General features: G+C 40.2%; 4 protein-coding genes across 26 annotated transcripts in view; 2 read left to right on the forward strand and 2 right to left on the reverse strand.

Annotated features, from left to right (window-relative positions):
• Positions 1-898, forward strand: part of ASB16 (ankyrin repeat and SOCS box containing 16) — a 9,333-nt gene extending 8,435 nt beyond the window's left edge. Inside the window, exon 5 of the mRNA XM_070727993.1 lies at positions 713-898. Within this exon, the coding sequence (XP_070584094.1) occupies positions 713-898 (186 nt within the window). The remainder of the gene's footprint in view (positions 1-712) is intronic.
• A 5,034-nt stretch (positions 899-5,932) lies between these two features.
• On the forward strand, positions 5,933-14,891 carry TMUB2 (transmembrane and ubiquitin like domain containing 2). Of its 2 annotated transcripts, none has more exons than XM_070726367.1 (3): positions 5,933-5,995; positions 9,809-10,369; positions 12,361-14,891. In XM_070726367.1, exons 2-3 carry the CDS (start codon positions 9,822-9,824, stop codon positions 12,707-12,709), a joined length of 897 nt encoding a protein of 298 aa, XP_070582468.1. In that variant the 5' UTR covers positions 5,933-5,995; positions 9,809-9,821; the 3' UTR covers positions 12,710-14,891. The 2 variants fall into 2 exon arrangements, with proteins under 2 accessions (XP_070582468.1, XP_070582469.1); XM_070726368.1 differs by lacking the exon at positions 5,933-5,995 and adding an exon at positions 8,177-8,316.
• Positions 14,892-16,916: 2,025 nt separating this feature from the next.
• ATXN7L3 (ataxin 7 like 3) lies at positions 16,917-47,322 on the reverse strand. Of its 4 annotated transcripts, none has more exons than XR_011556978.1 (14): positions 47,034-47,322; positions 37,444-37,567; positions 37,035-37,167; positions 34,884-35,055; positions 32,450-32,547; positions 30,997-31,019; positions 29,013-29,058; positions 26,624-26,655; positions 25,774-25,842; positions 24,653-24,696; positions 23,609-23,680; positions 22,272-22,405; positions 17,840-20,225; positions 16,917-17,793 (listed from the first exon to the last, which is right to left on the reverse strand). XR_011556978.1 is itself a non-coding variant. In XM_070729856.1 (13 exons), exons 2-13 carry the CDS (start codon positions 37,492-37,494, stop codon positions 20,074-20,076), a joined length of 1,026 nt encoding a protein of 341 aa, XP_070585957.1. In that variant the 5' UTR covers positions 37,495-37,567; positions 47,034-47,322; the 3' UTR covers positions 16,917-20,073. The 4 variants fall into 4 exon arrangements, 2 of the variants coding, with proteins under 2 accessions (XP_070585957.1, XP_070585958.1); XR_011556979.1 differs by having other exon boundaries at positions 37,444-37,518; positions 47,034-47,251; XM_070729856.1 differs by having other exon boundaries at positions 16,917-20,225.
• Positions 47,323-58,818: 11,496 nt separating this feature from the next.
• UBTF (upstream binding transcription factor) lies at positions 58,819-107,934 on the reverse strand. Of its 19 annotated transcripts, none has more exons than XM_070728185.1 (21): positions 107,690-107,806; positions 104,046-104,192; positions 102,688-102,863; positions 101,186-101,269; positions 95,883-96,038; positions 93,793-93,857; positions 92,438-92,558; positions 90,555-90,665; positions 90,118-90,251; positions 87,884-88,025; positions 78,299-78,340; positions 76,604-76,717; positions 75,897-76,052; positions 72,810-72,965; positions 71,611-71,721; positions 70,998-71,086; positions 65,655-65,844; positions 65,340-65,387; positions 63,950-64,018; positions 62,974-63,117; positions 58,819-60,502 (listed from the first exon to the last, which is right to left on the reverse strand). In XM_070728185.1, the coding sequence occupies exons 2-21, from the start codon at positions 104,101-104,103 to the stop codon at positions 60,389-60,391; spliced, it is 2,280 nt and encodes a 759-aa protein (XP_070584286.1). In that variant the 5' UTR covers positions 104,104-104,192; positions 107,690-107,806; the 3' UTR covers positions 58,819-60,388. The 19 variants fall into 19 exon arrangements, with proteins under 19 accessions (XP_070584286.1, XP_070584288.1, XP_070584285.1 ...); XM_070728187.1 differs by lacking the exon at positions 107,690-107,806 and adding an exon at positions 107,322-107,549 and having other exon boundaries at positions 62,974-63,111; XM_070728184.1 differs by lacking the exon at positions 107,690-107,806 and adding an exon at positions 107,322-107,420.
• Positions 107,935-124,883: the final 16,949 nt, after the last annotated feature.

Here is a 124,883-nt window from a genome sequence, read left to right on the forward strand (position 1 = left end):
CTCAAGTCTAGTTGATCCTAATAAAGATATTGTCCAACCAGGGATTTGGGATTTATTTTTTAAATTGAATGTCATGACTTTTACTGCATTTTTAAAAAAAACAAAGTCATGATCCATCATTTGATCCTTTCCCACAACATAGGTTCTAAGTAAGATCTCTGACAACTAATTCTATGTGTGGGGATTTAATTTCACAAATTATATATACTTTTGAAATATAAAGTAGAATGTCTAAAATGACCTAAACTTAGTTGACTGGTTGAACTGTGATATCAGAATATTAACAAATAACAGAAACTGCTTTACCAATAAAATAAACAAATCTGAAAGTTATAAATGTTAGAAAAATAGTAGTGGATGAAAGCGCACAGCTTTTGAGATAGAAATTTAACAAACTTCACTGTCCTGATATAGACAATATAATAGATACACCTTAGAACACAGAGAAAGTAGTTTAGAATCTGAAACCTCTATGTAATATAGTACATTTAGGAACATACAGTATATCATGTATGTCCCTAAAACACTTGAACCAGAGAACTTTGAACATTGTTCAATGGGGCATGTAGTCTGTTGCAGAATATGAGATTTTTTTCCGTACAGGGAACTTTTATAATAATTTATGTATAACCTGTCTGCCTCTTGATGCTTTCCTATTGATGTGCCGTGTATAAACAAAACCCACATTTAACTTTTCTTCATGTCTTTATAGGAGCATAAAATGTTCTATGATTCAGCTCTTTTCCTGGTGAATCAACCTCGCCCACTGCAACATTTAGCTCGTTGTGCTATTCGAAGGCAGTTAGGGATCCGTTGCCATAAGGGCATTGCTCAATTGAAACTGCCTTCTGCTCTGCATGAATATTTATTTCTTCCATTGGAGGGTTATCTTAAATAAGATGATGGAAAAATGGAGAGCAATTAGTAATTTAATTTGATTCCATTCTCCTATAATGAAATACTAATATTGCCACTAAAATAGTGATTAAACTGCAAAGAGCAAACATTTTACTTTTGTTGATAACCATATTTTTTGTACCTCCTTGTCAAATCTTGCCCTTGGATGATATGCAAGCATAGTAATTAGATATAAATATGACTTGGATGTATCATTTTCAATGTCCTTCTGGAAGAAAGCAGAAAAATATGAAAAGAAATTTTGACTATAATGTAAGAATGAGTCCTATTTAAAAACTCTGCGGCTTGCATGTTCGATTGATTCTTTTCTTGCATACTGAAGTTCCATCTACACAATGAGGATATGTGCAATTTATTATCATATCTTTGGCATGAAGAATTCTCATGAAAGAGGAAGTGGCTTTCATCTCAGGATTCTCCAAGGACTCTCTTTGCATTGATACCAGGACTCCGAAACTAAACTATAGTCAAGTGTGTGAGTTGAAAACATTTGAAGGAGAGCGGCTGTGATGTCTTCACAGCTGCTTGTTAATTGCTTTGTATTTGTTTATTGTTTTTCACCGCATTCAAGTCTGTTGCTTTGAAGGTGAGCCCTTTGACTATCAAAAGGGTGTTTTGCTTCTATTTTACTTTCAATAAAAACAGTGTTCTTGACTTTTCACGTGTGTGTATCTGACTTTCTACCTTTGCACTTAATTGGGGGCTCGTGTCGTGAGCCCGGCAGAACACTAACAATACCCAATATATACATAGTCTTTGTCTTCAAACTTCTACTCTTAATATGCTCATTATAATTATAATAGATTCTTTATGTATCAATATATATATATAATATTATTTTCCCAATTTACTTCCTCCCTTTGGTGAGGTTCTTCTACCTTCACATCTTTGCCTTTGAACAATACCATTCTCTCTTTATAATTCTTTATCACTTTCTCCATAAATATATTAAAACATCAATAACATTTCTTCATAGAATATATTTGTTGACCCTTTTTGAATCACTAATATTTAATATTTTAGATATTAATGTTCCACTATAATTCCAATACCTCAATTTTCTGTTAACACCAATAAAACCAATTATTGATAAAGTTCAGGGAATGGGCTGGGACGAAGGGGCTAGGATGGAAGGAGCTGTGACAGAAGGGCTGGGATGAAAAACTAGGGCCATTTCAGCCAAGGAGAAAATGCACTGTCCAATGTCCGGGAACGGAATACTGGGGACCAACCAGGCATGGCCGAGTGAAGACGGCGGACAGTCCCATTCAGTTTTCTTTGTGTATCTTAAACAATTATCACTTTACTGTGCTGCAGTAATCTTCCTTTGGAGCTCTCCTGCTCCAAATCTTTTAAATAGCCTGGGAAAAACAATCGCACCTTTAAACTAATTATCAGGGGGGATTAGAATTTTTTTTAAAAACCAGTTTCTCCCACTAATCACTTTTCAAAGTATTGTTAAATCTTTTCCAGGCCTTCTATATTTTATGGTTTCTATTAGATATTTCTTTCACATTTGGGTCTTTAATCTTTCTCTTTCTCCATGTATTCAATTGCCGCTTTCTTAATCTTTGGAGATTATTTTTCAAAATTCTTTTATTTGGGTTAGGTCTCTAGAATAAAAGTTGGAAGTTGTTTCACCTGGTTTCAGTGCTCTGTCCACAAACTGCTCCAGCATAAATCTCATTGTCCCAGTTGTCAGAGCTTGTGACTTGCCAAAAATGGCCATTGTCCCTGTTGCCGTTCAAAAGAGCTTTCTTCTGACCTAATGAAGAAATTATTGTTTCCTCATGGTCAACGATCCACCTCCTTCCTTCACCCGCTTTCCAGGTTGGCTTTGACCCCATAGGGCAGTGATGGAGAACCTATGGCATTAGTGCCACAAGTGGCACGCGGAGCCATATCTGCCAGCCACAAACTGTTGTCCTAGCTTAGCTCCAATGCGCATGTGCACGCTGGCCATCTGATTTTTGGCTCATGCAGAGGCTCTCGGAGTTCATTTTCAGCTTCCGGAGGGCCACCAGGGGGGTGGGAGAAAGCAGTTTTGCTCTTCCTAGGCTCCAGAGAAGCCTACTAAGACCACTGGAAGTCTGGAAATGGGCCATTTCTGGCCTCCAGAGGGCATCTGGGAGGGCGGGGGGAGCTGTTTTTGCCCTTTCCAGACATTGAATTATGGGTATGGGCACTCATGTACGTCCGATAGCACATGCACGCATACTTTTGGCACCCAAGGGAAAAAAGGTTCACCATCAATGCTATAGGGTCTCCCGGCAAGCAAATACCAGCTAGTTTTCACAGAGTTCAGGAAGCTCTGATATTTCCAGCTGTTCTTGCTTTGAGGCCAACTGATTCCCAAGACTTGCAGCACTCTCGAAAGAAGTGACAGGTCTTCATTAGTCTTTGCTTTTATAATCAGAAGCCCTTAGATCAGGGATGTGAAACTAGTGGCTGGCAGGTTTGATGCAGCATGTGCTGGCCCTGCCACCACCCTGTTTAGCAAATGGGGGGGGGGAGTCCTGATATATATATCACATGATAACGCCATAACAACACAAGTTTGACACCCTTGCCTTAGATAAAGATATTATGATAGATGAGGATGAATTGGGGATATGTTACCTTGATTCCTCAGCTTTAGTTTTCTGCTGGCTGCTAATGGCAACCTTGGGTAGGCCTCTGGAAACTAACCAGCCACAAGATAAAATGTATACAAAAATGGATGATGGGCTGGTCTTATTGGGTAATTATTAATATTTCAAGTGTATTGAAAAATAACACATTCACACCCTTCCTGTGAGAGTCAATAGAACAGAGAAGGCAGTTCTTTATTTTGAGTTATAAGATAAACATTTCATGGAGAAAATAAAAAAGTCAATGACTTAATAACATCACTTTTCAAATCAAACTGAGGTAGATAGGAAGATAGCTTCCTTTCTTACAGCTGATGGATTTTGGGGAAAAATTGGTTTTCAATACAGTTTCTAAACACTTTGGATAAGGATGCAAAACCGTATATTAATTGCAATGATTATTAGGAAAAAAGATCACACCTCTTCAAATACATATTTTATTTATTTTATTTTATTTATTTATTTTGTCCAATACACAATAGTAATACACAATGAAGGTAATAGAGGACACCTTCGAGGAAATAGAATTAGGGAAAGAATAGAAGAGAGAGTATAGGATAAAATCAATGAGAGAATAGAAGAAAGATATAGGGATAGGATATATGGGATATAGGAGAGACAGGGGTAGGAAGGCACTTTAGTGCACTTATGCACGCCCCTTATTGACCTCTTAGGAATCTGGAGAGGTCAACCGTGGACAGTCTAAGGGTAAAATGTTGGGGGTTAGGGGATGATACTACGGAGTTCGGTAATGAGTTCCACGCTTCAACAACTCTATTACTAAAGTCGTATTTCTTACAGTCAAGTTTGGAGCAGTTAATATTGAGGTGAATCTGTTATGTGCTCTTGTGTTGTTGTGGTTGAAGCTGAAGTACTCGTTGATAGGCAGGACATTGCAGCATATAATCTTGTGGGCAATACTTAGATCATGTTTAAGGTGTCTTAGTTCTAAGCTTTCTAGGCTCAGGATTGTAAGTCTAGTTTCATATGGTATTCTGTTATGGGAGGAGGAATGCAGGGCTCTTCTAGTGAAGTATCTCTGGACATTTTTGAGGGTGTTAATGTCTGAGATGCGGTAGGGGTTCCAAACAGTTGAGCTGTATTCTAGGATGGGTCTGGCAAAAATTTTGTATGTTCTGGTAAGTAATGTGAGATTTCCAGAGCAGAAGCTATTTAGGATTAGATTAACTACTCTTGAAGCCTTCTTGGCGATGTTGTTGCAGTGGGCTTTGGCACTTAGGTCTTTTGTAATTAGTACTCCGAGGTCCTTAACCGAATGGGGGTTATCTGTGATAACTTGATTATCCAGTTTGTATTTGGAGTTCTAATTCTTTTTGATGATGTGTAGGACAGACCATTTGCTGGTTGAGATTTGGAGTTGCCGCGTGTTAGACCAATCGGAAACAGAGTCTAGGTCTTTTGGAGTAGTAGTTGTGTTATCGGTGGTGTTGAAGAGTTTTACCTCATCAGCAAAGAGAACACAGTTGCTTGTAATGAGATCACAAAGGTCATTGATGCAGAGAATGAAGAGAGTTGGTCCCAGTACGCTACCTTGGGGGACACCACTTTTAACAGGGACAGGGGTAGATATGGTGCTTCCTATTTTAACCACTTGTTGTCTATTTGACAGGAATGCTGTAATCCAGCTGTGGAGGGCTCCTGAGATGCCATAGGACTTGAGCTTTAGGAGTAGTTTGTCGTGGACCACTGAGTCAAAGGTTTTGGAGAAGTCAATTAAGGAAGCAGAGCTAAAATTATCAAAAAAACATAATCTTTGTACCTACAAGACCTTTAAAAAGTCATAAGGAAATGAAACCCAAATAAGAATTTCCACATCATTATGGGTAGTTTTATTCTACTTTTCTAGCAGAAGAAAAATAGCGTGAACACACTCAGAATTTATTAGCTGATCTTGTTGCAAAAACCGCTTTGCTTCCACCTAATGATGAAGCCTGGTCTTTAAAGCCTTAAGAAAAGACGCTTTATTCTGCGATACTGGGGCAAAGGAATTAAATGGTATTATTTCCTCCCACCCACTTAGCTAGCAAGCCATTTATGTTGGTGTCTCATTCTCTTCGAAGACTAAAGACATACATGTATATATATGTGTGTGTATGTGTATATATATATCTTTATTATATATTTATACACATACACTCTATCAATCTATCTAATCAATCAATCTATCTAATCAATCAATCAATCAATCAATCAATCAATCAATCAATCAATCAATCATAAATAGCTAAAACAACCAGCAAAGAACGTTAAGCGATGCCGTCGCGTGATTATCGCATCACAGGCCTATTCTGTAGCCGCGGCTGTTCGTTGCTATAGCAACCAGTTTTGCAGCCGAACAATCCTGGGCGCCTCGCAACTACGTACGAGCGGTCGTTAGTGACGTCTCCCTTTTGGGAAGCTGGAGGAAGAGACTCTAAGGAAGGAAGGTGAGTGACAGGTTCCTGCGCCTTCAACGCCTCAGCCTTTCTGGCACCTCTTTACAAAACTAAAAGGAAATCTTGTTTCCCGCTAATGGAAAGGCCGAGTGGCTTGGTCCTATTTCAGAGCCCCCCTCCCCCCCGATCTCTCCCAGGGAGCCTCTTTATGGGGCCGCCCTTCTCCTCCTCCAGATAAAAATGGAGCTTTTCCTCCCTTTTGTTGTGTTTTCTGCCGCGCTACTTTGAAATCCTGACAGCGGTTCTCCCTTCTCGTGTGTTGCAAAGAGGCCGTTTCTTACTCTGCCGTTCCGCCCCTCAGCCCGGATTTCATTAACATAGAAACATAGAAGATCGACAGCAGAAGAAGACCTCTTGGTCCATCTAGTCTGCCCTCCCGCGTCTTAGGAAGGGCTGAGAGGGCGGGCGAGGGGAGAGGGCTGGTTGATACATGGGGAAATCTTGTTTTTAAAAGGCAGCCTTGCTGGACGAGGGACTTTTGCCTCTAGAATTTGGCAATCAAACGAACGGAAAGGCAGACTTTTAGTGGGAGAAATAATGGATACATTTAGAAAAATACTTAAAGAGGCAAGGTAAGATGAGACACATCAAACAATAATAACTGTTTTATTCTTTCTAGTTTTCTGTTTAGTTTGTATTTTTCTTATTATACACAATAATATTAAAAGCAATCACCCAATGAGGAAAAGTGTATAGGAACAAAAAATCTACCGGTACTTAGCCTAAGAAATCTCCCAACTCCCAAAATATAGCCAATAGCTGCACAAATGTGATTCTGGGTGGCATAAAATAAAAAGAACAATAAAACATAAAGAAACTTTTAAACAATAAAATAGCTATCATGGAGAGTGTTAAAATTGTTAGATATTAAGTCACACTGCAAGTTCTCTAATTTCCCATGGATTCCCAGGCCTGCTAGAAAAGCATAAATTTAGAAGTTGAATAGTCAGTGCTAACCTTAAAAATGTGTGTGTGGGGGAATGATGTTGAAGATAGAGGTTTGAAAAACATGAATATTGATTATTATCAGTCCAGATATTTAATTAAATTTCCTTTCAGATGTGGACAAAATGCATGCCTCAGTTTTTTATTCACTCTGGCCCCAAGGCATAGCAACCAATGGCTTTTTCTTTATCTACTATAGTTACTGTAGTTTGGAGAGGAGAAATATGCTATTTTCCAGATGTTGAATAATTTTCCTTTATTCCTAACTATTTGCATGTTGTGTTGGACTTGAGAATTAGATTTTAACAATATGGAAAAGTCTAAGGTCCTCAGTCTACTCATATGCTGTTTTTCTGACCTATATTAGAAGATACCCTAAATTGGATTTAGGATTTCCTATAAGTAGTGCTATCTTCTGTAACTGTATGGCAAAACCACACTCATTGCAATGTTATAATGCAAGCCAGGCACTCAGCACCTGGATTGCAATAACTTGACTATGAGGATCGTGCAACAATCACAACTATGAATCAGTATTAAGTTCCCGCATTTAGCACCATTGTAATTTTGAGCAGTCACTGAAAACATGGTTATAACTTGAAGAACATCTGTCTCAATTCAGAAGCAACAATATATTTTCTATCATATACACCTCATTTAACAACTATCGTCCTGTCTCCAATCTTCCCTTTGTGGGGAAGATTGTTGAGAAGGTGGTGCTGCTCCACCTCCAATGGTTCTTGGATGAAGCCGATTATCTAGGCCCTCAACAGTCAGAATTCAGGCCTGGCTACAGCAGGAAAACTGCTTTGGTCGCGCTGAGGGATGATCTCTGGGGGGCCGGGATAGGGCTTCATTCCACTTATTACATGAATTAAGCCTACATCTTCCTTGATAAGTAAAGAAGCTTTTAGAAGACGTAGGAAAACAGTTTAGGCAATTTCAGTGATTTTTCAGGGCATCTAGAGTCCCAGGCCTGTGAAACTGACGGCCTGTGAAACTGACGGCCTGTAGACCAGATACATCACTGCAGGCCACACCCATCCTGGGTCCACAAAGACAAAAAGCATTGTACTATGCCATGATCTGGCCCATGACACGATCGAGTTTGACACCCGACCACTTTGGTTAGAAAATTTGTTTCTGAGTGACTGAATTATTCATAATAATAATTGTGCTAAATAATACTAATAATATGCTGAAGTCAGTTTGGTTTATTGTTACCAGGCTGGACACCAGGAGACTGTGAATTCTTGCCTGCCTTAGTCACGAAAGCCAACTGAGTGACTTCAAACCAGTCACTCTTATTCCAATTCAACTAACAAGTTTGCTGTTATAGGGAAAATAGGAGGAGGAAAAAGTATTAGGTATGTTCACCACCCTGAGTTATTTATAAAAATAATAAAAGGCTAAAAATAATCTAAAAATAAAAAATTATTCAGAGTTCTATTATGCATGTTTTCCCCAATTTTGAGAGATCCTAAATTTTCAAACAAAAGGAAAAATGATTTAAATTCATGTGTTAGTTATTTATGTCTATGGCCCCCAACCTTTTGGGCACCAGGGACTGGTTCCATGGAGTGAGGTTTTTCTATGGATTGGGGGGGGGGGGGGAGAGGATGTGGTTTTGCATGCTGCATGCATCCCATGAATGGAGCTTCACTTGTTTGGGCAGTCCGGTTACTGGTGTGCTATGGACTGGTGCTGGTCCATAGACTGGGGATTGGGGACCCATGATTTATGTCATTATATTTTTATTCTATTGCTGATCATCAGACTATTATGTCAAGCATTAATGTCAGAGAGAGACTACCCTATTCAGGGGAAGAACTAAGTGAGAAATTAATTTCAAATCCTCTTATAAACACAGGAAGCAAGGACTGATTACCCCTTCCCTTCCCTTGAAGATTATCTAATGTAGCCTAGGTACAAACTGCCAGTCTGGGAAGATTTCTGTAAAATAGGCATGAGCAATAAAGTAGCTACTAATAAGTGAACTTTCCAAGTGTGGATCTGGTTGTTCCCATTTAACAGTTAATCGAGATAATATTGCGTTTTGTTGCACAACAACCAGCAACACTAGGCATCTTCTAACCAAGTAAATTATGGTAGAGTTTCTTCCCTTAGCTTTTTCATGTTTTTTTAATGCAATGTGGCTTTTGCATAGGAAAATTAATGGATTTAATGAATTTTGAATATGCAGCTTTTTAAAATTCTCATTTCAAAGTTTACATTGTAGCGCAGAGAGACTGTACAAAGATATCTACAACTCTGGATAACTTCCATAACTATTACATTATTAACTAAACTAGCAGTTAATTTTGACAATAATTTGCCATTTGTAGATGTAGCTCTCACATAATTTCCAAGTTCTTAGTTTTGCAGCAAAAAGATGGATTTTTAAAATAAAGACGGACATTATTTAGCCTTTCAGATTTAGTTATTTATTCTTTTCTTCTATTTATTTGTTAAAAATTTCTCACATTTATTACATATAAGTAATTCAGGTCTGTGAACTTACATAATATTATTGCATGCTATTGTAAAAATTTTAAAGATTTTTGTAACTTGTTTCATAGTTGCATGAATAGGGCATGTAGGATCAATCAGCAACTTGATTAGCCTTAGTGAATCAGTTAATTGATAACTATTTCTACTGTTTTCATCTTTACAGAAGAAACATGAATTCAGCATAGTAGATATATTTTTATAAGTAAATATAGCTAAATTCTCATGAATCCTCTTTTCTTTGTGATTTAACTGTAAAGATACAGCGGCAAAATCTGAATGCAGTACTGTCTGAAATTATTCCTAGCCTTTGATCCAAAACTGAATTCTATCTTTTTTTCTGTCTTTTAGTTGACACCAAAAGATGGAACCTCCTGAGATTACTATAATTGAAGGTGTGGGAGATGAAGTGACTGTGGTGGCTGGTATAGTAGTCCTTATTATGGCCTTGGTCCTGGCCTGGCTCTCCACGTATGTTGCAGATGCTAGCAACCATCTTCTGGGAACTGTCGTGGCCACTGGAGATTCATCAGTGATCCATCTGAACCCCATTGAAAATTATGTGGGAAATTCTGTTTCTGAACAGTCTGAGCCACAGAATGCTACGGAAAATACTGAAGAAAAGGCAGATGAAGGTTCTGCTTCTGGCACCGGTCCTACGGTGGAGCAACTTGATAATGGCAGTGGCTCTGAGGCTGCTTTAGACTATCAATTGGACATTCGGGGTCTACCACAAAGGACCTTTTCAATAGATGGTGTTTCTCAAGAAAGCCAGGGAGTTCCACAAACAGTAGCCAATATGGAGGAGAGTGAGCCAAACCCAGGCTTCATCAAAGTGCGTCTCAAATTCCTCAATGATACAGAAGAAGTGGCTATTGTAAAGCCAGAAGACACTATAGGCATACTGAAGAGGTATGGTGTGCTGTTCTTATTTGTTTGGGAAAAAAAGTAATTATATAGGTTAAAACAATAATTCCAGAATAGATTAGAACAATGTGATATAATTTATATAGACTTGTCATTATACAATAGATCATCTCTTTCAAAAAGATATGATTTTGGAACCTTTGGTATAGTTTAAGACTTTTCTCACTTTATCCTACATATTTTAAAAAACCTTTAAAAGTATTCCAACTGTTGCAGTGTCAGAGGGAATCAAACCCACCTGGTAAACAGATAGAGATCAGTTCAGCAATCACCATATACTTTTTCTTACATTTTGGAATCATAGGGGATACCTAAACTCCCTGAACTTGTTGAAGGTAACTGATTATTTGGACATACAGTAGTAATAATTTTTGACTTATTACCACAATTGAGCTAAGTGAGAAATTTGATAGTAAATTTTGCCTCATTTTACAATGCTGCATTTGTTAAGTGAATCATTGCAATGGTTAACTTAGTAAACTGGTTGCTAAATGAATATGGCTTCCCTACTGATTGTGCTTGTCAGAAGGTTGCAAAAGAGGATCACATGACCTGGGACACTGCAACTGTCATAAGTAGTGTGGGGCAAACCCATTGAACACTCACTTCTGGAAAAGTCCTGGATCAGGTTCGGTATACTGAAACTCGCCAAGTTCGGCACGGACCCGAACTATGCAAATTCGGTTCGCCCAACACTAGTCATATGTAGTGTTGGGAGAACCCGTTGAAATTTGGGTTTGGCGGGTTAAGTCGAACTTGACGTCGGAGATCAGGTTTGGGCCTCCGAACTCGGGTCAAACTCGAACCCGAACCCCAACACCTCTGGCCCAGCGGGAGGTGAAACGCTGGGGGGGAGGTCAGGCTCCGGGCCTGGAGTCTCCCCTCCTGCCCCCCCCCAAGCCGAGTCGACGGCTTGAGACTCAGAGCCCTCCCCGCCTCCCCCTCCCGCCCACCGCCTGTTTGAAGCTGCCGATCGGGATCCTGAATAGCTGGCCTGTAGAACCTGCCTCCCCACCCCTCTGGCCCGGCGTGAGGTGAAGCGCTGGGTGGGGAGGTCAATCTCCGATCCCCAGGAGCTCAGCGGGGAGAAAGTCCTGATGCCGTGCCTCCCTGTCTTTGCAGCCGGCAGGAGAGCTGCGGTGGAACAAGCAAGAGGCTCCTAAGTGGGCTCCAGGGTCAGGTGCGGCTCTTGCCCCCCCCCCCCAGCGGGGAGGCCCAAGCAAATGGGAAATGAGATTCCCCGCCTCCCTTTGCTTGCACACACACACACACGGTCCGTGGGAAATCCACGCTTCCCATCCCTCTGTGCTCCAAAGTTCCAGATTCCCTCCACCCTTTTAAAGCCCTTCAGGGGCAGAGCCCTCCCCATCTCTCCCTCCCACCCATTGCCCGCTTAAAGCTGCCGGCTGGGATCCTGAATAGTTGGCATGTGCAGAGCGCCTCACACACACCTACACCCCACTGCTGCAATAGTATCACGGTGTCCGATCGAACCTGAACACGGACTTCTGGAAAAGTCCGGGATCCTAACTATGTAAGTTCGGTTCACCCAACACTAGTCATAAGTTATCAGGCATCCCAATTTTAATCACATGACATGAGATACTGCAGTCCCTTTTTTCAATGCCATTATAACTTTGAATGGTCACTAAATGAACTGTTATAAGTTGAAGACTACCAATATTTATTCAACCATGGTCACAATGGGAAAAGAGCTTAGAAATTGCATTGTTGTCAGTAGATGAGTTATTTAGAAAATGAATGTTGAGCATGATACAAACATCGTTGTATGAGTGAGTTAAAATGTGTAAAAAAAAGTATATTGGTTTAAAGTGTTATAAAAACACTTCATCAATACATTATATCGTAACTACATTGTCATGAAATAACGTTGATTCCCTTATAAAAGCTCATCAGTTTATTCGAATATGAGTTATCATATTTTTACTGAAATTTTTATTTATGTTCTTTTAAAGCAAATATTTTCCAGGCCAGGAAAGTCAGATGAAATTTATCTACCAGGGTCAGCTGCTCCAAGACCAGGCACGGACTCTGCAGTCTCTCAATATACTGGACAATTGTGTAATCCACTGTCATCTCTCCCAGACTTCTGCCATTCCTGACACTGTGGGAGCACCATCAGAAACTGGGGGTATTACTTTGAGCATGAGTGACTTGATGATTCCCATTTTTATGCTGATGCTGGCAATGATCTGGTATTTCCGCATCAACTACCGCCAGTTATTCACAGCGCCTGCCACCATTTCCTTGGTTGGAGTGACTGTATTTTTTAGTTTTCTTGTTTTTGGGATGTATGGACGGTGAACAGTTATGAGGCAAAGAAAAAATCAGCTACCTTTTCAACAAAAATGCTTTATCTGATATGCTCACTTGTTAATAACCTACAGCACCAAAAATGCTCTTACCCAGAATTCTACACAAATTGCAAAAAGGCTCTACATTTAAAAAACAAAACAAAATCTTCTTGCGATAATTTCAACAATTTATGTGGCTATGTCTGGGTATTTTTGAAATCATTAGTAAAAGATGATAAAATATGACACAGGAAGAAGAACAAGGCATCATCAGTTCCTCTGCTTTCAATTATTTGTTTTTCACTCAAAACATAATTCTCTTTTCTGGATGATCACACCAGAGTTTTCTTCATACATCTAATTCTACAGTGGTTAGAAAGTTGACAATTGGCCTGAAATCAAATTTTAGCTTAAGTGTTTGCCTAATTAATTTGTTGCTTCTTGGACAAGCATGGAAGGAATGATTTTGATACACATTTCTTTTATTAATTCCATTGTGTCCAATTATAGCAGTAGCAATAGCATTTAGACTTATATACTGCTTCATAATGCTTTTACAGCCCCCTCTAAGTGATTTGCTGAATCAGCATATTGCCCCTTAAAATCTGGGTCCTCATTTTACTCACCTTCAGAAGGATGGAAAACTGAGTAAACCTTGAGCCAGTGGTGAGATTTGAACTGAACTACAGCTAGCAGTTAGGTGAAATAGCCTGCAGTGCTGCACTCTAACTACTGCCCCACCCCGGCTCTTAATTATCTAGTGGTAGAGCAATGACCCAGTGCACTCCATGAATGCAAATGAGTGGTACAAATGGAATATGTACTGCAGTTCACATAGATCAATATCTCAAAATCAGGTATTTTTGAACTGTATTCTGAAGATATTAGGCTGTACATTAGATGGAGATTACACATTTAGTTAGTCCCTGACAGAAATATGCATGCACATTGATGTGTAAAGCAGTGAGTTGAAATTGCAAGTTGGATGCCTATTTGGTGCATCTTGCGCTTGTTTGAGAAAAGGTAACTGCTGCACCTAGAGCTTCCTATCAACTGTTTAGGCTGTTTGTTTACCTTTTCTAGGTGAGATATATGTTGACATGTACCTGCCCAAACAGAAGAAAAGTCTGTCTGCTGTCATCAATATTTTTGAATGTTATACATATGTAGGGTAATTAGTTATAGTTTTAAACTCCATTGATTCTATTCTCTTTGAAGCATGATTACTTCAAATAAATTTTCTTGTACATAGGAGTTAATCAAAGTGTTAAAAGTTATGTTACTGCCATGGAATTTACTGCTACAATTCCGGAGTCTGAGCTAGAACAGACAATTATTATGAGAGCTGTACTTTCCATTGGATAAAATAAGAAAATATTATTTTATAGATAGGATTAAATATTAAATTAGCCCCAAAGTCGTAAGCTATCTTATTGGTCAAGAGGAATATTATGTTTTTAGACATCATTGCTACAGAGAAGCTGAAGTTAAATTGCAGACTTAAACATCTAATTTAATTATTGGTGCCAAGCAAAAATGTCTAAATGCTGCTCAAAAAGCTTCCCTGTAATCCTTTCAGCTGCTGTAACTTCTAAAATCAAGGCATTAAGAACAGATTAAGAGAAATGTTTTTTGACCTGAGGCTTGCTAGATGCTTTGGAATGTATAAGAGTGAGTGTGTACAAAGTTCTTGTTTTTTCTTAACCTTTCTGGCTACTTCACAACTGCATTTGTGGGCATGCACACAGAATTAATGGTGAAGTAACTATGCATGTACACATGAACACAATTGGCTGCTACAAAGAAGTTGTCTAAATCAAGAAAAATGACATTGACTGTTGGAAAAGAAGTGCTCTATGTGTATTCCTGTACACTAAAAAGTACTCTCGGGGGATTTGTATAGGTCTTAATTTTAAGTACATCTTTGCTTGACATATTGTCTGAAATGTATACTTCTTGTAAAAAAGAAAAAATTATAAATATTACTGGAAATTGTCTTTTCTGTGCATTCATTCTAAATTGAAGAGAGGGAAAATAAAAGCAAACCTGTAAATAACAAAATAATTTGAATGGGTAGATGGGGCCATTTTGCTAATGCTTATTCATAGGCAACCAGGTAAAATATTTTTAAATGACTTGTTTGAATATACTTGCAAATCTGTTGTAAAAAATAAAGACTTCCAAAGTATAAAGTCTGATTCTTATACAAGAGAATTTTTCTCATCAGGAAATCTTTCAACAATAATCAAAATCTGTAATAATAGAAAAATTGGATGTTTTTGTAGGATATTTGTATTTGTATAAATAAGGTACTCTTTTGAAATCAAAATTCTATATTAGGTAAAGTTAAACCTCAGGACTCAGCAACACAAAAAACTATTATTTATATAGTACTAAATAATATGTGTATGTACAGAGAGAGAGAGAGAGAGCTCTTCTAAAATTATACACATTCAACTTCACTTACTGCAATAGGAAAAGCACACCCAGAGTCCTCTTTCTGCCACACATTTAACCATAACTAGAGCATTACACATGCCTTCAGATGTACTTCCCTAGCTTGCACATCACTGTTAGAGGCAGGAAATGCCATGGATTGAGTAAAATGTGGGGAATCTCTCTTAACAACGCTCTTGTTTAGTAACCAAATTTTTGGGCTCAATTGTGGTCATACTCATAAGTCTTTATCTTTCTTTTTTTCTTTCTGTCTCTCTCTCTTTCCTTCCTTCTTTCCTCCCTTTATTTTGCTGCTTGTCTTCCTTTTTCTTTCCTCCCTTACCTTTTTTGTCTGCCTTCCTTCCTACCTTTCTTTTTCTATCTTTCTTCCTTCCTAACATCTTTTTCTTCCTTCCTTCCTAACACCTTTCTTTTTCTCTTTCTTTCCTTTGACTTCCTTCCTAGCATCTTTCTTCCTTCCCTCCTTCCTTTCTGTCTGTCTTCCTAACATCTTTCTTTTTTTAATTGAACAAATATTTTATTTAAAAAGCAGATCGCTTTGGATTACACCTGACCTGTACTGTGAGTACAATGATTCTGCTCCTCCATTCAATCTAATATTTGTATCTCCTTTTTGGGGATATCTTCTAATACTAATGCTTTTATTTCTTAATCTTTGCTTCCTTCTCTTTGGCTGTCAGCACTTTGAACCTGCCAAAGTACACCCAGCTTGTTTGCAGAGGGAAAAGAGGGTGCTTCTGGGGATGGGGGGAAAAGAAAGGCTTTTCGCTTCTCTTGGGGAGCAGGATAGTTGAGGTTTCCTCCCAACCCCCAACGTTTCTTTCCTCTGCCCATTTGCGAGCTCTCTCAACCGCACAAACCAAGGCAAGCGTCAAGCTCGCTCAGACGTAGATCAGCCCAGTTCCAATATTCTCTCTTCTACCCCCCACTCCCTCTTGTCTCCCTCAATGAGAGGCTTCCAGAACTTACCCAAGTGGGCTCGAGTTTTTTAGCCTGCATTGCATTTTCTCCCTAGGCAAGGTATATCAGGGGAAGTCAGAGGCCTCCTGTTCTTTTTCTCCCTCCGCTGCTAGGCCACACTCTGAGAGGAGCCTGAAAGCAAAAAGAAAGCCTTCCTGGGCCAAGTGGGGAGCTTGGGGTTTGCCTTTCAGCCTGGCTGCACTGTATCATGTTGGAAGAGAGGAACTCCCTCAGCGTCCAAAACGGGGAAGGGTGGGCAGGTGGGCAGGCTGGGAGCCCTAGCAAGGATCTATCTGGAACCAGCCCTGGTGCAGCTGTGAAAATTGCGTGGGGGGAAGGGGATCAATGCTCAGTGCGGCCCCACTTTGGGGGAAGCAGCCCCGAGCAGCCCTAGCTTTTTGTTTGGAACTCGGAGGAGCCTCTTTCCAGGGCCACGTGGGGGCTGCAGAGAAAGAGTGGCCGGAGGATTGAGAGGAGTGGGGTGTGGTCCCCAAAGTAGAGAGCGAGAAGCGGGGGGGGGGGGCTCTGAGCCCATGGGGGTTCCTCCCCGCTGACAGTTTGGGAGGGGCAGATCAACTGTTGGGCAGGGAGAAACTGCCTGCACGGGGTTGGAAAACAGTGCACTGAGTTTGGTTTTTGCGTGCGCCCCAGCGCGCTGCACATGTTAGAGGGAACAGTGGACTCTTATTTGAAATAGCTGATTGCACAGTGCATTTCAAGTAAACCATGTGTATCATAACTTATTACAAAACATTTTAAAAATTCCCTTTCTCTCAAAACATGTAGACACAAATAACCAGTACCAAGCAGAGTTACAGTTTATTTACACAAGCATTTCACAATCCATGAATGGGAAGAAAATAATACAGGATTGACAGATTTTTTTTTGTAATATCTAGCTACCTGTACAGGCTGAGATTATAGAGATAACACATTTTTTTAAAAATCAGAGAACACAGTACAGTACTTTTTCAGTGATTTCTGCACATATTCAAAAATATCACATAGGTGCAGTTTATACATCATCAACAAATTTAAAGACTCTCATTAATCCATTCATGATAGCATACAGGTTTTTTTCTTCAAGTGAAACAGGCCTACCTTAAAAAATAATGGGTGCAAGTACAGAGCCATATATAAAACTCTGTCCTCCCTCTTGCTAATATTTAAAAATCCCCAAAGTTTATACTTCCAAAGTTGCCTGAAACATGATCCCAAAAGCTTGAGTTGCAGTCATGGGAAACAAACAAGGATCTACTCTTACTCTTTGTTCACATTGGCTATCTTTACATTGCTGCAATAGTGTAAATTTAGCCAGCATTTTGATGATACATAATTTAAGTATGTAGCTACTTATCAGGCAGTGAACAGCAGCAAACGTCCCCGCTTTTCCCACCTCCCTTGGAAAGATTCAATTCATATGAAAATAGTTACATTACAAGTAGGTGTGAGGCAATTGTCTGATCCACACTTACACAGCTCTTATAGAATACTGAATCATGTATTTAAAAGCATTCACTATGAAATCTAGGCAAGTGGCCCCCTAACGTTTAGGCACCAGGGACCAGTTCCATGGAGAAAGATTTTTCATGGATCAGCGGGAGTGTGATTTTGCATACTGCCTGCCTGGATGGGACTTCACTTGTTTGCATGGCTTGGTTGCCGGCATGTCACGAACTGATGCTGGTCCATGGGCTGAGGGTTAGGGACCCCGAGTCCAGGCAATACAAGAGAAATGCTTTGTAGAGTGTGATCAGATGGAGGGAAAAGATCAAGATTTTTGCAAATAGGTTTTCCTTGTTTAACACATAATGCAACAAAGCTAGGTTCTCTCATTTTCCAACAAGATCTTTCAGGAAGGCCCATCTTGATCCCAGAATAGTCCACATGCAAAATGCCTTTTGTCCAAGTATATAATGGCAAATAAAGAAGATCAACCTCAGTAAGGTTGATTTCCTACGTCTGCTATTTCCACACTTGAAGAAATTTGGGACATTCATATATCCTCCAGTCAAGAACAGAAGCAGCAACTGATCTAGCATCTATGCCTTAAACAAGCACTATGGTAAACAGGATTTGCCCTCACATGTAACAGCACCGGAAAAGCATGTGGAACTCTGGGAAGGAAGGAAAAACTTGGCAGTGCCTTAGGGATTCTTCCTGTAAACAGTACTGCATGTGCTGAAAGTTTTTCACTTCAGGACAGTTAGTGGGGATTTTTCAGAGAGAGTTCCCTGATATAATTGAGCTATGGGTTTTAACAGTGGAAAACATGGAGTTTCTCACTGCCATCTTTTGAGCAGGAACTTTTTTTAGTTGCTAGGAACAAAGGGCAGTGAAACAAAAAGAAAGTTGTCAGCCACCTCAATCCAGGCAACAGCCGCAAACAGCTGTTATTAGCAATTTGGATCCTCTACTATTGTAGAAATTAACTACAAACATTCTCACATTAGGAAAGAAACAACTAAGCTTCAGCAAATTAGACATATGGGTAGATACAACAAATAATCTTTTTCATGTGCATACTTTTGGAATAAAAGAGTGCATACATTTTGAAATGGTTACATGGCTTTTGTGTAGTTGTTGAACACACTGTAACGATTCAAGAGGAGGAAGCAAAAAGCAGAGGCAATATTCTCTAGTAGTAGTACAATTTCTAGCATCTCTCTATACAATCATCAGACCATCATGATTTATGGCACTAGATTTAAAACAGTAGTTGTCTGTAAAAAGACTAAAACAGAGCAGGAATGAAGTGGAGGGAAAATATATTTTGGGGGAGGGTGAAAAACAGTAAAACTATTAATAAAAAAACACATATGCTCCCTTCCATCCCATTATCACTTTCTTGATTTTGCTCCTAATACTCCAGCACTTTTAGTATTTTAAACATGCTAAAAAAGAAAAAAGAAATTCATCATAGCTAGCAGGTCACAGCACAATCTCCCTGCCTGGACTCAATGAGATGTTAATTAGAGCTATTTCAAAATCCAGTAACTCAGATTTACAGCCAATTGTCAGATATTTTAAAATGTGTATTAAGTGTATAAAGTAATGCATGTCTTGGAGTATTGGCTCATTAAGATTGGATAAACAGATATTTATATTTAAGCACAAGTAAGGAAGTAAACTTTTTCACCAGCTTCCTAATATCCACATATCAGGAAGAATGCAGTCCCAGATTGTTAAATGTTGTTTTGTACAAGATTTTAGGGATGTTACTGGTGAAGAATCAGATAGTGTCAGGAAAGGAAACAATAGCAACATCTGTTCAAACCTCTCTGCCCATCTCAGCATCTTAGGTTAGCTGAACAAGGCAAAAACTCAGAGAGGAAGAGGATGATCTCTTGTGCCACTTCTCTTGAAAACAAAGAGGCCACTGGAGTAGACACTTAAGACAAAAGTATAGGCACTGATTCCTCTCCTTTCTGCCATATCCTTTGAGATCAACAAAAGAGACCAGGCAGGTTTATACAGATATGCCCCCCAGCTCTGCCAACTGAGTCTCTATCATTGCTAAGCAAATATGATGCCACCATATATATAGTCATGATTGAACAACCACTAACATCACAATAAATAGACAAATTGAAACGGGAAGAAGGAGAGAGACCAATTCCCCCCTGATTGATGGAGGTGCTATCCACCTTTAAGGCCCTCCTCAAATCATCATCACCATCCCTTTTTTCCAGAAGTGGTGGGAGCTCACTCTCCCAAAAGCAGTCCTAGTCTTTCATTATATATCTGGTGGGCATAGAGCTATGCCATGTGTGTAAGAGGCTTGAGAGGAGGGCAGTAGACACATGCAGCCATCTATCTTCACAGTTAATTCTTGCAAAGGGAGTCCACAAGGGACCACTTTAGAGGATACCAGCCAGACCTGTCTCCTGAGCTGGGTTAGAAAGAAACCAGAACAGATTCTGGAGGCCCTCCTTGTTTTTCTCAGTCCAGCATTGTTCAGTTTATGTCATCATAGAGGCTGGGAGTAGGAGGGGCAAGTGGTTTAGACTTCAGTTTCTTTTTACTGGAGCTCATTCCTGGAGCACCTCCTACCAGGCTCATGTGTGGTTTCTTCTTTTTAGTTTTTCGAGATTCAGAGTTGTTTGTACCTATTGTGGGGACAAAAATAATGCATGTTTAAATATTGTGCCTGCCTGTTTTCAGTCCTGTTTTTCAAATAACTTCCTTGTCCTTCAATGAGTACAGTGATACCTCTACTTACGAATGCCTCAATGTACGAACTTTTCGAGATACGAACCGGGTGTTCACAGTTTTTTTGCCTCTTCTCACGAACCATTTTCAACTTACGAACCCTCGCTTCTCTCTCGGCGGCTGCTGCTGCTGCTGCTGCGAGCAGTGGCCAAAACAAGCGCTATTAAGTTTGTAGGCTCTGATGATCGCAAGGGAACTAGAGGCAGGCTTTGCCGTGCAGGGCCTCCACCCTCCACATCCCTTCGGCTACCATCATGGCAAAGCGCAAAAGCGTCAGAGAAGAGAGAATGTGCGGCGAAGATAGGAGGGGGTGAGGGCATTTTGGAAGCGAGATTGGGCAGAGAACGTAGCAGCAAGCAAGGTGTATTTTAAAGAGAGATCGGGCACAGAACATAGCAGAAGACGGGGCACTTTGAAGAGAGTTCGGGCACAGGACGTAGCAGAAGGCAGGGGGCATTTTGAAGAGAGTTCGGGCACAGGGCGTAGCAGCAAGCAAGGGGGATTTTGAAGAGAGATCAGGCACAGAACGTAGCAGAAAGCAGGGGGCACTTTGAAGAGAGTTTGGGCACAGAACGTAGCAGAAGGCAGGGGGCATTTTGAAGAGAGTTCATGCCCCTTGCTTGCTGCTATGTTCTGTGCCCAAACGCTCTTCAAAATGCCCCTTGCCTGCTGCTACATTGTGTGCCTGAACTCTCTTCAAAATGCTTGCTGCCTTCTGCTACCTTCCTGAGCTTTTAAAGAGACATAAATTTGGATATTTTCTATTGTTAAGGGCAGTTACGATAAAATGAGGGATTCTTTTTAAATGAAAGTAGGAATGTGTTTTCTAAGAACACTAGAAAGGGACTGAAACATGATGGCATAGTTAGGAAAAATAGCAAATAGCCAAGAGAAATTTAGATAGCTATAGCACTTTAAATATAAATGAAAGCGAAGAACATTATCTAAAATCTGGATGATAGCACTTGGAAAGGAGGTAGCACAGGATGAATGATATATACCAGAAATAATTGGATAAATAATTAGGAAAAAATGATTAATTTGACTAAAAATTTGGCATTTGATATTGTATTGTATTACCTGTATATTTTAATTTTGAGGTATGTAAATTGGAATCTCTGTAAGGTGTGAATAAAAAATTTATACCCACAAGATGTTGCAGACCACGAATGCTCACAGGATTCAGACAGCAGAGCAATTGAAGAGGATGACAGATTAACATTTTAACAAAATCTTCAATGGCCCCTGTCTGTCTCTCTTTTTCTTATTTAGGGGACTATTAGTTCTCTTGGGGGTTTCCTTTCTTATTGTGTCTCTATGTAGTCTGCAATTCAGGCTATGTAGTCTGAAACAACAGGGAAATTGTTTCACGGAGGTAATCAGCAATAAAGTCTTTGTATACCTGTTTTTGGTAGAGATTATGGGCAGAATCTTCTTTACAAATAATTGCCAAAACATTAACTGGTCATAGCTGAAGATGCTAAGAATTTCTTTTTTAATGTAGTCTGCCCATCAGTTTTTATGAAGAAACCATTAGATTCTTTGGCAACCTGTGAAAACCCCTCAATCATATTCCTAAAGGCAGGAGTTCTCTGCATTCAACAATCATGTTATGCCAGCACTGCAAATAGCATGATGGAATCAAACAACTCAAACCGCACAAAATGAGTTATTGCAACACATTTGGATGTTAAGAATTAAGAGGAAAGGTTGATTAGCATCTAGTGCCAACAGTGGTCATCATCCCATGTGCATAGGTATAAACAATATCAACCAGATATCCTAAGTAAAAATGCTTTGATGTTCTTGCTCCTTCTATGTTCATCAGTACTATGTACTATAACAAAACAAGGCAAAGAAGCAAATACTCCTATAGTCTCACGATTATCTTGAGATCTAGAATTTAAGATGCAAGCCACTGTCACCTCAGCCTGCTCTCTTACTTGCTTTTGACGAAGCTGAATCAGAGGGAGAGATATCGGAAGAACCATCCCACTGAAGCCGACTCATGAGAGCTTGACTCTCTGCCACATCAAAGCTATCATTTTCCACACTGCTTTCAGTTTCAGGAAGTGAGCTAAGTAAAGGGGAAAATATATGAAAAGGGGAAAAGATTAAGGTCAATTATCTTAACTGCAGCAACAATTAACATGTAGAAATCCAACCTGTACTGCTAGAGATGGAGGCAGTCACAACAAAGCTTTGGAAACAGGTTCTACAGCACCTCCAAATGTTACAATGTCATGTGAAAGATAGAAGACAATGATTAATTGTCAATGTTAATCAACTATGTTAATATTCTAATTTTATTTACACATAGATTTCATTATTTTGCCCTAAAGCAACCTGCCTTTTCTGACAATCCCACTATTATAATTATAAAGACAATATGCATTTATAAGACAGAAAGAGGCTGTGCTTGCCCATTTACATACTGTCAGAAAGAAAAAGCAAAAAAGACACTGTCCTCAAAGGTCCATCTACATTCAATGTTGTTGTCTCTCAAAGAAACAGTTAATTATACTTTATTCAACCCACATACTAAGGTCAAATTTTCAACTCAAATTTTCCTCTGGTAATTTACTTCAACTGTATACTCTAAGGCCAGCAATCAATCTCATATGATGGCCTGGATGCTCAAAAAATAATAATAATAGTAAAAATTAAATTGTTCAAGTCACATGATCTTGCAAGATTTTGACACATTTAATTATGAAAAAATATATACTTGGCTTCACCATGCTATCTTGGAGCCTTGCAGAAGATATACTCCAGGTTGCAATTCCTTGAGAGTAGTTACAACCTAAAGAATTAAAATCCTACAAAGGTAGATTCTGTCAGTGCAAGTTTGTGTTAAGTCGGTGAACAAGGAAACAAAATGTTTGGAAATGTGCTGTTAGGTCAGGAAAGTTTCTTCTTAAAACAACAGCCAGGCATTCTTGAAATTCCAAGAGGATGTTCTATTTCCTCCTTTCCTCACTACTTTTATATTTTTTATTTCTTTTAGAGTGGATTTCTAACCCAGAAAGATATGCCCGAAAATTTCTGGATGAGATATGCCTAACTCTGAAAAACCAAAAGTATCAATGTAAGGATTTCTGGGGTTCAGAAAGAAACCAAGGAAATGGTAGGTTGCAAAGCAGTAAATTAGTGAAAGTTATTCCGCTTCATTCACGCAGTTAGAAAATTTTAGCAACATTCATACAGTTAAACAGTATGAAATACATTATGGAGTGAAAGAATTTCTCTTCTGCATTCCTTTCATCCTAATTATACTTACGCAGAGGATCCTAGGAGGTAGATCCTGACTGACCTCCGCTGTTCATCAGTGTGCTGGGGGCATCGAAGAGACCTTCAGGCAAAGAACCAGATTACAGAAAAGTCACAGGTTGTGAAATACATGCTTCCTGCTCTTTCATTGTCCATAATGCTAACCCATCAATGTTCCAGAAGTAGGGGATTAACACTGTCAGAAAATCTAAGCCGGGAACAGCCAAAAGCTCAGACCTGCAAAATATACTGCTCAAAAAAATAAAGGGAACACTTAAACAACACAGTATAACTCCAAGTAAATTAAAAAAAAATAAAGGGAACACTTAAACAACACAATTTAACTCAAAGCAAATCAAACTTGTGTGAAATCAAACTGTCCACTTAGGAAGCAACACTGATTGACAATCAATTTCATATACTGTTGTGCACATTCAACTTTATACAGAACAAAGAATTCAATGAGAATATTTCATTCATTCAGATCTAGGATGTATTATTTGAGTGTTCCCTTTATTTTTTTGAGCAGTATATATTGTGAGCATCCCAGTTGGTCTTTGAAACAATGATTTATTGCTTTGATATACGTATCTACTAGCAAGGCAAAATGATCCTAGGAGGTAAGATCCTGTACAGATTCTCAAGCTGTTTTTAATTCTTTCTTTGAAAACAAGTCATTGTTTTTTGTAATTGGGATCTGAAGACTTTAAAATCAGGAAACAAATTCAAGCCAAGTCTTAGATAACTGGATGCTGAGCAGTTTTTACCTCCCAGAATAGAGTCTAAGTCGCATCTTGTGAGAAAATTAAATATACCGTTATTAAGCTATATGAAATACAGGTTGCTAAACTTAAGTTATATATGTATGCAATCTATTAAAAAACTTTCTGGAAGCAGAATTTGCATTTATGTTTAAGTTACAATATTTCAATAGATGGCAGCCCTTGGCTAATCTTTTTTGGGTGGGGTAAATGGGGCAAATTTGTGATCTAGAGACTTTTGCATTTGCATCCAAAGCAACTGAAAAGAACACCCAAAAATTAAGAGTTCTCACCGTGTACACATCTTCTTGGTATGTTCAGAGATCACCCCGCATTGCTAGAGAAAAAAGGACCATACATAAGATTGGTTAGTAGTTTGGTGAGTGCATCAGAAGATCAGTAGTTCTCCTTCTTAAACATTCAAAAAGCAACTATTTCAGAATATAAATATTTTGATTCTCAGACAGGACTGTAAATGCAGTCATGAATTTTCAGGCAACAGGCTGGTTAAGAAGAAAAACAATCTAATAGTAATAGTAAACACATCCAGATAAAAACATGGAAAATGGGGAGTAAAAAAAAGAGAAGCTAGGGATGAAAATGAGGCAGAATACTGTAAGCCTTGTGAGGGCATCTTGGGGGATCTAAAAGGAGCAATGCTTGGTCTCAAAAAGATGTATAGGACTCTATTTGAGAAAGGCAAAAATGCAATGCAGAGGAAAATCCCCCTTTAAAGCAACTCAACTGAGATGGGCATTTTAAAAAAAGGACTGTACTTGTTTTCTCCTTTCAAATGTATTGGGACTCCAGTCCCCAGACAAGGAGCATATTCCAGCTGGGGAAGAGCAATCACCTTCTACAGGTTTGTTGTTTTTCCAGGATAAAATATAATTAAAGTCAGCCTAAGTAGTTACTTTAATTTGGCCAGCAGATCATATCTCCACAATAATAGACATCAGTATTTGCACACCACCCTTTATTTCTGTCTTAGACCTGATTAGGTACATTAATCCTTATACTATCTATTACTCCTTAGCATCATTTGCCTTTCATTTCAACAAAAGTTTGCTTGGGTTCCTTCCCTTTTTCATATTCAATAAAACAGCAACTGTACAGTGCTGTAGTTAAATGACTATCAAGTCCATAATAAAGAATACCTGATCTAAACATTATTTAGCAACTTCAAGGGATTGAACAGTCCTCAAATCACTTTGAAGGGCTATATGGGATGTATCTTCCTTTGAAAATGTATCTTCCAAATAAAATTTTAAGCACTGCATAAGCTCAGTTATGCAGCATTCCCAAGGGCAAGCACTTACTTTCAAACAAATAAGAATCAGTTTCTTTCTATAACTGAAGATAAGCAACAGCATACATAATCAATAGACAGTAGGCAACAGAGCTAGATACTCACTGTTGTTAGCAAACTACGGAGCTCCTCGGGGCCCAGAGTTTCATAGTTGATTCCAGAAGAATTGTTATACTAAGGAGGAGAATACACCGAGAGAGAGATATTTTAGGTGTTACATACATCATATCTTTCGCTCACATTTTCATTATGAAATGAAATGGTATGAAAATGAAATTATGCAACACAAAAGTAAAAGGGCCAGTTTGAGTGAGAGTCAGTTTGATTTAAGTGTTAAAACACCATTCTAGAAAACAAGTGAAGTCCTGCCTTAGCCACAAAAGCCAGTTGGGTAACCAGTCACTCCCTCTCAGTCCAATCCATCTTAAAGGATTGTTCTAGTGAGGAATATAGGAGGAGGGAGGTATGCTGATATGTTCATCACATTATTTGTCAAAGTAATAAGGGGGGATACAAATAAATAAATGAGCTAAAATGAGGTAAAATACTAGCATAACAAAGATAAAATAGCGAATAGAAATATAATACACGCCCCTTTGTGATTCTATTCTATTCTGGACTTGTTAACCTTAAGAGCCCTTTTAACTTTAAGACACGTTGACAGCCACAAGGGATAGGGCAATGATGCAGAATGGATGGGTTTTTGTCATGTAGCAATGAAAAACAGTATATTCACTGTTTTTTGTTAAAAATGGTGAAAAGTCTTTTTGAGGCTGAAATTAACATTTTCTCACATTCCTTTTTTTTAAAGTCTAGGCATTTATACCATCAAATTGAGGCATATCATGGAAGTGGGCTCCAGAACCACTGCTGTATTTAAACAAACACTTCCTAAAATCCTGAGGAACAACCCAGTATGATAGGACACAACATTGCTGTGCTGAACTAAACTCACCTTAAACGGGTCTGAGCTACCACTCAGCTCCCCTATAGGAAGAGAAAAAAACAATGCACATAAGTAGCAATACATATGATCTCACTGTCTCTTATGATGCTCATCAGTGTGCATGCCAAAGAACTAATATTTGTTTTTAAAGGCCAATTCATAGATTCCGTATAGCCATTTGTATATCAAGTTGCAAATACAGTGATCCCTCTATTATCGCGAGGGTTCCGTTCCAAGACCCCTCGCGATAATCGATTTTTCACGATGTAGGGTTGCGGAAGTAAAAACACCATCTGCGCATGCGCGCCCTTTTTTTCTATGGCTGCGCATGCGTAGATGGTGGAGTTTGCGTTCCCCGCCGCCCACGCAAAGGGGAAACCCGATTCGGCTCCTCGCTGCTGCTGCGCTACCGAGCAGATCAGCTGCTGGGCGGCCGAAGGAACCTTCCCTGGGTCTTCCCCCTCTTGCTGGCGGGCGGGCGAGTGGCGGGCATCAGCGAGGAGCCGGGGTTTCCCCTTTGCGTGGGCGGCCGGGAAGACCCAGGGAAGGTTCCTTTGGCCGCCCAGCAGCTGATCTGCTCGGTAGCGCAGCAGCAGCGAGGAGCCGAATCGGGGTTTCCCCTCTGCGTGCGGGAAAACCCCGATTCGGCTCCTCGCTGCTGCTGCGCTACCGAGCAGATCAGCTGCTGGGCAGCCGAAGGAACCTTCCCTGGGTCTTCCCGGCCGCCCACGCAAAGGGGAAACCCCGGCTCCTCGCTGATGCCCCCGCTCGCCCGCCGGCCGCCCGCCAGCAAGAGGGGGAGAGATAGAGAAAGAGAGAGAAGGAAAGAAAGAGATGAGAGAGGGAGGAAGAGAGTGTGAGAGAGGAAGAAGCAAGATAGAGAAAGAGAGAGAGAAAGAAAGATGAGAAAGGAAGGAAGAGAGTGACGTCATCGGGTGGAAAAATCGCGATATAGCGTTTCGCGAAGATCGAGATCGCGAAACTCGAGGGATCACTGTAGAGCCATTTCCACATTATGCTCTAGGAAACACAAATGTTCAATTTGGCATAAGAAAATGTACTAGCATTTTAAAATATTCTAAATATTCTGCTTAACTTAAATTAAGTAACAAGGTTTAATTAGTGGAGAAAGTAAACTCAAACAAGGAAGCAAAAGAAAAGCTAACTCCCATTCCTTCCAGTCATTTTTATTGTGACCCAGGACACCTGTGATTCTGAAGGCTTTTAAAAAAACATTTCCTTCTTGCCATTTATGAAAGGCTTTTTAAAGCAAACCCATCACCTAACTGTAAGCTCCTTAAGACCCACCTTTGACGTCAGGCATGGGGGAACTGAGACATCTCCCCCGGGCATATACAATTTATGAATGGTATTTCTGTATGTATGTTTGTTTAGAAAATGGGGTTTTAAAAATATTTTTAAACTGTAATTTAGATTTGCTGTAAATTGTTTCACTTTGTTGTGAGCCGCCCTGAGTCTGCGGAGAGGGGCAGCATACAAATCTAAATAATAAAATAAATAAAATAAATAACTAATTACTACCTCCCATCTACCACAGTCCACAAAACCTTCAGTAAGTTCATCCAAATGCTCAGTATTTCCTCTCCTTACTTTACAGACTAGTTTCTCTGTGGTAGGGCTACCACATCCAACGTGCATTTTGGCAGCCTAGGTAGGGTAACTAGTCCATCCTATGTACTTCCTACAAATGCCCAATCCAATTGAAAGCCATGACCTTTATTTTCTGAGCATAGCGCATACTGCCCATGCTTTGCCACTAAAAACTTTAAACTAAGCATGCTTTTGCCTACTTAAGTACTGAGATATTCAGCAGATTGATCAAAAACATTCTGATGGTACAACCACATCAATTCTCCTTGATTTTCTCTTTTTACATTTTTCCACAGCATGTTTACAGGAGTAATTGACAAACAATCCTGACACATTATGGTTTAATGAGAAACCTCCTACTACATTAAGTGGGATAAAAGCATCTGAAAGTTTGGCTACATAAGAAGTGCTCTGATGGATCTCTACCAGCAAATCTATCAATGGCAAACTCCTCATATTTAGCTCCTGTTTTAGTAGTGCTTGTTTCCCTCCAATTAATCTTGGGTTTTCTTGGGTTTCTGCATAAGTGATGAATAACTTAATTGGAGAATGAAGTTATATTCATCACTTATGCAGAAACACAAAAAACCTGGGCTTTCCAAAGGCACTCACTTCTTGCAGATCAAAAACTATGTCTACTCCAAATTTTAATTTTAATTTTAAATCAATTCTCCTTACACAAAAGCTCTACAAGAGAATTGGGAAATTCTTTGCAAATGCATTATGCTATGTCATATAGAGATCAGGTATGAGAATAATAAAAGATGACTTTCTACAATTCACTCACCATTTTTATGTTTCAGGGACTTGGATCTTCTGGGAGAATTGGGATTCTGAAAGATGTCAGGAAAAATAAAAAGCAGTTTGGTATGGGGTGTGCGGAAACTCTGAATTTAATAGATCCTGCAACTAAATTCCTTCCCCTACTTGAAGGCCAGACTTTTCAATGTTCCTTCATTCAGTGACAAGATCGGGCTACTTGCTCAAAGTTTTAAACATTATTAACAGTAATGCAGATGGTTAGGTTTTTAAAAATGTTTGGTTATCTAGTACCCAAATAATATTTGAAACAGAGAAAGCACAGAAATTATTGTAAAATGAATAGTTTTAAAGAATACAGAATACAAATACAGAACATTCATTACTAAGGTATCTGGAAAGAATGCACCTTTTTCCTACCTAAAAGAGGCTGAAAATTTGAATGTGTCTTATACTCTGTATGTAGCTTTTTTTGAAGCTGCTTTTTTCTAGCCCTAACTAACGATCTTTCCAGCTCTTACCTTGCAGGCTCTTTCATTGTTACTCTGTGCAAATAATGTTTTCCAAGCTCTAAGTCTTTACAGGGTTTTTTTCATTGCTCTAACTTGCTCCAAATGTTTCTTTCCAGCCCTAACAAGGTGCTAATGATGTTCCTGGCTTTTACCCGCTTGCAAGCTGCTTCATTGTTACTCTCTGCAAATAATGTTTTCCAAACCCTGTCTTTGTAGGGTTTTTTTCATTGCTCTACTTGCTTGGAATGTTTATTTCCAGTCCTAACCAGGTGCTAATGATGTTCCCAGCTCTTACCGGCTTGAAGCTCTTTCATATTACTCTCTCTGAATAGGTTTTTTTTAAAGCCCTAACCAAGGGATAAAATAATGTGCTGAAGCTGACCAGACTATCTGGTAAGCAGATTCTTTCCCCCATTTTCCTCTCCAAAAACTAAGGTGCGTCTTATACTCTGAAAAATACAGTATTTTGAGTTCTGCCTTGAATTACTGTATTTGTATTAATTACTGTATTTTTCGGAATATAAGATGCACCTTTCCCCCCCTAAAAGAGGCTGGAAATTTGGGTGCATCTTATACTCTGAAAGCAGCTTTTTTGAAGCTCTGAAAGTAGCTTTTTTTAAGCTCTCCCCCCCACCCTAACGAGGTGCTAACAATCTTCCCGGCTTGCAGGCTTTTTTTCATTGCTAATCTCTCAGAGTAATATTTTTTCCAGGTCTAACAAAGTGGCTACTGATCTTCCTGGCTTGCAGGATTTTCCACTCCTATTCTCTCCAAAGGTTTTTTCCCAGCCCTAAGTCTTTGCAGGGTTTTTTTCATTGCTGCTTGCTCTAAATAAGGTTTTTTAAAGCCCTAACCATGGGATAAAATAATGTGCTGAAGCTGACCAGACTAAGAACGCTAGCCAGACGAATATCTGGGTAGGCAGATTTCCCCCCCTATTTTCCTCCCTCAAAACTAAGGAGCGTCTTATACTCCAGTGCATCTTATACTCTGAAAAATACAGTAATAGATAAGAGAGTCATAAAGAGGAAAGAATTTTATTTAAAATTTTATAAATTTTTCTATGCCTGTTAAAGGTCCTTTCTCTTTTTTCTGTATTTGGTTCCTTCCCTTTTTCTTCCTCTTTGTTTAGCACTATCTGAGGATATAGCCTGCAACTCAAAGGAGCCATGTGACTCAAAAGATAAAAGATGTAGACTCACAGAATAAACTGAGTAAAGCCTTCCTAAAGGATCCAAAGTGAGGCACAATCTTGATTCTCAAGGCCCTTCTAATAGCACAATTTCTCAGTTTTCAATCCATTGCATAAGAGATTTTGAAACCCAAGTTTCACAAATAGTTTAAGATCATAAAATCTGAAAGCAATCAGTGGGTCTGTTCACATACAGAAGAAATAAATACACCTTCAATTTTTTCTAACACTAACTTCTAATTTTGCAAAAAATTTAGAAATGCTTATTTTAATAACTAAGTCAATATTAAAGAAAGGCACGTCCTTACCTTGTCTGATTTCCTCTTCTTTGCTATTTAGGAGACAAAAAGGAGATATTTTATTATACCACTCCCTTAAAACCTTTTCAAACTTAATTTTTGGTCCAAGAAAATGGATGGGCTGTACATTAGAAACAATGCTTTGAAGTAGTACAGACCAAAGTTCTGAGTCTATATTTGTAGTAGCCCAGAGAGTTTATTCTCGTCTCAAATTAGAAATAAAAGATATGTAACATTGAAGTTAGGGCATGGAGGCTGATGTTAAAGTTTATTAGGTTATTCCCCCTCAGGTTTATTTCGACTAATAAGACTGATAATTTTCCACCAAACTGGCTTAATGTCATAAAACAAAAACTAATGACATATGGGTTATCAATAGAGTACATGATTTCTATGGGATATAACAATGCCAAGCATACACCTCTGCAAAGATTAAATGATACAGAGTTCCAGGTGGAACAAAGGTCTAACCCACAAGTTTTCTTTGGGAACCTATATTGCATAGGAATGCAATGCTAGATCTTAATCCAGCTGGGCTGATTTTGGCTTTGCAGAGCTTTTTGCTGCTTGTCTGCCTTCTTTATGGACTTAGCTAAGTGGTGGGCCTCCTCCATCATGAGGTACCTGCGCATTTACCTCACAGTGGCATCAGGGAAAGCAGAGGGTGATGGTTATTAAGCAAGGCTGTCACTACCCATGACTGTAATAGGCACTCTCCATTATGGTAGCAGGTTTGAGGATTACCATAATTAATTAATAATGAATTAAAAATTAATCTGTTCCTCTGCAATATATCGCCATCGGAGGAAGCTAAAGTCTTTTCATTCTCCTGAGGTCACTTCTAAAAACAATGTCTTCAGACCAATAATAACTCGCTGTGGCATTGGCAATCGCTCTCTCTCCTGCCTTCAAAGTTGGATACCTTATCTTAATCCAAGGTGCATAAAAATTGATTTTAATTTTTTTTTTAAAAAAACATTTTTAAAAATTTAAATCAGTTTTTTAAATCAAATTTATTTTAATAAAATGCTATTGGAGTAAAAATCTATCTAAAGATTTCTATTTAAGATGGACAAATAATTTAGTTTACTCAGCATGAATTGGAGCTTATTTATGTAGCTGAAACTGTATATTCTGCAACATTGTGATTCTCCGTGAATAAACAATGTGTCAGAGGAGGAGCAGAGATGAAGGTTGCTCTTTAAAAATTATGATTTAAATCAAGTTGAATCTACCCTGTCTTAATCAAAATCTTTTGCATTACACTCCACATCACAAAATGCTCAAGGTGCAAGATTGCTCCTTTAAACCCACCAAATTACACCAGAATATCGTTTTAGAAAAATCTATCTCATCAGAATTTCTGTTTGAACTGGCACCCAACATCAATTCCTTATTGTAGAAAGAGACTTCTATCTTTAAAAAAGAGCATGCACAGAAACAGATCTTTGCCTCAACTTACCTTTCTTCTCAGATCCATATGACCAGTCATTATCATTTATGTCATCATTGTCCTCTTGATCACTCTCAGATTTATTCATGTTATTACTACTTGCTATCCTGCAGCAGGGAGAACAAGAAAGAAGAAAAAGAGTTCTTTTCTTTTTCTTTCAGGATGAAAGACTGCAATTACAATTGCCATTAGTAACTCCTGGAAGTAACTAAGCTACTAACTCATGGAAAGGATGATTGCCAGGAAATGTAGCACTGCTCCATGGCATTGCAAGGCAGTAAGGAAGCCCATAGAAGATTGGCAAATGCATTATCTGAAATGCATTTATCCTAAATCCTAGGAAAAGGATGAGCAGATTTCCAAGATTGGTGCTTGTGTCTTTTTTAAACTTAAAAACTCAGACCCGCCAACACAATATTGTCAATTGAGAAATTGATTCCGAGTAATACCATTAAATGGAGCTTGCTATCCTTCCAGACAACAATTCTACATTACCTATTAATTGCAGTAGTATAATACGGAGTAGGTAGAAAGTTGGAAACTATGTTAGCATTAAATGAAGTAAAGGACAAAGTCCAGCACAAAACAAGCAAGTGTCTTAATTACCAACTATCACTATATTTCTTAGCATGTACAGCAGACTTCCGCAACCTGGGTGCTACCTATGTATGGATTCTAACTTCCAGAATTCGGCAGACCTATGATAACAATATTAGGGAAAGCTGGCTTACAGATTGGATAGCATTTCTGACGAAACTTATTAGCAAGCCAGTGAGGCAGGTCAATATACATCTGATCATAAATGCTCCTGACCACAAACAAATCAGGTTCTGACCAAAAAAATCCCATTTTTTTTCATGGCCGATTTCACCTTCCGTACCATTTTATTTTTTGTAAGTGTCAAATTTCCAAAATTAGGTTTGGGTAACAACCAAATCAGGTTGCAGCCAAAGTTACTAGGTGCTTTCTGACTAGCTCAATCCCTTAAGTAGAATACCACAGGAAATCAAATTCTCCCATGGTGCTGAGTACATTCTTCTATCGTAATGTATGGACAGAGAATTTGCTTTAGGGGCCAACATTTTGCAATTACAGGCCATCCCTTTCCATATTTTACCAGCTATGGGAGTAGAGACTATATAGAAAATAGGGAATTGTTGCCTATTTTGTTGTTTAGTTGCTAAGTAAATCCAACTCTTTGTGAGCAAAACACACCAGGTTCCCCCCGACAAACCTTTATCAGCAAAAAGATGTCTCTGCTTTTCATCATGCTATCTAAGTTTGCCATAGTTTTCCTACCCAAAAACAAGTTCTTCTAATTTCATGGGTGCAATCACTATCTGCAGTGATCTTGAAGCTCAAGAAGACAAAATCTGTCACTGCTTCCATTTTTTCCACTTTTCATTTTCATTTTATTTCATTTTATTGGATTTGTATGCCGCCCCTCTCCGTAGACTCGGGGCGGCTAACAACAGTAATAAAAACAACGTGCGACAATGCAATACTAAAAACTAAAAACCCTTATTTTAAAACCAATCATACATACAAACGTACCATACATAAATTGTGGAAGCCGAAGGGGAAAGAATATCTTAATTCCCCCATGCCTGACGACACAGGTGGGTTTTAAGAAGCTTGCAAAAGGCAAGATTTATTTTCCAGGAAGAGATAGGACCGGATGTCATGATCTTATTTTTTTTAATGTTGGTTGTCAAAGCAAAATTTGCACTTTCCTCATTCATCCTTATTAAGAGGCTCTTTAATTCCTCTTCACTTTCTGGCATTAGAGTGGCATTGTCTACATATCTGAGGTTGTTGATATTTCTCCTGACAAACTTAATCCCAGCATATGATTCATTGAGCTTGGCATTTTGCATGATATATTCTGCATGCAAGTTATATAAGCAAGGTGACAATATGAAACCTTGTTTTACTCCTTTCTCTGTTTTGAGTCACTCGGTTGTTCCATGTCTGATTCTAATTATTACTTCTTGACAGATGTTTTAGGAGACAGGTATGGTGGTGTGGTTCTCCACTCTCTTTAAAAACCTGCCACAGTTTGTTGTGATCAGCACAATCAAAGGTTTAGAGCAATCAATGAAGCAGAAATAGATGTTTTTCTAGAACTCACTCGCTTTCTCCATAATCCTTTGAATGATTGCCTATGCTCCCTTTCATATCTCTACATTTTTTGCCATGGCAAAGAAATGTAAGATAATGATGCAAAAATGCATCAGTTCAACTTTTTCAATGATCCACATGATAATGAATCATATATTACTTTAAGCATAGAATAAACATAAACAATACAATCACAGGAATCCCAAAGTTGGATTTTCTTTTCTTCTTCTGATACTTCTCATTTTCAAGCATATCATCCTTGGTCTCAGTGTTTTCCTACTAGGAAAAGTCTCTAATATTCAGAGCCTTCTCATGTCCTCACCTCCTATTGGCAATGCGGCTGCTGTTCCGACCCATACCAAGGCACTTCTCCAAGTGTGGGGCGAAGCGGGAGGCAGCAATGCTTCGGCTACAGTTTGGGCACACACATTCCTTAGTCTTCCACTGGTTATACACCTGGCCAAAAATATCTAGGCCTGGTTGATCCACAATTTCTGGAATCAAAAGAAAAAAAAGGATGTCTCTCAGTTGAACAGGAAAAGAGCTACATATATAAGCATCTCAAGAACTTAACTAAGAATAATAGCTTAGATTGACAGACATTTTAAAACAATCAGGTTTGTTCTTCTAAGATAAGTATTACAAAAAGAAGAGTGATCTACAATGTAGTTCTCATTGTCGCTACCAGAATAATTCTGAGTCAGAGGGGGAAACAAGAACCTCCAGACACTAGAATAGCTCTGACCAGCAAACACATAGGTACCACTCTTTCAACTCTCAAAAGCTCCTTGGATAATCGTAGTTAATCCCGCCCACATACACACACACGCACAGAGTCCCCAGTCTAGTTTACAATTATTCAGCAGTAAAAGTTAAAATATTGGCTGGACGAGTGGGGAACAATGTAGGATATTCTGATCAACTTTAAGAGGCAAAATAAAAATATAATATAAAAAGATGAAATTTAGAGCTAAGCCAGTTTTCCATCTTGTTTTAAATTTCAATTACAAAAAGAATTTCCCATTTTGAGATAAGGTGTATTCCTGGTAATGTCATGGACAGTAAAATTTTCTTTGAAAAAATGCAAAAGCAATTCCCCATTGTCTTCTTCCAGGATATTCCTTCTCTTTCCCAGGCAAGTTACAAATCCAGCATTCCTGATCATTTTCCATCAAAGTACAAATCAGGCATGATTTTGTTTAGCTCTGTGCACATTTGAGCCAGCTTAAGTAGCGGTAAGCACATCTGATTTTAAACAACAAAAAAAAGCAGCCTAACTGGCAGCTGTGTATGTTTAGTTGAAGATATGTTTATAGCTGGGTTTGAACAAATGTATCCTAGACAAATGTCAAGACATAACAAAACAAATAGGCTTTGTAACTAAGTTTTAGGAAACCATGTTTAATGTCTTGAATGAATCCAATACATGTATAATCCTGAAATAATGTGTCCTATTATACCAGACCTGGGCAAGGGGCAGCCGGTGGGCCGCATCCGGCCCGCCCGCTGTCTGTGACCGGTCTGTGGAGGTCGCCACCCGGGCAGAAGCTGAAGACGCTGCAGGGACCCCTTGGGGGCATTTTAAGGCCGGGATAACTTTTCCCTGGCCAACTTTTCCCGCCTGTTTCCCAGCCCCTGCCCACCTTGCCACTGTTACCTCCCCTCGGCCTGTAGCTGGTCTGCCACAGCCCCGGGGGCAGAGCTGCTTCGCCCCTTCTGCAGCGCTCACCCTACACACACACACACACACACACACACACACACACACACACACACACGGGCCCTTTACACGGCTGTTTGCAGGAGCCACCGAGAGAGAAGTGGTACTGCTTCAGGGAGGGGAGGAGAGAAGCGGCCAGCTCCGCCATGGTGTTGACCCCCTCCTCGGCAGACTTAATCACTGGCCGGTCCCTTTTCCTCAAAACAGGAAGCTGTGGGGAGGAACCAGATGGAAAGGTGAAAAAGTGACCAAGAGCAGGAGGACTTTTTGCGCGCATAGGCATGCACGAAAGTTGGAATAAAGGCATGGGTCTCTGCAAGTGACGCTCGCCCAAGTGTTGGGTTGCTTAACCTTAAGGTTCTGTAGACTCAGGTATTCAAAGTCATGTTTGCCTCAAAGGTGCTCTCTTTCTTTTTTTTTCTTCCTTCCTTCCTTCCTCTCCTCCCTTCCTTTCTTTCTTCCTCTCTCTCCCCCTTTCCTTCCTTCCTTCCTTCCTTCCTTCCTTCCTTCCTTCCTTCCTTCCTTCCTTCCTTCCTTCCTTCCTTCCTTTTATAGCAATAGCATATATACAGTATTGGGTAGCACTGTTAATTATATTAGTCCGGCCCTCTAAAACCATACCAATTTCCCATGCGACCCCATGGCAAAATTAATTGCTCACCCTTGTATTATACCATGCAAGAAGGTTTTTCACCTAAGCAAGGTTTCTAGAAGGCAAGTATAAGAAGAGCACTGGCTAAAGCCCGCACTTACCAAAGTCCTTCATGCTATCAGGATCTGTATCATCTAGAAAGAAGTATCCACATTTGACAGCACGATGTACCTCAAAGCACAAGCCCAGGCAAGCATCCTCAATCAAGTCAGTATAAATATCATGAGCCAAAGCCTGCAAGACAACAAGGTCAAAAATGTCTTAACTGCAAGAACAAGGGACATTGGTTTAAAGAGAATGTATTCACTTTTGGGAAATGCTGACATTTTAAAAACATCTCCTTAATATCTATATGCAAATGACAAAGATAGATGACTAATAGCACACACATCTAAGCTACGTTCTAACTATAGTGGGCTCTAAACTCTGTCCAAAAGAACTGCAATATTTTTTCTAGTAATCTATTCATTTCACCAGAGTCTTTTTGGCTCTATTCTATCAAAAGCTTACCTCTAACTTGCTGTTATCCAGGCCCGACAAAGTCATTTCCTCCATTTTCATTTGCAACAGCTATCAGAAAAAGTGCTGAAAATGCAACATAATAGAGGCAAGGGTGAAATGGAAAGGACTGCCCCTAAATGAAGACAGATGAAAAGATTCAATTATCACTTCAAGAAAATCTTACTTTTTAAAAAAAAATATACTTTATTAATTTATACAAAAAGGAATAAAACAGGGGGAAGGGGGATGGAATTACAGAAAAGAAAGGTGGGAGGGGAGTGGGATAAACAATATTGTTATATCGCAGCTTATATATATTGTATATCTTACTTTTATAATGGAAAACAAAGCAATGAGTAAGAAATTATCCAGGACAGAAATATTAATAATAGTTTTAATTGATAAAGCATATAAATTATCAATAATCTGAAAAATGCACTTTGGAGTGGGGACTGGGAACCATTGTTGAAAAATTATTCTTGAAAGAAATAAAATTTTATAAAACCTATTTTATAAATAACCTTTGCCTTTAGCAGTTTTTTTCAAATACAGTGGTACTTCTACTTACGAACGCCTCTACCTACGAATTTTTTTAGGTAAGAACCATGTGCTCAAGATTCTTTTGCCTCTACTCACAAACCATTTTCTATTTAAGAACCCTTACTTCTCTCTCGGCTGCTGCTGCTGTGCAAGCAGTGGCCAAAGAGGTGATTTTGGAAGACTTTGGAAGCGATTTGGGGTGGCATAGGAAGCATCTGGATGGGTGATTTTGGGAGCAATTTGGGACAGCATAGGAAGTTTTGGGAGGGGTGATTTTAGAGGTGATTTGGGGCGGTGTAGGAAGCTTTTGGAGGGGTGATTTTGGAGGCGATTTGAGGTGGCATAGGAAGCATCTGGAGGGGTGATTTTGGGAGCGCTTTAGCCTTCCTTAGGACATCCATTCCTCACTTCTCCTGGATATCTGTCTCTACTCCATTAGCATTGACTTTGTCCACCCGTGGCTTTTTTTTTAAGCCTTAAAGTTTGGATTTTCCTAATGGGTTTGCATACATTATTTGCTTTTACATTGACTCCTATGGGAAAAATAGCTTCTATTTACAAACTTTTCTACTTAAGAACCTGGTCATGGAACGAATTAAGTTCGTAAGTAGAGGTAGCACTGTATTTCTCAATTTTTAATATAGGTTCTACTACTTTATTGAGAATTTGGTGAAAACCATATTCATCTGCCTCCCCAGCTAACAGAACTATTGCTATGGTGTGGTAATGAATTACATGTAATGAAAAGGAATTATGGCCTCCTGCACAGGGCTCAGCCTCTGAGTTCCTGTAACCCACCAAAATATTGTTGATGGTAACTTAACAAGTTCTATGTTGCTGAGTACATGCTGAGGGCATCCTGACCATGACCTCTGACTATCTGATAGATTCCTGGGAAATTAATCAAACTGCCAGACAGCAGTACAATATTGATATTCACTCCTTGCTCTGGCATTGCTTTTATAGAAAAGTGGGCTATGAATCTTATTAGAGATTTATAATATAAATATATTTATAATATACATATAATAAGCTTCTTTTTTCTCCTCCACTTTGTAAAATTTCATGGCATTTTCTGGAAACAAATTGACATATGCCAACCTATGGTTTTGAATTCTTTTATCCAATGGTCTATTTCAAAGGTAGGCAAAGTTGGCTCTTCTATAACATGTAGACTTCAATTCCCAGAATTCATGAGCTACCATGATTGGCTCAGGAATTTTGGGAGTTGAAGTCCACAAGTCATAGAAGAGCCAACTTTGCCTTCCTCTGGTATATTCCAACAACTAGACTTTTGAGAGATACAAAGTATTAGAAGTATCACATACATATTCCACTGTTCAATCTTCAGTCAAAGCAAAATGCAGGACTTAACCTGTCATTAGCTTAGACAAAGTACATGCTCCTCTCCTTCTTAGCAGTGAGCTATATTAACTATATTCTGCCTACCCATCCTCATAATCCATCCAGTTTTTATGGCTTTGATACTGTTAACCTTCTCAGTAAGATCTCAATTTAGTGTTAAATATTTAGTGTTCAGTTTTATTTTATTTATTTAGTTTGCTAAACATGTATGAGACAACAGGTGTAAGTATAAACATGAACAAAGGAAATGGGTACAAATAAATAGGACAGTACAACAGGGATGGTGGGCATGCTGGTACACTTAAGCACACCCCTTACAGGCCTCTTCAGAATGGGATGAGGTCCACGGTAGACAGTTGAAGGTTGAAGCAATGGGGGTTTGATAAAGTAACAAAGGAGTCAAGTAAAGCATTTCAGGCATTGACCACTCTGTTGCTGAAGTACTTTCTACAATCGAGTTTGCAGTGATTTACTTTGAGTTTGTATCTATTGTGTGCTTGTGTATTATTGCAGTTGAAGCTGAAGTAGTCATTGGCAGGTAGGATGTTTTAGCAGATAATTTTGTGTACTACACTTAGGTCAGACCGTAGGCAGCATAGTTGTAGGTAGTTATATGTAGTATATGTAGTTGTGCACATATAATATCTTGTTACTACTTTTCAGATGTTCTGTAATTACAACTATCAGTTGGCTGGGAATCATGGGAATTGCAGTCCAGCTTATCTGGAAGGCAAGAGATTAGGGAATATTGTTTTACATTTTAGATAGGGAAGAGTGATCAGGACTTAAAAAGTATATAAATGGTTTCCAACAAGACACCAAAACACAGAATTATTTATATGTAGCTCATTCTGAATCACTATATAGCTTTCACTAGCCAAGTACCATTTTTCAGTTTTCCACATTGATTATGAATCTAATAAAGTTGGTGTTCCATTCTGTTCTTTGCAAGAATACACTGATCAATCCTTCTGGAACTGACAGACACCTAGAAATTTTCCTAGGATCTGACCATATTTTCAAATCTTTTGCTAGAAAAACGTCTAAAGATAGCAAAAACCCATAGATGTTCAAATGCTGAGAATGCAAACACCCAGACTAATCAATGTTTTTAAATGACTGGAACTTGATAAGCATAGAAGTTATAAATATTCATGACTTTTAAAGCACAAGAGAAAGGGAGAGGGGAGAGTAAATTTTAGAGACCAAAGACTTTCAGTTTTATTTTTTGAAAAAATCAACGTAGACACATTACACAAGTGTGATACCTATTGAAAACACAAGCAAAATAAATTTATTACTAATATTCAGTGCTTTAGACAGGATTTCAGGACCAATACAAGCAGGACCAGAATAAATTATATAAATATCAAGAAGACATACTAGGAATGATAAACATGTATAACCAAATCCAATTGTATTGGAAGCAAAATCTATTTTAAGGAGAGTATTTTATAGCACTGATTAATGAAATCACTGCTACCTTATTCCTGAATGATCTACATACCAACTGATTACAATTAAATCTATTATATACTGGTCAAATCTGGGGTAGGGGAAAATAGGTTGACCTATTCCTTTGTACAAAAGTATTTGGCCTAAATGAGAACAAAGCAGACCAACCATTTAGAATGGACAATTTCCATAAGGTCCAATACTCCATCTCCAGCTTCAACAATTGCTATCTTCACCATGGAAAGAATGCGGAACAAAAAAAATGCCAAAAGGATAAAAAACATCTGCAACACCTCAAAAGAGAGGGCACAAGATAAACTAGCAAAATAAACTGATTCCACCCAAACATACACCTCACCTCTGGAAACATTAAAATTGCATTCACTGATAGTATGGATAGATTGCACAGGTGTAACATATGCATTCTAAACAGCCTCAAGAGATAACTGTCAGATTCAGGTGAGGCCACATGAAATGCAGGGAACATCAAGGAAGAAAAACCAGAAATCTAAAAGAATCTGTTTATGGCATTTTTCAAATCAACACCATCTACCATCTTCTATCGCGCTCCAGGGCACACTTCCACAGAAATCAAGGGCCACAGTTTTCTCCCCCCCCCCTTTTTAAATATACCAGATTAGATCAAACTAGATTGTAACCTGGCTATTTCCGGGATTGAAAAGTTTCTGCTGGCTCCCCCACGCCGCCCCCACTTTTTCTGAGAATGTACAGAGAACAACCAGAAATCCTTCTCTAAATAGGCATAGGAGAAAAATCCTGCAACCTAGAGCTGCACAATAAAAGCTTTGCTAATACGGAGACCCAGAAGAGAAAAAGAGGTACAGTAATCCCTTGCTATACCGCGCTTCACCTACTGCGGCTTCACTTCATCGCGGATTTCTGAGGAAGTCGACCGGCAGATTTAAACAGCCCGCCGAACTCGATCGGCAGGTTTAAAAAAAAATAAAATCTAAAATTGTAAATACTGTATTTAAATACTGTATCTAAAATAAATACTGTGTGGGAAGGGTTTATAAACACTTAAAACAATGAAAACTTACCAAACAATTACAATATAAATACTTAAATAAGTACTATCAGTCGATAAATTCCCCATCGCGGATTTCACCTATCGCGGCCAGGTCTGGAACGTAACACCAGCGATAGGTGAGGGACTACTGTAATCTACATTTCAATGGTCTTGAAAGGGAGGGATGAGGAAAGACAGAGAGGCAGAAGCATCTATATTTATCAGTTCTTATCTACTTTTGAAAAGAGAGAATGACCATGAAAAAGTCTAAGTTGAGATTGCAGATCAACAATGGAGTCCACAAATCAGTTATGCATTGTGTTAATAAAAGAATTGGGGCAGATGTGGTGGGTGTATGTCTACGGAGTCTATGGAGAGGGGCGGCATAGAAATCTAATAAATAAATAAATAAATAAGTATGTATGTACATGTACATGTCTATATATGCGATAAATGGGATTTTAAAAATCTAACATCAACATACAAACATGAATGACAGAATCATGGTATCATTGGTGCTACTGAAAACCACTTTTTCTCTAAGAACTACATGATCCAAAAATGCATCTTAAAAAAATCTGTATTCATATTTTCTAGCAGAGGCTTTACATTATCATCATCATCATCATCATCATCATCATCATAACAACAACAATAATAATAAATGTTCATTTATAATGCCCTTTTGGCAGTAGCATTTTTTAACAGAGCCAGCATATTGCCCCCACAATCTGGGTCCTCATTTTACCCACCTCGGAAGGATGGAAGACTGAGTTAACCTTGAGCCAGTGATGAGATTTGAACCGCTGACATGCAGATCTAGCACTCAACAAGATGAAATGGATGTGGGCTTTGCCTCCCAAGGACAATTCCATCTGTCCATCCATTACCCTGAGGGGGGAAAATTATTGACCCCCTTAGAGAGAGTCTGCAACTTGGGCGTCCTCCTCGATCCACAGCTAACATTAGAACACCATCTTTTGGCTGTGGCGAGGAGGCTATTTGTCCAGGTTTGCCTGGTGCACCAGTTGCAGCTCTATTTGGACTGGGAGTCTCTCCTAAGTGTCACTCATGCCCTCATCACCTCGAGGTTCGACTACTGCAACGCTCTCTACATGGGGCTACCTTTGAAAAGTGTTGGAAAACTTCAGATCCTGCAGAATACAGCTGTGAGAGCAATCATGGGCCTCCCTAGGTACGCCCATGTTTCATCAACACTCCATGACCTGCACTGGCTGCCGATCAGTTTCCGGTCACAATTCAAAGTGTTGGTTATGGCCTATAAAGCCCTACATGGCATTGGACCAGAATACCTCCGGGACTGTCTTCTGCCGCACAAATCCCAGCAGCCGATTAGGTCCCACAGAGTTGGCCTTCTCCGGGTCCCATCAACTAAGCAATGACGCCTGGCGGGGCCCAGGGGAAGAGCCTTCTCTGTGGCAGCCCCGGCCCTCTGGAACCAACTCCCCCTGGAGATCAGAACTGCCCCCACACTCTTTGCCTTTTTAAAGTGGCTGAAATCTCACCTTTGCTGCTAGGCATGGGGAAATTGACACCTCCCCTAACTACTGTTTTATGTATGGTTTGATTGGGTTGTATGATTATTTTATTAATAAGGGCTTTTAAATTGTGTTTTTAGATTTTGGATTTGTACATTTTTTTATTTTTGTGAGCCGCCCCGAGTTCTCGGAGAGGGGTGGCATACAAATCTAATATATCATCATCATCATCATCATCATCATTATTATTATTATTATTATTTAGTGGCCTGCACTCTACCCACTGCGCCACCTCGGCTCTGTCCAATTAATGTCCAATTAATAAATATGCATAACTCATGGCTTTCTAAACATTATAATGCCCTTAAATTTTATAGAACATTTAAAATGTAATGCCAAGTGTATGTTTTACTACATCACTGCAAGGTTGGAATCTTTTAAAAAGGGATGTTGGTGTTTAATAATTCCCCATTTTGGGGTGTGTGGGTAGGTTGGCACTGAGAAATGAAAAAAATAATCTATATACCTATGAAAACACCATACAATCTAGATAGAAATGCAGAAAATGCATTTTCTTTAATATAAGGGAGTTGTTATCCGTAGTTGATAAGACTAAAAGATGTAAACCAGTCTCTGTTTCTCTCTGATACACATCCTGTATTGTGTATTGTGATGGATTTGCTCAAGAGAAATCTTAATCTTTAATAGAGCTAGCTGATAAAGAATGGCTAGGCTTGCAAAGCTTGGTAGCAATTTCAATATCTCTTTGGCATCCTATTGTTGGGGAAGTATCCCTTTTAACATCAGATGTAGCCTTCATTAGCTTAACAAAGACCAATAAAAAACTGGACATTACAGGATACTCCAGATCTAATCCTTTTCTGCAGCTAGCAACCAGAATCACCCTCCCTTCATCCTGGACATTGTATCCATGCCTAAATTCAGCTGCCAAATAGAAAGTTGTTCATTTGGAACACTAGATTACTTCTATCATGACTAAGACTACACAATGGTACTCAGTTTTACCAGCTATTTGGGCCACTTGTAAAACTTGAAAACAGGGAAGAATTAATCAAGCACTTATTTAAATTGGCTATTTATTGTACAGCATCTCTCAAAGCCGAGCTTTCGCTTCCAACTGCCCCCTATCCTGGATGTTGGTATATCATTTTTTAATCTCTCTTTTCTGATTCACAGCTGTTCCTCAAAATATGCTTTACCACAGCATCAACTCTCTCCTTGGTTCCTATGCCATGAAATCTTGCAATAGTTAAACTATCCCCTTTAAATTTGGTATATGTTTTTTTTTTTTAAAAAAAAACTACCGGTATTAGTGGCTCTCTTCAGTTGGGTTTTTTTTTCAAGCCATAGAATCAATTTAGAGCTACAGAATCTGACATGTCCACTAGGTAATTAAATAACTGTAGGATTAATTTGGTGCCTGCCATTCTCCTGCACAGATTTATCTCTTCTTCAGTGCAGAAACTGAATTGATGCTCAAATGTACAGCCTTTATACTGGTTACACAGGATGCTATATAAGCGCCTTGCATGGAACAAAACTGAGCCTCCCCAGATGGCTTTATTCTCAATCCAAGGTGGGATACAAGCCAGAGTTACTCATCAGAGGAAAATGCATTCCTGCTCTACTCTGAGGAAATTTTATCTTTTCAACTATTACATGTACATTCTAGAAAGAAATAACACTGGAAATAAGTGTTGGAGCTAAGTCCTACTTCGAATGACAAAGGGAACAAACATGAAAGCAAAGATGAAGTAACTACAGGAGCAACATTTTTCAGGGCTCTGTTAGAAGTATAAAAACAAAACCAGATAATAATGTTGAATAATGCAATATTAAAGGAATAAAAGGAACTGATTATTTTAAATTTTCTGGACTATAATTCCTTCACCATGTTGGCCTGTTGGAATCAAGTTGGGAAACAATTCATTCACAATTCATTCATGTGCCTTCCAAGACTTGTCTGAGCTCCAAGCAACTCCTCCGTTAATCCACTTTCCTCCATTATATCCATCAATTTCAAAACCATTCTGATCATCTACTGCAGTTCTTCCTAGTTTTATTAATTCATCTTCTTCAGCTGAATCTTCAACATTCTACCATTTTTGTATTTAATTAAGCAAAAAATGAGAGATAAAAATAATACATATACATGAATTTGAGAGTCCCTGTAAGATAAGTTAAAATACTGGATTTGAAATGAAGGAGATTCCAAGTCTTAATTGCTTCCTTAGGCGTGCAAAACAGCTGGGTAATTTGGACTAGTCACTTTCAGCTGCAATTTAAGAAGTATCAAAAAGCTTACTCCTCCCCCCCTTGCCAATGACTTTCACAAATCAATCAATCTTTTATTTTGACTATCTTATACTTTTCTTCTTCACAAAATGGGTTAGGGTTATTGAGAATTCTGTGAATTTAGGTATCTTCACTATAACCACAACAATATTACACCAATTATATCCACAGTGAGTTAAAAAAAATGAAGATGATATTTTAATTTTGTTAGTGGGGAAAAGAAACAATATACATAGGGCTGGGATTTCATATTTGTAAATAACATTTTACATGTTTTAAAAAAGGGCAACCATATTTAATTATGGGTATCTATATGAGGTCCTTGACTGTAAGTGAATTACAAATAACATTTTCCATCCCAATTACTGAAACTAATGTAGCTAAAGTACAACTGTGCTGGATCTAGAGAGTACCATTTTGAAAAAGGTGGATTTCATCTTTTCTCTTATTATGCTTGTTTTTTTATTCCCACTTATCCTGGCTTCACACACATACTTTGGAAAATATTTCTCTTGATAAAAGGAGTTGCCAGTCACATTCTGCCCTCATCCAGACCTAGTTGGTTATTCTTCCACACTAGTTTAGCAACTGCATTATCAGAGGATTGAAAGATTGTTCAAATTACATTTGGTTTACCCCAAGAATTGAGCATTTGCTTTGGAAACTTTAAGCTGTATATTCTCAACATTCCACATTCTGAGATAAACAGTTCACTAAAGTCTGCTACATTTATGTCCTCTTTCAGGAAAACAAAGGCAAGACTCATATTCTTTCTTCTCTCATTTTATGTTTACCACAACCTAGATAAGTAAACTAAACTGTGTATGAGCCAGGCCCAATGTTATTTATGAAGCTTTGTAACTAGAGATTTCTCTCCTACAGTGGCATCTAACTGACATCTGTGCTAATTCCTGTTAAGCTTATCTGCCAATAATTTACTCAATCCTGTACAAAAAAGAAAGTTGCTCTATTATATCAGGTCAAAGGTTCCTTTTGCCCGGTTTCATTGTCCAGCAGTGAATAGTCCACTGTCCCTGAAATATTGCAAGCAAGGGTAAATTCAATAGCTCTCCCTATTTCTTTCCTGTATTCAGAAATGCAGTGGTCCTGATCATAGATATTTTATTGAACAATGCTGCTTAGTAGCTATTCATCCAAAAATGTAATTATCTTTTAATCAGGTTTCTGAGCAAACAATTATTTTTATCCCCAATACCCTTGCTTCTTTAATCCCCAGCCGTGATTTTCATTTGCACCCCATATCGGCTTATCCACCCCATTTCTTACTTCACCCCACCCCTCCTTATTTGCATGCCTCTGTGCCCTCCCTTAGCAGCCCCTGCCCCTATTTTACCACCCCAAAATTATTGTCTTCCCCCACCTCCTGTACTTACCACATTTGGGGCAGGAAAAGGACGATAAGTCTCACAACCGACCACCTTCCCCTTGATAGTCCGTGACTGCTCCCCAGGCGGCCTGCCGGGCCCCAGGCGAAGCAGCCATGCCCCCTCCCCACGGGGCCCCAGCTCAGCGCAAGCCCCTGGCAGGAGGAAGAAAAGGCGGACCGATGGATAGATCTTTCCGGCCTAGCGCATCCACCTCCTTTTATTTTCCAGCGGTTCCAAACCACACTAGCGATAGAAATAGGAAGGGAGGGGGGGGGGGGGGGACACCTTTTGCAATAAATACTCAACCGAACTTGCTGGTAAAGGGGCGGGAACTGGAGGTGGGCACAAAAAAAAATAAGTGAGTAGAAGGGCACCCACTGGAGTAGCTCTTAGGAGGAGGGGAAGGAAGCGACCAATCGCCTCGGTTTCTATCTCTTCTCCTCCCAGTCTCGCTGTCATTCATGATTGTTAGCGAGGGGTTGCTGTTTGCTGTAGAATCATGTACGAATTTTCCGGGACTGTGAGGAAGGGAAGGCTGGAATTGGGACACAACCCCCTCCCCTCCCCCCCGCACACACATACAGTACCTAAAACTTAAAACTGGCTGATATACCTAATCGCGCTCATGGCCTTGTGCTGCTGAACTTGCTCCTAGCATTCGCTCCTGAGCCCTAAACTTTTAAAAACAAAATGTAAAACATACCACTGAGCCAGGGTGAAGGAGTTGCCTACAATCCACCGCTCCGGCGAGTTCTTTCTCAGATTTTCAGTTCTGGAATCCATGTAATTAAAACAGGTGGAAAATAATGTCCCCTGATTAACTTCAGCAGCCTCTTTCCGATACGATGCTACCCAGAATTCTCAGACTTGTGGAACTTTTCCACAATGCAGGGAAGGACCGGGAAAAAACACCAAAATAGGATTTCGAGATATGAATTCTCACTTCTTTTCCCACCTCGAAAATTAAACACTGTTTGTCCTCTCAAATCTGCTTAAAGAGCTCAACCTGCACCCCAATAGCCAGTTATTCAATTATATTACAAATTCAGATTTGAAAAATTCAGGTTCGGGGTTAAATTTGGGGAAGTGGGGATGCACATGATATATATGGTATGTGATTTCAACAGATCTCTCTGATCTCTTGAAGAATTTTCAGTTAAAAGGGGAAAAAAGGTCTCTAGTACAAAGTGTACATATATTGTGATGCCAATATGTATTGACATATGTATTTGTATCATTTTAAGGAGCATGCACATATGCAATTTTTAGTTGTGAGCTGATGTTTTATTTCCCTTCCTCTTGTTTTATTTGTAATTTCTATTATTTAGGCCAAATGACATAGAGTTGAAGAATTCTAAAATACTTGTCACATTCAAATTAGTTTTATTTCTTATATCTTCCATGTTTTCCTGTTCCTATATAGAGATTAAAGTTTTATCTTAAATGAGTATTGTATTTGTTGTATTTCTGCCAATTTGTCATCTCTGTCACGTGGAAAAAGGAGCCTCTAGCTTTCTAATAATTAATGTCCCAAACTGCTTACAAATAATTTGTTTAAGCATTAATTTGCCCTAGCAACTTCATAAATCCCATTATTAGAGATTTAGTGGCAAGTAACAGTGTTGAATGTTATGAAACTACAAAAATATATGTAGAAATCTACTTCTATCTTTATGATCTGCCTTAATTATTACATGGTATATAGGGACTTTCTTTGTGATAAAATATTTACTTGAAGTTTATGTTATATTTCATGCAATTATAAATGGAAAATCAGTGTATAATGTGAAAGACAATTATTACTTCTGTGCAGCTAACTTATTGCCAGTTTTGCCAATTTATCTAATCATATTTGCCGAATATAATAAAGGATTAGTCCAGATGTATTGGAAACTTAAGGACATAGAGATATTAAACCATCCAAAAATCACTCAAAACAAATTTACCTCTTAGCTAATACCGTGTTTCCCCTAAAGTAAGACAGTGTCTTACTTTCTTTTTATCCCCAAAAGCCCCACTATGTCTTACTTTCGGGGTATGTCTTATATTGGAAAAAAATTGTCGAATTTTTTGTTTTAACCATAAAATTAACATTTAGACGCAGTGACGTATGGAGGGGGGGCAGCGCGGAAGTGGGCAGGAGGCGGCGCTCATTTGGATCAGACGGAGGCGGCAGACGCGGTGACGTATGGAGGGGGGCGGCGCAGAAGTGGGCAGGAGGCGGTGCGCAGCTAGATGAGAGGGAGGCGGCAATACCCCCGTGTTTCCCCGAAAGTAAGACATATGTCTTACTTTCGGGGTATGGCTTATATTAGCCGATCCCCCTGAAACCCCCGATACGTCTTACAATCGGGGGTGTCTTACTATCGGGGAAACAGGGTAATAGAACCTAAGATTTGACCTTATAAAACCCTTTCCCAATCTGGTTACTGTCCAGATTTTTTTCTTATGTTCAATTGTGCCTTATTCTTGGAGACTGCATGGACAAGTTACTGCAGTTTTCTTGTTAAGGTTTCTCAGTACTGATTTGCTATTGCTTCCCTCCCAGGCTTATGGAAAGGACAACTCAGCTGGATATGCAAATGCTGTTTCCTATTGTTTTTTTCAAGGTAGCTACACTAAAGGTGGAATTTTGAGTTGAAATCAATTCATCTGATGGACTCCAAGGTTGAAAGATTAGGAAAAGGCAACAGAAACTTCTATTAGATTTTCTAATGAAATGTAATATAGAAAACTGTGTAATGCAATAAAGGCATTTGTCTCTAATCAGCTAAAAAATCTTTTGTTTTTCTGACAGATTAATGAATGTACAGTACTATTTTTGAAGGGGTACTATCAAGGTGGAATTTGTAATCAAAGACTGCACCTTAAACCCAGTTAAACTTTTATTCATGTTGATATGGTATCTGATTTCAGTTTTACTCTTTAGGACAATAATGGCGAACCTTTTTTGGTTCATGTGCCTATACCCATAATTCCATGTGGGCCTCCCCTGCTCATGTGCATATGAACCCCTTCTGCTCTTCACACACAATGACACACTTGTTTTTCGCTCTCCCTGGGCTTCAGAGCTTTTCTAGGAGCCTGGAGATGATGAAAACAGCCTCCACCCCCCTACCCCACCCCTGCAGAGGTCCTCCTGAGGAAGAAAATGGCCTATTTGCCATAAGTAATATAGTTTCACGCCATGTAGGGCTTTATAGGTCATAACCAACACGTTGAATGGTGTTCAAGATTAATCGATAGCCAGTGCAGCTCGCAAGTGCTGTAGAGACATAGGCATGCCTCGGGAAGCCCATGATAGTTCATGCAGCTTCATTCTGTACTACATGCAGTCTCTGAACAATCTTCAAAGGTAGCCCCATGTAGAGAGCATTGCAGCGGTCGAATCTCGAGGTGATAAGGGCATGAGTGACTATGAGTATAGACTGTGAGTCCGAATAGGGCCACAACTGACGGACTAGGTGAACCTGGGTGAACATCCCGCTCACCACAGCTGAAATATGGTCTTCTAAAGTCAGCTGTGGATCAAGGAGGACGCCCAAGTTGTGGACCCTCTCTGTGGGGGGGGTCAAATGTCCCGAGTGATGGACAGACAGATGGGATTGTTCTTGGGAGGCAAAACCCATAGCCACTCTGTCTTGTCGGGGTTGAGTCTGAGCCTGTTGATACCCATCCAAATCCTAACAGCCTCCAGAACCGGCACTGCTTCACTGAGAGGACATAGGGTGGAGATGTATAGCCGAGTGTTGTCAGCTGACTTACTCTGTGTCGTCAGATGATCTCACCGAGCTGTTTTTTGTATGACCAACTCCTGAGGAATCCCATAAAGGAAGGACCTAAGAGTCGACCTCTGACCCCTGCCAATATTGACTGCGATTGGCCGGAAAGGTAGGAGGTGAACCACAGTAAAATAGTGCCTTCCACTCCTAACCCCCTCCAACCGGTGCAGAAGGATACCATGGTTGATAGTATTGAAAACTGCTGGGAGGTCAAGAAGCACCAGGGTAGAGGATTGACCCCTATCCTGGGCCCGCCAGAGATCATCCATCAGCACGACCAAAGCAGTTTCCATGCTGCAGCCAGGCCTGAAACCAGATTGTTCAGGGCCCAGATAATCGGCTTCATCCAAGGACCATTGAAGCTGGAGCGGCACCACCTTCTCAACAACCTTCCATATAAAAGGAAGGTTGGAGATGGGACAATAGTTGTTTAAAACAGCTGGGGCCAGGGTATTGGGATATACTGTTGATAGCCTGCTTGCCCTGTCTTATAAAACATGCCTCTATGACATAGTGGGAGGGGAGACAAATATAGAGACACTCCCTTCCACTGGTGAGTCATTTTTCGATAACACTAGGGGGCATGTACTCTGCTAGCCCACATATTCCACTGCAGAGTTCCACTGCTGACTTCCTCTAACTTGTTGTTCTGCTGACTTCATGTTCTTGGCTGAGACCACATGTATGGGATGCACAATCCAATGCTGTCCTCACACATGGTAGCATTTAGTAACTATTAGAATGGACTGAAATATAAGCCTTACTACCTGAATCCTGTAATGCTTGATATTGAAAGGAATAAAGTGAATTGTAAGTAAAAGATTATACTTCTCATCTTATGCAAGGAGTGATTATTTGCTATTAAACAAAGGGGATTGCTAGACGCATTATATCTGCTGCAAACTACCCAATACAGGGAAGGTTTCTTGAGAAGGAGGTGCACAATTGCCTCCTGGCAGGGAACTGTAAAGAACTCCTCCCTCAAAGAAGCATTGACAATTACCTTGGCCCAGCTCCATGTCACCTCGCTGCCGCCTGAAACCAGCCAGAAGGGACCCAGGTCCAATAAACAGGTGGCGGAACTCACAACTCTCATGGCCTTGTCCACTTCATTAGGCATCACCAAGTCAAACTCCTCCCACACAACAGGACTAAAATGAGCCCCTGTACCTCAACTGACTCGTTGTCAGCCAACACCACTTTCCAGTTGGAGTCAAGGTCTGTCCGGATCGGAGTGATTTTATCTACAGAACAACTCATCAAAATCCTCAGCACTACCATGCAAGGGTTCATCAACCCCCCCACCCCTGGTTGTAATTTGAATTACAAATTGAGAAAGTGGAATCTTTGTCTCCCGGCTTCCTGACAACTCAGAGCAAGTCATGTTAATGAGATGTGTGATCAAAGATAAGTACCGGTATTTGGGAATTTGGCTTTCTGTTTGAGACTCTAATGAACAATTGAGACAGAACGGACTTATTTTTTGCTTTGCTGATGTATTTTAAACATTTAAACTTCTTTGCTATTAACTATTAGAATTACATGCTTAAATTTTGTCAAATACGCGTGTGTAGACCTATTTCTTGGGGGGTTCATCGCTGGGACATGTTTTAATGATACTGTTATTATCATTAGAAGGGCAGACTAAAATACTAAACAACTAAATAATGCAAGCCTATATTTTAGCATAAATATATATATAACAACATTACAAGTACATGTATGATGAGTATTAAAACTACCATTGCTACTTGTATCCAAATGAATGATACCCAGATGCCTCGCTGTTCATGTATTGATGTAAAATTAATATATCATTAAATTACTTTGCTAATGTGAAAGTTGCTTTATTTACGGGTTGCTTGTTTTCATGTAATTGTAGAGGCAAACAAAGGTATGCCTATGTATATGTGTGAGTGTGTGTATGTGTATAAATTGATAAAATACTTGTCCATTTTATTTATAATGTTTAACTCTGTAAGCATCCTTTGAGACATACTGTCTGTGCACAAATGTCATTTTTTGAAATACTTTTTTTTACTCATAGTATCATATCTGGTTTAGAATTAGATACATTTTTTATGTAATTTCCTGAAAAAGATCAAATGCAGTATTTAAAAAAAATAGGTCATTTGTAGTTGGAACTAATGGACTGGGTTCATATGATATACAGTAATCCCTCGCTACTTTGCGGTTCATCTTTTGCGGATTCGCTACTTCACGGGTTTTCAAAGGGGGCTTAAATCTATTAAATCCATTGAAAATTTTAAATCCATTAAAAATTCATAAAATTATTCTACAGTACTTGTACTCTATTAAAGAAACTGGTAGGATATCACATGTAGTTCCAGCTGAAAAACATTATAGGACTGTTTAATGCAAAGGGTGGGTTTTAAAAGTCCAAATACTTGTTTAATACATTAAAAAAATCTTTCCTCTGCTTCACGGAAATTCATTTTTCATGGTGGTCTTGGAACTCATTCCCCGCGAAAAACGAGGAATTACTGTATTTAACTTGATTAAATTAATCTATTTCTGGGTTTCCATTATATATTTAATCATAAGCTAACTGTTCAGGTATATTTATACAATATGATGTGCTTGATTAGTTTTGTGGCCAGATTTTTAATTACTTGGGCAAGTATGCTACGTTGGAAGACACTTGATTGTTTCATATTTATATATAAATACCTTACTGGAAGTTCTCAGCTTACAACAGTTCATTTAGTGACAATTCAAAGTTAGAGCAGCACTGAAAAAATGATTTATGACCATTTTTCACACTTATGGCCATTGCAGCATCCCCAGGTCACATGATCAAAATTCAGATGCTTGGAAACTGATTCATCTTTATGGCGATTGCAGTATCCCAGGTCATGTGACCCCATTTTACGACCTAACAAATACATCAGTAGGAAAGCCAGATTCACTTAACAACCATGTTATTAACTTAATAAATACAGTGATTCGCCTAATAATTGTGGCAAGAAAGATTGTAAAATGGGGCAAACATTTAACAAATGTTTCACTTAGCAACATAAATTTTAGACTCGAGGACTACCTGTATTTGGGATATAAACTTTATACAGAGCTCAGAAAAGGAGTAACAACTATTAAGCCAAAGAAATGAAAAGCTTAATTAAGGAAAAAAAACATAGATAAACATAATGTATACCAATACCATTCACTATTATCTATTTATATTTTTTTCATCCATCCATTACAGGTAATCCTTGACTTACAAGTTCATTTAGTGACTGTTAAAAGATACCACAGCTGTGAAAAAAGTGATTTACAACCATTTTTCACACTTAAGATAGTTGTGATTTTTGATACTTTCTGATAAGCAGTCAATGGGAGAAAAGATTCATTTAACAACCCTCTTATTAAATTAAGAACTGCAGTGATTTACTTAACAAATCTGGCAAGAAAGGTTATAAAATAGGGCAAAATTCACTTAACAAATGTCTCCCACAGCAACAGAAATTTTGGGCTCTGTTGTAATGTTGAGGACTACTTTTCATTCTGTAAAATTAATTACCATCAATTAGATTTTAATACCTTTCTCTTTTTTTAGTTTCATACACATATCTGCCTCTTCTTTCTTCCTGTCCTGTCCTTTCCTATCCAATCCTATTATCCTAAATTCCAAATGTTACTGTTCCAAATATACAACATATAGTCATCAGCAGGCGGATTCATGGATACTTTACTTCCCACACTTTTCTTTTCAAAAACCAACATTTTGAAGTATTCTTGAAAGTAAATTATTGTGAAAAGAAACCAAGTTTTAATCTGTATCACATTTAAATACAGCCATACTTTAAAAAAAATAAAGCTATTTCAACTAATTTAATAAAATTCCCAGGTATATTAGTATGGAACTGCACTCGGATTGTCCTCAAATGACTGTTTATTTTAGTAATAACACCTGAGATTGAATTTCTATGATTTATCCATAAAATCTAAGATAATATGAAAGATGGATTTAAATGTTTATCTAAAATTCATGTTTCTGATATTCATTGTATGCCCATTCTTATTCTTTTCATCTAAAATTATCTTTTACTGCTGCCTAGCCATTATTTTCCCCTCAATACACACCTTTTGTAGTATTAAAATTTCCCAAGTACAGACACTTGTTTATTTCCAGTGTTGGCCTAGTCACCAACGGTTGAATCTTGCTTCCTGGTAACGGTTGCTAGGCAGCCACATGAAGTTCTGTTATAAAGAGCATCATTTTAAATAATACTTCAGTTGATAGGACTCTCAATTGACTGTCTTTCCACTGGTTGCTATCCACTGCACATAAGATTTTTCCCCTCTCTAACAGATCCTGTTCATATGCTTCATCCCAAAACAGAGTTATTTAAAAATCCAATAGTAAAACCATTGAAACAATGCTTGAAGAGACTGTAAATTTTTGCCCGTTGTAATTTAATTCTTGTCCAGGTAAACATATTAATTTAAAGGTTTTAATTCTATTCACGTTAAAAAATTTCCTAAATTAATCTGCAAAATTAATCTATTTTATTAATCAAAGTATTATTTAAATGCAGACTGCTATCTTATGTATTGTATATTAATCTGCACTGCATAATCTTAAATATATCAAATGTTCCCTTAAAAGGTATATTTAATTACTGTATTTTATACATTCCTGCTAGTAGACACTATTTGTTTTCTTACAAATTACTGAGCAACAAAAAATAAGTTATTGAGGCTTAGTCCTTGCTACAACCATCACATATTTACACTTAAAACTTTTCCAGATCATTCAGAGGAATATGGGCCAAATTATGCTGTAGAACAAACAAAAGAAGATAATTTCTGAATCATATGAATATACTTGGTACATTTCTGTACAAAAGCATGCAGATTCTTCATTGTTAAGATCAGTTTTATCTGTTGGTGCCCCCATAAAGGGAAACCAATCTCCACCAATGCCATCTTAATTGCCATTGCTGAATTGGAATATAATTATAATTTACTGCAGGAGCCACAACAGTGCAACACGTTCTTATCTCAACCTGAGATTTACTGAACCGTTGAGCTGATGTCCAATTTAAGCCACTATTTTCTCTTCAAATATTGAAGCAGATGCAAGGGGTGTTGGCCGTTAGGGAAATATATAGGCCGGCGCCTCAGGAATGCATCACACATAGGCCACACTCACCCCGGCTTCGCAAAGGCAAAAAACGTTGCATGACATCACGTGACACAATTGAGTTTGACACCTGTGCTACAGGGGGGAAGCCGAAGATGCAAAGATAATTTAAAATAGTCAGCCTAGCAGTTATATACTATCACTGTGGCTTACATTTGAGGAAGTACCGTAAATGTATTTGCTTATCTTTAATTCATATCTTATTAGAATTTTGGTGTGAGACCTGGACCAGAATAATGAAAAATGCCATTAGGTCGAATACTTCAACTTGGCATAAAACACAACTACTGCATCATGTCATTTCAGTTCCAGCTGCATCACAGCAGCTACTAAAGAGATTTCATAGATTCTAGACCTGTTAAATTTTGCTTTTATTTCCTAAAAAGGAAATACTAATAGTCCTCAACAATTGAGCCCAAAGTTTTGTTGTCAAGTGAGACATTTGGGTTTTGCCCCATTTTATGACCCTTTATTGCCAGTTAAGTAAATCACTGCAGTTAAATTAGTAAGTTAAATGAATCTGATTTTCCCATTGACTTTGCGTCCGTTGCAAAATGTGATCACATGACCCTGGGATACTACAATGTTCATACATGTGTGTCAATTCCCAAGCATCTGAATTTTGATTACATGACCATGGGGATTCTGCAATAGTTGTGTGAAAAATGATCATGTCACTTTTTCTCTGCCATTGTCCTTTTGAATTGTCATTAAATTGTTTTAAGTCAAGGACTGTGTAAGTCAAGGACACAGGACTAATTTGCAAATCTAAACAAATTAAGCCTATACTAGCAAGCAAAACTAAGGTTGTTAAGAGTATCCCTTGAAGCTTACTTAAGAATGAGTGAATAACAACCAATACAAAAAGTTATATTTAATGGATGGATCTTCAGTGCTCAAAACTCAATGTAGCAAATAAACTGATGACTGGCAAAATAGACTGACTATATAATCATAGTTGTGTAACAAATGCAGTTTTATTTTTTTTCTAGCATGTAATATGGAGTTTAATAGTAAACATGAACTTTCATATCCCTGAAAGCCATTTATGAATCCAACTCCGACTTTTAAAACCTATTCCTATTTTTACCTTGATGTAGAAGCTAAAAAACATTTGAAAAATCTATAGGTTATAAACTGAAGTACAATAACTAAAAGATTGAGTGAAGTATGTAGAAGTATGGATTTTAACTTTCCTGTACTTACTAAGATTTCAATAATTTGTAAAGCATAATAAATATTCCTCAATTCTCTTCCCACACGAGTTTTTGTAGAGTTTTAAGAAATCATTAGATTAACTAAGAAAATCCCAAGTTACCATAGAGGTTTCTCACTTTACTGACTTTTGTTAAATGTTATAATTGCTCCTTCAGTTATTTGAAAAAGGACAGGACGATTTTAGGATACTAGGTTAATTAAATGACACTGTTCTCCTAAAAAATATAATTTCCTTTAGATTTTCAGGAAGAAAAAACATGGTCACAAAGGCACTGACATTTTAAATACTGGAAAAAAATTTTCATAGCTCACTTTACCCACTTGAAGATCAGAAATTATGTTTACATATGGTATGTGTGCATGCACATATTTGTGTATGTATAAGATGGAATATCCTTTTGTGTGTGGCAAACACTTTTGTGAGGTTTTTTTATTAAACAATCTAAATCACATTTATTTAGAATATGGGTTAAGTCCCCTTGAGTGATGAGTCTGTGAGAGAAACATATTGTAGAATTTGTTTTGCTTGTACTGTACATCCAAATGCAGTGATTCTCAACCTGGGAGTTGGGACTCCTTTGGGAGTTGATCAATCAGTTCACAGGGGTCACCTAAGACCATGAGAAAGGACAAATTTCCCATGGTGTTAGGAACAAAAGGTTCTATTCTGGCGCCTTGGAACATATTTTTATAATCCGACCAATCAGGCGTTTACAGTGGGGATGGTTCTTCTGATCTTCCTGCCAATCAGCTTAAAGTTCTTTTGGGAGAATTGGCACTATACTTATGGTTGGGGGTCACAATATGAGGAACTTAAGGGGTCACAGCATTAGAAAAATTGAGAACTACTGACACAGAGTTACGTCGCTCACTTGAGTTTTCCAGTCCATTTATAATCAAGTGATAATAGGTAATCCCCATCACCATATTGATACTTGGGACTGGAAGGGTAGCAAACCTGATTTTCAAAAAGATTCACACACTGGTGCTTCTTGTAAGAAACAGAATGAGTGTGAATAGTAATAAGGGAAGAAAGCAGCAAGGAAAACCTGATCTGGAAACAAACACACTCTTCCTTTACAATGTTCCCATATCAACCAAAGGAACACTCAGGAATGAATGGTGGTAGAGTGGCTTATAGTTCAGAATTTGTCCATCCCACTACCTAGTGTTTTGGCCACTAGAGCTGACAGTATTGAAAACGTCTGTCTTTCCCCCCCACAGTAGTAGTGAATAATGAGTGAGATACAAGTGTTAAATATAATTTGTTTCAATCCTTTCCAGGTAAGGATCCAATCATACCTTCTATAATCTTGGGCAGGATTCCTGAAAATTAAGATTGCCAATTATTCTAAATATACTCAATTGGCTTTAAAAATGTAGAAACTTTTTAAGAACAGACATTTTTCAATAAAAAATGGGAAAAGGTAAAAAAAACCAAAACAGAGGAGCTATATCTTAAACATTAACCTGTCCAATGAATAGTAGCTTACAATGAACTAGTTCCTGGTTTGAATTTGTAGATGATTAAGGAGCTTATTCTCAAACATTTACCTTACATGATCTTCACCTTTGTAAAAAATGCAATGTACCTATGAAATCCAAGATTGGAATCTTTCACTTCTTTTATCACTTAACTTTGTTTTATTGCAATGCCTACATACAAAATATTAACTTCACTTATGATTTAGAAAACCAAGCTAAAATTGGTTATTTGTGATTTATATGCTTAGCTAGTTTCTCCTAAATCATAGTCTAATTTACAGAACTTCCACAGATATTTAAAGCCATGCTAAAGAAAACAGAAGATTGGGGCAGGAAGAAAGAATTTGTGTGTCTGGTCCTTTCCTGACATCACATTTCTGTCCAGAATTGAATTGAAAATTCAGCTTAGTGTGTTCAAGACATGTTGGAAAAAAGCATACATGTGTATTTCGCCTATACATGGTCTCACATAAATCATTTTTCCTCAAGATCTTAAAGCGACTGAATTCTGCATTTGGTAAAAGACACGTAAAGAGATTAATGTCAAAGAGGGAACGTTTTGTTGTAAAAAAAGATGGCTGTCTTACGTGGTTTATAAAATATTTTTTCAAAAATGCTAATGACACATATGATCCCCACAACCAACCACCCCACCCAAAGACAGTCAACAAAATGCCCCATTTTGGTACAATTATTGGTCACTTCATTGTAAAAAAAAATATATATATTAACAACAACATCAACCCAAAGGGGTCTGGCTACTATGGTCTTTAGCCAAACGCTGGTCAGAAAAATGACAGAAAAGTCCACCTCCAGCAAAATAAAGCCAGTCACTTGGAGTTCTTGAAATTCTCTCCATCTTCAACAGTATGCCAGACATTCCCCCTTTGCAAAATAAAAAATAATATAAAAGAAATTCCTGTTCTTCAGTCCCTCTTCTATTCCTTGACCCTTGCATCACACTCACACAAAATATGACCCCTCCCAACCCCCATTTCCCTCAGCAGGAAATGCTGGATATCCAGTTTGTCACAGGAAATTGCTAAGTGCAGCTGCAGCCATTTTGTTTTCTTTTTCTCTTTTGTCAAAATGTGAAAGATCAAGACTATACAAGATTGTCCATTATGAGGAGTGATGAGGCTCATTGGCAATTTCCCACAGCTCGTGCTCTTTCAGAATCCATCTCTCCTTGGCTGTTTGCTGGGGTGATGGAGACAAAGGGGAAAATGTCTCTCATTGCCATGTTGTTGTTTAAAAAAGAATTTGTACAAAGTCCCAAGCTGGTGGCTAGAACTGGGGGTTGGAAGAGGGATGAAGATGAGAGGGGGAAAAGAAGTTAAAGGGGTCTGGATTTTGCTATGACCCCTATCATCTCTTATAAACAGAGATTTAAGGGGAGGGAGAGAGAAGGGATTATATAATGAAATTCTCTCCTCAAACTACTATTTCCCACAAGAAAGGGAAAGTACACCCCTCTCTGGTTGTCAGCTATTGTGTACCCTACCCCTTGCTCCTCTCTCCCACAGCCACACATCGTTAATGCAGTGTGAGGCTTGTGAAAAAAAGAAGTGAATTAAAACACAGTGATTTCCTCCCCCCTCCCTCCCCCATTTCCTCCCCATCCCAGCTCTCCAGCTGCAATGTTACTATTATCCGGAAAAACAAAACCGAATAAAGTACAGCAAGGAAGGTGGAAGATGAAAAACAATTCAGTTGGAGTCCGAATCAGAAGAGTCTCCTGAAGAGGATGAGGAACTGCTGCTGCCTTCTGATTCATTGTCCTCATCGTCGTCCTCATCCTCTTCATCATCTTCTTCTTCATTCTGAGAAAAGAAGAGGAGAGTTATAAAGCAAGCCCGGATTTACACTTCCTGTAAATCTGACAGAAAGACAAACGGGAGTGTAGAATCCTGGTTTTTAAGCATCCAGGATGAAGTATTTTAGTTCTAACAATTCTATCATTTTTATTCCGATAACTATTTGTTATGGAACCATTCAGGCAAAGTTGAGCCAGTAAGGAATCACTGCCATAAATCTTACGATTCTTACAGCTAATTTGCAAAAAAAGGTATGAAGTGATTGTTTTTTTCAACTTCATCATAAAAAGGTTTAGGCTTGTGATGGCGAACCTGTGGCACGCGTGGCATGCAGAGCCAAATCAGAGGGCACGTGAGACTTTGCTCTGTATCAGCTGATTTTCAGCCTTCAGAAAGGCTGTTTCGCCCTCCAGATACTTCAGGGAAACTTCCCTGAAGTCCTAAAGGCAAAAAAATCCCTTAATGGACAAATCGGAAGCTTGGAAAAACGCACTTCTGGTTTGCCATTGTGCTGTTTTTTTGCACTCTGGAGGGTTGAGGGAACCTCCCTGTTAAAATCTTTTTTCCTAGCTCGCTACTCACCCAGCCTACAAGCCAACCTCCCTCCCTCTCGAGGTCAGCTCCCTCTGCCATTGCCGCTGGCTTTCTTACCCCCCTACCCCCACTACTCTGCAACTGAGTGATCACGTTTTCCCCTAACAGGGCAGTCTGCCCAGCCCCCCTCAGCCCAACCCGACCTGTCATCCCCAAGCTGCGTCTCACCCCAAGATAGGGGTTCTACCTGACACCTGTAGCTCTATTGCATTCCTTAGTCTTGTGTCCAGGGAAGCCCATTATAAGAAAAGACCTCGCAAGTTCAATCAAACTTCTCGAACTCACGAGAAGTTTTCTTTTACAATGGGCTTCTCTGGACAGAATACCTCTATATATTGGGGGTTTTTCTTCTTAGACTTTTTAATGTAAAACTGTTATTTTAGATTTTAATTATTAGATTTGTTACCATGTATTGTTTTTTATCACTGTTGTGAGCCACCCCGAGTCTTCGGAGAGCGGCGGCATACAAATCTAATAAATAATAATAATAATAATAATAATAATAATAATAATAAGACTGTTATGGTCCTGGACCCCAGAGATGTGCTGAGCTCAAGAGGAGAGAAGCTGGCTGGCTGGTTGACTTGTAAGCTGGGCGGGCGGTGAACGAGGAAAAAGTCTTTAACAGGGAATGGGGCGGAGGCCTTTTTTCTGCTTCTTTGCTAAAGTACCCCGAAAAGCAGTTCCGTTGCCTTCCCAAGTTTTTGCAAGCGCTTCCCTTGCAATCTGAAGGCTCTTCTTGCCGCTTCTATGTAACATAACCGTAAACAAGTAAGCCCAGCGAGAGAGCTGCAGCTGCAGGGAAGGGTTGTGGAGTATTTTGCAAGCCAAAGGAAGAAGCGATGCCACACTTTTTTTTTTAAAGGACAACTAATTTGTCTGCAGTGGTACAATAGGGGCTTCTGCTTGAATAGGGTGGGCAGAGGTGCACTAGAAGACTTCAAGTTCCCTTCCAATTCTTGTCAGTTTGAAATAATAAAAAGTAAAATGATCAAGACCCACTTTTGTCGCCAGGCGTGGGGATAATTACCATCTTTCCCCCTTTTTATTATATTTTTGGCCTTACTGCATGATAGATTAGGTTGAATGTGTGTGACTGCATAGCTAGGGGTTTTATTATGTTATTAATGTCTTTTAAATAGATCTAATTTTTATTGTTAGATTTGTAATGTATTGTATTACTGCTATGCTGTGAGCCGCCCCGAGTCTTCGGAGAGGGGTGGCATACAAATCTAATAAACTATAAACTATAACTATAAACTATAATTAAGAAATATTATTATATAAGAAATAATTAAAAAACTACAGCTGCAGTCCTGGGGGAGGCGGGCTGGTGGTGTGGGGAAGAAGGCTTTGCAGCTGAACTTGGGGAGTTTGAGCTCCTGTAGCAAATGGTGGGGGCGCTTTTAAATTTTTGCTCCGTCATAGGGAGTAAAAGTCATGTGGAGTTGCGCAGCCTCGGCGAAGCAGTATTGTTTAGGGGGACAATAATTTGGGCAGAGAGGAGAGCATAATGGGCAAACTGGAAATGCATTTTCCCAAACTTCCAGTTGGCCCGTTTGGCCATTTTTTTTTCACCTATCAGGCTTCAGAAAGGCCTGTGCACATGTGTGGGAGAGGGAAGGAAGGGGTGTGGACATGTGCGCACATGCTAGCACGCACACCCACACCCCTTTTGGCATGTGAACCAAAAAAGGTTGGCCATCACTAGTTTAGGCTGTTACTGGGTATTTATTTGAGAAATGTTTTTTCACTAAGGGGAAATTCCCACTGCCAAAATGCTCTGTTGAAAATAGGAAAATGCTCTATCCCAAAGGAAGGAGACCATGCTATTTTGAGGGAGCCATGTGGTCTAAAGCTTTTGGGTATAAGCAGAGCATTACCTCTTCTCCATCTTCACTCTCCTCATCACTGCTTGAATCTGAAGAGTCTCCTCCCTCCTCAGAGGAATCACCGTTGTCATCATCCTCATCATCCTCTTCTTCTTCCTCTTCCTCCTCCTCTTCATCCTCCTCAGATTCCTGTGGATAGAGAGTAGATTAAAAGCATTAAATTTTAAAAAAATTTAAAAAGCAAACTAGTTTTCAACTGAAGGAGAGGTATTCATGAGGACTACAATGAATTAAATCTAAAGCCAGACAAACATATTCTCATTTCTAAAACATAATGCCTTACTGTGCACACTTAAATTAATGGTAAATTTTAAGTTTCTCTTTAATTGATGAAATTCCAGCTTAATTTGATTCAAATAAGCATGCAATCATTCAAAGATATTTAGCAAGTAATGTCACTGTCCTATTGCTGCAATAGAGGACAAATCTTTCCTTATTGCTAATTGGCAGAAACAAAGTGAGTGGGAAATTTTTTAAGTACTGTAATAAGATCCAAAATAGGAAAGGTGCTATAGATCTGGTGTGCCACGCCTTTTCTTGCATAATACTGCCTTATTCTAAGAAAATATGGTTTTGAGTTATGAAGATAGCAAATGGATACAGTCACAGGCTTATCACTCTATTTTCTGCCAAGCTCCTATACAGATCTGAAGCAATGTTCCCACTTTGGATCTCAACATTGCACATTTCTAAAGACTATATATCTAAGAAAAAAAAATAAAAAGGAAATTCAGCTTGGATCGTAGGGCCTGTGGCACTAGGAGGTTAGCTAAAAGATCCATCAGCTGTAGAAATATTGTTCTGTTCTTATTGGGAGGGGTTGGTTTATGGATTTTAAACTATTTCCAGGATTTTGTTACTACTTTAAAAATACCAACTGACCTCAGGCAAAGCATTCTTTGTTTGGAATTTTTCGCCAGGCTATAATAGCTGTATAACACAGACATGATACCCTTAATATACTTACTGATTTGGATTGCATTGAAGGTTTCATTTTTGGATTTGGGCCCCGCATTTTCCCCATATTCTTACGTTTCTGTTGAGATAGAAGTGAAAGGTTTAAGAGAGACGATCAACATGGGAGACTACTCCTTCACACAAATTAGTCTAAAGGAAGCACAATTTACCTATATCCTTCATCCTTATTCATTTATAGCCTGTGATCCTCAAACGTATCTCTGAACATATAACTGTGGAAACTGATGCCATAATTGGTAAAATTAAGAGGTCTTGAAAACAAAACTAATTCCACCCGAAGATTTAGCTGGAGAATTCTTATTTTCCCCCAGGAGTCTAACATTTATTCTTTACCGTAGAATTGGCCAAGGATTACGTTTAATACTTTGGGGCAGACTGTAAAGTAATTGAGATTGTTCCATGGGAGAACGATTTTGATGGCTGTCTTTGCTTTTAGCATAATGATGAGTCTATTTTGGGATACATATTAGTTTTAACTTTTTTTCTATCCCCAAATGGCACAGATTCAGCAGTAAGGGTCAGAAGAGGCCTGCAAGAGGCATAAAATAGGATCTGGAGACCATGAGTTGCCCACTCCCGGCATATCATCACCACCATTTCCCTTAAATTTCATTTTACATATCTGAAAATTGATTGTATACCTGCTTCTTTCATTTTGATTATTTAGCCAGCAATTTCTAAACAGTTGTACCCAGATCACATTCTCTCATATTACAGCCTCTGTACAGTAGTTCCTGCTTTTATTCTATCCTGATGTAGTTGAACATGCAGGTGAACGGCTGTCAGAATATATATCACTAATTTGGTCTTCCCTGACTGCATATCTGATGATGATGGAAATTGTCCTCTATCATCTCTACAAGGCATCAGCTTGAGAAGGGTAACTAAACATGGGTATACCTGAAGAATTTATTTATTGTCTAACAAGACTTGACATTTATCTTCAGCATCAATATTCAAAGCAACTGAAATATTTCAAACAAACAGCACTATCTTCTAATTTCAGCTTCATGCCAGCCCTGAGCTTGGAAACTAAAAGTGACAATGACAACTGGATGAAGTTGCAAAACTTACAAACTCTGCTTGTATTCTGATGCGCAGCTGCAGTAATAGCTATTTCAGTATAGCTATCCCCAATGACACGTATTATGAACCTAAGTTTCTATTAACTCTGAAAACATTCGCGCTCTCACTTTCCATCCTATCAATAATTTACTGCATAATATGGATCCTGAAATGCCTAGCAGACAATGCCACTTTCCTTTCAGACTCCAGTCCCTTCTAAACTATGTTTCATTTCGTGCAAAAAAATCAAGAAACATCCACTTCAACACAACAGATATGCAATCTGTCTCCACAAATACTTGCAAAATACTAACACTGGAGGTATGCTCTTTGTAGGCAGCTCTCTCTTGCGGTGACAAGGTCTGTAAAAAAAAGATGAGAATGGAAAATGGAGATTAAAAGACATCTGAGGATGAAGATAACTTGAAAAATCTGAATTAAAGATCACAGAGTACCCATAACTGTGTGTCCCTGATAATGGAGAACAGTATTTCATATAGAAGCTAGAAATGATGATTTTGTTTAAATTTGCATTTTGTTAAAAATTTTATCTATATTTTACTGTATTGCAATTTGTCAAAGATATTTTACCTCCTCTCCCCTCCTCCCTTTCCAACTTCAGAACTCACCTTCAACCACATGTCCAGGTGCACTTTATACTGTTTCTGCTGTTCTTCAGCTAACTTTTTGTACTGATCCTTTTGGCTCTGAGAGATCCGTTGCCAGCGGCTCCCAATCTCTACCATCCGCTCTTTCAGAGGAAGATGGTTGAGTTCACCGTTTGAAAGCAGCTCCTGAGAAAATTTCTGATATCCGTTCCTGATAAACACAAAAAGCGGCCTATTACACTAACTTATTTTCCAATTCACTGCAGCCATTAAGATTCAGAACAGGTAATTCATTTTAAACAATTTCATAATCATAGGGAATTAATGCTGGCAGATATTCTCAACTATCTCACTCTAGACCCATTAAATAAGTTATCAAAGGTACAGCTTTATAGATGAAAAAATGAAGCCTTGTACATAGTTAGTGGCTGGGATCATTGTTGTATAATTAATGGCAAGCTTAATTCCAACTAAGCAACTTCTTTTTCTTCTGTCCCATTTCCTGGCACTTTCAATGGGAGGATAATTCCCACCAAGTGTGCAAAACATCATTTGCCCACCTCTACAAGACCTTGCAAAGATCTTACAAACTTAAAACAGGAACAGGAAAATAAAGTAAGATGCAACAATATTTTCCCACAATTTCCAGACTCCTGTTTAAATACGTTTTTCCTTCGATCTCATTTAAGGTATTAAGAAATTTTATGGGGTTATACTTCTAATTTTGCTTTACTACATTTTTGTAAAGTTAGGCCCTTTTATTCTGTTCTTTCGTTGGATTGTATGAGATTGTGTAGGGGTGGAGAAGTGCATATGCATAAAATATACCTAAGCTTTCATAAAATTTTAGCCTTAGATTTCTTTTAAAATTGTTTTGGAAAAAGATGTTGACAAGTTTATTGAATAAAAAATGAATGCCTCAAGCAATTTCAACCAAACTTGGTACACTTACTATCTGACAAAAAATACAGTGGAGGGAAGACAATGTTTGTGTTCTGTAAACTGCTCAGCATTTCTGAAAAAGCCTAGGCCTCCTTCACACAGTAGGCCTATGATTAGGCCAGTACAGAGGCCTTGGAATGAGCGTGGCGTGGCCCAAGCAGATCGCCCACTCCCAGCTTATTGCGCCAGGCCAATATCTACAGGCTTAGGCTTCCCTCATATAGTAGGCTTATGAAGCAAAGGGAGCCTGATTAGGCCTGGCCAGTAAAGAGGACTTTGAGTACTCAAATCTGCCTAGGTGGATTGCCCGTCCACCTCCCTGCAGCAGCCTGATCTCGCAGGAACAGCATCGGCCTGTGTTCCTAGGATTGTCCTTCACTCCAACTCAGGCCTAGGTCTCCCATGCACAGAAGGCCTATGAAGTGAAGAGAACCTGATTAGGCCAGTACAGAGGCCTTTGATTGAGTGCGCCAAGGCCTAAGCGGATTGCCTGCTCCTACCTCACAGCTGCAGCCCATGTTCCCAGGATTGTCCTTCACCCCCCACAAACAAAGCGAAACAGATATAGAGGCCAGAGAGGAGACCCAGCCTATTTCAGCAGGGTGAGGCAGTGCAGCATGGCCCAGTTCAGGGATTTGTGTTCCAGTCCCAGGCCCAATTTGAAGAAATGGTAAAATAGGTGGTGGTAGAGTTAGTGTGGTGGTGGTGTGGTGGTGCTTCTAAATCACCCAGCTCTTCAGTTTCTGTAGCTGGGATTTGAACAATGTCCTTATACAGTGGAACCTCAAGATACGAACCTAATTGGTTCCAGGGGGAGGTTCGTAAGACGAAACATTGTTTCCCATAGGAAACAATGTAAAGTCAATTAATCCGTGCAACAACAACAAAAAAACCCGCAAAAAAACGCTGCCGCCCGGCTGTCACCTTTTAAAACAGCCGGGGGGGGCTTCCCAGCAGCCTCCCGAACCCGGCGAAGTGACGTGGAGGAATGGGAAGCTGAAACCGGGCGGTTTGAGCTTCCCATTCCTCCAAGTCACTTCGCCGCTCCTGTCCTGGCTAAACCGTGCGGCAGGAGACAGGTTTTGAGTATTTGGCGGGGGGGGGGGGAGAGAAGTAGGACCTTCCTAACTCCCTCCCCCCGAGCCGAAAACCCAAAGGGGGTCTGCTGCTGCCCGCGTGAGCCAGGAGGCATTCAGGGCGAAGTGCGTGGAGGGTTTGGCGTTTGGGTTCAGAAGGCTGCTCGGAAGCCTCCCGACTGTTTTAAAAAGTGACAGCCGGGCTACGGGGCTTCCCAGCATGCCTCATGGCTCACGCGGGCAGCAGCAGACCCCCTTTGGGTTTTCGGCTCGGGGGGAGGGAGTTAGGAAGGTTCTCCTGCCCCCCCAACCGAAAACCCAAAGGGGGTCTGCTGCTGCCCGCTTGAGCCATGAGGCATGCTGGGAAGTCCCGCAGCCCGGCTGTCACTTTTTAAAACAGCCGGGAGTTTTCCGAGCAGTCTCCGAGAACCGAGAACCCAAACACCAAACCCTCCACGCACTTCGTCCTGAATGCCTCCTGGCTCACGCGGGCAGCAGCAGACCCCCTTTGGGTTTTCGGCTCGGGGGGAGGGAGTTAGGAAGGTTCTCCTGCCCCCCCCCAACCAAAAACCCAAAGGGGGTCTGCTGCTGCCCGCTTGAGCCATGAGGCATGCTGGGAAGTCCCGCAGCCCGGCTGTCACTTTTTAAAACAGCCGGGAGTTTTCCGAGCAGCCTCCGAGAACCGAGAACCCAAACACCAAACCCTCCACGCACTTCGTCCTGAATGCCTCCTGGCTCACGCAGGCAGCAGCAGACCCCCTTTGGGTTTTCGGCTCGGGGGGAGGGAGTTAGGAAGGTCCTGGCCATGAAAGCTCACGAATCCAACAAGGACGAAAACCAGGAAGCTCTCCGAGCTCGGGAAGGAGCCCACGGTCAGTCGGCTGCGGGCGGGAGGAAGGCGAATGCCTCTTTGTTGCGCTGCCGCCAGCATGGCCTGGCTGGCAGCGGAAGATGTAACCGAGCCCACGGGGCCGGCAGGGAACAGAACGGAGCCTTCCACGGCGGCTGCCTGCTGGGCTGGTAAGGGGGGGGAGCCGAGCCCAGCCCCGTGGCATTCGCTTTCCTCCCGCCCGCAGCCGACTGACCGTGGGCTCCTTCCCGAGCTCGGAGAGCTTCCTGGGCATGAAAGCTCGCAAATCCAACAAGGACGAAAACCAGGAAGCTCTCCGAGCTCGGGAAGGAGCTCACGGTCAGTCGGCTGCGGGCGGGAGGAAGGTGATTGCCTCTTTGTTGCGCTGCTGCCAGCATGGGGAACAGAACGGAGCCTTCCGCGGCGGCTGCCTGCTGGGCTGGTAAGAGGGGGAGCCGAGCCCAGCCCAGCAACAAAGAGAGGCATTCGCTTTCCTCCCGCCCGCAGCCGACTGACCGTGGGCTCCTTCCCGAGCTCGGAGAGCTTCCTGGTTTTCGTCCTTGTTGGATTCGCGAGCTTTCATGCCCAGGAAGCTCTCCGACAGGCGCTTAGCTCCTCCCATCCATCCAGAAGCCGAAAGTTCTACCCTTTGTTCACCAGCCTCCACGTTTTTCTTTCGGCTTCGGCAGCCGGAGACATTGCCAGCCCAGAAGCAGGAGACGCAGGATCGGGCCGGCAGCAGGCGCAGGGCGAGGCAGCAGGTCTGCATCCTGGGCGGGCAGCGGGCGAGGAGGCGTGGTCGAGCGGCGGCAGCAGCGGTTCTCCTCACTTCGCCCGGTCCTCTCCTGCCTCCTGCGCTGATGTTCCCCGCTGCGTCGGGCGCCGCAAGCCCCAAGTTGGATGCACCCTCGCTGCCGCGCCCAGCCGCTGCCCGTCCCGTCCTCACTGGAGGTCTAGCCGGAGCCTGAGCCGGGCCCGCTCGGCCACACCTCCTCGCCCGCCGCCCAGGATGCAGACCTGCTGCCTCGCCCCACGCCCGCCGATCCTGCGCCTCCTGCTTCCCCCCCCAGCCAAAAATACAAAGGCGGTCTGCTGCCGCCCGTGGAGCAATGGGAAGCTGAAGCCGCCGGCAGTTTCAGACTCCCTTTGCTCCAGGCTGCTCCGCCCTGCCTGTCATGCGGCGGCAGACCGTCTTTGTGTTTTTCGCTGGGGGGGAGAGCAGGAGGACCTTCCTGACTCCCTCCCCCAGCGCCAGACCTCCTGCCCTCCCTCCCAGACAAAACCCCAAAGTGGCCTCCCGAACCCGTTTTCCATCTTACGAGCCTGCCGCCGCTGCTGAGAAGCCCCGCCGCTGGCTGTCACCTTTTAAAACAGCCGGGGGGCTTCCCAGCAGCCTCCCGAAGCCGAACGCCAAACCCGAACTTCCGTGTTCGGCGTCTGCTGGGAAGCCCCCCAGCCCGGCGGTCACCTTTTAAAACAGCCGGGCGGCTTTCCAGCAGCCTCCCGAAGCCGAACGCCAAACCTGAACTTCCGCGTTCGGCGTCTGCTGGAAAGCCGCGCGGCTTTTTAAAAAGGTGACTGCCGGGCTGGGGGGCTTCCCAGCAACCCCCTGAACCCCGAACTTTTGCCAAACGTCCGGGTTCGGGGTGTGGCTGGGAAGCCCCGCAGCCCGGCTGTCACCTTTTAAAACAGCCGGGGGGCTTCCCAGCAGCCTCCCGAAGCCGAACGCCAAACCCGAACTTCCGCGTTCGGCGTTCGGAGGCTGCTGGAAAGCCGCGTGGCTGTTTTAAAAGGTGACCGCCGGGCTGGGGGGCTTCCCAGCAACCCCCTGAACCCCGAACTTTTGCCAAACTTCCGGGTTCGGGGTGTTGCTGGGAAGCCCCCCAGCCCGGCAGTCACCTTTTAAAACAGCCGCGTGGCTTTCCAGCAGCCTCCGAACTCCGAACGCCAAACCCGAACTTCCGCATTCTGCGTTCGGAGGCTGCTGGGAAGCCCCGCCGCCCAGCTGTCACCTTTTAAAACAGCCGGGGGGCTTCCCAGCAGCCTCCCGAACGCCGAACCCGGAAGTTCGGGTTTGGCGTTCGTAACTCGAAAAAAGTTCGTAAGAAGAGGCAAATTTTTTCTGAACCCCGGGTTCGTATCGCGAGTTGTTCGTAAGACGAGGGGTTCGTATCTTGAGGTACCACTGTACTTTTAAAATCCTTTTGATCTGCTAAATAAAATTGCTTTGATTTGACACTATAAATATATGCTCTGATTTGAGACTATATATAATTCATTCCTTTTCCTGTCTAATACAAAATTAGGATAAATAAATACCAGGGCAACGCTGGGTAATCAGCTAGTATCTTATAAATAAAACAAAGCAATAGGAAAAAACGTATTCTACCTCCAAAGGATGAATTAATACTCTAAAATACTAATCAGCCAAGCTATAAAAGTTCTCCTGAATTCAGACAACCCCACATTTCTGTATTCTATTAAGCCAACACTTACATGGGGGGTTTCTTTGGCTCACCCTGGAATTTCATCTTCTTGGAGGCATTTGTTGAACATGGTGGTGCCCTCATCTCACTCAGTTCTCGCTACAAAGGAAAAAGAATAAACTGCTGCCTTTTCCTTTATCCTGTTTTGAATTCTTAATGAAGTATTTGAGTTTTCAGTAAAAAAGAAATAGTTAGGTCTGCTTATCCTCTAAACACTAACCTTTAATACACAATACTAAAAATTAAATTTTGGGGCCAAATAAACCATTTGGGTAGATAATGCCTAATATTATTCAGCCATTTTAACAGCCTGAATCATAGGAACAGGAATATTTCCAACATATTTTCAAACACATTCACCTACAGCTAGAAACCTGTTTAATAGTTTTTTTAAAAATGAAGACAAAGAATTTTGCTCAATGCTTTTTTAACAAGATCAGGATGGGAGCCAGATAGAACTCAGGGGAAATGTTGGTCCAGAAAGTATGTTTCCTAAGTCATCTCAGATATCACTGATTAATAAATGGAATAATGAACATTCCAACTGTCAGTTTCCTACATTCCTACAGAAATGACACATATGTGCATGCTTGCTCTAATGCAGTATAATTAATGCCTCATACCTCATATCGTTTTTGATCTTCTGCTGCTTTCTTAATCCACATAAGTTTCTCTTTTTTCTCCATATTATTCCAGGTAGCTTCCATGGCTTTTAGTGCTTTCCCCCTGTCATTCTGAGATAAAATAATATTATCACACTTTATGGACTCTAAATAAACTGCAGAATCATTCCGAATGTGTGGTTCCAACCATTTCGAAACAAAAGCAGAAGGCATGTGTCTTTCTGTTCACATAATTTATTGTCTTAACACATTCATTCCCCCCACCCCACCCATTCCACATATTTTCCTGGCTTAAACTCTGACTTCTTCTCTGCTATGCTTCTTCTCCATCTTCATTTTAAGTCCCCATTCTGACATCCTTTCCAACCAGCAAGTTCTTTCTGCTATTTATAAGGCACCTGGCAATAATTATCCACCTTGAAGGAGGAAAATGTATATTTGTGCATGCATGTGGGAAGCTAGAATTAGAAACTGGGAAAAACAAGCTTAATAAAGGCATACATGTTCTTTAGCTTTGCCCTAGAGTGTGCTATATCGGCAGGAAAGGGGATTCAGACAGATTCTGAAATTGGGAAAAGGATTGTTTGCATCTTTGAGCTGTAGTATCACTTTTCAAATGGCTGTACCAAGATGTAATGCAGTAATAGAATCATTTTTGAGCACCATCAAAATGGGGGACTGTTGTGAGTTTGATACATTACCATTAAGACTGGAAACTCTGTCTCTAATTCAAAGAGTGTTTCAAGTTTATAACAGGGCATATCTAATTTGGAAGCTTTAAAATTCATGTTATGCACATTTATTAAAAATGTAACATCAAAATTGTCAGATTATATAGAAACTCCAGTTTAACCATGCTCTGTATGGTTGAAAAGCGACCTAGTTGAGAAATGTCACCCTTTTCCAGTAGCTAAACAGGACTTATAGTTTCCTGATCTAGATCAGTGCATCAACCTCAGCCAATACCAGAATTTCCAAGCCAGCATGCTACTTGGGGATTCTGCAAACTGAAGTCCACACATCTTAAAAGTTGCTAAGGCTGATAAAACACTGATCTAGATTCAAGTTCCCCTCCCCCTCCAAAATCAAACTGAACCAGAATCAGACTTGATAAAATCCTGGAGGAGAGTTGTGGAATAAATCTCAAGGCTATGAACATGTTTCCTATTATGACCATGCCTGTCCTTTGCTCATTTTACCTTAAAGCGGGCAAGATAATCTCCTATAACACTTTGCTGCCAGATCTCCTCAGAAGTCTTGGGTGACTCAGGAAGTTTGCCACGATCTTCCTTGTCGGAACCATGTTTTTTTTCTGTCTGAGCTTTAAGGGCAGCCTCCCGAGCTTTATATTTGGCCTAGATAAGGAAAGAGAAAGAACGGCCAAAATCTATCAGTTAACTAAGGTTCACTAGCTCGCCAAAAACAAAATTAAATTGGCTGACTAAACTCCAATGTAATTAAGCTCTGAAAAAGAAAGTGTTATACAGAAACTTGGGATTAAAGTAGTGTAAACTAGTTCCAAAAAGAGAAAATCAGAGCAGATTCTTTTGTTTAGCCCACCATGGCAATTCAGGCAAGACATTGCTGTATTGGGAACGTCCAATATCAGAGTTGATTTGACCCAAAAACCTCAACCAATTTCTCACTGTAAATTATGTATTAATCTGATAATATACCTAAAGATAATTTGAAAAAACTGACACTATGAAAAACAATATAATGCAGATACAATTCCACGAAGTTAAGTAAATACTATTGCTGTAGTCAAATAATATTGTGTTTGTCAATAGCACTAACAAAAATACATTCTCCCCAAGACATCAGCCTCTCTTCTAGACAGTTTAGGAAAAAAGAATGATGAATTTGTTTATGATGATTCAGGACCATGTTTCTAAGTCTAAACCCCACTGCAGTGAATATGTGAACATGCATCAAAATTAAAAATATAATCATGTGCTTTAAAAAAAAAAGACAGCTTGATGGAGGCTTAAATTATACAAACCATGCATTAAAAGCATATATGGACATTAGATATCTACAAATATTTCTGCAGAATTAAGATTCTGCAAGGAAAGTGACATGATTTAGAAGCAAAAGCCCCTTTCATTTTTTTTTAAAAAAAATCCTTAATTTATAATTGGTGATGTCTCACTTAAAATCCTCTGTACGAAAAGAGGTTACCTATAGGACATAAATACCTTCTTTGTATGGAGTCTTCATGAATGTTTCCAAGAATAATTGACTGGGATATAAAGATGCTTTTATTTAAATACTTAAAGGAACAATTATAAGTGTGTGTTAATATATTTATGACTATATTTTATATTTTGTTTTTTCCAGAAAATCAAGAATATGTTTCAAAATAGTTACAATATGTTAGTGCAAACTCTGCTACTTTTCTTCATGTGCTGAAAAGGTGTAGCCAAATTGGAGTTTCAATGAAAGAGGAATTTAGATTTATCATTGTATTATTTATATGATAAATGTTCTGATTTGTTTTGCAGCGTATTCATTTTTTCTTTGTCAAGAGGTGAAACTTGAGCTTCAAGAAAAAACACTTCTAATTGCTGTCTTCCAAAGACTGTCTTTCTGCTTTTAAATTCTTTGTTTCAAACCTGGAAATGTGCTAATGTCAGGCCAGGAACTGATAGCTTTTATTGAAAATACTACTACCTAGAAAGGTAATGCTAATTTAAATGGACACAGGCTTTTATTCTTCTTATATAGAATATATAAGGTGCTTGGTAACCGAAACATATTTATGATGGTTGCAGCATCTCAGAGTCATATGATTGGTACTTGCAATCTTCTCAGCCGGTTTCCAATAAGCAAAGTCAATTGGGGGTGGGTGGGGGTCAGGTCTGCTTAACAATTGTGACAAAAAAAAGTAGTAAAATCAGGCATGACTCATTTAACTACCAGCCTGCTTAGCAATAGAAATTCTGGTCCCAATTGTGGTTGTAAGTCGAACCTGTATCGCTGTAAGTTGTTCTGGTTTTGTGTTTTATGCTTTATTGATGTGTGCTTCTATAAAGCAAAACAGTGAGATATAATTAAATAATTTTTAGAAACCCATTTATATTTATATATATATATATATATATATATATATATATATATATATATATATATATATATGCTTTTTATCTATCTATCTATCTATCTATCTATCTATCTATCTATCTATCTATCTATCTATCTATCTATCTATCTATTCCATCCATCCATCCATCTGGATCCAGCTTCCTAGAGACTTCATTTTATTTCCTTTTTTACAATAAGCTTCTAGGTAATAAGGGTACAAAGCTAAATTTAATTTTAATGAAGTCTACAAGGGATGCTTTATTCCCACCAAAATCTTCCCTCTAAAATGACATGGATTTTGGAAAGAAAAAAAAAGGATGAATATAATAACCTAGTCAATTCACTATATATTTATTGCTTACAAGTGCAGCTAAAACTAGTTATCCAAATTTAAAAGTATCAATTCAATTTATGAGTTTGATGTAGTGATTAACTATATCACTACATCAGTAGTGACTAACTATGCTATAAACCAGGAGAGTGTGGATTTTAGTCCAGTCTTAGGCACCAAGCCAGCTTTGGGCCAGTAATTTCTTCCCAGCTTTAAGAAGGAGGCAATGGCAAACCATTTACAGAATCTTGAAGGATTCATCAGAGGATTCATCCAGGCAATTATTGGGAGTTAACATTGACAAACTGTACCTAAATGACATCAAATGACATATCATCCCTTTCAAGCTCAACTTCCTAAGTGGCAATCAATGTGCATGTACAATTTCCCCAAAGTTTCACACACTTCACTTTTTCAGGCTTCTAAAACAAGCCTCAAGGCCTCTCTATTTAATAGTCATAGATGTCCTGGGAAACAGCGATTACTGAATACCTAATAGGCTCCGACTGGCCTCATTTTTTTGCACCATGTGGGTACTGTCGAGGTCTGGCTCCATATACAACACCCAACTAGGGAAAAATAAATACATAAATAATAAAAGAGGTAACGCAAGATGGAATGGAAGGAGCGCCCAGACTGTGACGGAGCTTGGTGCTCACGGTTCTGAAAAATCCCAGAACCTACTGCAAGTTTCTAGCAGGTTTTTCTTTTCCTATTTCTTTTTAAGGGTGAGGATGAGGGTCAAGTTCCTGGTTTGATCTAAGTCAACAGGGAAAAAAATCCATGTGACTGAGATATCCAGGAACACATGTTTCCCCATGCCTCCACCCCCAAAGATAATTAGGAGAATGTTCATTATTTATTAAACAACCTTTTTTTTCTCTGAAAGATCATTCCACATCCGCGCCAGCAACCGGGCCAGTTCACTCTCCGACAGTTCGGGTCGCTCCTCCTGCAGCTGCTTGCGTTTCTCCTCCGAGAAGATAAACATAGCAGAAACGGGCCGTTTGGGTTTCTCAGAACCTCCCTGTTAAAGAGCACAAAGGGACTCGTGGTTGTGGAACTTTGCGTTTATCTTTTTTAGTTTGTTTGAATTATGGAAAGAGCAAATTTAATTTTAGATCTTCAAACTTGTTTACTAGATTAACTAGAATCTTACTTCATTAATCAATAAGAGGAAGCCATTTATACCAGTGAAATAAAATTTTAATTGGTAGGGCTGTATGTAAGTTGAAATAATTTTTGTTTAGTTGCCTTAATGCAATGAAAAGTGAAAGAAAAAGAAAAAAAAAGCTTTTTAAAGATGAGTATTTGAATATAACAATGATATTGATAATTAAAAATCAACCAATAATTTCATACATCCAATATCTCAAAAAGGTTCCTCTGACTTGACCACATATTTATTTTAACTGATTTATAGTTACTAGATTAAAATGGATATGATTGAGGGATAGCGGCATCATCTTTAGTAATAACGTTTCTAAAGCAAGTCCAGCAACCATTTAAAATGAAGTCTTCAGACTGTTTCTATGTAACAGTACATCCATATCCACAATGTAGAGGTAGGTTACCCACCTTGCTGGCATCTGGTGATGTCTTCTTAGAGGCAGGGCTGGTGGCACCTTTCTTATTTATTCCAAGCATTTTTTCCTCTCCCAAAACCCTCTGTTGTTCTTCTTCAGGCAGGCTCTAAAAGATAATAGAGGTTTTTAAGGGTTATACAAATATTTGTCATTTTTCCTGGATAGCAAATTTCAGTATCAACAGAAATCTCTACATCTGCCTATCCATTTTCTTCTAAGAAAAATAGTTTCCTGATAATATACTACCCTAATAGTACAGGCAGTCCTGGTTTAGTGACTGTCTCAGACAACAACCATTCAGGTTTAGGGCAGTGATGAAAAAAATAACTTTCTGACCAATGCCTGCATTTACAGGAAAGCTGAAGTAAGATTGTAAACCGAACTGTGATTTTACTTAGTAACCACTTTACTTAATAAATGAGTTGCCAGTCCAGCTCTGGTCACTAAACAAAAACTTTACAGTATCTACATTGTCCTAATCTTTTATCTATTCTTTCCTGCTTTGGAATGAGGAAGCTCCTCTGGAAAAAATCACTGAAAAATGTATAAAATATGCTGAAGAGACAGAAACCCTGAATGCAATTTTATATAGATGATTCACAATCTTTTTCAGGATGTTTTATATGACTGAGATTCCAAGATACAGAAACCTGTCCAAAATTTCTTTTCAAGAGACTGGCATGTAATAGAGAGCCGGGGTGGCGCAGCAGGTAGATTGCTATACTGCAGGCCACTAAAGCTGACTGTAGATCTGTAGGTCAGCGGTTCAAATCTCATCATCGGCTCAAGGTTGACTCAGCCTTCCATCCTTTCGAGGTGGGTAAAATGAGGACCCGGATTGTGGGGGCAATATGCTGGCTCTGTTAAAAAAAGTGCTATGGCTAACATGAGTCTAAGGAGAAGAGCAGCTTAAAAATCAAATAAATAAACAAACAAACAAACAAACAAATAAATAAATAAATAAATGTAAAACATGGAGATTACTAGACTGCATTTTGAAAGACAAGCTCAAATATTTTGAAGAAATAAGAGTGGCATAAACACAACTGCAAATTAGCAACTCATATCTTCCTGCTAAAGAAAGTAAATTCAGTTTTGACCAGAGGATATTTGAGTTGTCACTATGGTGCCTGTCACATTTTAAAAACTATGTTCAATTTAGTGGCTGTCAAACACCAAAGAGTCAATACAGTAGATTCTAGACAACAAAGGAAGAAGTATTCACAGCTATTATCCACTGCTCACTACTACCCCATTCTTCTCCACTATTCATGCTGCCACTTCAACTACTACCCCTTATGGATTCTCCTACTCTAGGAGAATAGTGCTACTAAACTGCTTCAGACTGCTTAAGTTCCAGTAATAACACCCATCTCCCATATCCAGCTGTCTATCACAACTGTTTTTATAGCTAACAATGGGGAGAGGACTTAAAGAAACAGGATGACAGCAAGAGGTGCTGTTCATTTTCTGAGCAACCTGCTTTCTCAAAATCTCATTATAATTAAAACAACTTAATCTTAAAGAGTTCAAGAAAACAGTAGATAATTTCCCCATCCTATGCTAAATTGAAATCGGCTAATTGTTGGACTGATTATGATCTAATCAAGGTCAAGCTCTTTTAAAGTTCAATTCATTTAATTGGAGATAGTTGAATGTGTATTGATGTGCTCTGGGCAATACTCACCTCCAGGAAACGCAAAAGCTCAATTTCATAATCTTTCTTTCTCTACAAAGGAAAATAGCAAGAAGAAAAAAATATTTTGGGGGTATGACAAATATTTCCCATCTCCTCCAATCCCTGAGTTCCCTCTCTAAATGAATTGATACTCTTGATTCTAACAAGTATCTAATAAATTAAGTTTCTAGAAATTTTAGTAAAGTACTGGATTTGGAATCAAATATTTGACTGACCTAAAATAGTAATTCTGAAACACTTGAAGAATGGAAGTCCTCAGTAAATACAACTGTTTCCCCACTGTTTGCTGATTCCAGGGGTAAAAGGTGACAATATCATGACTAATTTAATGTACAGGAAGGCTTTTCACTCATTTTAAAAGATCAAACAAGATGAAATAGGGCATGGCAATTATAATTTTTTAAGACAAGGTCAGACAACATAATGTCCTCCTGGTATACTGGACATATATTTTCATCTGCTCATTTAGTATGGCTATTTACATTCTGTGAGTTATGGTGCTAGGCATTTTTGGACACTATTTCATCATCCTATTTTAATATATATACGATGGTAAGTGTAGATGGGGTGGGGACTATTGCCAAATTATATTCTTTAAATTATAAAGTTGACCTTTTAAGATAAAAGAGCTGTGTCTTTACTCTAACCCTCAATACATTTTATTGATGTTTTATTTGCTTTATCGATGCTTTATTTGTATTGTAAGAATTAAACAGAGCCTGGGAATGCAACTAACAAATTGGAACATTAGAAACTTAGGGGCTATTGTACCTTCTAGTCCTTCCTAATTGTATTAAATCTTGTAGCAAGAAAGCAACCTGCTTGTTCTCCTTTACACTGCTAAGGAGAGTCCAAGTATGGGGGAACAAACTGTGGTCGTTTGTTAGGGACTGGTTTAAATTTAATTTGAAGTACGCCCTCTATCTGCTTGGCTAGTCAGTTTTCAAAACTCAAGTCGAATGAAAGAGACGTTAGTAATTTTTCTCCCAGTTTTCTGAACCTTTAAATCAACAGACCTTCTCCTTCACTTATACAAAGTGTTTTCAAAGTTTCCTCATTGCCCTAAAAAGCTATTGCTGCCAGAATGTGCTGGTTAGCTAATATGCTGGCAAGAACCGCCACTGCCTTGCTTCTGTGGCAGCTGGAATCCTGCCCTACGTGGGTTAATTTTTTTGAAATGGAGTTGAGAGAGTTTGCAGCAGTGAGGGTGTGCCTCTCCTCTGCAGTCGCCTAGAGCGGGGCAACGATTCTGCGATTTCCTACATTCTGGTCAGATCTCCCTGCTGTTAGTCTTCGCTGCCATTGCTTGGGGCTGCGAGGCTCTTTTCACCTCAGTTTCTAATGGTGTCCATTTTGCTTGAGTCTTGAGTCACCTGTTACTGGGCAGACTTTCCGGCATCCATTTTGGTGAGGGCTGTTGCTGGGCAGATTTTGTGGCCATTTTGAGAGTCACTAGTTTCCTCAGCACTAAATGTGCCAGTGGCCATCGATGACTGTTTTGTGAGTGCCTTTCCTCACAATTGGTCACATTGTTCCTATTACTGATTATTCTGAGCCTCCTTTGCTATTCTGGGTAAAGCAGTAGGTGAATCTTGCCTACCCGTGGCCCTATCACTACGCAGTTTAACTCAGCTATTACAATTAATTTAAGAGTCCCTGCCCTATGGGGATATTCCCGAGCACTTGAGGCCTGCTTGGCTAATTGAGGCCTACTCTCTCAATTGAGGCCAGTCTATGGCTGACAAATTGGATAAATTGAAGGGGGAGAAGGCATCCACCTCTGCTATTCCCAATAAGGCAACATCCAAAGGCCATTCCTCCTCTAAGGAGAAGGCCAAGGCCTCTGGATCATCATCATCTGCAGCATTCCTCAAGGACAATGAGTGGACGCTTCAGGGCTTGGAAAGGCAATTTGAAAAGGCCCAAAATCAGACTGCCCAAACCTTTACCTCAGCTGCCATTTCAGGCAACACTGCCTGGGTAGCCTTCACCATCTCAGGGTCTCTTCACTCCAGCTGGCATTTCCCCTTGAGCCTATAGGAACTGCCACTGAGAAGGATTGGTTCCCAGACCACCCTTCTGTGGCTTAGGCCTTAGAACCTGAAGAAGCCCCTTTGCCAGAGATGTCAGTTCGTGAGGCCAGTCTTACCCCGCTTCCCACCCCTTTTACTTCAAGGGTATCTCCTTCAGTAATGTTAACCCCCACTGCGGCAGGCCTCCATCTTGGGGTCAATACTTGGCAACATCTCCTACTGGAATTACAAGACATGATAGCAAGCATCACCACAGGCCTCAAGCAAAGGTCTCCTTACCTGGTTCTTCCCACCCCCCTGCAGGAAATTTGGTCCATCATGGGTGAGGCATGCTCCTGCCACTCTTCAAAGCGAGGCAAGGCTTCAGTCCAAGGTTAAGGAAGTGTGATGGATGAAAAGCTGTCGGATAATGACTGTCTGTTTCCAGACCAGCTGGCCTTCACAAAACTTTTAAAAACCGGCCCTGTTCAAGACGCTGCTCCACAAGGCCAAGCTTACCATGAACCTTGTCATAGCTGCTAAATCTTCTGGACTATCTGTGGGCATTGATTCAGCTGTCGGCCTGTTCTCTGAACCCAAACTGGAGACAGAATTTCTCCCATTGTCCAAACTTTTCATTGATACGATCAAAAGATCCTGGAGTCATCCCTCTGTGGCCTATGGTACACAAGCTGGTAGCCAACCTGGTGTCCCTCTGTGGGCTATAGTACAAGTTGGTGACCAAGCTGTTTTTTCATCTGAGGTGTTGGAAGGTCTTAAGCCTGAAAACCGGAAGACTGAGTCTCTACTGCATAAGTTCCACCAAGCAGCTGCTTGGTCCTTGAGGGCTGCTACAGCTGCATCATTCTTTAACTGCACTTCAATCATATGGATCAGGGAGACGTAGTCCAAGTTGTGTCCGGACTCACGGCTTTGCTAGGACTTGAATAAGCTGTTGGCTGCACCAGAGTTCTCGGCAGACGCAACACTCAACTCTGCCAAATTTGTATCACGGTCATGGCAGCTAATGTATTCTCTCGCTGCCTGCTTTGGCTCTGCAACTGGCAGGTGGATGCACGCTCTAAATGGTGCCTGGTGGTTGCCTCTTTCATAGAGGATTGCTTATTTGGCAAGTCCCTCGACTCCAGCCTTGTGGAGGATAGGGACAAATTCAAGGTATTGCTCAGAGTCCATAGAAGGGTGAACAGGAGCTCAACTCCATTCTTTCGTCAGCAGCCCTTTCGGCCCAACTCTTCCTTTGGGGGGCCCTAGTCCCAGAGGTTGTATTTCCAGGATTGACAGAAAGCAGAACAGGTCCAATTTCAGGGAGAGGGGCAGGCAATTTATCTAGGGAAGGCACCACTTTAGGGAATCTGGGACTTGAGAATTTTAGAGATCTAAATGACTCCAGAGAGGTCATTCCCATTGGGGGTAGCGTCAACCTTTTGCCGCCCAATGGGAGGTCGCATCTTCAAACGCCTGGGCATTACAAACCATTAAATTCAGTCTCACCACAAACTTTGTCTCATGAACCCCAGCCGATTTATCCGGTGTCCCATTTCATCCACCAAACGGGTATTGATGGACCAGGAGATCCACCATCTATGAGAGATATCAGCCATAGAGAGGATGCCTAGGACTAGGATTGTATTCTGTCTTCTTCCTAGTATCCAAGAACTCAGGGAGGTGGAGAATCATCCTCAATTTGTAGCAGCTCAATGGGTAGGTCATGTACAAGTGCTTCAAGATGCAATCTCTCACATCCATCTTGGGATGCATCAGGCACCAGGGCTGGCTCACTTCCATCGATCTCAAAGAGGCCTACCTTTATGTACCCGTGCCCCCATCACCCAAGAATTTCCTAAGATTTTGTTTCTCTGGGACATACTTTCAATATCGGGTACTACCTGTCGGCCTTTTCTTGGTCCCCAGGACCTTCATTAAGCTCTTTGATGTGTTGCCGGAGGTCACATCCATTACATCTCCAATGTTATTTGGACGACATAATTATTCAATCAACATTGCCCAACATGCGTATGAGGTCTCTGGCTCACCATTTGGACTTTGTAGGCCCATGGCTTTTCAGTGAACTTTTAAAAGAGTCACCTGGCTCCACTATCTCACTCCTACATCTTGGTACTATCCTTAATATGATGATCTGCAAGATCTCACCAGAGCGTTGAGACAGCATTATTTCTATAGTGTTACTCATCCATCATCATCAGCAGGTGCCTTTGTCTCTCCTTTCTCAATTGATGGGGATATTCATATCCTGCATCGAGGTGGTACCATGGTGGTGCATGCTCGTGCTCTTCAATGGAGCCATTCCAATGCATTAGTGAGAGTGTTTCCAGCAGTACAACATTTGCTGCAATGGTGGTCATCATCAACTCTTGAAAACGGCTGCCTCTTCAAGGAGCCCACTCAAGTGACTGTTATGACAGACGCCAGTCTGTTCAGGTGGGGAGCTTACACCTGCTCCCAGATGATCCAGGGTCATTGGACATAGGCCTACTTGGTCAACACTAACATCAACTTGGAGCTTCGAGCAGTGTCCTTGGCTCTATAACATTTCCAACCTCTTGTGTTGAACTGTTATTTCCTTGTCCTGACAGACAATGTAGCGATCCATTCCCACATCAACTGTCAAGGGGAAACGAGAACCAGATGACTCATGGAGGAGGCAGTGGCGATCGGATACTGGGCAGAGCATGTGAAGTCACTTTGAGCAGAACATATTTTGGATATCTCAAATGTGCAGGTGGACTGGCTGAGTCATTTCACCTTAGATTCAGAAGAGTGGTGCCTGCATCCAGCTCTCTTCGAGGCACTATCCCAGAGGTTCGGCAAGTAAGTGGTGGATATGTTTGCAACTCCTCTGAAACCCAACTTTCCCTGCTTCCTGTCCCAAGGGATGGAAGGGGTCAATGCATTATACAGTCTTGTACACCTTCCCTCCCTTTCCCCTCATTCCGAGGGTGATTTGGAAAGTATTGGTGGAAGAGGCAGAGATATTAGCCGCTCAAAGTCCGTTTTGGAGTGAGCGGCATATAAATACAATGAACAATCAATCAATCAATCTTGCTGATCACTCTCATTGACCCTGTCACCCGTGGTTTGCGGATCTGGTGTAAGTCTCTGTGTCTGCTCCACCAGGATCCTCAATGGTTGCACCTGACCATCTGGCATTTGAAGGGAACCTTTTCAGGCAGGACAGATTTTGGGGCGAGGCGATTTCCACCATTCAAGCCTACCATCGGGGTTCAACCACTCACATATACAATGTGATCTGGTAAGCCTACTGTAAATTCTGTGCTAAGTCTCGCCTCAATCCGCTGTCAGTTTCCCTTCCCCAGAATCGGGGTTTAATAAAGGGTTGATGCCGAATACTCTCCATTGACATGTGGCTCTCTTATCTACGGTTCTCTTGCTGGACAATATTCAATCCCTGTACTACCTTTGTAGTGTCTACAGCTTTCTGAAAGGAGCTGCTAATTTGAGGCCCCAGGTTGTCCACTGATAACCCCCCTGGGATCTCTATGGTTTTATAGGCACTCATGTCTGCACCATTTGAACTGTTGAAGACAGTACCACTCCGGTTCCTGACTCTTAAAACAGTCTTCCTGGTGGCAATCACATCAGCCAGTAGGGTATCAGAATTGGTGACACTTTCTGTGTGACAAGACTTGAGCTATTTCCACCTGGACAAAATCATATTACACCTAGATCCTTCGTTCCTTCTTAAAGTAATCTCTTAGTTCCATTGGACCCAGCAGATGATACTGCTGGACTTTTGTCATAACTTGACTCACCAGTTGGAACACTGTTGGCATAAGTTAGACCTCCGGAAGGCTCTCCAAATTTATATCTGTTGCATGGCTTCCTCCTGGAAGACTGAAACGCTCTTCGTCACGTTCCTCCCAGTTTCTATGGGTCACAGCTCAGACTTTCAGATGTTGGCTTAAGGTATGTACCACACCAAGACCTATGAGGGCCAATCCAGGTCTGTCTCTAATAGGATCACCATACATTCCACCCAGTGTGGCCGCCTCAGCAGCTTTCAATCGAAGAAATATGCAGGGGCACTTTGTGATCTTTGGCTATCCTGTTTGTTAGACATTACAAACTTGGCTTATTTGTCTCTGTTGAGGCTGCGTCTTGGGAGGCAGGTACTACAGAGAGACTGCTCCGCTTCTGTGCCCCTGGACCAACCTTCTCTTGCCCTGAACAATTGAGCTTGGGTATATCCCATACTCTCCTTACAGCACACAGGAAAAGGGCAGTTGACTTATCTGAATGGTCTTCTCTGTGTGCTGCGGGGAGAGTCCAAACCCTCCCTGGCTTTCTGCAGTCCAAGGTCACAACCTTTTACTTAGACATTTACTACATTAGATGTTTAGCTATGTCTTCGTTTGAAAACTGACTAGCCAAGCAGATAGAGGACGTATTCTATCTGAGTGTAGTCCAGAATGCAACCATGTGAGCTGTCATGGGTATACCTCGGCATACCCATGTAACAATGCTCCACTGGCTACTTATTAGTCTCCAGTCACAATTCAAGGTGTTTATCATTTCCTATAAAGCCCTACATGGCTTAGGACCATTTACAGGACCATCTCCTGCTGCATACCTCCCAGAGGTGGGCCTTCTCCAGGTCCCACTAAGCAATGCAGGTTGGCAGGACTGCAGGGGAGGGACTTCTCTGTGGATGCCTTGGCTCTATAGAACCAACTCCACACCGATGTCCGTACTGCTCCTGCCCTACTGGCCTTTTGAAAGGGTGTGAAGACCTGACTTTGCCGGCAGGCCTGGGGGCCATGAATACTTACATGTCATGGCCGAATTGTGTTTGATTGGTATGAATGTTAGTTTTGATTGGATTGCTTGTGGGTTTTTGAAACAGAGTTTTTATTGTTTTTGTATTTAATATTTGACTTCTTTTTTATTTATTTATTTATTTATTTATTACTTAGATTTGTATGCCACCCCTCTTATTATTGTATTGTATTTTACATTGCTGTAAGCTGTCCTGAGTCCCGTTGTGATTGGGCGGCATAGAAGTTGAATTAATAAATAAATAATAAAAACTTCAAACTAAATTTAAATTCAATCCCTAACAATCGACCAGAGTTTGTTCCTCCATACTTGGACTCTCCCTGCAGTGTGTAGAGATGACCGTTCAGGCAAGCCAACAACACTTCTCAAGAGCACGACTGTTATGTGCCTAGTTGGTTACTTGAAGTCGACCTCCATTCCAAATGTAATCCTGGAAGGCTGCAATGATCTGACTGATATCCATCAGATTTCAACTTTCTTTTCAACTATTCCATCCCCAAATCAGCCAATTATTATCTGTTTAGTAACGGGAACTGAAAATAGGATTCAGATTCTATTAACACATCAGCAACAATATTTACATGAGGACTTTAAAATTAACGTGGAGGCTGCCTTGTCTAATATGCTTTGTGATTGCCCCAAAACCACAGAATAGTTTACACAGTTTTACCAGTTTTCACTTCTCTGTCATAGTTACACTACTAATTGTATTTTCAGTTGTAAATCATTCTTTTCTGCAGATCTGCTTGGAAAACAAAATATTGTGATAATTTGGGAGACTTTATTGAATTCCTTGATTGAACCACATCTAGAGAATCCTACTTAAACTTACATAGTAACTCACTAAAAGTCAAGGAGAGAACTACAAAGTGTGATAATTATGTAGTCAGGTTTTCAATCCTGCTCTTTACTCTTTTACACACACACACATTTGGGGGGGGGCTAGAATAGACATGCATGTCAGAGTTAATGCTATTTTTTATTTATTTCTAACAAAAGGCAGGGGCCATCTATACTTAAGGAATGAATTTATGTCTGTTTATGTCAATTTGTCTGAAGCTGAGTGACTGGTTTTTAAGATATTGGGGTTTTAATATATTTTTTTTAATGTAGATTTCTACATGTTATGTATTACTTTGTTGTGAGTTGCCCTGAGTCTGAGGAATATGGTGGCATAGAAATCTAATTAATAAATAAATATTAAGGAAAAAGAGAGGTGATGTTACAAAAGTTTTTTTTTTAATTGTTTCTAAACATATTTCAAAAAGCAGGAGAAAAATGAAGGGGTATAAAAGTATTATCACATTTTTCTTAGAATAATTAGCTGAACTCTTGTTGTCTATCATTATTTTACATAGTAAAACCTCATTTTAGTTACTATTTGAATTATTGTACACAGGTTTAAACAAAGAACCACTCTGAATCCTATGTCAATTAAACAAATTTGAAATAAAATCTAAGATAATCATAATTGATATTGGATGATTAAAGCCACATAGGTATTAGCCTAAATGAACACATTATGATAGATAGTATATTAAAATGGACAAATTAAGCAAATGATTTGTGTTTGTACTGTTAATTATTTAATTCAACTATAAAAAAGGGTAAAGAAAATATCAGTTTTTATGATGAACCAAAAGAAATTATTTTTTTATGGAGAAGACTGGACTACATTTTCATCCTATAATAGAAGGCAGATACAGAAAACAAGCAGCATGTCTGTGATCTTCAGAAACTTCTAATTTATATACATGCAAAATTCCCAGTCTTTTTCTGAAGAAAATTTTGGGAGGAAAAAAAATCCTGCTCTGCCTGTTTTGTGGTGCAGCCCTCAATATGTTAAACATATCTGATGCTGCCCAAATAGCACTCCTATGCTACAAACAAGATGAAACCTGCAGTGACTAACACGCCTCGTTGTTCAGGGAGTAAGTAACCTGCATAATTACAGCTTCCTCCATGGGGTGAGTGCTATAAGCTATATTTGAATTTTAATTATTTTATTTTTGCTTTGGGGATGCATGTAAATTTAATTTTTCCATATCAATGGTCACAATGGTCTCAGATTTGAGATTCTTCTTATCTGGAATATACTTATTTGGAGAATTATATTCTGGGGCATTTTATAAAAGTGGCTGTCCTTCCACAAAATGGCTGCCATGAGGGACAAAATGGCACACAAGCACTGAAGCAGTGGAATGGATACAGGTAGATTTTTAACATCACCAAGTTCTCTGTGTCTCTTTTTTTGTGGAAACTAGAGACTTGCTTTGAAATCAGGAAGAGGGTGACATTGGGGCTGGCACTTTACTCTACAGTATGTCGATCTCCCTTCTGCTATTTTTAATTAAAAGAACATTACTCTAATATGGCAGAGGATTGATAGACACCCAAAGGGATGCCTTTGAATAACATTACATTAGCCAAGGAATTGGTGAGTCACTAGCCCAACTAAATTGATGAGATTTTACACATTTTGTTTATTTATATTTCATGTAATACCATGCACCCTGTAGAGACATAAGTTTATTTGCTTTCTGAACAAGGGACTAGACTTCCAAAACAGTGAACAGGACTATAATATTACATTTCTGAACATGGATAAATACAATTCTCTATCAAAAGTGGGATAGCCAGCTGACCCAGAAATCAGGAAGTGGATTTATTATTATTTATTATCTGGAAAATATTTTTAATACTTGCTCCCTCCAGCCCTGCTTACCTGATCACACTTTTTGTGGTAGGCATCCTTTTCCTTTTGGGAAAGAAGTTTCCATTGCTGACTGCAGAGCACCATCCTTTCTGTGCTTGGGACATCTTTCATGTTTGCCATCAGCTCAGCACAGTAAAGCGAATAACTATTTCTAAAATAATAAGTTTCTTTTATGTAGTACTGTCCCATTGAATTAGTACTGGGTATGCTCTATACCAACCTATAGCAATCAAATGTTTGTGACAATAACTCTTGCATATAAATTTCCATTCAGATGCAAATGTTTGCTTTGAGTGGTGAGTCTCATCAATAATTTAAAATAGAGGTGCACAACCTGTAGGGCATTCAAGCCCCAACAAAAACCTTGAGTGCCTCATCCTCAAAAAGATATCAGCGAATTAATCAAACAAACAAGAAAATTGCTAAAAATCTAAAGCACATTATATACTTAAGGATATATTAAGGATATATTATATTAATTCATTTTTTCTTAATAACACTTCTTAAGACTAGATTTGCTAATATGCAACCCATTTAGCACATTTCTCTTAAACTGGGAAGGAATACTCCAGCTTAGGGACAACTTATGGCTCTCCAGATGTTATTCTGCAACCTCAGAACCTCTGACCATAAATGAAGAAAATGGGTGGTGTCATTTTGAGGTTAAAGACATAAATATGTTAATATAAGCCTTAATATTGTTACCTTGCAAAAAATGCAAGTGAAGAGCTCAAAATCACACACACTCAATTTGCAACATCAGTCAAGGTATAGTGATCTATAGCCTCTTCAATCGCACTCCTACACTTCAAAATCGTTTGCCAATTGTGAGAAGACAATCTTGGAAACAAGCCACTTGTTAAGTAATGTCCAGCCTCCCATAGCTATAAGCATCAGTAATGAAGCGATACAGGCAGGGAAAAGTATTAATTTAATACAAGCTTCTTTGCTTGCATAAAAGGCACAAATTTGGATGGTTTTCCACTCTGATTCAATGGAAACATGAGGTTGTGAGTTTGACACCCATGCTTCAGCTGGACCAGTGGTTTTCAACCTCAGCAACTTGAAGATGTGTGGAGTTCAGTTCCTGGAATTTGCCAACCAATGTAACAATGATTTGAGAGTAATAGCAGGATAGGAAAAGGAGCATCTCTTACTATATTATTTACCATCCTACAACACTATGTAAGTGATAGTAAACTGTCCTCCTTTTAAATATTTAAGGGGCTATGGATGAAATCCCCATCATATATGAGAAACAATGGAAAGGGAACAATTTAGAGAAAATAAACATGGGCTCAAATAAATTCCTAAGGCTTTTAGACTTCTTCAAACTGCACTGTCATGAGAAAATATTCTGTTCCCTTAATGAAGGAAAGAAGCATCACAGTGGCAGCAGGCTGTGTAGGTATAAAAAAAAATCTGCAAAATGTTTGGCACAAAATTGTGATGCAATCCCTGCCTCTTATGTACTTCCTTGCAGATGCGAACAACCACAACAGTAGACTTCTGTTGGCAACTGAGGGAAAAATGAGGAGCCATGTTGTTTTGATAACTGACATCCAAGTGCTATACCAGATTCTACCTGCAGAGGTCAGAGTTTGAAAGGTTCTATCAGGACTCTTATTAATGGTTGAAATGGCCGTTTTATCTTTGTTTTAAAAGCTTTTATCTGTGTTGGTTATGTTGTGTGCACAAAATTATATTTTACTAAACTATGGTTTTGTGGACTGGTTTTACATTCTCTCATTTAATTGTATGCCACATACTGATTAAACTGAAACAGCCAAAGTTCAAATTTAAAGGACTTTAAATTCACATAATTTAAATCTGTTCCGAATTATTACTGTAGTCTTTCTTACTGGTATTATTCTAGTTGTTGTTGACTTCTGTATGCTATGAAATTTTTCTACTGTAGCAACTGCATACAATTACTACTTCTACTACACTGAACCATAACTTAATTGGGCAGGCACGATATATTGAATCACAAAAACCTAATCAGCACTGTGAAATATCACAGTTAGTGTACTAAGTGACCCAGTTAAATGTGTTGAATGAACAGAGCTAGTAATATGTGAAGCGCTGGGGTAAGGATTTGAGTCTGTAGCTTTTTAAAGGTTCCTTTTGCCACACCAAATGGATGTAAAGAGGATCTCCATATTTTACCAGTTTTAGGAAATAAATGTGAAAGTGCTTCTGAAAGGAAAAAATCCTTCCCAATTATGACCATTCCAACTTACGGAGGGGGCTTGGTGGGTCGTCCATCAAACTTGTCCTTCAACTGTCTCTCTGCTTTTGTTAGAGTGGACCGTTGTGGTGCCCCCTCCTCAATGTTCATCTCTGGATGCTTCTGTATGTAATCCCGCATCATTTCCTGGAAACAACAAACATAGAATGTGGTTAACACAATACAGCCACAAAGCTTTGGGGACAAGCCCTTCCTAAGTTCTAGGGTAATGAGGTGGGCAGAAAAGAACCCATTACTTAACTCTGACCAATTTCAACTCTGAATGATGAAGCAGAGAGGGTGTTGCTTTGCAACTACCTTCCAGCTTAGGAAATGAGAGTGGCACCCATAAATCGGCTCTCGGAGCGTGGCTGGGTTTGGACAGCCGCGACAAGGCCGGGCTGAGCATAGGGGGGAGAAGATGGAGGGGAACGGTGTACTGTTCCCTACCTCATACTCCTTCCGCTGCTCCAGAGCCTTATGAATCCATTTCAGCCTTTTTTTGTCCGAGAGCTGAGACCATTGCTTGCCCAACGCTTCCTTCACCTCCTTCGTGGTGGCCTGAAAAACCCAGGTGGGGAGGGGAAATAAAAAAAGTAGGTACAATGGAAAAAAATGGGGGAAGGGCACACTGCCCACCCTGGTGGTACAGCAGTGAAATTATACTAAACTTTGGGAAAGATTAATTTTTTTGGTAATTTTTGTAAAAGTATCTTTTTCTTGATCCTGCAAGAAAGCAAAATATAACTTGTTGCTTAAGGCATGTGCAGAAAGGTGCAATATGAGAATTCTGAAGAATCTTTGTTTTCGGGTTTAAATACATATTAAAAGGGTTCCAGTCTCATGGAGGCTATTTGTAAGGGTCTCATATGTTTGCTCTCTTTCTATCCTTCTCTTTCTTACCAAAGGAATATGGAAGACTAAACTTCTAGTCCCGGTGACTGACCCAGATTGGAACCTGCAACATTATCCCTGGAACATGTATATTTGCCTTCATTCATAAAATAGCTGTCTGAATAATTGTAATCATGGAAACCTATGTAAACAGTAAGCAATTATTACAAACAAACACTAATAGCAGCATATCACACTCACAGTTTCTACACGCTTCCAAGAGTGCCCCCATCAAGCCTCCAAGAAACATGGCAGTTAGTTACCCACAGGTTTTTTTTTGGTAGTAATGTCTCTTTCGCCTCATTCTATTTAGCATTCTAATAGAATTGGAAGGGGCCTTGGAGGTCTCCTATTCAACTTCCTGCTCAAGCAGGAGACCCTGCCCTACACCATTTCTGACAAGCGATTGTCCAATTTCTTGCTAAAAATATCCAGTGATGATGCACCCACAACTTCTGGAGGGAATTCTTTACAAATATAACACCTTAAAGGCTATCTGTATATGTGATCTTCATCAACTTGTAGCCATAAATTCCAGGAATAAACTATTCACTGCACAAAAATGATTTATTTATCCTATATATTTTGCTTATCTATACTAGAGGACCTTAAATCTTATTTTTTCCTAAGAGAAAATAAATCAAAAGCCGACTATGCTCTAAAAGGGCACTTAGGGCTACTTGAATGGATAACACAAAATTCCCCTATGTATTAGGCTATTTGAAGAAGAAATATCTGAACATTCAATGGCTGTTGGAACTGAAAAAGCTATAAATCCCTAAACCGTTTGTATACATTGTCCCTATTTTTCCTTTTATGATGTTGTAAGCTTCTCAGAGTTGCCTGACAGTGAGGCAGGCAGCACATCCATTTAATAAATAAACAGATATTTGTCAAGATTATATTTCCCCAATCTTTAACTTTCATAGCTGTTTGTTGACACTTTGGCAGCCCTCTCAGAATCAATTTTATATATTAAGCAGAATCAAAAGACAAAGCTTTTCCTGAATGTATAATTTCCTGTTGTACCGGTATGGGGGAAATACTTTTATCTGAACACTTCATTTATTTAAAAAAGCACGACCCTTCTGTAGATAAAAGAAAACAACATGAAGAAACATGAAGCTGAATATTTTCATTTGACAGACTATGGGTCATATAGTAAAATGGAAGTTTTCTGATGAGTAGAAAATGTTCATGTGTGCGATGACAATCCCAAATGTAATAACCCAAGGCCTTTACTTTCTGCTTCAATGTAACCCAGGGCCTCAGCTGATCAAAAATTAAAAGACACAGCTTTATAACTAATTTCCCCCCCTCGTTCTACTTTCAGAAACAGTCTTCTACCTCCCTTCTCTCCCTCTGTTTCCACTGTGCTGTCTTTATTCATGGCTCCAATGCCACCTTCACATCAGACTTATAAAGATACAGCTACTTACATCAGGTCGGACTTTCAGGTATATCTTCTTCTCATGAGTATACCAGAGTTGTTGGGGGGTCTTGGGTTTTTCTGGGATATCAGATTTCTTGGCATTCTGAATGAGGTCAGGATGGTCTTCCCTTCATAGAACAGGGATGGTAACAGGGGATGAAAAATGTAAGATATCACCAGACTGGAATTAAAAAAACACACTTTCATATAAACGTTCTCTAAGGCCCTAAGTACCAATTCCCATTCTTGAATGCTAAGAAACCCCAGATTGCTGGATGAATCTGCCTGTAGGATAATTTTACTTTCTCTCCATAAAAAATTAATCCCCCACAATCTTCCCAACATGGGCAAAGAAAGAACTTCTGACATAACACTAGCATTTGACCTTGGTGCAAAATTCGGAAATCTTCTAACACCTAAGAGCAAGACGGGGACATGGCAAAAAAGGAAAGAAAAGTATAAGGCAAAGGCTCTACCCACTGCCTACCCAGACATTCTTGGAGAATGAAAATACATGAGTTTCTGAGTTGAATAAAAACATTTCACACACACAGACACACACAAAAACAAATCTACCAGCTGGCAAGAAAAGCCAGCAAGAAATAGAGGAGGAAACTAAACAAACAGATAACAAAATGATCAACACCATTAAACCCAGCAGCTGTTATGCTAGATAACAGTACAAATATTCTACCCAATCTCTTTTCAAGAAATATTCTGTAGATAAAAATTCTCATTATATCCATTGTTTTTCCTTGGGTTTTTTTTCTCCTAGAAACCAAGTTTAATTACGCGCTACACAGCAGGAAAGGCAGCTCTCTTCAAATTTGGGGAAGATGATAGTGATTGTGTACTATAGAAAATCTGGTTGGTCTGCATTATCTTTTCTCAATTTTTTTTCTTCTCAGATGTTAAGGTCTACAGCTTCTCTAAATGTGTACGATCACTTATGTGGCTGAAAATGATGTGAATTATAGTGTAACATCTTGGGATTCAACATATTAGCTGGGAACACCTACCTAAATAGATCTTTAATTCAACATTTCTTTAGATGAGTGCTTGAAATGTTCACAGACAATTCTACCTGCCTTGCAAATATATAAATTTACAGATGTAGCTATTCTCTCTAGTTTAAAAAAGGAAAGTTGGCTCCTGTGCTATATAACATACAACTTTGAAGGCAAGGAACCTTCTAGCAATACTTATTCTTTCTACTCTCTCCTCACCATCTTCTAATCAAAGTAGCTTTCACAGTAAAGTCCAGAAAAACCTCCACTAAATGTGTGCAACTGAAGTCTACAACTGAGAAGCCTTAAAGTGCTCATGGACACAAGCAAGGCATCATTGCTTAAGAACTCTTACCTAAATCTTGCCAGATTCCGCTCAAAATCTTGTTTCTCTCGTTGGAAATCCTGAATATACTTCATCTAAAAAACAGGGAGAAGAGGAAAAATACTCCACCGCTGCTATTTATATATGAGGTAGCCAGCTGTCACACGCAAGCCCTCTCTCGTTGGGGACAGAACTGTCTTGAGTCTTTTAAGAGCGGTGGTTAGAATGCGGTTAGGCTAAATCTACCAACTGCCAGCAGTTTGATTCTCACCGGCTCAAGGTTGACTCATCCTTCCATCCTTCCAAGGCCAATAAAATGAGGACCCAGATTGTTGGGGTTAATATGCTAACTCTGTAAGCCGCTTAGAGAGAGCTGCAAAGCACTGTGAAGCGGTATATAAATCTGAGAGCTATTATACTGAATATCTCTAATTCTATATTCTGAAATTGCAGGTATTGCACGTACGGTGCATGTATGTATGCACAAGATACCATCAAGCCTCCCACAGGGCTGTTCTTTATCTCTGGAAATGACATGAGAAGTTCAATTACTTGGCATGCAGAACTAAAACATCTTGGACTTTTCTTAGCTTTAAACTGTACACTTTAAATGCTCCTCTACTCGGGAATCTTTGCCTCCAAGCTAGCAAAGCCCATAAAAGTTAGATTTGGGCACATTTGCATACTCCAGAATGTTATCTTGCTTCTCATTTAGTTATACAAGAATTCAGATAAAGATTTATGTTCACAAAAAGGTGAATTCACTGCTTCAGCCCTAACACTATGCTGACCCTACTTGTATATTTTGTTGGTTTCTGCATTTCTCTTTTGATCTGGAAAGACTCTTGTGTTTATTTCCATTTAAAATATGGATGCAGGAATTATAGGTCTGGGGTTCCATGCAGCCTATTTTTAGAGCTCTCCATAGTAATAGGGACAATATATTTTGATTCCCCCCCCCCTTTCGAGCAGGGGTCCACAACCCTTGGGCAGCTCTCTGTAGCCTATTGGGACCCAGGCTGTGCAAGCAGAAGGTGCTTGCGCAGGTCCGCCTCTGCATAGAACCACCTACTCACCCCTCACTCCTTGATTACCACCTGCAAGTTCTAGAAAGGTTGGCGACTTCAGGGTTTTTTTGTACATGGGTAATTCTGTCTTAGTGACTGCCTGAAGACAGATCTGTAGAGTTCTGATGGCCACGCCCCTCTATGTGGTTATGCTGACTTCATTATGGACATTTAGCAACCGGCTGGCATTTACAGCCCTTTGCAGTGACCCGCACCACAATTTTCAGTGGGTTTTGCCAGTTTCCAGCAAAAAAAAAAAAAAATCCATAGGATAAAATGGATTTGTTTAACAACTGCATTGTTCACTTAATGATTGCTGCATGTGCATAACTACTGGAAAAAAGGTAATAAAATCAGTGCACTCCTACAGTCAACCGCTTAGTGACTGCCACGATTTACAAATATAACTCTGGGTTCGATTACAGTTGTAAGTCAAGGACTACATGTATAGGGGGATATTAATAGACTAGAGTCACCTTGAAGATGCTTTAGACAATTATTTCACACTTGAAACCCTGCCAGAAAAAACTAGGCAATATATCAGCTGATTTTTGAAATGTGGAACTTACCATGTTATACGAAGTTAAAATTGTTCACAAAAAGTCAGGTGGTGCCAATTCAGCAGGCAAGTAAAGTTCAAGCTCCTTTATTTATTTTGACAGAAAGGCATATAAACATGCCCTTCACAAGAGAAGCATCCAGCTTTAAGCCAAGATCCTAACAATCTGCTGCTATCCCTAAACAGTCTAAAGAATTGTTCTATAAAAATTCATTTTGTGGCTCATTTTGTCTGTTTTGCAAAAGTAGCACATTAGCACTTGAGAAAGGGAATATTCATTTTTGCAGAAGGCACACGATTCATAATTTGTAAGTATTGAGTTCCCCAAGGGGGGGGGGGAGGCTTTTTTCTTTCTCATTCTCATCCTTTCTTGTTTTTGTCTGGTTTTGCCAGAAGCATCAATAAAAAGGGGGGTTGCTATTGGTAGGCAAAACTGCTTATGGAATTATGCCATTCCTGATACCCCTACTTGATTCTAAGTATGTACTGCTCACCTTTTTCTTTTCCGGGAGTTCCTTATATTTTTTTGAGAGAATCTTCGTTAGGTCCAGGTTGCTCATCTCTGGATGTAGCTTAGCATATTTTGCTCGTTTTTCCATGAAGAAACGGAAATATGGAGTCAAAGGTTTTTTTGGGAAGTCAGGATGCTTCTAAATAGGGGCAGGAAGGAAGTAAAGAAAATATTTTGAGATTATCTCTTTCTACAAAATTGGAAAAAAATAGGAGTTTACTTAATCTTCTTAGTCTGTTTTGTTTATAACATTTGTTTGTTGTGCCAAATATCTGGAATAAGGTGATAGCATATTTAAGTTATACATATAATCCAACCATGAAACTGCACTAATTATATGTAAGCTTTATTTCAGCTTAGCATTGCTATCTATAGACACAAAAAATGGAGCTACAGTGATCCCTCAATTTTCGCGATCTCGAGCTTTGCAAAATGCTATATCACGATTTTTCCCACCCGATGACGTCACTGTCTTCCTTTCTCATCTTTCTTTCTCTCTCTCTTTCTCTATCTTGCTTCTTCCTCTCTCACACTCTCTTCCTCCCTCTCTCATCTCTTTCTTTCCTTCTCTCTCTTTCTCTATCTCTCCCCCTCTTGCTCTCGAGCGGCGGGCGGGCAGCAGCGAGGAGCCAAAGATGGGGGTTTCCCCTTTGCGTGGGCGGCGGGGAAGACCCAGGGAAGGTTTCTTCGGCCGCCCAGCAGCTGATCTGCTCGGCAGCGGGGCAGCAGCGACGAGCCGAAGATCGGGGTTTCCCCTTTGCGTGGGCGGCGGGGAAACCCCGATCTTCGGCTCTTCGCTGCTGCGGCGCTGCCGAGCAGATCAGCTGCTGGGCGGCCGAAGAAACCTTCCCTGGGTCTTCCCCGCCGCCCACGCAAACTCCACCATCTGCGCATGCACGGCCATGGAAAAAGGGCGCGCATGCGTAGATGGTGTTTTTACTTCCGCACCACTATATCGCGAAAAATCGAGTATCGCGAGGGGTCTTGGAACGTAACCCTTCGCGATACTCGAGGGATCACTGTACTTCTTAAGATATATAAAGAATCTCCCCCGGGCATGTATAATTTATGTATGGTATGCTTGTGTGTGTGTTTGTTAGTATATTGGGGTTCTCTTTTAAACTTTTTTAAATATTTAAATTATTTGGATTTGTTACGATTTGTTTATGCCTTGTTGTGAGCCACCCCGAGTCCGCGGAGAGGGGCGGCATACAAATCTAAATAATAAATAAATAAATAATAAATTAAACTGGTTGTCTATTTTGTCATTGCTGTTTGTTACTGTTGTAAACTACTTGTTTCTATACTGAAGCACATGAACTTGGCCAAAAAGGCCAGCACTGAAGCATATAATAGTCTTCCCAGACATGTATCTCTCTGTGGGCTGGAATTATATCCCCCCTCAAATTCCCAATCACTTTCCAACACATCTGGAAAAAATCAGACAAGGAAAGCTATCTCTAACCGAATTTGCACTCAACCTGTACCTTTCATTCTTAGCTACTATTGTGACATACTACCATTATTAATTACTGGTAGTTTTCTTTCATTCAAGAGTACAACACACACAAACTAACTCTACTGTATATGTAATGTAGTGTTCTGTCCTCTGTTTTCCTACCACAAGAACCTAGTGAAGTAAGTTAGCCTGAGAGAGACAGTGACTGGCCCAAAACCTCCATGTAAAGCATGTGGAATCTCCAACTGTAGAAAGACCAAGACCAATTAGCAATATCAAACTAAAAGAACAAATCATGCTGGCATAACATAGTTTCTATATTAAAACATGCAGCACTATAAACCTAAAGGCATGACTAGAATCTTGAGTTTAATTTTTATCATTAGAAATAGTGTAAGAAATTGGAAGTGTTACGTTAAAGTGTCAAGTTAAGAGTTTGTGCATTTCTCCCCACAAATCATATGAAATATTGATAGAAGAACATTTATAGATCAGGTTGAACTGTGAGGCCCTTGATATTCTGAGTTTGGTGGTTTTCTTACATTCTCTTTCATTCCCAAACTAGGTAACATCAGCAAATATTTCATTACTTTAGAAGCTTCAAGCTTCAGTAAACGTTGTAGCAATTAGAGGACTATTAATTTTAATACCTGTTAATAACTCTGCTACTATACTTTCTTTAAAAAATGGGATGGAGAATTAGTTTTCCATAAAACTTTCACAAAAATAAAGAAACCAGGTAATACTGAAGTATAATCTGATAAAACTGACTTTAAATTGCCATTTCAGAGATATTTGCAAGTTTACAGGAAATTTAACATAGCCTTTGTTCCAATTGTTCACATATATTTGCACATCAATGCCTATTCATTATCTGATTGCATCTTTTGATAAGCTTTGCCTGTTAGGCCAAAGGAAGACATTATTTTAAAAGGCTTTATTTCATACTCATTCTCAACCAAGTAAAGGAGGAAGGAGCTAAGGCCAACAGTTAAAATCTTTCACATTGCTTACTATAGCACACCTTCATTTCCCTATCTTTCCTGTCAGTGTTTTTGTAACATATTCCTACAAAATATATATTTGTTTGGTATGATAATGGCTGCCACAGGGATAATTGATAGATTATAAAATTTGGGTTTTAAAATAGTACATCTTGTTTGCTTTTTTATTAAGAATAGGTCTTCCAAATTTAGCTGTCATTTTTGTTAATTCCAATTAATGATTCCTGCTGTTGGCTACCTTTGTTAATTTTTTAATTATTGGTCACCAATATACTGTAAGTTTTTATATATTATTAAGGCTTAAAATTACACAATATGTAAATATTTTTAAAGTACTTTTTCTTCTTTTCCTTTTTTATGGCTGTGTTATTAAGTTTTGTTTTTTTTTAAAAATCTCTTTGCTTTCTTTCTGTAATTGTAAGAGCCACGATATTGTATTTTACTCACCATCACTCTACTATTAAAAATGTAGGAAAATATAAGATATGTATTAAATAATCCAAGTATACAAGATAAATTATTTTGTTAAGTTCAGACCTTTAAGGCAATATGTCCTGGCTATAGGGCCAGAAAAAGGAAACAGCATTACAAAGAAAAAAAAAATCTCAACACTTATTTTGGACTTTAGCTTTGTCACCTGGAAAAAGAAAAGCCCATAGCTGAACAGCTTATATTTTCTTCTGAATACTGTAATTAAACATTGAGTTTTAGAATGTTTGATATACAAGACAAACAGGGTTTTTTTGGTAGACAGTGCTGTAAAAATCAAGCTGCAAAGCAGCAGAGCCATATATGCAAATTAGGGTGCAGCTGTCTGGGCATTAGTTCCTTTCCAGAATTTATTTTTAGAAATTATCAAGACCTTTCAACCACAACATGGTTTGCTGTATGTAGGAATGATTTAGAAAGAGAACATATAGAAAAGAAATGTGTGAGAATAGGTCTTTTATATGATGCATCAGGAAATCAACTGAAAACAGTTACTCTTCTAAAACAACCATCCTTTGCCCTTATGACCATTGTAGTATCTCCAAGGTCACATGATCATAATTCAAGTGCTTGGCAATTATCATGTATTTATGATTGATGCAGTGCCCCTAAGACATGTGATCACGATTCTCAATCTTTCCAAATTATCTTTCCACAGCAAAATGAAAGGGAAAAGCCAGTTTTGCTTAATGACTCTGTGATTGCTTAAAAACATGGCAAAAAAGGTTGTAAAATTAGGTGCAGTTTACTTAACAACCGCCTTGCTTAGCAAAATAAATTCTTGACCAAGTTGTGGTCATAAGTCAAGGATGTCTTGTTCAGATTCAAGTATTTATTTTCCTGGTATAGAAAAGGTAATTCCAACGTTCCACTGTATAAGTCATAGAGAATTTCCATTTTTTCTTTTCTGTAATATAACATAGAATGAACGCAGATTCTCCTATTCAGATTTCATCTGACGATTATTTGTAGATTCTTACATAATGTAATAATGTCTGCAAAGACGTACATAAGAAACAGTACAAGCAAGCTAGGGTAGCGAGATTACTCAAATCAAGTTTATCTTGTCTTCAGAGAGACCCATCATGTTTATTAATTCTGCATAAATCAATACTATGGATTTTGAAAAAAGAATGAAAGCATGTCTTCAGCAGGATGTTGAACAATTTAGCTGCATTCCAAATAGAGATGGTGGAAATACCTTCTCTTCATCATCCACTGATTAGAAGAATGGATTGTGTAGAGACATAAGTTGTAATTCACCATGCAAATTGTTACAAGGAAGAGATCTCACTGATTTTAATATGCATAATGGAGCAAGACTAACAACATCTGATTGTGGAGAAAATGCCAGGTCCATGTAATTATTTTTTCTTCTATGATTTACATTTGAGAATGGCCGCTCTGATTCTTAGTCAATTTTAATAATTACTATAAAATGCTTGTTATTGTTAATTGCAATACTTCTTTCTTGGCACGTATTTTGGAATGAATCATTTTCAATGTTTCACATTCTAAGAGTAATCTATTAAGGATATGTTTCTATCTTTAATTCAGAAATAAATGGAACCCTTTTCCTGCCCCATAATAGTAAACAAACTGTATTCAAAAATTGTACATGATAGTGATGTGATCTGGAATCGCAATGTGACCTACCTGATGAATGTCTGACTCTCAATGTTCAAATCATCCATTTTTACCAATACTGTACAATGCATAATTTATTACTAATACCAATGCTTTAATCAATGCAAAATAGCTATTGTGTTGATAAATGGTGTTTAGAATTATGCACACACTTCGGACCTTTCTAAATTTTCTCCCATTCTCCTGAATTGAATTGAAAGGATCAATCGCTATTAGCAAAACTTTCATTTGAAACATAAATACAGTTAGATATATCCAGCACATGCAAAGTTGGGGAACAAACAATACAGTTGTTAAAGTGTTTGATGAAGACCCAGGAGGCCTAGAAAGCTGAATGGGTCAGTTACTATCCATCAGCCCAAACTGCCAGACAGAACTGTGGTGAAAAAAAGAGTGTCACATGACCCACCTTGAGTCTCTGGAGGGAAAGGAAGGTAGAAATCTAACAAGTAAATAAATTCTGCTGAGAAAATTATGGCTAAATCCACAGAGTGGGATACATTACCAATTATAATTTTCTATAACCTATTATTAAACTAAGAAAAAAGAATGGAAGATACCCTGAGTCTTATATGGATGTAGATCACAATTTTGTGCCATTTGGGAAAAGGCAATAATCAACCAGCAAACTTGATTCAAAAAGAAAGTTCTTTTGTTTATTATGTCTTCCTTAAAGCCAACACCCACCTTCAGTTTTTTGCCTTTGTATGGGTTTTTCACATGTTCTTCAGCATCCATTATTAATTCTGTCAAGGTCCGGAACTTTCTCACCTGCAGGAATAAATGGTAAATAGTGGTAGTCAACTAGGAAGAGAGGCAAGAAAATGGTGTGATTATTTTGAAGGCAGCTGGTTTAAACTGATATATCAAAATAAACTGTTGTATGATTCAACTGACAAGTAGGATTTTTGGTCAATTTGTACAGGTTTAACTGGAAGCTATTAATAGTAGAAAGATTATTGTCCTGACAATGGGACATTTTTTCTTTTCTTTATTTTACTGAGCTGATATGTATTCCTGCCTTTCATTTCCAAAAAAGTACATCTATGCTGAGATTATCAGAATACCAACTTTTATCATGAATATTTGTCATGCAGGCAATTGAACAATAGATAGCCCTAATAACTATACTGGGAATTTGGAGAGGCTAATAATCAATATTCTGTGGTGCAACTAACATGCATCTGTTGATAAAATATATTAATTAAACTTATGTAAACTTTCCCAAATTGATGTCCTTAATATATATATTTACAACCATAAAGCTGATTGCAAATTCTAAGAAAGACAGCTTGTAATGCATCTGGAAAATTCAGTACTGTTAACTGGGAAATTAAGAAATAAAATTTGTTTTAAAACCCTTTTCCTTATTCAAATCATCAATAAATGCACATTTTTAACAGTGAAACTAAGCTCAGCAGTTACCCAAAGTATTCAAGGTAAAATGAGGAGGGAGGGGATGCAAACTTGATGTAAGGTAAATTTTTGCTGAAGCTTATCCATGTAGAATTTAATGAGGGACTGAGTCTTTCAGGTTTTGATGAACTTCTACAATCCTATCTAGCACGCCTGCTAACAATAAGATAGCTACAGGAGTTGTAGTTCTTCCACATTTTTCATAGTTTACTGATACCTACTCTATATCATGGTTCAACATGCAGTCAAATCTGGTCAGCCACCATCTCTACAGTAATAGCAATGTACTTTTCTACAGTTTGAAATTTAACAAGGAAGGCATTCCTCTGCCTATCTATTCAAACAGCAAGTTTCAGCCTTATCCCCAGGCAATTCAGTACAGAATTGTAGCACGAATACAGTAAAGCAGTCAAGAGCAATAAGAAGACTCACCTGGGCCAAATAAAGACAGAAAAATAGGGGTGCTTTGATTGAAGAGAAAAAAGAGAAACCCTGTTTCAGCAGTTTGAGAATATAAAAATTATTGAAAGAGCTCCTGAGACATAAATGGCAGAAACATCTATAGGCAAACAGCACTAATTTTTTTTGTGATTTATAAAATTTACTGGCTGCTCATCTTACCACAAGGTAATTCTTGCCCTCACACTGGAACTGTTACTAGATCAAATACTCAAAATTAAATTAACCAATATAGCATATTTGTAAGGCAAATCATCATATATAAAGCATCATTTTAGGTCAGTCCTCTTTGATCTCAGAAAGCAATTGATTACCTCATTGGAGATCTCAATCCATTTTATCTTGCACATATCACCAGAGAAGTCTCTGAAGGCCACTTTATCCCAATCCAAATGGGATTCTGTGGTTTTGAACTTGCTGCCATCATTGGAGGGCAGGTTATTTTTCATGCACTCCAAGAGGGTCAACATGTCTTCCTGGGTCCAACGGTCTGGAGGAAAAGCAAAAAGGGGGAAAAACATGCATAAATTTCATATATGTTTCTGAGGAGCCATTTCCAAATTAGTGCTCTTCAAATGTCCTGGCATAGCAATCTAGTACCCTTCAAAATTCGCATAACCTTTGGAATTCTGGGAGTTATAGTTCCAATGCATTTCATATTTTAAAAGTTTCTGAAGAAACAATAGCTAGCAGTAGTTTTCTTATTATATTACAGGCAATAGAGAAACATTGAGTGTGGCCATTATGCTTGCTAAATTGTGATAATCATGACCACGACTTATTTTTACCAAGGGTTTTTTTTTGGGGGGTGGGGGGGTGGAAGGTTATTAAGTGAAGGCCATGGGCATTAAATGAATCCATTCTTCACTAGGGATATATATATATATATATATATATATATATATATATATATATATATATATATACTGGTGTTAATTTTGATATATGTATGTATGTATATATGTATCACATTTTTTGCTGAAATTTTAAAATTAAGAGAGACTAGGATGGCACCATTTAGGCCTTGTTCTGGACTCATCAGCTAGCCACACACATATATATATTGCTCAAAATTAACATAAACACCAGTTTCTAGCAAAATCATAAGTGCAGTCTGTAAAAGAGGAAGGGAGAACTAATGTTGTTTTTTAAAATCACACTATTTTACTTTAGAATAACCAAATGAATAGCTCAAGCTGCACAATTTGTTGGTGGGCAGCCTTGATCAGAGTCTCTATGTTTTCTAAATGCAGACAAGAATAGAATGGCCGATGAGATGAAGTTTATTTATTTATTCGATTTGTATGCCGCCCCTCTTCAAGGACTCTGAGCGGCAGTTGTTGTTGTTGTTGTTAAAGTTGTTGTTAAAGCCAGCAGAATAGTGCTACCCCTTTTTTGTGTAATCATAGCAAATATCTGAGAAAGCATTCTACATTTTTAAAGTTTTTCTTCCACATGTGTTATCTATTAGCAACAATATCCAGCTGTTTGAGATTATTTTTTAATGAAAGTAGATAAACCTCTTTAAATTTCAATAATTAATACTTATTTGAATACCAGTAAGTAATATTTATTTAAAAATAAATAAATAAAGTTGAATATCCAAGAAGTAGCAGCATGATTCTGCATAATTTTCTGCAGCAGTATTAGCTTTTCCAGGATTCCTTCTCACCTTGATTTTTCGGGGCTGTCATTTCTAAATTGGTTGGACTATCTGCTTCTCCGTTCATCCTCCACCTCTCAGGCCCAAGGGTTACACCTCCCCGGTCTCCCCCTTCCAGCTCCCTGTCTTCCCCCTTCACGATGGTCAATTTTCACCCTGAAAAAGAGAAACTGGAGTAAGGATCTCTGCTTACCAGGCTACTTTCACAAACAGCCGACATCACAAACACGGAGTTTGGGTTAACAACTCCTGGTAATTAATATAAGAATTAACTTGAACCTAGAACCTGTGAGCTACTCATACATTCAAGAGCTGAAAGAGAAGACAAGGTACCCATAATGTAGGACTGAAGTTTTCCATAAAGTTGAAAAAGTTACTTATGGCCTAAGATTGCTACATGAACAGACTAGAATTCTCTCTAAAGTATACTGTAATAGTACTTAGCCATAAGAAACAATTTATATTCAATAAATAAATTCCAATGGGAACCCCCCCCCCCCCCAATGTTGCAATTGAAGAAATCTATTTCAAGCAAAAACCATTTTTCAGGTGAGGAAGAAAACTAAAACAGAAGTGGGGAAGAGTTGGCAGATTACAGTAAAGGAAGGGAGGGAAGTGGGGGTTGGGGGACGGAGCTCAAGGGAACTGGCTATAGCTAATTTAGTCGTGATCTTGCAGCCAGATATCACCAAACTCGCCTCAGAGAATCAGGGGGAAATTCTGGCGACAGATTCCATCCGTAGGCGCATAAGCAGTAATAAAATTAATAAAATAATTTCAGAGACGTAACAATGGCAATCACAACTGAAAAAGAAAAAAAGCGACTGAGCGCCTTGGTATCAAACCAGATTTATTACGATTGAGTTGCCAGCCAGCACTAACGAAGAAGGTAGTGGTTAGGGGCCGGATCGAGAAAGCAGAGACTTCCTTGGACTAGCGAATGGATAACTCTTTAAGAGAATGCACCACCCAGCCACAGGGTGGGCGGAGTAAAGGCGAATCGGGCGGGAGGGATGGAGAGGAGGCAGGCCAGGCTAGGGGGAGGGATCTGCGGACCTCTCTTCTCTCCCTCCCCTTCCACCAGCTCTTCAGAGGCCGCACCGTCGCCAGCCAATCTCCGTCGCCGCCTTCCTGCAGCAGAAGAAGCGGAGCTGCTGCTTTCCACCCTCCCCCTCTTCGCCTGTCTCCAAGCAGGCGGGAGAGCCGAGCCGAGCCGAGCCGACGGAGCTGGTGGTGCAGCTGCTTCTGCTTCGCCTCCTTCCCCCCGCCTCCTTCCTCTCCGCACGCCCTGCGGGCGCCACCGAAGAGGAAATCTAGCCGCCGCCGCCACCTCGCTTGCCTGATTTCGCTCCCACCCCCGTTTTTTTTTCAACCCCAGCTCGGGCTCCAGTTTCCTGGCCCCGTTCCTTCGTTCCTCCCCGCCTTGACTCTCGAAGACGAGAAAGTCAGTGTTTCGCTTCGATCTCGCCCCCGTCGACTCTCGACATTGCCAGCGTTCCTCGCCAACCAACTTCAATCGTCCTTTCAGGGAGGGGAAACATTGAGATCGACGGATTCCAGGATCTTTTCCCTCCTTCCGCAGGATTTCGCTTCCTTCTAATTCGTTCTACTGGATTTTTACTGGATTTATTCAGGATCTACACATACACACAACTGCGTTAACAGAGATCACCCTCCGTTCCCCGTGGAGTCCTCCCTACGAAAACAATCCTAAGGAAACCAGCTTGTTTCCCAAGTCCAGAATTTCCCTTCATTAGAAGATCCCTTCCTTTATCTCAATAAATAAGACTCGCATCCCAACCCAAGATCCCTAAAGAAGGCAGCCTTCGATCAGTAAATCGTTCGTTTATTCCCCTCCGGACAATGTAGCTGGGAAGGCGAGCTCCCGCTTTGTTCTCCGTCGATCGGGCTTTCCCTGGCCACTAAAGAAAGAACTTCGGTTCCCACCCCCCCAAACCCCTGTACCAGAGCGCGAAGCTTCGGGAGCCGGGAGCCAGGCGCCGAACAGTGCCCAGCGTGTTGCAGAGGAAAGGGGAGCAGCAAGCGAGTTCCGCGTCTCTCTTCTCTCCGTCGGTGTAACCTCGCCGAGGCGGTTAATAAGGATGAGACAAGCCCGCCTCGTTGTGGCGGCGGCAGTCGCGAGTGGGGAGGAGCAGGAGCCGAAGAGCCGCTGCAGCAGCAGCCCCATCGGAGCCGCTGGTGGAAGGGGGGCGGGGATGGTTGGCTGGCGGGAGGGAGAAATGAATGCCCGGCTGGGGGCGTCCAGGCAGAGCCGAGGGAGGGCAGCACGTCCTGGCTGCGGCAGCTACTGCCGCCGCCGCCTCCTCCTTTCCCTCTACCAGCGCCCAGACCCCCGGGGAGCGCCTCCCCCTGTGCGCCTAGGGCGCAGGGGAAGTCGGCAAGTCAAACCCCGTTAACCCGATTCTCCACACCCAACCGCAACGGGGGCCCCCCGAAAAAGCTGCTTGTCGAGAGCAGGGGAGGGACGCCGGGCTGTTCGCCTGCATGGAACCACCCTTTCGGATGGCGGAGCGCGCTGGCTCTAACCGGTCGACGGTCGAAAAGGCCATTCTGGTGCCCGAACTCGCCAAGACCGTTCAACGCGGTAGAAACGAGGGGAAGTAATAGGAATCCACCGCGGCATATTTCGTAAAACTGAGGCGAAATGTTTTGCACGTAATTTATAAAGCTATTGTGCACCAATTGTGGAAGGCGGGAAAAAAAAAACTCCGTCCGCCGCATTTGGTTTCTTTCACGGTGCAGGCGACGGGGAAAAAGCTTAAAAGAGGACGGCTTGTTTTCCACCGCTTTCCCTTCACGTCTGGCAGCGCCCTTTTGGTTCTAAAAGCCGCTCAGGCGGGAGCAGGAAAAGAGATCGGATCTCTGCGCCACAGCCTGAACCGCCTAGTTTTTCCACTACCTCCGCCGCGACTCAACGGCGACTGGGGCAGCCACCGCCTTCCGATCTCGCCCTTCTACGGTCGAATGCCGCGCCGCGGCCTATCTAGAAGGCGCCCGGAAGGCAGGAAAGGGCCCCCGATTCGATTGCCTCTACCAAGGCTCCGATCGGGTTCCTTGGAGAAAATGCAACCCCAAATGCGCTTGCAAAAATATATATATACACACATTATTTTAAAGTATCGGTTGATAAAATACGGTGGCATTAATATACCCAAACTCTCTAAAATGTGCTTTAGAAAGGGAATATTAAAATTCAAAATGTTATTTCGTTCTTTTCATACACACGTCCCGAAAAATTCGACTGAACCCAATTTTTAACCTTACCGAGGAAATTGAGATGCTGAGCGGAAAAAACAGCAACGGGTGTTGGTTGTGGTGGTGATAGTGGTGCCGCCGCCGCTGCCTGCTTCCCAGCCTGGCTGCGCTGCTTCACCGCCGGAGCCGAGGAGGTAACAAAAGCGCCTCCCTCAAGCCCCAGATGGTGGAGCACAACGTCGGGCTAATGGCGAGCTCCACATGCGCTCGTACTGCCGCAAAGCCAGCCCCGGCTGCAGGCAGCGGCGCCTCGGATCGTGCCTTCCCCCCCTCCCCCTGATCCGTCCTTGCCCACCCGCCCTTCTTTGCAACGGGGGCTCCATCCTGGAGTCGATCTGAGGGGAGATTTTTAGTCCCCTTCTACGTCTGCAACCTACCTGCAGATCGGAGGGGCTTTGGAGAAAAGCTCCCCCCCTTTCCCCCTCTTCTTTCCTGGGCTTGCTTTAGCTGGGAAGCGTTGGTTGAATGCACGCCAGCTCTGCAGCGCTGGCCCCGGGCGTGGACTCGCTCCAGTCCCCGCAGAGAGCTCGCACTTCCCCCGCCTCCATCTCTCTGCTTTTTTCTTCCAATCAGCCGGTCTCTTCGGCTCCCGGATCCTTAGGCAACCTCACAGCCCTTCTTCACAAGTCCCCATTTTCCCCATCTGCTCCCTAGTTGGGATTGGTAAAAAGGAAACATGTTTCCAGGGCTTCGTTCTTTCTCGCTTTCTCTGTTTGATCTCACCAGGTTGTGGGTCTATCGCGATTCTGGGGTGTGTATGTGTGTATGTTTTTATTGCTCTTTGCTTTTGCAACACTGTAGTCAAACGAGAGGGAGGAGGGGAAAGGAAAAGAGAGAGAGAGAGGAGGGGAGAAAACGCTTACATTTGCTGCAAATCCTCTTCGTTTGGCGTTTGTAAAATGAACACAAATCACACACACTCGATTTTAATTCCTCCTGCGACCTCCCCTTTCTTCATCTCCCTTTCAAACGATCGTATCGAATGAACAAGGGTGGGGAGAATTTCAAAATTACAATCCGGAGAGCGATAGCTATCAGATTATTTCTGAGGGCAGACATTTTTTTGGCAACACAGCTTTTTTTTTTTAAAGTCCCACTTTGCCTTTTAAAAACCGGGGGCGGCAAGGGAAGGCTGTAACTCTTTGTGTCCCGTCGGATTTTATTGACAATTGGTTCGGCATTGGATTCTAAATCGTTGCGTGAAAATGACATTCATATAGATTTTAGTCAAAAGCCAAGCTTCTCCTCCCCCACTCCCTTTTCGCTCTCTCTCTCTTTCTTTTTTTAAAATCCATTTTTTCCAGCTCCACCTCGTTGTTAAGGGCGTCATCTCCTATAGAGCCAATCACCTTCTTCTGGAGTTGCCTGTCAAATTAAAGCCGATCCTAATACGCAAACGCGACTTTTATAGACCTGCCAAAATGCAATTAGAAATTATGAGGAATGGGGGGAGGGGGTGATCGAGGATTGGGAGATAAGCTAAAAATAGTGAATACGTTGCCTCTACATACAAACATGCAAATATGAACGAACGTATGTTAGTTTATTTTGTCTCAGTGCTTTGCCAGTTGAAAGAAATGGAAAATAATTCTCCAGGCCTTCCTCTCCACCATAATAGAGGACATTTGACTATGTATGAGGGGGGTATGTGCGGAGGGGGAAGGGAATCCTACAGCACCAAAATATACGAATCATGTTTATGAGTAAAATGAAATAATTCATGAAGTAGAGCTACTATTCACGATCATCCACATTATATATCTTACATGCTTTTGGGAAGAAAACCATTTTAGGCTTCAAACCATTTTAATATTTTGTAGGATGAGGATTCTATATTTTCCTTTTTGACTTTCTACAATTGTTGGAACAGAAATTTGAGAAATTTTAAACTTTATATCTTGGTTATGTAATTATTAACATTTAGTTGCAAGGACTAAATATTGCTTTATTTAGTAGAAAGATGGTATAAAATGTGTATTCCATGTATGAAGAAGAATAACAATAAAAGTAAGAATTACATCCATGAAATTATGAATGGATTTTCTTAGTTTTACATGTTGTTTACATTGACACACCAGAAGACATTTCCTAGTGATGTCAACTCACAATTCACATCTGTCTCCATAATAGTATCATAGCAGTTTTGGACTGGATATCTAGATATCTTTTATTGTAAACAAATCTTAAATTTGTTTACAATAAAAATTAAAATAACATTTAAAACAATCAAAATATACATTAAAACATTTTATAAAATTTGAAGAATAAAATAAATTAAATAGCAAATCCATTATAAAGTAGAAGCTACAACAGGGGGGGATCATACCGGTAGCAGATTATATTTTGTCTACTAGTATTTTGTGGGGAGGCAGTTACCTATTGCAAAAGAAAGGGTAATAAATAATACCTGATGATACTTGCAGGTCATATGTGATTCCATGGACAAAGAACACAATTCTAGATCTAGTGTTTTGAAAACTTGTGTCACAAATAAAGATCTAAAATATGAATCCTCATGGGCTAAGCAACCCAAAAGTCAGCAAAATAATTCTGGTTGCTTATGTTTTCATTGATAATGTATTTTGTATTCCTATGCTGGAAAATTGTATCCAAGGTACAGATACACATAGATCTTCACAATTCTATATGACACTTGTCTGAAACCATTGTCCATATCGATAGACAAAAGCACTGACACAATATCAAAGTACAGTACTTGTCCCAAGAACAAATACTTATTAACTTTCAATATAATTATACTGCTCTAATTCAAAATTCAGAAAAACTACAAATCACAATAAACAGAAATATGTTTATTTTTGACAATGCTATAATGCAGAACATAATATAGAAATTAGCCATTTTTATTCACTTAAAGCTATTTCAGCCTTACATGAAGAATCATAAAAATTATGGTTTGGTTATTTAGGGTACAGTATATCTAATAGAAACCCCTCCCCCCTCATAAATTTAAGCATGGGTATTTACAAAATGATTTTTTTAGTTTATGATGATAAACCATATCCCTATGCTTTCTTTTTGAACCACTGTTGACATAAGCATGACTCTTAATTCTTCTGAATATTCAGGTATTTGGGCCCCATCAGCAAATAACAAATATTCTCTTGATTGTCCTAGCACAATATATGGATGTGGTTGCAATTTGTTATTTGATCATTATTTTGAGTCTTCATTTGCAGTAATCCACTCTATAAACTTTATGACGTTTTCCCGCTATGGGGATACTGAAATGCAAGATTTTTTAAAATGTAAGGATCTGCAGTGATCCATAACTGGCTTGATTAAGATGACTCCATGAAATACATAATCTATTCTTTGTGTGGTGATGTGCAATTTTAGATAGTTCATTAATATACATAATGATTTGAGTGGTCTAGTGATGTGCTTTTCCTATAGTATAAAAACAACTAGAACATGTTTTTTCTGGTGCATATATAGGAACATACTGATGAACTAAAATTAGTTTGTGGGTCTATTGTAAGGAATTAATATCCTAAATTTTATTATATGAATTACATTGTAACAATATTGTTAATAGTTTCTTTTAGGCATGGAAGATGTTTGACAGAAGCTTCAGTTGACTCTGATGGAATAATTACATTTCATAGTCAATGTTTTCACATTTTAATAGTATCTAATACTGTACTTTAATAGTATTTGATACATTTGTTCATTTTTAGTATGGGCTATTGGGAATTATGGATGGATCCAGAAGGCTTTCAGAAGGCACTTGGGGCTCTTCCAGATGCACTTGTCCACAGTTCGGCAGAGTCTCTGGCTGAGGCCTGGAACAAGGCTGCAGCAGAGGCCCTTGACCGAATTGCGCCGCTGCAACCTCTCTGCGGCACTAGACCCCGCAGAGCTCCATGGTTCAACGAGGAGCTCCGGGAATTGAAAAGCCAGAAGAGACGTCTAGAGAAGCGATGGAGGAAGAGTAAGTCCGAATCCGATCGAACACTTGTAAGAGCTCATATTATGACTTACAAAGTGGCGCTCAAGGCGGCAAGATGCGCGTATCATGCCACCTTGATTGCATCAGCAAAATCCCACCCAGCCACTCTGTTTAGGGTAACCCGCTCCCTTCTTAACCAGGGGGGAGTTGGGGAGCCCTTGCAGAGTAGTGCTGAGGATTTTAACACGTTTTCCACTGATAAAATTGCTCGGATTCGAGCGGACCTCGACTCCAATTGTAAAACAGAGTCGACTGACAACGAGTCAGTCGAGGTGACTGGGGCTAAACATCTTTGTCCATCTGTCTGGGAGGAGTTTGACTTGGTGACACCTAAGGAAGTGGACAGGGCCATTGGAGCTGTGTGTTCCGCCACCTGTCTACTGGATCCATGTCCCTCTTGGTTGGTTTTGGCCAGTCGAGAGGTGACGCGGAGCTGGGTCCGGGAGATTGTCAACGCTTCCTTGGGGAGTGGGTCCTTTCCGGCCCCTTATAAGGAGGCACTTGTGCGCCCCCTCCTCAAGAAGCCTTCCCTGGACCCAGCTGTACTCAATAACTACCGTCCAGTCTCCAACCTTCCCTTTATGGGGAAGGTTGTCGAGAAGGTGGTGGCATTTCAGCTCCAGCGGTCCTTGGAAGAAGCTGATTATCTAGGTCCTCAACAGTCTGGATTCAGGCCCGGCTACAGCACGGAAACTGCTTTGGTCGCATTGATGGATGATCTCTGGCGGGCCCAAGACAGGGGCTTGTCCTCTGTCCTGGTGCTTCTTGACCTCTCAGCGGCTTTCAATACCATCGACCATGGTATCCTTCTGCACCGGCTGGAGGGGTTGGGAGTGGGAGGCACTGTTCTTCAGTGGTTCTCCTCATACCTCTCTGGTCGGTCGCAGTCGGTGTTAGTGGGGGGGTCAGAGGTCGACCTCTAGGTCTCTCCCTTGTGGGGTGCCTCAGGGGTCGGTCCTCTCCCCCCTACTATTTAATATCTACATGAAACCACTGGGTGAGATCATCCAAGGGCATGGGGTGAGGTATCATCAATACACCGATGATACTCAGTTGTACATCTCCACCCCATGTCCAGCCAACGAAGCAGTGGAAGTGATGTGCCGGTGCCTGGAGGATGTTGGGGCCTGGATGAGTGTCAACAAACTTAAGCTCAACCCAGACAAGACGGAGTGGCTGTGGGTCTTACCTCCCAAGGACAATTCCATCTGTCCGTCCATTACCCTAGGGGGAGAATCACTGGCCCCCTCAGAGAAGGTTCGCAACTTGGGCGTCCTCCTCGACCCACAGCTCACATTAGAGAAACATCTTTCAGCTGTGGCGAGGGGGGCGTTTGCCCAGGTTCGCCTTGTGCACCAGTTGCGACCCTACTTGGACCGGGAGTCACTGCTCACAGTCACTCATGCCCTCATCACCTCGAAACTCGACTACTGCAATGCTCTCTACATGGGGCTACCTTTGAAAAATGTTCGGAAACTTCAGATCTTGCAGAATGCAGCTGCGAGAGCAATCATGGGCTTTCCCAAATATGCCCATGTTACACCAACACTCCACAGTCTGCATTGGTTGCTGATCAGTTTCTGATCACAATTCAAAGTGTTGGTTATGACCTATAAAGCCCTTCATGGCACTGGACCAGATTATCTCAGGGACCGCCTTCTGCTGCACGAATCCCAGCGACCAGTTAGGTCCCACAGAGTGGATCTTCTCCGGGTCCCGTCAACTAAAGAATGTCGCTTGGTGGGACCCAGGGGAAGAGCCTTCTCTGTGGCGGCCCCAGCCCTCTGGAACCGACTCCCCCCAAAGATTAGAATTGCCCCCACCCTCCTTGCCTTTCGTAAGCTGCTTAAAACCCACCTCTGCCGTCAGGAATTGAGACCCTCTTCCCCCTAGGCCTTTACAATTCTTTGCATGGTATGTAGGTATGTATGTTTGGTTTTTTTATATTAAAGGGGTTTTTAATTGTTTCTAAGATCATACTACTATTGTTGACTGCTTTATTGTTGCTGTTAGCCGCCCCGAGTCTCCGGAGAGGGGCGGCATACAAATCCAATAAATAAATAAATAAATAAATTATAGTTCTGCAGAAATAGAAGCCATACTTACAGTGATAGAAGGCTGAATTAGTAGAAGAATCACAAAAATTATAACGTTGGTGACATTGTGAGCAGCACATTCTAAGAATTCATGCACAATCAAGCTAAAGTCTGAGGCACTCTAGTTGCAACTAATATTGATGGAGGCAATTGAATTAAAATGCTTGTCTTTATCAAGATGTTTAAGGTCTGGTCTAGAAATGATGTTTTCAAGGGGAAGTACTGTATAGACAATGGAGGTTGAGTCTCAATTCTCACATTAATTGCATTGAACAAGAGTTAATAGTATGCATCTTACGATTTCCAGGTAATTTTCAGAACATTCTTTTATAAATAACACTGACAGTGAACATACCTAATACTCATTTCTCCTTCCTTCCTTCCTTCCTTCCTTCCTTCCTTCCTTTCCTTCCTTTCTTTCCTTACTTCTTTCTTTCTTCTCTTTCATTCATTCTTTCTCTCTTTCTCTCTTTCTTTCCTTGTGTCTTTATTTCCCCCCCTCCTTCCTCTTTTTTCTTTCTCTTTCTTTTTCTTTGTCTCTCTTTATTTCTTTCTTGTCTCCCCCTTCCCCTTTCTTTCTCTCTCTCTCTCTTCCTTCCTTTCTTTCTTCCTTTCTTTCTTCCCTTCCTTCCCTCCCTCCCTTCTTCCTTCCTTTCTTTCTTTCTCTCACTCTGTCTTTCCTTCTTTCTCTTTCTTGCTTTTTTTCCTCTCTCTCTCTCTCTTTCTCTTTTCACTACCATTCGCTTTCATTTTGCAGTGGGAGAAGGAAGAAAGTGAACAGCAGGGTTGCTCTGGGAGGTTGCTTTTGGTAGGTGAGAAAGTAGGATGCCAGAGGCGGCAAAGGCAAGCAAGGTGGTGCCTCCACACCTGTTGCTGGGGAGGCACAGCTATCATTCAGCCAGGGTGGCCTCAGGGGAGGCTGCATTGGCCTCTCCACCTGACTCTCCATCGTCCTGCTCCTGCTGACCATGTGAATACAAGTGGGATGACCTGGTCTTCACCAAGATGAAGGGCTACCCCCACTGGCGCTGCTGTCCAGGCTGAAGGGTGCGCAGCCAGACCTGCCCCATTCCCCACATGAGGGGCTAATGCCCAGGCAGACACCAGCGGCATCTGTGCCTCCTTGTTCTGCTTCTTTGCTGGTGGGAAGCGACTCTGCGGGCTGAGTTCCCAGAGTGGCACTGGCAGTCAGCCAGGCCAATTCACAAAGAGAGCAGGCAGGTGGCTGGGCGGGAAGCCAGTGGATTGCTTTGGATCCCCAAGCCCTGTGGAGCCAGCCTGGAAAACATGTGGGCCTGGGTAGAAGGCAGCCTTTTCTACAGCATTGCCCTTCCCTCTTTGGATCACCTTTTGGTGTGTGCGTGCATGTGTGAGAAGCCCTGGGATGACTGCTTGCCCTCCCAGAGCATCATTGCTGCCCCCGCTCCCTCAATGCCTTCCTTTCTACCAAGGACTGCCAGGTTGGACACCAACCTCAGAAGAATAGAATAGAATAGAATAGAATTTTGTTGGCCAAGTGTGATTGGACACACAAGGAATTTGTCTTGGTGCATTTGCTCTCAGCGTACATAAAAGAAAATATACATTTGTCAAGAATCATGTGGTGCGACACTTAATTATTGTCATAGGGGTCAAATAAGCAATGAAGAAACAATCAATATTAATAAAAATCTTAGGATACAAGCAACAAGTTACAGTCATACAGTCCTAAGTGGGAGGAAAAGGATGATAGGAATAATAATAATAATAACAATAATAATAATAAAAATAAAAATAATAATAAAAACTATTATTATTATTATTATTATTATTATTATTATTATTATTATTATTATTATTATTTAGATTTGTATGCCAGCCCTCTCTGAAGACTGATGAGAAAAACTAATAGAAATAGAAGTGCAGATTTAGTAAAAAGTCTGACCGTGTTGAGGGAATTTGTTTAGCAGAGTGATGGCGGTCAGGAAAAAACTGTTCTTGTGTCTAGTTGTCTTGGGGTGTAGTGCTCTGTAGTGACGTTTTGAGGGTAGGAGTTGAAACAATTTATGTCCAGGATGCGAGGGGTCAGTAAATATTTTCCCCGCCCTCTTTTTGACTCATGCAGTATGCAGGTCCTTGATGGAAGGCAGGTTGGCAGCAATTGTTTTTTCTGCAGTTCTGATTATCCTCTGAAGTCTGTGTTGGTCCTGTTGGGTTGCAGCACCAAACCAGACAGTTATAGAGATGCAGATGACAGACTCAATGATTCCTCTGTAGGGAAGTGGGCATGGGGGACTGCCAGGAAGGCCGTGTGAAAGGCAGGCAAGCTTGGCAGGGTGGTGGAGAAGGTAGTAGGGCCTTCTGCTTGCCTGCCTTAGCTAGCTGGCCATGGGGATGCTGGGATACTGCATGGAAGGTAGGCAAGCAAGGCAGGTTTCTGGGCCATGAGGAGTAGGGAAGTCAGGCTGGAATGGTGGGGTGGACAGGGGCAGCTAGGTAGACTGCGACTTCACAGGCTTATCTGGCAGGCAGATCAGGGGCGCAGCGCTTCAGACAGGCAAGCTACAGAGCAGAGACTGGGTGGGGCAAGCAAGCAGTGACTAAGGGACCAATTCAGGGCCAGGGCCAGCCACATCGCTGTTGCCAGTTCAACAAACTGCCAGTTCAGCAAACTTGTCTGCTAACAGTTCTCCTGAACTGGTCCGAACTGGTAAAATTTCATCCCTGGTTAAATGGCTTCCAGGTCTGACATTGTATTTTGACTCCTGTCTGATTAAGTAATGCTCATTGCTTAGAGGCAATTGGAGTGTAGGTAGAGGGGAAAAGACTTAAGCTCAATCATGGCAAAACAATGGGATAGGTGGTGGGGGGATGCAAGGATCATCCAGACCTGAAATGTTCCACCTTTTTTCTGAATGTGGTTTTTCTGGTGTGCAATTGTCAACCCTTCAAGATAGACCTGTCTAGGAAACCAAAAATACAAACATTAATATTATACTGATCAAAAAAATAAAGGGAACACTCAAATAACACATCCTAGATCTGAATGAATGAAATACTATTCTCATTGAATACTTTGTTCTGTACAAAGTTGAATGTGCACAACAGCATGTGGAATTGATTGTCAATCAGTGTTGCTTCCTAAGTGGACTGTTTGATTTCACAGAAGTTTGATTTACTTGGAGTTATGTTGTGTTGTTTAAGTGTTCCTTTTATTTATTTATTTTTGAGCAGTGTACTTACATTATAACGTAACAATAATAGAATCTTTCTCGCGCTCCCTTTATCTTCATGAGAACTGGGATGATCATGTCTGAGATACCTTCTCAAATCACTACTTTTTTATCTGACTGTACTTTTGATTGCACATTTTTCTTCTGTTCCTCGGAGTTATTGCTTCTGCTCAATATAGCAGTTTGGGATTCTTCCTGGACTTGATCAAAGAGGAGGTGGTCAGGCACCAATTATACTCATTCCTAAATTGAAGGCTCTTTTCACAATTAATTTTGTCATCATCACCTTGCATTTGGGATTATTGCAATGTGTTGTTCAAAGGGTTGCTCTTGAAAACCATTTTGAAGTTTCAGACTGCAGTGGCATGAGAAGTTATAGGCAGGCAATGGTACGCTTTCTTTACATCTCTGCAACACTAGCTGTACAAGTAACCATAGGCTTTCAGATACAATTCATGGTGTGGATTGTCACCTATAAACAAACAAACAAATAACCTCCCCAAAATCTTTATTATGGCCTTTAATCTAAAAAGTACTATTAGGAACACATGCACATAAAATTATTATTAAAAAGCATAAAACACACTAATGTTAATAAAATTAATGTAATAACATTAATACAAACAGTGGAAACTACCAAGATTAGCATTAATCTTCAGTCACAGGTGTGTTAAAAGGGCAGAATTAGGCTACCTGTAAACATGCACTAACGTCTTGATTGGATAGAGAGGTTCAGACACATAAGCATTATGCTATCTACTGGGTTCATTCTTTAAAATAGAGTCTGCTCTGGAAGAATAAGAAGAACCACAGCGATATAAATGATTACAGTGGTAATTCTAAGGGACAGAATTGTGTGGATGCCAGTTTAGGGCAGTGTACATGGTGTTCTCTATTCCTTTTCCTTCACAGCTGCAACCCTATAAGGTTGGGCTGGGAAAGCATGACTGGTCTAAAGTCACACACTCACTGCACGAGGGACGTCCACAGGAGATTTCAGTTGCTGCGCATGTGCAGCAGCCGAATCTCACCGTGGCACCTAGAGCAGCAGAACCCCAGCCAGCAGCAACAGTGCCGCCCCCCGAGCTCTGGCTGCATGGCCTGTTCTGTACTGTCTCTGCTCCCCTCAGTCTCCAAGAGTCCATGCATTGTCATTTGGGCTCGGTGGAGAATGGTGCACTGTTGGGCTGGGCCTCTAGCACTGTGCTCCGGAAGGCCACGACTCGCTCAGGGCACCATCACCGCTCCGAGAGATCCCTGTGGCATGGGAAAGTATAGAGCAGGCCGCATGGCTGCAGTGGGCGGTGGGAATCTCGCAGGAACCGAAAACAATGGGGATGGGGGCAGCTGGAACGAGTGGCAGGGATGCAATGGAGGGGAACCTTTCGGGTTGAGACTCGGGGCTGGCCGGAGATCTCTTACTGTGCAAGCAGGGAGATGGTTGGGGCAGGAGAAGACTCTTCTGCCCCCCTCTCGCCCTCTGAGCAGCAGCAGCAGCCATTTTTCACCGGGTTTTGGCATTTTTTGCTTCTGCGCATGCGCGGAAACAAAAAAATGCCCCAAACAGTGAAAATCTCTGTACAAGATTCAGCTTCACAGAAGCTGAATCTAATGCCAGGAGCGTGCACGCACACGTTTCCGGTGCATTCCGGTAGCCCCAACTATTGTGGCCCTTTATTGCTGTTGGGCGACTAAGGCAATTCTTTGCCACGTGAGCAGAGCATGGGAATCCAGGTGGAGGAGTGGACTGAAGTCCTTGGGGCACTAAGAATTGTCCTGTTTGCTTGGCAAGTAGCACTTTGCCCAAGCTTTGCTCTGTGTGTGTATGAGACAGGCAGCAGCGCTCCTTGCTGGATGAGTGGATGTCATGAGGCATGCATGTGCACTGGCCAGCTAGTCTTCTGGTTACTGGCCGACTGTTCTTCCGATTTCTCACATTGCCGCACATGTGAAGGTGAGTCTGTGGAGAGGGGCGGCATACAAATATAATAAAATAATAATAATAATAATTGTTGCACATGCCTGTGCACCAGTAACAGAAGACTAGCTGGCTGGTACACATGTGTGCACTGGAAACCCAGAAGAGGAATGGGCAACGCCGCACATCCCAAGTGAAATGGTCCGCGTGCCACTTTGAGCATGCGTGCCATAGGTTGCCATCACAGCTCTAGGGCAGTGATAGCAAACCTTTTTTCCCTTGGGTGCCAAAAGTCGCATATGCATGAGTGCTGGCACCCATAATGCAATGCCCCTCCTGCACATCCTGCTCACTGCACATGATTGCGCAAACCATTGTGCATGAACGTGTGACACACACCCCTGCCTGTTTTGGCCTCACATCATAAAACAGTGGTGGGAGAGGGGAAAACTGTCTTTCCTAAACAGAGCTGAGAGAGGGGGAAAGCCTCTTTCCTCAAAGGAAGCTAGGAGGCGGGGGGGGGGGGGGGAAAGCCTTTTCCCCCCTCAGAGCTGGGAGGGAGGGGAAGCCTCTTTCTGCAAACGGAGCTGGAAAGGGGGGGAAGTCTCTTTCCCCAAACAGAGGTAGAGGGGGGGGAGCCGCTTTGTGCAAATAGAGCTGTGAGGGGAAAAGCCTCTTTCCGAACATGGAGCTGGGAGGGGGGAAATACCTCACATCCCCAAAAAGAGAGGTGAGGGGCAAAAGCCTTGTGTGCCCAAACAGCACTGGGGTGGAATCTCCAGGTGGGAATTTCCTACAGAAAGTGCAGAGAAAGCATGATCTTGTCCATCCCGAAAATCAGCTGGCCAGCGGGAGGAACTCGCACATGCGCAGTGGAGCTGAACTGATCAGCGGCTCGTGTGCCTGCAGAGAGGTCTCCGTGTGCCACTCGTGGCACGTGTGCCATAGGTTCGCCATCACGGCTCTGGGGGCTCGTCCAAGCAGTTGCCATTGACTCAAAAGTGCATAAACAAACTCCACCAAAATTACTTACATGATGAAATAGGGCTAACCAGATTTAGATTTATCTCTTAGTTTTACAATTAACTCAAGGTGATAAACATCTTCCAACACACCTTCCTCTTCCTATTTTCTCCACGATAACAATCCTATGAGATGAGTTGGATTGAGAGACAATGTCTTGCTTGTAGTTACGTGGCTGGTTTTCATGGTAAGGCAGGACTTGAACTCATGGTATCCAATTTTCTAACCTGGACCATTAGTACCTTAACCAATAGACTAAACTGATTCTTACGTCATATCTTAAATTAGGTCAACTACTCTTTATGCTGAACTGGAGACTAGTCTGATCTTTGGCTTGCCATAAAAAGACAAGTACATATTTTTCAGAGTATAAAAAGCACCTTTTTCCCCTTGAAAAAAGAGAGGAAATGTTGGTGCATCTTATGCATCTTGGTCTCCTGAAGCACCACCCCGCATCCTATTTTTGCAAAACACAGGGCTGGGTTTTTTTTGCAAAAAGGGAGTGCGCACAGGCTTTGGGAGGTCTGCAGAATGTTCCTGGGGGTTGGGGGAAGGCGGAAATTTTTTTTGTGTACTTACCTCTTTGGAATCTTGGTGTGTCTTATACACTGGTACGTATTATAGTCTGGAAAATTCAGTATGTTTCTTATTTCTTGTATTCTTGCAGTTACAAGAATCACAAAGAAGGGGGATTCAGATTATTATTTGGGACTGAGTAGTAGAACTGGGGGAAAAACACCCCTCTTCATATTTGATTTATTTAATTTATTCATTTCTTGCATTTCTGATACTTCCATTTTCATCAGAGAGAATCTCTGGGCAGCGTACAGTAAAATGAAATATGTTTCAATGTAACTATTGGGTTTCTATATAATTCTACAAATTAATAAAAACAAAGATAACCTGTAACATATGTTTATTTTAAAAGTGTGGGTTTTTCTTCTTTTAAAAATAGATTTTTGAGTATCATGGGAACTAAGCCATAATCTCTGATGCTCAGCCATCAAAAAAGTGAAGCTCTGAGACCTTTTGTTCAGAGTCCTCTCGTCACAACTCTCCAAGCTGGCTTCTGATAAAATCTGTTTGCTGCAGAACTATGCTCGTTTGTTACAAAGACAGTCAGTTCATTCCTCAAGGCATATCAGCGCAGCCATCTTGATCCTCATTCCTGTGGAGAGTTTTCAGTTCCTTTATCTAGTAAATCACATCTGGTGAAGGGCCATAAAGCACTGAGCGAAACTGGGCTTTATGCGAATCTGAAAGAAAGAGTCCCCACCCCCTGCTTCTTCTGTACAATAGATGTGTGTTTTATTCTTATAACGCACATCTCCCTCTGGTGGTTGGAGGTTCCAAAAAGCTACACAGGGACCGGAAGTGACTTGTTATGCTGCAGCAGTTGAAAATTCAAAATTAAGGATTTCTACTGATTAGTCTAAATGAAGGGAAGTCTGATCAAAGGTTGCCCTACAATATTGTTAGTTGATATTGCTAATAACAATTACTTTCTTTCAAAAAACAACTGCATTTTTTAAAAAAAAGCTAGTTAACATTGTTTAATAGTAAACATTTTCTTTATCATCTGCATGGAGGCTGCAAGTTCTAATCCATTCTTGCTATTTCATATTAGCAATTATTTTTATAGTTTCCTCTTTTTCCAAGGAGTTCAGTGAGCATGTATTTTCTGCACAAAAACTCTGGAAGGAGATAAGATGAGAGCAAGCATATACATGCCTTTTATTTTTCAGCCTATTTTCTATTTCTACCTACACCAGTGATGGCAAATCTTTTTGGCACTTTTTCTCAGCTCTTTTTTTATCTAACTATAGTGTCTCTTTCTCTTATTTCTTAAGGCCATTCCTTCTTTACTTTACACCAAATTATTGTTTGCATAAAATGCTAAACCACTAAATTGAATGGCATACTTCTATTTTTGTCCTGCTCCACATCATGCATAGTATTTTTCATTAAGCTTATAGCCTGCCATATTTCTAGGTCTGGGCTGCAACATTTCAGATCACACCAAATTATTGGCTATGTATTAGTAATCTGGTGTTTTCCAGCCTATAAAAACCTGAAATTTGAAAGTTTTAATTTTATTAACAATAGATGTTCCCACAAGTACATCATTTATCATCAACAAGATGGTGCAGTGATTAGAGTGCAGCACTGCAGGCTACTTCACCTAACTGCTAGCTGTAGTTCAGCAGTTCAAATCTCACCATCGGTGCAACGTTGACTCCGCCTTCCATCCTTCCGAGGTGGATGAAATGAGGACCCAGATTGTTGGGGGCAATATGCTAATTCTGTAAACTGCTTAGGGAGGGTTGTAAAAGCACTATGAAGCAGTATATAAGTCTAAATGCTATTGCTATTACTATTTTAGGCAGGATTCCTTGTATTGACAGAGTTTGAGAATACGTCATTTTTTAAAGATGATTTATAGAGCCACAGATTTTACAACAGTGACTCTGGATGCATTAAAAAAATTAAGGTAATCATAATTGTATAAATTAATAACATCAAGTTAAACAGTAACTTCCAAAACAAAAATACATCACCAACAAAAGTCACCTAACTGCCTAATTTCAAAGCAAGGTTTTCATATTCATCATCATCATCTTCTTCTTCTTCTTCTTCTTCTTCTTATTATTATTATTATTATTATTATTATTATTATTAATTAGATTTGTATGTTGCCCTTCTCTGAAGACTCGGGGCGGCATATCTCTGAATGGATGATGTTCCATATAATGGATGCAATCATTGAGGTGGCACAACTCCAGGGCTTACAAGATATAATTGTTTGATGAAGGGACTGGAACATACCAACCTTGCTGGACTGTTATATATACAAGATTTCATTGTACATTCCTTAAATATGCCAGTTAGTATACAATGCTAAATTAAACTGTATGTATTTTACGTCCTAGTTCAATGGGAAAGCAAGCACTACATCTATTAATATTTCTCCATATTTTTATTTTAATTTATAGGTGGCTTGGTGGCTCAGTGGTTAAAGTGCTGGGCTTCTTGGCTGGAAAATTGACAACCCAGGTTAGGACCTCAAACTCCACACCATCTGATGGGCTCCCATCCTCACTCCAGCTCCTGCCAATCTAGCAGTTTTAAAGCATACAAATGCAAATAGATAAATAGGTACCACTTTGGTGGGAAGATAATAGCACTTCCTGAAGTCATGCTGGCCACATGATCACAAAATGTCTTTGGGCAGTGCTGGTTGAATGGCCTTGAAATGGAGATGAGCCATTCCCTACGATCAGCAACGACTAATGGAGGAACATCAGTTGGGATTCCTTTGCCTTTTAAAATATTTTAATTTATTTTGGGGGGAAAATAACTTCAGATTCAGTTCACTGTAATTTCAGTCGATATTATATCACAGATAAGAATGTAGATTTAGGTGATTAAATGCTCCTGTATATAAATATTATTACTAATACTGTACTCTTATTCCTCCCCCTCCCATTAATAGTAAAACTGCTTATAAAGTATCAGAACTGGCTATAATTCTTAAGATTGAGGTTCTGTGTGGTGTGATTTCTCATTCTTTTCTAGATTTGTTTTGGTGGACTGTAAAACTTCACTTAGCACTAGAAATAGAAACATGGCTTTTATCTCACCAATCTGTTAGAGAAACATTAACCAATTTCCACTGAGAAGACCTTGAGAGGAACAAAAGAAACCGTAATTACAGAATTACACTTTTTTCCAAGTATTAATCATAGGTGAAGAACTGTGAGTTTGGATTGCAAATAGTCTGAACAGCTTATTTGTTGTTATTTTACAAAAATAGGTCTATTGTTTCTGGTATTGCTCAAAACAAGAAAATTGTTGCAATTATATTGCAACATGCCTAAATGAAAATAAATTCACATAAAATAAATGTAGCATGTTATTCCAAGATCTTGTTTCTTGCTGCCGTTGTTAAAAAATATCTGATACAGCAGAGATAGCAAAGCAGATGAAACATTAAATATGATTTTTAAAAAATTATGAAAACCCATTCTCACTAAATTAGTGTACACCTTTAATTATAAAGGAAATCTCACTGCAGGAGAGGGGGTCCTATGTCTATAACGTGCTAATAACTGAGACAGTGAAATGTGATTAAGTTGTTGGATTAGGGCTATGATGAAAGCCATATTTGGTCATAGAAATGTATAGGTTGACTTGGTCAGCAACTGTTTTTCAGCCCACCGTGCCCCATATAACAAGACTGTTGCTATGCTGAGATATTGGAGTGGGAGTATCATGCACGTCACTTTAAACTCTAATGAATAATAATTTTGAAACCTGATCTACCAGATACCTATAGATATAATTTGCTATTTTAACACACTGGGTTTATTTGTTGAGTTTGTCACTGTTGCACTTTTAATAAAGACAAAGCCGTTCATCTAGACCCATATCTGCATAAATAGCAATGCAAATGATATTGTAGGATTCATGTAGAATAAAAATCCCCATAGTTTTTTTATTGACAATTATTATAAAATGGCTTTCAGGATATGGTGGCTTTCTACTAATTCAGACTGAAATTATTGTGTTGATTTCTATCAAGGGTCTAAACCAGGGATGTGCAAATAATTTTGCCATGGGACCACATGAGAAATTGGGATGGTTTTAGAGGACCAGACTAATATAATTAAGTCATTTCTACCCAATACTGTAAAGACACAGACCCTGGCCTGACCTAAACACCCAGACCCACTCTACAGACCCGTAATTGTTTGCTTTACGGCAACATGGTGCACCACAGTCACTGCACTGGAGTGTTTGCGTGGATTCTGTGCTCGGCTGCTCTCAGCAGGAGATCAGCGTCCACTCCAATGCAAGGATGAAAGAGCTCACCGCGTCTGCCGGGACTCCTCCAGTTTCTGCTTTCTTCATGATTCATCAGGAAATCAGGAACCGAAGGAGTCCCGGCAGACGCGGTGAGGTCTTTCATCCTTGCACTGGAGCGGACTCTGACCTCCGCGGACCAGTCACAGATAGCGGACGGGCCGGTCACAGACAGCGGGCAGGCCGGATGCAGCCCGCGGGCCACCCTTGCCCAGGTCTGGTCTAAACCCATGGCTCCAAGGCTAAATACATTTTTTTTGTGTGTGTTTTCTTTCTCCCTTAATAAAAAGACCTAAAAATCTCAGGGATCAGAATACCCACCATTTTAATAGAAATCACTTACAAACTGAAGTTCAAATATAGGACACAATAACACTGGTCATCTCATGAATTTATGCTTGTATAATATCTTTAAAGAATGAACATAAGAACATAAGAAGAGCCATGCTGAACCAGGCCAAAGTCCATCGAATCCAGCATTCTGTG

The sequence above is a fragment of the Erythrolamprus reginae genome, chromosome Z (assembly GCF_031021105.1).
Source record: "Erythrolamprus reginae isolate rEryReg1 chromosome Z, rEryReg1.hap1, whole genome shotgun sequence".
Lineage (NCBI taxonomy): Eukaryota > Metazoa > Chordata > Lepidosauria > Squamata > Dipsadidae > Erythrolamprus > Erythrolamprus reginae.

Bases quoted from the DNA above. Each gene is read 5' to 3' on its own strand.
- ATXN7L3 (XM_070729856.1), bottom strand. From the start codon at position 37,494: ATGAAAATGGAGGAAATGACTTTGTCGGGCCTGGATAACAGCAAGTTA. The intron at 32,548-34,883 runs GTGAGGACATGA...TCCCTGCTGCAG, and splicing joins AGCCGCATTGCCAATAGGAG to GATAGCAAGTAGTAATAACA. The intron at 31,020-32,449 runs GTAAGTTGAGGC...TCTCCTAAATAG, and splicing joins ATATGGATCTGAGAAGAAAG to CAAAGAAGAGGAAATCAGAC.
- TMUB2 (XM_070726367.1), top strand. From the start codon at position 9,822: ATGGAACCTCCTGAGATTACTATAATTGAAGGTGTGGGAGATGAAGTG. The intron at 10,370-12,360 runs GTATGGTGTGCT...GTTCTTTTAAAG, and splicing joins ACTATAGGCATACTGAAGAG to CAAATATTTTCCAGGCCAGG.
- UBTF (XM_070728185.1), bottom strand. From the start codon at position 104,103: ATGAACGGAGAAGCAGATAGTCCAACCAATTTAGAAATGACAGCCCCG. The intron at 92,559-93,792 runs GTAAGAGTTCTT...TGTTCTATGAAG, and splicing joins CGGAATCTGGCAAGATTTAG to GGAAGACCATCCTGACCTCA. The intron at 76,053-76,603 runs GTGGGTAACCTA...GCTCTTTAACAG, and splicing joins CATCACCAGATGCCAGCAAG to GGAGGTTCTGAGAAACCCAA.